The sequence below is a fragment of the Danio aesculapii genome, chromosome 15 (genome assembly GCF_903798145.1).
Source record: "Danio aesculapii chromosome 15, fDanAes4.1, whole genome shotgun sequence".
NCBI classification, from domain to species: domain Eukaryota; kingdom Metazoa; phylum Chordata; class Actinopteri; order Cypriniformes; family Danionidae; genus Danio; species Danio aesculapii.
The window spans coordinates 33,665,192-33,809,370 of NC_079449.1; the positions used below are offsets into that span (position 1 = coordinate 33,665,192).

The window sequence follows — 144,179 nt, forward strand, 5'->3', positions numbered from 1 at the left end:
CAGGACCCCCTGATCTGTACATTTTGTATGTTTTTCTTATTTAACACACAAGGATCAGTTACTGGATCTCTCTGTTAAAAAGCTTAATGATCTGAGTCAGGTGTTTTCAGTAAGGAAGGCATTCAAAATGATCATATTCATTTGTGCAATCTCATACCCACTGAGGGGTAGGATTAAAAGTGGGGTTTGGAGGCATGCCTCCTTTTAAAAATCGTATATTTTCATACAAATAAAATCGTATGCAATCAATTATCGACGTTTCTGACAACACATAAAATTGTTTCCTTGTGTGATTGGGATGGGTTTGTGTACATGTGTGTAATGTTTCTTTACAACGTGACATCGCCACCTACTGGCCTGGCATGCAGAATACAGAATTTACTTTTTGTGAATGTCTCAAAATGTCTCACTGTGAAAATTGCTATAAAAATGTAGCGTATTATCAATCGATGAACTTAATTTCTTTCTTTTCATGAACACGTTTGCTTTTCTCTTTTCAGCCAAAAAAGCAGCCGATGGTTCCGTCATCCCAAACGGATACTGTGACTTCTGTCTGGGCGGCTCGAAGAAAACTGGCTGTCCCGAAGATCTCATCTCCTGTGCGGACTGCGGCCGATCAGGTGAGAGCAAAACCCTTGACAGCTCGACAGCAAATGTGATTTATTAATTTTCTTAACACATTACCTCTTTCATGGCTCGTGCAGGTCATCCGTCGTGCCTGCAGTTCACGGTGAACATGACGGCGGCGGTGCGGACCTACCGCTGGCAGTGCATCGAGTGTAAATCCTGCAGTCTGTGCGGCACCTCGGAGAACGATGTAAGTCAACTGAACGAAGCAATGCTCTTTCTCTCGGTGCAGTGTGTTTGTGCTGTGTTTCTGGATGCCGAGCCCCCAGCACTGGTGTTTGGGGACTTGTTCATACAAGATTCAACTTGCATTATTTTTACAGGATCAGCTTTTGTTCTGTGATGATTGCGACAGAGGGTATCATATGTATTGTCTAAGCCCCCCTATGTCGGAGCCTCCTGAGGGTATGTGATGAGACTTTTACATTTCGGTGTTACATTTGAGTGCATTGTATCATAAAGTTCTTATTATGATAGATACATAAACAAATAAGTAAGTAAATAAGTATGCAATAAGTCAATTATATATTTTTCTATCTCTAATTTATTAATAATTATTCATTCATTTTCTTTTTGGCTCAGTCCCTTTATTAATCATTTTAATATTTTACATATTTTAATAATTAAATATGTAAAAAAAAAATCTTAAAGTACTGCTAACTTAAATATTAATAAAGTGTACACTACCTGACAAAAGTCTTGTCGTCGATTCCAGTTTTAGAGCAACGAATAATAACTTGACTTCTAGCTGATCATTTGGAAAAGTGGCAGAAGGTAGATTTTTCCAATGAATCATCTGTTGAACTGCATGCCAATCATCACAAACACTGAAGAAGACCTATTGGAACCCGCATGGACCCAAAATTCTTATAGAAATCAGTCAAGTTTGGAAAAGGAAAAATCATGGTTTGGGGTTACATTCAGTATGGGAGTGTTCAATTCAATTCAATTCACCTTTATTTGTATAGCGCTTATACAATGTAGATTGTGTCAAAGCTGCTTCACATAAAAGGTCATAGTAAATTGGAACAGTGTAGTTCAGTTTGTAGTGTTTAAATTCAGTTCAGTTTAGCTCAGTTCAGTGTGGTTTAAATCACTACTGAGAGTCCAAACACTGAAGAGCAAATCCAACGATGCGCAGCTCTACAGATCCTGAACCATGCAAGCCAGTGGCAACAGCGGAGAGGGAAAAAAACTTCACTAATTGGCGAAAGTGAAGAAAAAAACCTTGAGAGAAACCAGACTCAGTTGGGTACGACCATTTTAATTTCTCCGCTGGCCAAACGTCTTGTGCAGAGCTGCAGTCCAGCGGCGGAGGCTGGAAGCTGGCCTCAGCGAAGACTCGTCTGTCTCTGGAGTGTCACAGGAATCAGTCTCATGTTCCACTTCTCCATGACCACCACAGTAGCTGCTCAGGATATGGCCTGGTCCAGGATATGGAAACCTTGGGATCATCTCGTCGTTGGATCGAATCAGTGACTCTGCATAGTCTGAGGGCCTCGGGAAGAGTATCCCCAGGTGGAAATGGAGAATAAAGAGAATAATTAGCGTAGCTGCTGTTCATAGTGTATATAAACAAGATGCAGAACCTGCCTAAGAAGCAATATTTTAAATTCAATACAAACTTAACAGGCAACCAGTGTAAGGAGGATAAAATTGGGGTGATGTGATCAAATTTTCTAGACCTGGTAAGAACTCTGGCAGCTGCATTTTGTACTAATTGAAGTTTTATTAATAGAGGATGCTGGACAGCCAGCAAACAGTGCATTACAGTAGTCCAGCCTAGAAGTCATAAAAGCATGGACTAGCTTTTCTGCATCTTAGATGGATAGCATACTTCGTAACTTAGCAATATTTCTCAGATGAAAGAAAGCAGTTTTTGTGACATGGGATATATGATTTTTAAACGTTAAATTGCTGTCTAATATGACACCCAGATCTTTTATAGTAGAGCTAACGCTAACTTTGTATCCCTGTAATTGTAGGTCGAGTTGTGAGATCTGCTGTGTACAGGATTTAGGCCCAATAAGTAATAATTCTGTTTTGTCTGAGTTTAAGAGAAGAAAATTGTTGGTCATCCAGTCTTTAACATCTTTAATACACTCGTTAGCTTGGACAGTTTAGACATCTCGTCAGGTTTAGTTGAAATATATAATTGAGTATCATCTGCATAGCAGTGAAAGCTGATCCCATGTCTTCTAATAATGTCTCCCAGGGGTAGCATGTATATTGTAAACAGCAAAGGGCCTAAAACTGATCCTTGAGGCACCCCGTACTTTACTGGGCTGACTTGTGAAGGTGGTCCATTAATATTCACAAACTGGTAATGGTCAGCTAAGTATGACTTAAACCATTGTAGAACCTGTCACTGGACACCTGTAGACTTTAAGCGATTTATGAGGATACCATGGTCAATGGTGTCAAATGCCGCACTAAGATCGAGTAAAACTAATAGCGAGATGCACCCTTGGTCAGCAGCTAAGAGTAAATCATTGGTTATTTTCACTAATGCAGTTTCTGTACTGTGATGAGCTCTGAAACCTGACTGAAACACTTCAAAAACATTGTTCGTCTGCAGAAAGGAGCATAATTGAGCAGAAACAAACTTTTTCTAGTATTTTAGATATAAATGGAAGGTTTGAAATAGGCCTATAATTAGCTAAGTTGCTGCGGTCCAGTTGTGGTTTCTTAATAATAGGCTTAATGACAGCTAACTTGTAAGGATTTGGAACATGGCCTAAAGATAAGAAGAGTTGATAACGTTAAGAAGAGGTTCTCCTATAACAGGTAGCAATTCTTTCAGTAATTTTGTTGGAATTGGGTCCAATATACACGTAGCTGGTTTAGAACTATTTATAATTTTATCTAGCTCTTCCTGTTCTATGATTTTGAAGCACTGTAGGTTATTTTGATTCGGTGGGATGTTTACTGGATCTGAAGTATATAAGGCGGTGCAGAAAGTTTAATATCTCCTATTTTCTGTCTAAAGCCTTCTATTTTATCACTGAAAAAATTCATGAAGTCATCACTAGCGATGGTGTTAAATAAGAATCAAGGATTGTTATGATTATTTTCTATCAGTTTGCGGAGGTGCTCAGCCCTGGCAGATTTTAGAGCCCTCCTATAGCTGGACATTGTACATATAGCTGTCTTTGTACGCAATTCTAAAAACTTCTAAATTAGTTTTTTTCCATTTACGTTCCAGGGCTTGGGTTGCTCTTTTGAGAGCGCGGGTATGACTATTATACCATGGTGTAGTTTTTATTCTTTCTAGTCTTTTTTAGTTTGATGGGTGCCACAGTATTTAGAGTGCTAGTAAAGATGGCATCCATACTGCTGGTTACTACATCAAGGTCATTTGCGTTTGTGGGTGCATTTCGAAATAGAGAAAGATCAGGTAGGTTATTTATAAATTCATCTTTGGTGGATGGAACAATAGTTCTACTAGGGCGATATATCGGAGCGGATCTGCTAATTTCAGGTAAACACAGCTTATATAGTAAGAGGTAGTTGTCTGTAATATTATCACTTTGTGGTATAATGTGTACATCAATGACCTCAATTCCATAAGACAGAATTAGATCTAGTGTATGCTTTAAGCGATGGGTTGGACCAATAACATTTTGCTTTATCCCTAGTGAATGTAGTAAGTCCATAAACGCGAGTCCTAATGTGTCGTTAGCGTCATCTATGTGGATGTTAAAGTCTCCTACAATTAGTATTTTATCAGTTTTAACTAGCAAGTCAGAGAATAAATCAGAAAACTCTTTTAGAAAATTGAGATAGGGTCCTGGGGGTCTATATATGGTGATTAGAGCGAGAGATAACATAGGTTTTTGCATAGTGTTTGGAAGGATAACATTAAGCGCTAATACTTCAAAGGAGCTAAACATAAGTCCGTTTCTCTGATTAACATTAAGAATATCACTAAAGATTGACGCAACTCCACCACCACGACCAGTTTGACGAGCCTCCTGTTTATATAGGAATCCTGGAGGAGTTGCTTGAGGAGTGTGCGAGAGATCTGCAGAGTGGATGCAACATCAAGGTATCAAGACATTTGCCCTGCCCATTACATTACAAACAACAGGAGAGGGCAAATTCTTCAGCAGGAGAGCTGCTGATAGGTCAGGGTGCTCCATGATTGGCCAGCCCAGTCACCAGAAATGAACATTATTGAGCATGTCTAGGGTAAGATGGAGGAGGCATTGAAGATGAATCCAAAGAATCTTTATGAACTCTTGGAGTCCTGCAAGAACATTATCTTTGCCATTCCAGATGACTTTAATAATGAGTTATTTGAGTCATTGCAGAGATGAATAGATGGATGTCATGGGAGTCACACACAATATTAATTCTTTTTCCACTGCACAATGATTTTACAGTATATTCTTTACTGTACATTATTTCTGTTGAGGGACGAGACTTTTGTCTAAGCAAAGTCAGACCTTACTGTACTATTAAATAATTAAAAATCAAGGCATGATCCTATTTTTTTTTTGGTAAAATAAGCGTGATCTATAGGCCTTTGCTATTCATATTACCCACTTTTGATACCAAATGATCAACTAGAAGTCAAGTTAATATTTGTTGTTCCTAAAACTTGGACAGGCAACAAGACCTTTGTCAGGTATAGTACTTTTACAGAGGTTGTGTAATAAAACAAGAAAACTTGGTGATGATTTATTTTTATTTATTTTTATTTGTTTCATGGGGTTTTTTTGGTGGAAATTACAGCTGTTAATGTAATTATTATTAAAAAAATTAATTACTGTCAGAAAAGTCTTACACGTTTTAGAGAGTTGTTTGCTCAAACAAAAACACAGTTTGATAATTTAAGAAATACCATAAGACTAAAAAAAAACAACAACTGAAATATACTTATTGCCATGATATTTCTGTTTTTGCCAATATTACATATGTTACTATTAAGTCATATATAGAAAGTGGTGGAAAGAGTACTGAAAAATTATACTCAAGTAAAAGTACCATTACTTGCCTAAAAATGTAGTGCAAGTAAAAGTATCTGTTGTCAATATTACTCAAAGTATGAGTAAAAGGCAGTGATTTCAAAAGTACTCAAGAGTAGTGAGTATTATGCTGTAAAAAGCTGATGTATTTACGTGTAATTTGTGGATATGTGTAAACGTAACATTCTGTAGTGCATTTAGTTATTGCCCAGCAGGCACACAACGTCATAAGATGTTAAAATTAGATTAGATTTAGGTCTTGACGTCAGGTGACCAAAATTCATTATCTAGCCAGCGTCTAAGGACAGCGTTATTTTGATGCCCAATAACGACGTCAAATGACGTTGATATTTGGTTGATTTCAGGATGTGTTGGAAAGTGACCCAAATCCAACGTCAAGCAAATATCTTAAACTAACGTCATATTGATGTCAAATACTGACATTTATTCATCAGGTATGGCAACCAAAATCCAACGTCTGATAGACGTCATAGTGGTAACATCATTATACATTGATATTTGGTTGATTTTAGGTTGGGCGTCACGTTGGACATTGACGTCAGCCTAACGTTGGACTCTGATGTCAACCAAATTTTAATTTCCAAACAAAATGCAACATCCCTACAATGTTGGGATACAACGTCAATCTGACGTCATGTTGATGTCTTGTGCCTGCTGGGTGTTTAAGGCCATTTCGGTCATCATACAGTAAACATCCGTCATCTTCTCATTAGTGACATGCTTCTAAACAGTCTCTGGGTCAATGCATGTAAAGATTTCGGACATCGTCTTGGACACTTTTAATGCTTCCATACAGTTTGCTGCAATTATAAATCGCCCATGTCTTGAGGTAGTTCCTTATAAGGTGATTTACCTTCTATATGCAATCTCATTGGACAGTAATCACAAGACAAAATGAAGTAATGATTGCAGATTTAAGGAAAGTAGTGGAGTAACAGTACCAATACAGCACTAAACGTGTACTCAAGGGAAAGTAAAAGTACACATTTTTAAAACTACTTAGTAAATTACAATTTCTGAGAAAGACTACTCAATTACGGTAATTTGAGTATGTGTAATTTGTTACTTTACACCACTGGCTATATATGCACGTTTAAAACAAGAAAGAAATATTTTATAATGCGACAGGCTACATGAGTAAAATTAAGATACAGTAAATACTATAAATGATTTAAAAGAATACATCATTTACATTGCATACGAATTTCTATTTAAAACCTCTATTTCTATCTCTGGCCACAATATTAATGCATGGCTCAATATTATCCAACATTTGTGTCTCTTCGTTTTGCAGGGAGCTGGAGTTGCCATCTGTGTCTGCGGCAGCTAAAGGAAAAAGCATCCGCCTACATCACACTAACCTAATCTCCGTGCCCTACTTCACCCTAGCAGTCTCATCCTCCTCTATCCCATCATCACCGATCCAAAGAGACTCCCCAACATCCACCAGAAGACAACACGCTCCATCTGTCAATGCGGGCTGCAAGGAAAAACTAGGGTGCGACTAACATTTTAGCACGTCAGGTGGGACTCAAGCAGACCTTTTCCTCGCCAGTCCCTCCAAAGAGCTCCTTCCTTCGAGGATTATTGCCCGACTCCATCTTTTGGCGGTTAGACAAGTAGTGCCAAACCGTTTGTCACTGATGGGACATTTTGCACGAGTTACAAGGGGACGGAGTCTCTGTGACATCATTAGATGGTGCACCAAATGCAGATAGGCAAGCATCACATGATCTCAGCACAGGTTTTGGTTTAGTTTAGGTCTGGTGCCATTGGTTTTTAGTGGTGTATCAGACACCAGCACGTAATGAGATCATACGTCCTCATTCAATTTGGCCTTATTCTAGCTGTAATTAGACTTCTGTTGTAGAGATGAATGGATTCTTCAATAATTGATGTCCCTTGAAGGTACAGCTTTTGGTTCTTGAGACACGTTACACTGAATTTTAAAAAAGGTGATTTATCATGAGCGCAGTCTGTGGTCAGAGGAATATTCTGGGTTCAGTTTAAGCTAATCTTATTTGAAAGCACTTATGAGAAGATGTTGATTACCACAAAACCTTCCTCCTTTTCTTAGAAAATTAGGGTTGTTAGTGTACACACAGTCTAAATAGGCTCCATTTGACATACGGTTACCATACATTATAACTTATTTCAATGACATTATTTAAAAAATATATATTTTCACCCATGTTTTAATTTTCCTAAAAGAAATCTACATTGCTGAGTGCTAGTTTTAGTCTTCTGTTAAGTTAAAATAGGCTAATCAGTGATAGGCAATCATGTCATTGTATATTTGTCATCATATAAGGAACAAAGTTACCAACCAATCGCATTTCCATATCAATCAAGTTTCAGTGAATGTAGGACCTATACCGTACATGTCAGTAGCTATGTTTCCATCTAAAGACGCAAATTAAATCTATGCGCAAAACTGGATTATTGCATAAAAGATGTGCGGATGAAGCAGCGTTTCCATCCAATAAATCAAAGAGAACAAAATCGTCACTTCCTGATTAATTGGCATCAATATATCAAGAGTAAAAATTTAATTTTTCAGAAGACAATGGCAACATGCACTGAACGTGTGGTGGCGTTCAAACGCGTAGGATGCAGAGCACAGGTGTTCTTGATTCTGGAGATTAATATTAATTATTAATATAACACTAATACTGAAATGGTTACAGTGTTTTAGAATGACCAAAACAACATTTCAGATGTTTTACAATGTGCTCAGCCAGCAGGTTTGTCCATTCACACACATTTTTATCATCACATGATCTTTTATAACAAAATCACATGACTTTTTTTTAATGCGCATACTGGAATTTGTTTGGTAAAAGTGCTTTGATCATATTTTATGCACGTCTTTTTTATAGAATAAAAAGTTTATCCTACTTTATCCTAAGTCTATGCGCATACATTTTTTTATGCATTTTTTTTTAAAGTTATGCGCATCTTGATGTTTCCATCAACCGATTTTTATGCGCACATAAAAATACTTGTGCATAAAAATAGGTGGAAGGAAACATAGCTAGTGTCATGTTCCATTTATATGAAAGCGTTTTTCTTTTAAAACCATGCGTTTTTATATGGTGTCCACACTACTCCGGCAAAAATAGAGCATTTTGAAAATGCTTAAGATCCTGTTTTCACTCAGAAATACCAGAGTTCTGTTTAAGTATAGACAGACTGAAGCGCGCACTTTTGAAAACAGAAGCACAGCTATCTGCAATCACTCTGACTGTTTTTTTGACTGGACAGTTTGGACTAATGTGTATCGTTCCCTGATTCATCAAGCCCTGATCATATGACCATTATACAACTGGTAGGCTTCAAGTACAAATCCTGGCAAATTATGCCCATTGAGCATGAATGGTAAAGTATCATATGATTTAGGCTCTATATTGTGGACGGACAAGTTTTTTTTCTTTTTTAAACACAATAAATGCGGCAGTCTGTACGAGGAGAGTTTTCCATCTAAAATGTCATTTCAAAATGAAGAGAGAAAAAACATTTACTATAGTTATAGCAAGATTAAAACATGATTGGACATTAGAAAGCTTTAAGAAAGAGCACAACTTCCTGAAATATACTGGATTACAAATAATCACTGAATCACTTGTGAACTGAATGTCATGTTTCATTACATTTACCTCCAGAAAGCCATTCAGGATCAAAAACTGCCTTCCACAACCTGTTTTCACCCAACTAGTTTTCTACCAAAAAGCGTTTTGGTGTATCGCAACAGAAATTTGCCCTTGAGCCATTTCCATATAAAATTTAGTTTAAATTGCAAATAATTCCCAATGTTTTGTGCCATCTGAAATATCGATATAGAATTATTGCACTAAAGTTAAACCAAAAAGATATTTTGTTGACCTCTGTTAAATTTAATTGATAACTAACATTTCCGTTTTGTCTGTAAAGATTTGATACCCTTGGATGGAATGCAGATGTTTCGAAACACTGCTCGGAAACGTTTCAAAACACACAGGTCACATGACTGATGCAATTATGACTAAAACAACATATTTATTTACAAAGAGTTCATCCGGATCTCAGACTTATGCTGAAACAAAACGCACAAGAATGGAAAGACTAATAATAATATATAAATTGTTTCATCCTGGATTCGAACCCAGTTCATCTGCATGCCAGTGAAGAATACTTACCACTCCATTAAATCACTTGATATCTCGTCAAAACAACATTGGGTATAATTCCTTAATTTGTGTCTGTTGTTTAAGAGTATCACTTAAAATGACCACTAGCCATTGTAGAGATGGGTTTTGAAATTTTCGAAGCCTTGACACCTGTGATTCCACTGTTTCACTGTTTCATGAAGCCTCGCTCTGCCCACCACTAATAGACATCCGACTGTTGTCAGCAGAGGAGCAGATCCAGCGAGAGCAAGACGGGTGATCCAGAGTGAAAAAAGTTTTTCAGGAAGTCACTCAGCTCAGCTCATGAAGATGTCATGGCTGTAGAAGCGGAGCAACTATAAGAATATGACTATAATTTCACCCACAGTTCTGAACTGCAAACACAAACCAAACCAAAGCCAAAATGTAAGCCTGAAAATGCCACCTGGGCCTGTTGTTTTTATTGTCTTTAGTAGTTTGTTGTTCTTGTTTCTTCTCGTTTCTTTTGCTGACTGTAAACCAACGGCTTGGTTCAGTGTTGACACCTTGTGGACTAACAAAGTTGTGCAAAAACAATTCAAAGTGCATGTGAGAGCTTTACATAGTATTTTGGGTGGTCAAATGACACTCAAGTACTGTACACTTAAGATGTACACTGTACGCTCAAGTACTGTATTCTAAGGTTACACTAGGATCATAGTATGCAAATACTTATGTGTATTGCTAGATTTTTATAACCACCCATAAATGTTTATGTGTAGCTTGCACTGATACTTTATTTGTGCAAACTGCTGTTTTCCCACAAGGTGGAATCAATGAGTTGAGGATCACAGTCAGAAAAAAAAACAGGAGACAGAACAACAAACAACTCAAGATGGCAAAAATGATGAAAGATGCATGTGTTGACCAGTGTCTGAGAGATTAAAATATGGTCACAACCAAAAAACAAAACGAATATGTTTTTTAATCGGTCATAAATTTTGGAAAGAAAGAAAAGTAAAATATGATCATGTAAATCTATTTAAAGTTATAAAACTTGTCTATTGTGCAACAAAAACTTATTTAAGTGCAGGATTGTATATTCTTATTATTTAAACAATAAGATTGGATATTGATTTTATTGTTTGTATGTGGCAGCGAACAAGCGAAACAGCAAATTCCTTTACCCTGCTGCGACAAATGCAACAAGCACAAGACTGGGACTTGAGATCTGAAGCGGATAATTGGTGGAAATGGGACAAAAAATTGTCTGGAACACCAAACTGAGAGTGAAAAATGTGTAGACCTCTACCTGCAGGCCTTTGCAGTTGCAAGCTGTGGGTATGAACAGGACAAAATAGACAATAGAAAAAAAGAAACAGAAAATAGAAAAATCCATCCAGCACAGTAGATTTGTTCACTGAATTTACAGCACCATACATTTTTTTTTTTACATTGAGAAGCATTTCATACAGAACCTAAATATTTCTGTTCACATATTCGTTTACAAGAGCTTTCTTTTAGCAAAAATGTAGTAAATTATCTTATCTTATAAGACACAACATGCAAATAAACACACATAAAAACATACTTTAAAAAATTAAATACTATTAGTAAAAGGTGTAGTCACATGATGCAAACAATATGTATGTTACCACAATTCAATGTAAAATTCAATGTTTCTGTAGTTATGCCAAATTACTGCCAATAAACATGGCCAAAATCATATACTGTATATACACAGATGACTAATCTCTATGCCTAAATCCCTAAAACAACCAAAAGTGATCAGAACAGTGTGTTTAAGCAGATTTTTAAGAAAATAAGGGACAAGTAAAAGGTAATTTTGTGGTAATCAACGTGACACTATGCTGTTGAAAACTTGAATAAATTTGGAAATTTCTGGAATATAATATTGCTTATCCCAGCAGACACACAACATCATAAGATGTTGATATTGGGTTAGATTTAGGTTGCCAGCATCTAAGGACAATATTATTTTGACGTCCATTAACGACGTGACATGACGTTGATATTTTGTTGATTTTAGCTTGTGTTGGAAAGTGACCAAAATCCAACATCGAGCCAACATCTTAAACCAACGTCATATTGACGTCAAATACTGACATTTATTCTTCAGGTATGGCAACCAAAATCCAACGTCTGATAGTTGTCATAGTGGCAACGTCCACACAACGTCAAGCTGTAACATCATTAGACGTTAATGTTTGGTTGTTTTTAGGTTGCGTTGGAAAGTAATCAAATTGCAACATCTGTCCGACATTGGACATTGACATCGGTCTGACGTTGGGTTCTGACGTCAAACCGACTTTCATTTCCAAACAAAATGCAAAGTCCCATGATGTTGGGGTACAACGTCAATCTGGCGTCATGTTGTCATCCTTTGCCTGCTGGAATTTAACCTATGGAATCTGAATGCTACAAACTGTCTTCATGTATAGATGAATCCCTTTATTAAGAAGGCATAGGTGCATGTCTATCAAGCAGAGTCAACCTCGCTCTGCATGAACATGAACAAAAAATGTAAAGAAAGAAAAGTAGATTTCAAAAATCTGCTGATTTATTCCGCACTTCCAACACGATCCCCACCTCCTCTTCCTACTCTGAAAAAGCCAACATTAAATCCCCTCTCAGCCAGGGTGCGTTTATAAGTGTATATTCATCGCGCAACATCTGTCCTTGTTTCAAAAACAGGGCGTTAAATGTTCGATTGTTCTCTTTTTTTATGATGACTTGCTTGCATGTTGTAATAGTATCGTTTTTAAATGAATTAAGGACAAAAAATGAAGAAAGCACACTTATTCTGCAATAATGTTTTTGTGTTCGTGACCCTCTCTGGGGAAGTTGCGTCTGTATGTATGTGCGCTTTAAAACTCTCTTTGGAACCATACAATGGGCGGGTCATTTAAAGGAGGAGGAGTTTGTGAAATTCTGATGTTTTCAGACGCCACCATGAATTCTCGATTTTCCTGGAGAAACTGAAGACCAGCTTTGGAGACTCCTTTTTTTTTGGTTTGGTCCCGGTCTCTTTGGAGGGGCATTTTTCCTTCATTGTGCGCCTCTTTTGTAGAATGAGCTCTTTACTATCTGTAAGTCTGCTTTGTGTTCTGAGACTTGCTACAGCAGCCTGCTTAAAAGAAGAAAAAATGTCAAGCTAAATCCAGGGGAGTGTTACGGGGGACGGCAGCATGTGTGTGTGTGCGATTGTGCTGAGGTGACTGTTTTTGAACCCAAAGTCCCCTCTTTTCCGTGGCCTAACTGAAAAGACTGCCTGCCATTTTCTCTACACCAAGTCCTTGAGCTTTAAGTTGCGAGACATTTGCTGTAAATAGATAAGTGCTCTGTCTTTCCAGAATCAGTCCATGTTATAGACTCAAGTGAATTGTTCCATGTGCTGTAATGCATCGAAATGTGAAAACAGCCTTTTCTACGCTGTCAGTGGAATATTAATCCATGTTATTGGGTTATTTCTATTTTTGTATCATTTTATGGTTTGAATGAGCACTACACCATTGGCCACTCTGATGCCAGATATGTATATCTCCTCACTTCTTTTTAACAGAATCCAGCATTTTGTCTTAGTAGAGCTAGTTTAGATTTCACATTTTGATATATCAACCTCTCTGTTCGGCCAACTGCTTGTTGTTTCTTTTTTGTACTATTTTGCACAGTCAGTTTGGTTTTTTGGAAGGCACTGTTAAAGCGTTTTGATAATAAAATTCAAGCAATTACTCCTGAGACAAAATTCTAGACATGTTTTGCATGTGCTGATATCCATAACACACAATACTTACACATGAAATGTGTTTATTCTTTCCCTCTGAGTTCCTGAAGCCAAAACACTGTGGTGTTTTCAAAACATTGCTCTGTTTGTTTGAGTATCCCGGCATAGCAACACTGATCAACCAATAGCAAGAGTCTGGAGGCGGAGCTATCAGTCAGTGTGACCAGTGGCTGATGGAATTTGTCACTAGTGGTTCAGAAATGACACACTTCACTTTTCACAGTATTAAGAGGGAAATATATTTTGATTTGCCTGCCTTGCTGAGATTTTGTTGGGTTAGAAACTAACCTTCATGTTCTGTAGTATTTTCTAGAAGGATTGTCAAGCTGTTTTTCATGTCCCCCCAAAGTTTGAACGAGGGGCTGTGATTGGTTCATGTGAAAATGTGTTAGCTCACAGGCCTTTAATGAAGAGGTGCGGAGTCATAATGATGTGATTGTATTCTTAGTAATGTGAGAGTATGGGTGGCATTTTGTGGGACAAAGGCTTATTAAAATGGCAAGAAACGACATTTCTGTTTCAGTGTGGACCAGCTTTGGTTGAGATCTTGCTCTATTTGTCTTTAATCTGTCTCACTGATTTTGCAGGGTCTTCTCTACCTGTATATTGTTGTGCTGTGATTTCCGCTTGCAGTTTTTTTTTCATTCCCAAAAAAACACAAACACACACAAACACACACACTAAAGATACTCTTGTGTGAGAGGACGAGTGAGTGTTTTCCTTTCTTGTACATGTCCATAGAAAAATAAAACTGATGTATGGAGAAAAGAAGCGTGTTCTGACTCAGGTCTGAGTTGTACATTTGTTTTCACTGAACTTGAAATGGGTGCTCCTCGTGGTGCTGAGCGGCTCTGATGATGACTGCTGCTCAGTGATCCATTTTAAAGAATGTCCTCTCTTTTATTTCTGTCCATTTTGACAAGCAGGAAATAAAAAAATGTACTATTATCTGATTTTGTCTTCTGTGATGTTTCCAGCCAAGCAGCTCTGAAATTAAGAATTTAACTTCATCTGTCAACAGGGGATCATCTGATTTATATTAAAATGTCCTTTTAGTATAAGTCTATTGTCTATAATGAAAATCGCTCATTTGAAGGATCCCTGGGTTTCTATTTCTCATCCATTAAAAGGAATAGTAATTGTTTATAGGGTTAGTTCACCCCAAAATTAAAATGATTAATTACCCTCATGTTGTTCCAAAAACTGAGACCAAAAAATAGGTGAAATCTGAGAGCTCCCTCATCCTCCATGGACAGCAAGATTCCTAAAGCCTAGTTAACACTACAGGATTTTAAGCCTGATTTGAGCCCGATTTGGAAGTTATCGAGCTCGCCGACAGATCAGGCTGTGACCGGGAAGAAATCTGCAGGTGCTGCAAGACACAAGAGTAGGCTATATTAAAACTGTTAAAATGACTATTAAAATGACTATACTAGTCATTCAGACCGTTCTCATATAAAACGTCATAATGTCACATCATCTTTACATTCAAAGCTTCTATTGAGATATTAAGATTTAGCTCTGAATGTCTGTCATCATATTTTATGACACCATTACCCTAAAAATATTATCTTTTTAGGTAATACAGCCTATAAATATGTAGTAAGCTTTCATTTCACTTTCAAACAGGAGCTTTTTCCCGGCACAGAATATGCTGTTTTGAAAGATATATCTGAAGTAAATTTATGTTTTTGCTATCAGAAAGTTATGTTTATGTTAGCAGGAAGTTGCTAGGAAAAAAAAAATGCACAAATATTTAGTCACAGCGAAAAGTAGCAGACATGCATGCAGTCATGTTGACTAATATGGTAATTAAAGGTAGACATGCTCAGTTCTTTACAGTATTGTAATTTAAAAAATAACAATGTTGGAAAGAAATACACAGATATTCAGAAAACGTCAGGGTGTTATAGATATGTTAGTTTTATTTCAAAGAATTATTTAATTACAAAAATTAAAAACTATCTTTGTATTAATCCACTCGAACCTTGCAGATGAGCGATTAATCTGCTGATGCATGAGCTGATTGACGATGTTTTTAAATGCTTCCTTTAAAGCTTGAAACACTGTCAGTGTTGTCATCAGCACACAAGCAGCCGATAGTGTTTAGCTTTTTCTGACGACTCCTCCCTCAACCTTTCATTGATTTCATTGGCTGTGGTTTGGTAGCTAGACTGAGCTGTTGGGGAACTAGTTGTTGTCAGATCTTGTAGCGTGTCACCCCCCTCTTGTGGATTATTTACGTAATGTCGCGTAGTGTGAACACCACAGCGAATAAAAGACACAAAATTAAGTCATGTAGTGTGAACAGCACAGCGATCTGCTGATGTTTAAAATTCTGTAGTGTGAACTAGGCTTAACTCGTTCCAGTAAAATCCTCAAAACAGACCATATAAGGCACTCGTTTATGTGTTGTGCTTGGCAGTGCATCTGACGTATTTCTTCAGATGCAGCTGTGCTATGTTTAAACACAGGAGGGTGTGCGTGGGCATCCGGAGGGGGGTATACACAAAGACTTTAGAATACACAAGACATGTCACTCGTATCATTTTAAATAGAGAAAAGTGTAACGTCAATATGGCGAATGAAGCCCCGCCTTCTAGTACAGGAGCCAATCATAGATCGATATATTGCGAATAATACCCGCCGTCTAGTACAGGAGCCAATCATGGATCGCTTCAGACTGACGATACTCTGGGGGAGGGACTTGGACCAGACGTGAGTTTTTGCTGATTTTGTGTGATTCAGACGTTTAGAAATTAAACTAAAGAGACAGTTGTTGTTTCATTTTATTGATGATTCCTAATATGAAATTCATTCATAAGCTTGGCAAGCAGTTTTCAAGAATTTGATGTTTCCTCATTCAAACAGAATGCCCGAGCATACTGCCCGAGAGGCGTTTCAAAGATGGCCGCCAAGTGAATGACTTGTCTTAAAGGGACTTTAGTATACATCACTACACAGTGCTTGTGACCATTGCATGCACCCTATACTTACACCGAAGAGAAGAAACTGTTGAACAAAATCAGTGTTTTTGTTTTACATGCACTTAAAAGTATTCTCATAACTTGAAGTGGACCACTGAAGTCATATGGTCTGTTTTCGGGATGTTTTTGTGTACCTCTCTGGGCTAGGGAGGATAAGAGAGCTCTCAAAATTCATGTAAAATATATTAATTTGTGTTCCAAAGACAAATGAAGATCTCAGGGGTTTGGAACCACATGAGGGTGAGTAATTATTAAGATATATATTTTTTATTTTTGGGTGAACTAAAACCCTTAAAAGACACAAATGAGCCATAAATGTATCATAAAAGCACTGCGAAATGTATCAAAACAAATTTGTGAATGAATCAGTATTTTAAACACATCTTCTGATAACAAAACTGGCTTACACATTGCATACATTATTTATGTGGGTCTGCAAAAACTGAGCGCTAAAAGATAGTCATCTGTTTTAAATATATAACAAGTTTGATTGTTGAATAACCTCATTTTGGTGGTTTGGAATAAAAATTGAAACTTGTTCCCAATGTAGATTTTTTTTCTGTAGTGGTAATTGTGACTTTTATTCTCCAGCTGAAATTTTCAATTGTGATTTGTGACTTTAAATTGTGGAATTTTTCAGGAGTTTATATTAATTCTGAGATTTGCAATTTTGAGATATAAGTCATAATTCTGTAAAGTGATTTTCCGTTGTGTTTTTCTAGAGATTTTCAATCAGGTTAAGATCGGAACTCTGGGCTGCCATTTCATTATTTTATTGTGTGTTCAGCTTTACCTGTTTTGCTGCATGACAGGGTTCATTGTTCTCTGAGAAAATTGCAGGCTGATTGCGTGATGAAAGCAGGGAAGGAACAGCTTGTTTCTAATACACATTTTCATTCACTCAGAAATGTAGCTTTGTAAAAGGCCAAGCTCATGAAAAAACCCAAACCATAACACTATACTTTACCTCATTTTTACTGACTTCTTTGCACACTTTGGGTTGAGTCTTTTCCATTTGAAGATAAACTTAATCTTTCCAATCAGATCAATATAGATTAAGCTTGCTTTAAAGTGAACTTTGGAGCAGTTCTTTGTCCATCCAACATGCTCCTTAGTAAAGGTTAGTCTGGTCTATTGATTCTTTGTCCTTATAAAGGTTTAGTCACTGCAGGCTTTCAGTCTAAATTATATATATATAACTAATAAAATCCTGGTCTTTTACTCATGTTTAGAATTTCAAAACTTAGAAAATTGTATGTTGTTCTCTAATATTTATAATATTTAATATCTCCACATTGCCTCACTAAATATAACATTGTGAAAAATAACACAGTGGGATAAATTATTATTATTTATTTATTATTATATTTATTATTTATTCAGGTAGTTCGTAAGACCTACCCCCCCACTGGTAAAGGTCTAGAATTTGCCATTGGTCCAGAATTTTTGCTACTATTTTCTCATTTGTCCTATTTTGACTTATGTGCCATCGTAAATTGTGCAAATAACCCATCGAAGGTTTTAAGACCACACAGAACATGACGTAAGTGAAGTAAATTTTCGCTATTGACCTACTGTTGTTAAATAAATAAAACAACAAAACATTTTACAAGTAGCCTAACTTTTATTGTAAATCTTGGACCAATGAAAAAGTCTGAAACATCAAATTCCCCTATTCAAGTTAATTTTTATTAGGCTGTTGTTGTTATCCATGAATTTTAACATTTTTAAGAGAGGCTAGAAAAAATTTAAAACCTCTACGTTATTATTACAATTAAAATATTATGTTTTAATTGTTTTTTATTCAAATGGTCAAATTCTGACTGAAGAAAGCTGAATGTGCTGGACAGTTTGTTATTTGTCTATTAAATGATAAAAGGCTACATTTTTTCTACATGATGTATAACTTTGTAAATCAAATATAGGTTGTTTTTTTATATATATTTATTTTTTAGAAATCTTTAGGAAATATTTTCGGTACATCAAAAATTGACCATCCGATAAGCTAATCCAGCTAAAAATTGTGCTTAAAATGTCACTAAATGTAGTATTTAAACCTCATAATTAAATACAAAATAATAACTTTTTGAGAAAAAACAACCACCTCTTTCACCAGGCAGGCTACTAACCTGAAATACCTTGACTAAGACTGTTAAAGGCAAACACATTTAATACAAACAAACTGGTCAATAGGGGCTTGCTGCTCTGGTTTAATTGTTTGTGAGATAAAATATGGCATTTTTTTTCTCTCTCCCACAGCTAACATCACATCCTGATAATTGACAAGCAGACAAGTGGCACTATGAAGATGTGCTTTTAATTGGAAGACTGAATTGTAAAGCAGATATTGCACCTTCTGTTGAGGAGAAACACAATTATCTAAGTAAGCAGTAAACAGCTTATTTGTGCTGCTCTATTTTTATTTTAATTATTTAGATTATTGCTGCGCAATCTTAATCCACATTCAAGGTGAGACACTGAGGACGAAAACACTGTTCATGCCCCCGTCAGTGATTTTTCAGTCTAATGGAGAAAAAACATTCAAAATACAATTGTAATGTTTATTTTAAAGGACTTTAATACTTTGTGTCTACATTTCAATTACGATAAATATTTTAAATGTTAAGAAATGCATCCAAAATTGCGCATATTTAATTAAAAAACAGTTCATATAAAAAGAAAACTTTCTTTTTTTAGCAATTCCAATAAGAAATCAGCTACGGAAATATGAGGATAACTATTAATTGATTTTTTTACTGCAGTGTCTCACCTACAAAAACAGGTAAACACAAACAAATGCTCAACACTATCTCAAAACCATACAATTTAAACTTGATCAGAATTTTGGCTGTAACATTTGGCTCTAAATAAATGGCGTCTGTGCATTCTGCTGCATTATTTGTGCATATGTGTTTGCGTTTGTGTGTGTGTGCGTGTGTGTGTGTGTGTGTGTGTGTGTGTGTGTTTTGGAAGGTGGGGGGGAGTGATTGGAGACTCCAAGCCAATTACCACATCCAGCAGACAGACTCAGACTGCCTGAGCCTTCCTTCCAATGAAAGCACGGCTGCGAGAGCCGGGGCCCGACGGGGTTGCCATGGCAACTCAGGGGCTGCTTGCATGGCGGATGATGCTGGGGTGATGGATTACAGTAATGGGATGGGGTGAGTGCAGAGAACTCATGCATAAATATATCGGAAATGTATGAATAAATCTGAAATGCATAGACTTAAAGGACACCGAGGAGGAGAGAGTGGAGGATGTTGGAATTCGGCCCGTTCCACACCTTTGGGTCTGACAGTCACAGATATGTGCCTTCATGAAGGTCTGCTGTCTCAAGGGGTTCCTTATGAAACTGATGAAAGATATTCGGGATTATGGACTTGAAGGGCCTTGTGTCGTGGTAATAATTAACATTGGACTGCTTTAAAAGATGCTTTTTATGTTGGTCTGCTAAACCATCTGTTTTGTCTCTGAATATATATATATATATATATATATATATATATATATATATATATATATATATATACATATATATATATATATATAAAAAAAAAAATATATATATATATATATATATATATATATATATATATATATATATATATATATATATATATATATATATATATATAATCTAAAGCTTTTCTTAAATTTCTACCTTTTTTTATATTCTGAAGGAATCCAAGACCATGCTGAGTTCTAATGCTTTCCTGAATTTTGTCACTGTTTTGCCATCTAGTGTTAGATTTGTGACACAACATGAGTATTTGCTCCGAATAGTATTTTGCACAAGGGTCATAGTCCGAAACGAATGGTCTTATTTTTAACAAGCTTTTGTTTTTGGTTACTTTTATGTTGCTTTTTTGCCTTCATGAAGGTCTGCTGTCTCAAGGGGTTCCTTATGAAACTGAAAGATATTCGGGATTATGGACTTGAAGGGCCTTGTGTCGTGGTAATATTTAACATTGGACTGCTTTAAAAGATGCTTTTTATGTTGGTCTGCTAAACCATCAGTTTTGTCTCTGAATATATATATATATATATATATATATATATATATATATATATATATATATATATATATATATATATATATATATATATATATATATATATATATATATATAGTCTAAAGCTTTTCTTAAATTTCTACCTTTTTTATATCCAAGACCATGCTGAGTTCTATTGCTTTCCTGAATTTTGTCACTGTTTTGCCATCTAGTGTTAGATTTTTGACAACATGAGTATTTGCTCCGAATAGTATTTTGCACAGGGGTCTTAGTCCGAAACGAATGGTCTTATTTTTAACAAGCTTTTGTATTTGGTTACTTTTATGTTGCTTTTTTATTTTAATGCAATATTGTTATCAGTGGCGCCCCCAAAAATTTTTCTTAGGGGTGGCACACCAAATCATAACCAAAAATAATGAATTCAGTGTAATGTTATTTTTTTGTTTCGGGTAAATGAAATGTGTTTTTAATTTATTTAATTACTCTTGAAATATTGCAATTTATAACTTTTCAGTTGTTTTTCACATACTTTTATTGTACAGCATACAGTATGCCATGTCTAAAATTACTGAAGATTAATGAATTAATTAATAAAACAAACAAATGAAAAAAAAAGACATTACTATACACACACACACACACACACACACACACACACACACACACGCACGCACGCACGCACGCACGCACGCACGCACACACACACACACACACACACACACACACACACACTGTAGTGACCCTTATAATATCATTTATCCATATTCCTTTTTGAGCCACAATATTATTATGCGCTTCTTCTATTGATGTACCTTAAGGTAAATATTAAATTGCCATATTGAAGGTGTGTGCGGGCTGTCAACGACGATCGGGGAGGGGGAGGGGCAGTGATCAGCTAGGCCAGGCACCAATCAATTCACAATGATTTAGTAGCTGCTATTTATTTATTTATTGATTGATATTGTGAATTTACACGTACATTTAAATAAATATACTAACAACAGTAAAATCATATTGGGATGGCCAGTTTACACCACCCCTTGGGGGCGCCCTGTTGTAATGAAGAACCAGCGGGAAATGCACTTTTCGGATTACAATAACTCACAATTGCGAGAAACTCGTTACTCAAATTAGAAAGTTAGAATTGCCAGATAGATTGATGGACAATAACATATGTAAATTATCTGGTGGTTCATTCTGCTGTGGCGACCCCTGATGAGCCGAAGGAAAATGAATGAATCTAGAATTCAGCATTCAATTTAAATTAATGACGATTGAAATAATAATAATAATAATAATAATAATAATAATAATAATAATGAGAACCATTTTTTAATAATTTTTATATAATAATAACGATCGTTTTTCTTAACTTCTAAGCATTTTCAAGAATTTCTGTGATAAGCAACAATCTTTTTTTTTAATTAATGCAAGAACGACACATACAAAACAATGCCAGAGGTGTACAAAAATATGAAAAGCATAATAAAATTATGTAGAAGTACAAAAATTCGATAAGTAAAACAAAATAAAATAACAAATAAAGAAAAAACTATTATTACAAATAATGCCAGGCCTTGCTAACTCTTAAAAGTGTCAAACAAATACACTTTTTTCCACAGCTTTTTATGTTTTAGCTTTCCTTAATGGTATTTATATAAATATCTAGGGCTTTAAGTACCACACACAAAAAAAGGTTTCTGATTGCTAAATTTACATCGAATGGTCTTGACAGGCTACGGATCGACTACGTCATCTCCGCCAACTACGTCATATTCAACAGACATGGGAGGAGGGTGAAGCATGTAAAAAAAGCAAAAGAAAAAGAAGGGAAATGTTACTAAATTTTCCATCTGTCCAGGGCTTCAAGTGCAGGTCAGTTGCTCATCTCAAAACATGTCTACTGTAGTTTTCCCCTTTTCTTTTAGCGATATGTTTACTGCTAGAAGTAGTAGCCTAATACTGTATATGTAGTAGCACCCCAACTATCATCACATAAAATACTTAACGTTGATATTATTGTAAAGTTATGAGTATTTTAGCAGACAGATAAGATATTCACATTAAATAGTTTGAAAGGTTGTAAGGGACTGGATCGTGCAAACAGGAATATGACAAAAAAACATAAACATTTTATGATCCTTCTTTAAACAAACTATCTCATAGTATTTATTGAACTAATTTAGAAGTTTTTAGGAACTTTAGGACTTTTATGTCCCCATTTTATGAGGTTTAAAACATTTTACTCTCTTAAATGTTGTTTTAAGTAGCACTAATTAACTAAATTTGCAGTCTTTTGGTGGAGCACTTAAAAAGAAAGCAGAAGAAGAAGAAGTGAAATGTTGCTAAATTTTCAATCTTTCCAGGGTTTTAAGTGCAGGTCAGTTGTTCATCTTTAAATAGGTCTACTGTAGTTCCCCCCCTCCTTTAGCACTAATATTGTAACTGCTAGAAGTATAAGTAGTCTAGTATATGTAGTAGCACCCCTACTACCATCACAAAAAATGCTATACGTTGCTATTATTAATTGTAAAATTACATGAGTATTTTAGCAGACAGATAAGATATTCTCAATTAAATGTTTGGAAGGTAGCAGGGGACTGGAACTATAGCGCAAACAGGAATATGACAAAAACAATAACATTTAATGATTTTACTTAAAAAACCTCTCATGGTGTTTATCCAACTAATGTTGAAGTTTTAGAAAAATATGTGGCCAATTTATGAGGTTTAAAACTTTTTAGTCTTTCAAATTATATTTTAAGTAGCACTAGTAAACACACAGAAAAGCTTGAAACAAGACATTTCCTTGTTCTTCAGCAAAGGGAGAATGTGTTAGGAGGAAATGGTTGACATACAGTGAAGAGTCACACTCTTTATACTGATATATTTGACAAATTTAGTTTTTCAAATCGATGATAGTTAATTCACCAAAAAAATGGCCTGGGTGGGTGTGCGATTTCCCAGCCTGAAATTATGTCCCAGTACACCACTGGGTGGCAAGATATAAACTTAATGAGAAAATCATAATGCAAAAAAAAGTGAATTATGGGAATTGGAAGTCTCTGAAATATAAACTCAGAATTCTGAGAGAAAATGACAGCTGTGAGAAAAAATATGAAAATAGAAACTTGATATTAGCAAGATATAAACATGATATTAGCTCAGAATGCAAGATAGAAACTTGAAAATTGTAATAGCACTGAGAACTCTGGGATCAGTTAAACTTTTTAAAAAGCATTCAAAGACGCATCTTTTTGGTTAAGCTTTTAATTAACAGTATTAGTGTTTCTGTATTTGGATTTTTAATTAGTTTTAATATGTTTTAACATATTTTCTTTTATTGTCATGTGTTCTTTTACTTGTTTTCTTTTATTGTAAAGCACTTTGTGACTTAATGTCTGGGAAAGGTGCTATATAAATAAACCTTTACTTACTTAAAATTGTAAGATAAAGTTAATAGTAAATAAAAATAAATAGCTATTTTAGTTATTTTTAATTCTATAGTGGAAACGTGCTTATAAGAAAACTGCAGATAGCATGTTAAATAAAAAAAAACATTTAGTCTTTAATTTAGCAACACATTGTATCACAACAGTCAGAAAAACCTGTTTCTCGAAAGCCTTTTTTGCATAGAAAAGGGCGTTTACAACTATATGTAGTACCTAAAAGTGTGTAAAAGTTCACAAACTTAAGATTGAGTGTGCCCTTCATACTGTTAGAAGATAAATCTTCAGTTTACATAAGATACATAAGATCCTGCTAATAATTATATCTTGATAAACACCTTCTTTACTTAGCATAATGCAGAACAAACAGATCAGTTTAAATTGGCAAATACAAAAGAAAGAATAAATAAGATGGCTACTGATTAAGAATTGTTCCCAGGACTTGTTGATATATATCAAGTATGTTTGACATCCTCTGTCTGGAGTTACTGTCTGATGCTTAAATAAAGTGTTTGTGCCCAACATACACTATGCAGATTTCTTTCAAATTTGACATCTGTCAAAACTATGACATCTCGAAATCTGCAGACTGCCTGTGACTTTTAGCAAGTAATGTCAACTCATTTATGAAGTTTTATTGACAAAAGTTTAGGAGGAGTATGATAATCAGGCAAATCAGCACAGGTATAACTTGTTTACATAACTACTTCGATATGTGTACATATATCCAGCCAACTCACCTCGTTCTCATGAGAGTTTTCTGGCATCCCTCTTCCACCTCAGCTCCTCTGTCTTAATCTATTCTTATTCATTTTTATGGTTAGGGGGAGTTTTCTGGGTTTGGGCTAAATTTCAAGCACACCAAATATACTTACTTGCTCAATCAGATTATATGTGAGGGTGAACTTGTGAACTATTTATTGGGGGAAAAGTTGTGTAGTGCATTAACTGAGGAAACAAGTAAAAAAAATAAAAATAAAAAAGTCGTGGGAGCAAATTCTCAAGATCCCTTTCCAATGTCATGTGCAGTCCTATATGGGTAATGCTGCATATTCACACATAGCAACCATGTTTACCTTGTTTACTCTCCTTGCAGTACACTGTCTGTAGTGCAAGGAGAACTAAATAGGGGATTAAGGCTGAAATATATGTCAAGTTCTGTAGAAGGAGTGGTTGATTGTGGTTTCTGGATGAACAAACAAAGTGAATAAGGTACTTATGGGCGTGCTCCATGGGTGTGCTCCTATAGGTGAGCCACAGTCATAGCCACAAGCACATTCTCTCAGTAGTTAGACCGCTCAGACAGAAGATCAGCTGATGTGGTATGTCACTGCAGACGAAGGTGAGTGTGTGTACTGAATTCTCTATTTAGGATAAAGTAGAAATTCTGAGATCAAGTTTATAGATGTATTGAAAATTGTGATAGATCAATTGATGGTTCTATATGTAAATTACATGAACAAAACGTTTATAAATATGTGCAACTTTTTCCTTTCATTTTCTATTTTTGTGTAGGAGTGAAAATTTATCACTTTCATTTTTACTGCATACACAAGCTCTGGTTGAACAATTCAAATTCTCAGACTTTCTAAAGCTGACTGTAACCAAAGAGAGTTTATTTTGAGTCATCGTACTAAACAGAAGTAACCCACCATGGCACGTGAACAGGATTACTACGCTCTCATGTCTGGGATGCAACAGCTTGATTTCCAAGGGAAAGCAGTCCCTAGTGATCTTGTACTAATAGGTGAGCATGCCTTTCCACTTGCCATGAATCCAAGAGGTCAGGTGCTGATGGCTGCATCTCATTATGGTCAGGGACGCATTGTAGTGTTGGGACACGAAGAATACTTAACACGCTTTCCTGGCCTGATAGAGAATGCCTTAATGTGGCTCATGCCATGTACCGGAGATGCTGGAGTGGTAGGGATTCAGAAAAGTTTACGAACAGTAGCTGAAAACTTGAACTACAGCCCTATCAAGACAGAACTAGGAGACTTTCAAGATAGGTTTGCTATATATATCTCTGATGCGTACAGTGTTGAGAGCTGTGCAAAGGATCTGATTGCTTTCCTCAAAGCTGGGGGTGGTTTAATCATTGCTGGACAAGCATGGAGTTGGTCTAATGAACACCCACAGGAAAACACTATTAGGAACTTTCCAGGAAACAAGGTGTGCAGTGTTGCAGGGATTTACTTTTCAGAGCTCCAAGGAGAGGTCGGCATCTTTCCTGTTCCCCAAAATATCCCTTCTAGTTGGCTTGCCGTGTCGTAAGTCCTGCAGACATATTTGAATATTTCCCACTGATCCATTATTTAGCAAATCCAACATTTGACCAATTGTATTTATTTGCTTTTTTTTCAGAATAGGTAAAGACTTTAAAGAGGACCTAGAGTTCCTGCTGGAAGGTGTGTCTGAGTTTGACACTCAAGGTGGAGCTATAGCATCTGAGGTGATGGTGCACGGACCATTAGCGTTTCCTATTGCAGTTACTCCAAATGGAAAAGCATTCATTGCTGGTGCCTATTATGGACAAGGGCGAGTAATTCTGGTATCCCATGAAGGCTACATGGGCCGGGACTCTCTGTCTTCTTTCATGATCAATGCTATTAAGTGGCTTGATGAGGGTCGCAAGGGTGTTATTGGGATCGTACCCAACCTCACTGCAGCCCATGGAGTACTGAGCAAATCTGGTTTAAATTGTCAATTGACCGGTTTCAGAGAAGATCTAAGTGTCTACGTCTGCACTTCCTACAGTGATGCCCAGTGTGCAGAGATCCAGGAATTTGTTGCAGAAGGTGGAGGTCTTCTGATTGGGGGTCATGCCTGGTACTGGGCTCAGACCCACTGTGGCTCCAATGTGATGACTGAATACCCCGGAAATCACATTCTTAACAAGATGGGATTGTGCCTCTTGGGAAACACCTTGGGTGGAGGGTTATATAAAGCTCCAGAGATAGAGCATAGTTGTAAACATGGGTACCACTTTCGAAGCATGCTGCAGAGATTTGCTCAACATGTAAGTGAAGGGCAAGAGCTGACTGATCGGGAACAGGGCTGTTTGAAGCAGCTGGGCACTGACTGTGCCAGTTACCTTCAAATGCGTTGTCATGACAGTGCCGCTTACACCTCAGTGGTAGCTCTTCTTGGTGACATAGTGAAGGAAGTAGGTGTTCCACAGGTGTGTGGCAACTGCCCTGTTGAAAATCCCAAAGACCACCTCATGCTCCACATTGGTACTGAGGTCTACAAAGTAACGCCTGATCCAGATGCCCTTCTTCCATACATCATCAAGGACAGACCCAACTTGCCAACTTTGTCAAATTCAAGAGTTCGGATTACTGCCAACACTGGAGGTACAGTTTTTGCACCAAATGTATAAGGGGAAATGTTTAATTTTGCAATTTATGTGCACTCTAAATGTTTCAATTACTTGTTTCAGGTTGTGAAGAATGGATAAGCACAGGCTTATATCTTTCTCCTGGTATGAAGACATACATAGCGGTACCTCCAGAGATTGTTGGAAAAAATTGGCAGGTGATCTAAAAAGTTTGTCACTTGTCATGTTAGATACTGTCCTAATGCTCACAGAACTTTGAGAGTTATTTACATGAGAAGACACTCTATGCAGGTGCAGCTTGGTTGCCAGACAGACAACATTGGTGGATCAAACACCCTGAAGCGGGCTCCGGTGGTACATGCGCGATTCCCCTTGGATTCAGAAATGGTCCAGGTCTGGAATCTGTGGGGAGGGCTAATCTACTTAATAGCACCTCCCAAAGCAAAGTGGATGGGCTGGAAATTGTTGTGCAGACTGCAGTACAGGCTCCATACTTCAAGTCTGGTAAGAATTCGAAAATTTGAACAAGCGTCACAGTAAGATTAATACATTTAAACATGTATGGTAAAACCCTTCAGTTCTAAATTCTTTTGTTCCACAGGAGAGACAAGCGTAGCAGACTGGGTGAGCAGTATTCGTCAGGCACCTGCTCCCTGGGCAGAGCTTGAGTTTGAAAACCTCATCATGACGTTTGATTCAGCTTTCATAAGGAATCTGGACCGCCCTGATGAGGTGGCTAAACTTTGGGATACCATAATGAGAACCATAACTGACTTGGCGGCAAGGCCGCCCAAATTACCCCGCAAGGAACGATTTGTTGCTGATGTTCAGATCTCTTATGGTCAGTGGTACTATTGAATGATCATTCTGTATGGTTAATAATCATCACCACAGCAACTTGATTTATTTATTTATTTTAATTACATTTCATACACCGTTGCTCCTCCCCCAAGGTTTCATGCATGCTGGATATCCCATAATGATGCACTCCGGTTCTGCTCCAGGACTAGTAAATGTTGGGGAAGCCTATAAATGTGGCCTCTGGGGAGCCATTCATGAGTTGGGCCATAACCAGCAGCGTGAAGTTTGGGAGTTCCCTCCACATACCACTGAGTGCACCTGCAACCTGTGGTCATTGTATGTACATGAGGAAGTGTTTGGTGTGAAAAGCGCTAATGCTCACCCTGCCATCACTCAAGCAGACCGGCAGGCTCGTACCAAGATGTATTTTGATGGTGGTAAAGATTTAAACAGCTGGTGCATGTGGACGGCACTCGAGACTTACATGCAGGTGCGAATAGACAGTATTTTTAACAGTATTGTGGATTATAATTGTGTTTTATTTAAAGCAATACTGCATATTTGTACCTATTCACTCATCTTTTATCATCTCTTTGTCTAATTATGTTTTCTTAAGCTTCAAGAAAAATTTGGCTGGGATGCTTTCAAGAAAGTTTTTACTCTCTACCATGACATGACCGGTGTGCCAAATGACAATGCAGGGAAGATGAATCTATACGCCCAGACCTTCTCAAAGGTGGTCAATCTGAATTTGGCCCCATTCTTCAAAGCATGGGGTTGGCCTATACAACCCAACACAGAACAGAATCTTTCCCATCTTCCTGCATGGAGTGACCATCCTGTTTGTCAGTATGCATAACAACACATTGAATAGTTTTTAAAATATATGCATATCTGAAGTGCCATGGACATTTTAGTATTTACATTTTACTTTTCGTTTAATTAGTGGAAGAGCAATTGACTTATATCTCTGTGATGCACTTGTATCAATATAATTTAAAGCATGTGTTATTAGCCAAAGGTGAGTGTATGCTAAATGGGCTAAGGGTAAATATACATGACTATATACCAAGGATTACCAATTTCGGTCCTAGAGGGCTGGTGTCCCTGCAGGGTTTAGCTCCAACTTGCCTCAACACACCTGCCTGATTGTTTCAAGAATACCTAGTCAGACCTTGATTAGCTTGTTCAGGTGTGTTTTTGCAGGACACCGGCCCTCCAGGAACAAGTTTGGTGACCCCTGCTATATACTTAAAACACAAAATCAAATTACTATTATATTGCCATATAAAATGATTGCCAAATCAACTATATTATTTGGTGTTTTGGTGTATTTTGAATCTCTTTCTTAATCTCCAATAAATTATATAAATTATTCTGAAAGTCTCTGAATGGTGTGTAATGTTGATGGGATTTAAAAGCACAGACGTGCTATTGCTAATGCTTAACAGATTTCTTTCATTAATTTGAAACTGTTAGTCTAAGGCAGCTTTGCATTGGCCGCTAAACAGCTCTTTCACTGGTGCATCAGAGAACTGCTGCAGAAAGTCGACCATCTCATCTAGGTTTCGTTCCACAACAACATTCAGCTCTGTGTTGAGGGCAGTCGCAGCTCCGCTTAAGATGGGCCGGCCATTTTGATCAATGCAGCAGAACGCATCCCACAAGTACTCTGGAATGTTCACCCTTTTCACACTGTTCTTGATGATCCAGTTGTTAGAAGAAGGGATGGCACCAACTAACACATAGGCCTGGTGGCAGTTTGCATTAAACAAGTTGGTCAGTTTGGACTCATGTTTATTCCAAGCATTCTGGTTTAGCGTTGGGTTTTGAGGAACCACATTGGTCAAGGTAAAGGTGGCATTGCGACTTGGAACTAACACAAAGGGGAAATGACAAAAGAGAGGAAAGAAAGCAAACATTAAAAACAAATTTTAGGATATTGTGTCACTATTAAGTACAAGTGTTAACGGATCTATTTGAAACAATGGCGTGAAGGCTAATTGACCATTTGCACAGTTACTGTGGATTTTAATTAGTTAGTTTGGTCACTTCAGGTGAACTGTCATACCATTTAATACCTGCTGTGTTTAAATTGTGCCTTGTACAAAATCAATGTCAATCTAGGCTGCCTGATTGATACCAAGGTCACAGAGTGGTCAACAAACTTAATTTCTCACAGTAATATGGATGCTTGGTTTATTTAACTGCCTATATTCAGATTATTCCTATTAAATATTACACTATCAATGCTGTTAAAAAAAATCTCATGAAATTGAATGTCACACCACCTTTCACTTGATCAATCCTTCATTAGTTTTACCTGCATGATGTCCGTTCGGGTTTAGATGGCCACGATCAAATCCTGAGTTTGTGTAGTCTTCATTCAGAGCCTGTTTCTCTCCCAGATAGATGTCTGGGTTCTGCTGAGACAGTTTATACCCATCTTCCATTTCACTGGACCATGCAGGACTCACCAGCTAGCAAAACATAACTGCTTAATCAAGAACTGTCAGAATTACAATAATATACTTATTAAAACTTATTAATTAGCACTCATTGCTTTAACAAATCACCATCCCACATGAAAACAAACTATAGTAATTTTTAGTAAATAATAGTATAGTGTATAGTGTGTTGTACTGTATATATTATAATGTTTATAACACATTGTTTATGAATGCTACAGTATACTGCAGTATTAAACATTGTGAACTGATAAACTGGATTAAATACTGAAGTATACATTAATATTTACTACGGTTAACTTGTCTATTTTAGTATATACCCTACAGTTTAGAGAAATAAGTGTATTAATTGATGTTTAGGTCCCACTTTATATTAAGTGGCCTTAACTAATATGTACTCACACTGAAATTAATAATTTGTTACAATGTTCTTATTGTGTAAATACATGCTTTTTACATTGTATTTATACTTTATTGAATACCTACATGTAATTACATCTAATAATAATAATTTCATACATTTATATAGCACTTTTCTGGACACTCAAAGCGCTTAACACATTTTTAATGATGCTGCACCAGTGTGCAGCATCCCCCTGGATGATGTGACGGCAGCCATATTGCACCAGACTGCACCCCACACACCAGCTGATTGATGGAGAGGAGACAGAGTGATGAAGCCAATTATGATATAGGGGTTTGGCAGGAGACCGTGATAGACAGAGGCCAGGGTTAAACCCCTACTCTTTTTCAAAGGAAGTCCTGGGATTTTTAAAGACTACAGAGAGTCGAGACCTCGGTTTAACATCCCATCTGAAAGACGGCGCTCACTGACAGGGCCGAATTAACATAAGGGCTAGGTGGGGCTGAAGCCCCAGGGCCCACGGAAGAAGGGGGCCCTTGATTGGCTGAATTAATTTGCACTATGACGTGGGAAACGCCTCTTTGCCTTATGCTTTCTCTCGTTGATAATGTGAAGTATTCATTTCGGTTCGCTGCTGTCCAAAAACAGTGAGGCCAGTGCTAAACTTAGGCTCGGAGTGGTTGTAGGCCAACCGGAATATTGAATAGCCCTGTTTTAGTCAGCCATAAGGGTGATCACAGTCCCTTATTTCTGCACTACCGCAAGAACCATCCAGTCAAAGGTAGGCTAACCAAGCTCGTCGTTGAACAAAAAATAAAATTCAAAGTCTTCATCATTGATTAACTTGAACATGTAGTAACTGATGCTGGGATAGGTGGAATCATACTGAATGGACTCACAACTAAAGTGCAGTCTAGGCTCTGCAACGGGTACAGCTGGACTCAGAGAACCAATGAGCGCCTGCACAATCCTTCCATCACACAATATAACCGAGACAGTGAGTGAACAAATCAAATAGCCTACACAAGGAGTTATCAAAATATCCATTGTTGCGGAGAACAATATATCTATTTCAAGTACGTAAATACACTCGGTTATGCTTTACAGTAAGTCTAACTGAACCAGTTAGAAAGCAAACTTTTTTATGAATGTTAACTTTCCTCTGTTTATGAAAACGACAGACATAATATGGAGCAATAAAATATTGGCGCTGGCTTTCTTCAGACAATATATCTGATGCAAAAATTTAAATAAAATAAGGATGCTAGCCTACTGTAACTCAGAAGACCACAATATTTTGGATAAAAGCACGGAATTTAAATATATCATATCATTAGGGATTAATGGTCAGCTAAAGTTGGAATGAAACTTTTTAAAGGTGAACCCCAATTTAAAGCATTTATTATAAAGGGCTAATTTAGGAAGTATTGCAAATGTTTTTTTTTTGTTTTTGTTTGGCTGATTTTTGCAGCCTGTTTGAACTTTAAAGTTCAGATTATGTCATTACTTAATTTTGTATACTTGCAGGCCTATTTTAATAAAATAGAAAATATATGTATAATATTCAAATATAAATTTGATTATAATAATTAGTAAATTATTAATTATATATATATATATATATATATATATATATATATATATATATATATATATATATATATATATATATATAGAGAGAGAGAGAGAGAGAGAGAGAGAGAGAGAGAGAGAGAGAGAGAGAGAGAGAGAGAGAGTTTTGTGAGATTAAAAAAAAAGGGGGACCCCATTTGGTATAGCCCCAGGGACCAATGTGTTCTTAATCTGGCCCTGCTCACTGAGCAGTATAGAGTCCCCATTAATATACTGGTGTGTTAGGACCCACACAGACAGCAGGTTGAGCGCCCCCTTCTGCCCTTACTAACGCCACTTCAGGCAGCAACCTAGCTTTCCCATGTAGTCTCCCATCCAGCTACTGACCGGGCACAGCCCTACTAAGCTTTAGTGGGTGACCATGTGAGAGTTGCAGAGGGTTAGCTGCCAGCAAATTACATTTATTACTTTTGTAATTACATCTTTGATAACACTTTTGACCATCCCTTACACCGTAACCCACTCTTAAATTTACCAATACCACTAAACCTGTCCCTAATCCTACCCAAATCCCACCTCAAGAGCACAAGAAGTGTTCTGCAATACATTATAAACACAGTAAGTACATTTGGTTTATATTTTGTTGTAAGTACATAATATTTAAGGGCACTTGAATTAAAGTGGGACCAATGGTAACCATACATGTTCTTGCTGTATACCACAAAAACTATTGAATTTTCACAACAGATTAATGCAAGTACTTTACTACATTATGGTTCAAAAACATAATTACTATGAAAATTACTACTACTGAAAATACTATAGTTTTCTTTTGATAAATTTCTTAGAGTAATACACTCCACTATATTATACAGCTGTTTGATTGTTTGTTAATCCAAATATCCAATAAATCAGAAATTTACAAAATTTTTCTGTGAAAATTGTTTCTACAAAATGTTTTGAACAACGTATTGAGTAATTTAACAAGTAAAACAACTTTAACATTAAAATAGCCACATGTGGCCAACTGAAACATACTGTAGGCAAATACTGTACATAATAAACTTTAGTAAACTATAATTTAAACAAAAGAAACCAAACTGAATTGTTCCTTCACAGTGCATAGGCAAATAACACACAATTTCATAATAAATTGTATTAGTAACTGTAAAATGATCCAGTGAAGTCTCATTTTAAATTGTTAGACTAATAAACAGTTTACCTGTGGCTCCACAAACCAGCGTTTCTCTCTTCCTCCACCACTGCTTGGCTTAAAGAAATAAGCGGAATAGACAGCAATGCGGTGGTAAGTGTCATACAGTGTGGCGAAGTGATACGTGTTTAGGAAGCGTTGACAAATCCGGACCACATTTGGTTGAGAAGCTCCCAAATCTGGAACTTTCTCCTTGTAGAAGAACTTCACGCATTCCGGTGAATCCGAGAAATGATCCAGCACATGTCCATCAGCTGGACTCAGCAACATCCCAATGACGATGCCAAAAACAAGAGAAACCTCCATAGCAGACTAACTACTGAGTATAACTAAGCTCTCCTCTATCACTGCTCTCTGTTTTCACTCCCATCACTGTTAACTCAAAAGATAAGTAAGATTACATGGAGACAAATTTAGCAACATTTGGGGGTTGATATGTTGAAGTTGATAACACAAGTTACGCTGCACAATCATTTGTATGCGCACCAAAATATTTAATTAATTACATATGTATGCAGTCATTCCTAAAAATACAATGTTTATATTAAAATGGTTATTTTAGCATAGGTTGTGTCACAGTGTGTTTGTTTCCCATGACTGGAAAGTAATGACCCCGTGTGAACAGCACTGGTGTTTGTTCTTGATAAAACCCTAGGATTAACAAGGGAAAAATGGGTCTAATAAAGTTTGTGCTTGTTGCTATCATTCCTTGATGTATGTCCAAGGTAAATCAAGGACAGCTGACTTATTTTTAACACTGATATGTTTAACTTCTAACTAAAAATATCAAAAGATAAGGTAATCTTAGGTAGTCAAACCTGGCATACAGTACTGTCTCTTAGTGGCTTTAGCACAGGACTTAGGCCTTAAGATGTACTAGTAACAATCACAGTGCTGGAAATAAAGATGTCAAATGTAAACAGTTACTTTAGCATTATAGCAAACATGGTTGTACAATAAAACCTCAATCTCACTTCAATTTTATACCATTACCCCTATGCCTAAGCCTTCCCCTTGCCCCTTGAAACAGAGAGTGAAGGAGTCCGGATGAAAATATCTCCCTAGGAAATGGGACACCAATACTACACATGCACACGTCATCATACAGTATGTTGTCATTCTGTAGTCATTCCAGAAGTTGCAAGCACGTTTAACAGATTAATCACTCTAATATCAGTTGTATTAGGAACCTCTTGGTTGCCTCAGGTGTCGAGGTGTTTACACAGTGCTCATACAGTATTCACAGATGTGCCCACAAGAAACAACATTAATATTATACCAGACAATTTAATAGTATTCGATTTATACCTGAGTTTCTGCCTGTTTTACAAAATTATGTTACAAAAGTGCTTCCTATAGAAGGAATGCAAGTAGCCTGAATGGAAATCAAACATAACACATCAACCATTTGTCATAATCACATGAACGACTTGAGTCATTTGAGTCAAAGTCTATTCACTCTGTGGCCAACATCTCATCCAAGACCAAAGTCCTATCTTAAAGAGCCCCTATTATGCATTTAAATGGTCATATTTTGGTTTTGGGGTCTCCAACAACAGTCTGATACACATGCAAGGTCAATTGCAAGGTCATTGTCTTATAATATGCATTTATTTTTACCTAATTATCCCAACCACTGTCAGATGATTCGTTCAGCGATTCATTTGTTCCCAATCTCCTCCTTAGTGGTCCGATGACCCAGTCTGTTGTGATTGGTCGACTGCGTTGAGCGAGAAAGAAATGCCCACCACAGCTTATCAACAATTCTGAAGTTGTCAGAGTGTAGAGTATATGTGTGAACCCAATGCAGGAATGCATTAAAGCAAAGCAGTTTAACACCAGCATATTGCTCTATTCTTAACCATAAGTAATAACAGTGACATACATTCAGTATTAATCCACACAGTGGCAAACGCTGAACTATTTTGAAACTTGACCGATGAATCCCCTGTTGTTAGTGTGTAGACTGCTGAAGCACTCATCAGAAAAATGACAGGAAGACAGCACAAGGCTGGGGCTATAATGCTGAGGGATTTTTGCAAAAATATACTTCAACCACTGACTTTTCACAACCTCACCTTTGGGTAGGAAAAAAGTAACACTAACTTTCCCTCACACTTCAGATTACAGCGTCTACGTGACTTGATTCCACCAGAATCTGCTACAGTGTCTGTCTTCCTCTTTTTCTTTCTACAGTGTTTATGGGTGGGGCTGGGGGTTCATTTTCCCTGGTTTGCACGTGCAAAAAATGTGCAGAGCTTGAGTTCCGTAGAAAATGCTGTTGTTGTTTAAGCTCTAATTACATTTAAAACACATTGTTTCCAGTTTGCTCTAGCTACTGCGCGTGCACAAAGATTGGCACGACATCAATCTGCTTTGGAGCTGTTTCAGTGGTAACCAGAGGATGAGGTTAAACATGGGAAAACAGAGACAGAACCCATAACATAAAGAATGGATGATGAGACTGGAAGGACAAGATATGTAGTGTGATGTCATTGTAACCCCACCGGTCCTACACCACCCAACTTGCTCTGAGCTGGGATCGAACTGGCGACTCTCTGCATGGGAGTTGGTTGCTCTAACAAGGAGACTAAAGATCATGGCCTCTAGTATCTATAGCTAGAACACCTTCAGAGGTCAGAGGAGTGAGGTTTACCTGCACAGCACTTCACTAGCTGGACTCTGCTACACTCATCCCTCTAAACCTCACTCCCATCCGGGTCACGGCACCAATGTAACCCCGCTAGTCCTACACCCCCCAACTTGCTTCGAGCTGGGATCAAACCGGCAACTTTCCACATAGGAGTCGGTTGCTCTAACAAGTCTAAAGACCATCGCCTCTAGTATCTGTTGCTAGAGCACCTTTAGAGGTCAGAGGAGTAAGGTTTACCTCCACAGCACAGCTGGCCTCCTCTACATCATGTCTTTGGCAATCAATTAGCTATTTCAAATGGAAGGGTGGATTACCATTGCTGTGGAGGCTATACTGAGCATTGCACTTGGCTCCATTCATAGTAAAGTGAGCGAACTGTCCTTGTATATCTATAATCTTAAGTTGCGTCACTCACTCATTTACTCACTCACTTTCCCACTCTTTTGGTTGCCACAGCAGAATGAACCCCCTCTCTGGCACAGGGATGGTGGATGCCCTTCCTGACACAAACCAGCTCTGAGAGTACACTTACTCATCAACCCTCAGTGCTGGGATACACCCACACATTCTCCCATTCACACCCACTATGACCATACTTTGTCCATTTCACCTATACTGCATGTCTTTGGATTGTGGTGGAAACCAAAGCACCTGAAGCAAACCCACACAAATATGTTAACCACCAAGCCACTATGCCTTCCCACTTTACATCACTTTACTCCTATTCATAAATTGTCTTTTGTTCTTCATGGAATAGTAAAGTGTCCTTTGGACATGTAATCTTGTACATATCTGGGTACTTCTAACCTACTGTGAATTTGTGAATACTTATTGGCTCACATGGACACCCCTTAGCCAGCATGGTAAAATGTGTGGTTCTTTTTTTTCTTATAGTGAACATTGCAAATTTTGTATTCAATAATAAGGTATAAATATTGTAATTTAGTGACATCTTAAGCACAACTTTTGCTGGATTAGTTTGTTGGCTGGTATAATGTGCATGCTTTTTATGCTCTAAAATATTACCTACATTTTTGTATCTATGACGTAATACTACTGCAACTGTGGCGATGTGGCGTTTGCTACAAGTAGCATTAACCAGTTTAAACTAATGTTTTTTTCACCAATATAAACTGGGTTTTAAAGAGCCCATATTATGGGTTTTTGAAAATGCCCTTCCATGTAGTGTGTACCACAGCTCTAAGTGAAGTGAAATATCCAGCTAAGGCTTAAATCTGTAAGTGTACAGTGTTTAAAACTATTGATTCATCTATAAAAGAGTCGACTCATAGTGCTTCAAACGAGTCGTCTTGATAACGAGTCATTAGGTGTTTCGCGATGACGCAGCCACGAAACACAAGCCTCGCCAGTAGTTACGCGCGCAAACCAGGGAGATTTGAAACCTGCGGCCCCGCCCACTAACACAGAAAAAACACTAGACACACACACACAGACGCCGCCGGTCCAATGAAGTCACGCTGTGCTCAGATGGATAATATTGACAGTCTCTACCCAAAGATGAAACTGTGAAGAGTCAGTGGTTGAGGTTTATTCACTAGTGTAAGTAAGTGCGATTAAAATTGTTGCCTCGTTTACTCTAGCTTGCAAATTATGTATTTATTGTGTTTTGTTACTTGTTAACCTGGTACAGTACACGCGGTTACTCTTTATATTCTCGTATCACATGTAAGCCACGTTAAAAACGCGACGCGTGCCGCTTTGTTTACGGATTTAACGTTAAAGGCTTTTGTGAGCTCGCGTTCCACTGCCGTTTGTCGTTGCTATGGCGATCGTAAGCTAGGAGACAGGAGACTCACGTCGCTTTCCCTAGTTCTGAGGAGCGTTGTGTGTGTGTGTGTGTGTGAGAGAGAGAGAGAGAGAGAGAGAGAGAGAGAGAGAGAGAGACTCGCATCGCTTTCCCTAGTTTTTCTGAGGAGCGTTGTGTGTGTGTGTGAGAGAGAGAGAGAGAGAGAGAGAGAGAGACTCGCGTCGCTTTCCCTAGTTCTTCTGAGGAGCGTTGTGTGTGTGTGTGAGAGAGGGAGAGGCTAGGAGACTCGCGTCGCTTTCCCTAGTTCTTCTGAGGAGCGTTGTGTGTGTGTGTGAGAGAGAGAGAGAGAGAGAGAGAGAGAGAGAGAGAGAGAGACTCGCGTCGCTTTCCCTAGTTTTTCTGAGGAGCGTTGTGTGTGTGTGTGTGTGTGTGTGTGTGTGTGAGAGAGAGAGAGAGAGAGAGAGAGAGAGAGAGAGAGAGACTCGCGTCGCTTCCCCCAGTTCTTCTGAGGAGGGTTGTGTGTGTGTGTGTGTGTGAAAAAAGCCTTACACTATAAAGCGTGTATGCACTGTGACTACTTTTATATAGTTGATTACCAGCTGGGCATTTCACTCTGTCTCGTGCTGAAGCCTGTCACTGTCGACCAATCGCAGCAGGCTGTCATCGGTCCAATCAGCGCAGATTAGCTTCGCGCTGAGGAGGGGTTTGGGAACAAATGAATCGCTGAACGATTCATATGGGAGTCGTTGGGATAATTAGGTAAAAATAAATGCAGATTATAAGACCATAAAAGTGTTTTATGACCTTGCATGCATATTAGACTGTTGTTGGAGACCCTTACAACCTAAATATGACCCTATTTCATGTATAATATGGGCTCTTTAAAAAGGTAAGTTAAGGAATATCCCACAAAGCAAAATTTCTCTGACCCAGCTCTGGCCCACACAACCAGCTTTTGGTTGGCTCACATGCTGCAGTAACTTACAGTACATGAATGGACCAAGTTTGGCTTCCAGAATAGGGCCAAACATGGACCATATCTGGACCAAGTCTTGGCCAAGTTAATAACCAATAACTGGGCCTGAACTGTACCAGATATCCCCCATGTTTGTTCAATGTCTGGAAGTCAAATTTGTTGTGTCATGACTGCAGTGAAATTAATAAACCTGTAAAAAATTATGCTTTAGGTGCATTAATAATGGTAATGGTTAGTATAATTTGTAAAATAATAATTTGGTTAATAAAATATATGTAATGCAGGTTTGATTCAGTTCTTTTGAAAAATTCTGCAAAAAAATGATTAATTAATTCAAATACAAACAGGAAGATGGAAATCACTTTGTATATTAAACAAATTCATTCATTCATTCATTCATTCATTCATTCATTCATTCATTGTGTTTTCAGCTTAGTCCCTTTATTAGTCTGGGATTGCCACAGCGGAATGAACCGCCAACTTATCCAGCATTTGTTTTACGCAGCGAATGCTATTCCAGCTGCAACCCATCACTGCGAAACACCCATACACTTTCATTCACACACATACACTCTAGACAATTTAGCATACCCAATACACCTATAGCGCTTGTGAGGGAAACCAGAGCACCCGGAGGAAACTAACGTGAACACAGGGAGAACATGCAAACTCCACACAGAAATGCCCACCAACCCAGCTGAGGTTCGAACCAGCAACCTTCTTGCTGTGAGGCGAGAGCGCTACCCACTGAACCACCATGCTGCCCGATTAAACAAATTTTTTACTCAAAATATTTTTTTTATGTATTTTAAATGTGGCTCAGAAAACTTGTGTTGCCCATATATAAATTTTTTACATCTGGGTCAAATACTACATTTGACATCTGGACCATGTCATGCCTGCCACCTTAAAGACAGTGCCACTTCTGCCAAACCCGACCCATGTTTGGCCCACATGCTGTATGCCAGTACAGAATAAATGGCTGCTAATGAGGCTAAAAATCTGTGAAACACTTACTATTAGCCCATAGATATATACACTAGATATCACATACGGACCCTGAGCATGCGTCAATAGTGCCGCCACATTTGTACAGTGCTCCCAGCACAAATATCATTCAACCGCACTAGTCAAGACGGTGTGCCCTCGTGAAGATGCTGGATTTTATCGCTGTGTACGGGTGTGGTAACGAGCAAACAAAGAAAAGGCAGAACACTTCATAGGTAAGATTTCGTTTTTTATGTTTTTGTATGTTATGAACTTTTTGCTAAACAAGTAACATTATTGATAATACAGTCACTTACTGCACTAACCATAAGGTAAAGTAGCACCAACTTGTTCTAAATAGGCTTATGCTAGTTTTGTTGAATAAAATAAGCAAACAATGCAAAAGAAATATGACAACAAGATGCTGCGGTGCTAGAAACTTGTATTATTGTTGGCTAAGTGAACGAGTTGTTCCTAATGGAGATTCATTCACAAACTAATTGCTCCCTCCGTTAGAATGAGAAGTGAAAGCAGGAGAGGAGTTGTGTTTCAGGACACGACTTAGATCAATATTAACAGGTAGGGAGGATAATACATGTCTGTGCTCACAAACACATGCTCTTTGTCCAGATCCCGTACAGTGACTTATCATCAATGTAGAAAAGCGATGTAAAATTATAATTTTCGTAATTTAAAAAATTATATTTGCATACTGACCACCGAGAAAACTCACGATCATAGACATATGTATATATGTGTATATCTCTGGCTCTGGATGGCCACCGTCCTCCACTGCAGCTTGGTCCTGCATTCATTTCAAAGGAGCACTACTAAAATGTTTGACGCATTCCTTCCAATAGACAACAACAGGGTAGGCGACATTTAATGTAAATATCTATGCTATTAGCCTATGATTATTGTTATTATTATGCAAATGGACAAATTCAGAATTCTGAGGAAAGTTCAATGTGTCAGGCAGTTTATTTGCCTAATAAATAGGCTACAGTTTTTAATTTTAAACAAGTTTTACTAACTAAAAGTATTTGTTTTTATGATAGATGGTCTAAATAACTTGTAGGTACCATATAGTAGGCCTTACCTACGCAAGCATTTTCCCCAACATTTCATATTTCTTTTTTCAAAATTGTAAATTTAAAACACTAATCTCATAACATTATTCATAAAGCTGTGATGTAAAACTTAGATTTTAAAAACATATTTGTAAATAAATACTTTAGAAGTGAAATGGTATGGTAAACGGTTAAAATAATATGCATAAAAAGCATGCACATTATACCAGCCAACAAAGTAATCCAGCAAATAGTTGTGCTTAAGATGTCACTAAAGTGCAACATTTAAACCTCGTAATATTTATGGTATTACGTAAACTAAGTACAGAAATACGATTGGTGACGCCCAATGATGTAGGAAGTAGGAACCAAACAATGGATGCCGCTGTTCACCACCGGAAATATTTACGTGTCGCGCTAGAGAACCGTGTAAAACGAATGAATCACAAGAAGTTCTTGTAAAGCATTAAACAGTGCGTAAGTTATTTTTAAGTCTTATCTTATGCATTTAGCCACATTACCAAATTGTCTCGACTGAAAATTAAGTTTGAGGAAATTTGCTGGCACACGTATGCTGTGCATGTTATATATAAAGATAGTTGACCATATAAAGTGAACCCTTGGTAGTCAAAGTCCGACCTGTTTTATTGTTTTAACACAATCAAAAGACGTATTATAACGAGGAGACGGAATGTTAGATTTATGTGGTTAAACTATTGTATTTCACGCATACGTCTCATAGAAATGTAACGTTAAAGAAGAATAATCACTTAGCATTTATTCTGGTTTTATAAATCTCAACAGTACTGCATTTCCTGGAGTGCAGCAGCTGTCTTGTCAGTGAATGAAGATGCAGTGTGCACTAGTAAGTGTGAATGGAGCTCGGGTGGATCTGGCTGATGGTCGAGCTCTTATGTTTGGTCGAGGTCCTGAATCCAGAGTTTCAGACAAGAAGTGTTCAAGGCATCAGGGTGGTTTTTTTTTTTTGGATTACATCACACCACACCCATCTTGGTTATTCTAAAGCCTTTAGTGCTCATTTGTCTGTCTATTCATAATGGAAGTGCATATTTGTTTTACAGTCAAGCTTGTGGCTGATTATGCCAAACAAGAAGTTCTGGTTACACAGGTAAATTAGTCAGCTTAACATTGTGAAGTCATCATTTGTATTATATTAGAGCTTGTTTTTCATATTTTATTGATCAGCAACTGCATAATAATCACAGTATATGCAAAATATGTAGAATATGTTACTATGTTATTACTTTGCTACGTTTACATTTGATATAAGATGGAGATGTTTTTTGATATACATTTATAAGAATGTAATGTGAGAATTGGAATAATGGATTTATTTGGCATGTTTGACTCACAGTCAAAATTTATGAAACATTGATATTTTCCTAACGAAAGGCAAAGTTAATCATGATTAATCGCATCCAAAATCCAAAAGTTTGTTTTGACATAAGTGTGTGAACTGTGTATATTTATTATGTATATATAAATACTCGCATGTATGCATATAATTGAGAAAAATTTTATTTACATTTGCGTATAAAAATATATGAATAATGATATAAATAATATATACATTTAAATATCAATGTAACAAAATAGTTTTGTATAGTTTTGTTTTTATGTATGTGGGTGTATTACCTATAAATAATACACACACACACACACACACACATATATATATATACACTAATATTATTATGTCAAAAGAAACTATTATTTTGAATGCAATTAATCACGATTGATCTTGCCCAGCACTAAAAAAAGAATATAAAACTGAACAATATTATTCTGAAACATTTTCAATCTAAATAAGTTTTCAAAGTAAATAAGTAAAATTTTAACCAGTGAAGGCATGCGTATCCATTTTTATCATTATATATTTGTGTATGGATGCATTTAAAAAGAATCTTCAAAGTCAAAATGGACCTGAATGTGTAATGAGGATAAAGTGCATTCTAAAATATTAAGAGTAGGAAAGCACGCATGAGTAAATAATACTGTTTTCACAGCTCGGCCCCAACCCTTCTTCACTGGATGGTCAGTGTTTGGGTCGTGGTGAGTCTGGATGTCTGACGTCTGGCCAAACGCTGTACCTGGTCAATCAGTCCCACCCGTTCACTGTGGAATTTGCTGGAAACTCAGCTGGGATGTCTCCCTCTCCTAAGAAGAAAGAAAAGACCACTAATGAAAGCAGGCAAAGACAGAAAAGCTCCAAAGAAAGCTCAGGCATCCCCAAAAGAAACATCCATGATTACTTTTCTAAATCCCCTAAAAAGGTATTAAATGTATGATGAATATTCCAGTTCATGAATTTAGACTACTTAAAAAAAAAATTGAATAAATGTTTAAATTAACGCTTTTATTAAGCAAGGGGGCATTAAAGTGACAGTAAATATATTTAAAATTCATCAAAGAATCCTAAAAATATTGTAGGACAGCACAACTTTTTTTTTAAACTTTGGTAATAATAATGTTCTGAAGAGGCCAATAAATGTAAATTATATAATATATATTTAAGTCAAATACATTATTTAAATGACCATATAATTTTTTCACAGACTTCAACAGAGTGTAAAAATCTTGATGGTTCTGTGAATCTCGTCTATTAAATCTGATCTTTATTTTGTATTTTGTATTGGATTCAAGTCAGGTGATTGGCTGGGCCATTCTACAGCTTGATTTTCTTTCTCTGAAAGCATTTGAGAGTTTCCTTGGCTGTGTTTTGGGTCATTGTCTTGCTGAAATGTCCACACTGGTTTCATCTTTATCATCCTGCTAATGTAGATGTTAGACTGAAGCAGCTAATATTCATTTACAATGACAAAAGGCAGAGGGTTGCAGAAGAACTACTGAGAGATTTCAGCTGATGTCTGGGCCTTCACTACCTTTCTTCACCTCCCTTTCTTCATGTGTTCATGACATTTTCCCTGTGTAGTTTCATTTTATTACGCATAACTTAATTTGTAAACTAATTGTAAATTGTTTTCTTTGCATATATGGAGTTCTTTGGTTGTTACCAACATCCGGGGAAAATTTCAAGTCAACGACACCTTTAGAAATAAGTTTTCTGAGAAAAATGGTGACGTGCTCAATACTTTTTCCCCCCGCTGTATCTGTAATCATAAAACTATATGTAAACATTACTATTAACGACAATGACAATACATGCAGAAAAAGATTATTTCAAGACTATTGTAAGTTTTTAAGTATGAAAATGTTTGAATCCACAAACGAATTATTAGTAGATGGAAATAGCTAATTAAAAAAAAACATTTATTTGATGATCTTCCATTTCTTTGGTTCTGACTCTTTTGAAAAAACAGATTTAAAAAATATATATTATTATTATTATGGATATTTTATTCTATATAATCAACATTCCATAAAATATTGACTCTAACTATTAAGGATATTATTTGTTAATTTAAATAGTCAAAACTAAATATTAATATTTGTAATAATTATTATTTAAAAAATAATTTGAAATTGTAATAATTAACTCTGTATTGTGTTATAGAAGTATCAGAATGACTAAAAATGAAATATTAAAAAATAGCAAAAGCTCATAACAAAATTACAAAAATTATAATAAAAACAGAAAATATAAAACTTAGAAACTAGTACAAAACATAAATAAAACAATACTGTTTTTTTTTTTTTAGGCAACCAAGCGACCTCACAGCCCTGTGGATGATGTCCCTCATTCTAAACGAGGACGTGAAGATGAGGATGATGAAGATGACGAGACCTCAGCTGAGGAGAAGCTTCAGCAGTTGCAGGCGTTCGCCCAGAGAGAGAGGGACGATGGCCTGAACTCTCCATCAGTCAAAAGCAGCAATCCATCCTCCGCCTGCTCTCAGAGTCACTGGCAGCAGATTGGCAGTCTGATGCTGTTCACTGCAGCAGGAGTAACCGCCAGCTCAAAAGTAAACCTCACACTCTCACACAGCAACTGCATACTGTCAGTGTTTCATCAGCAACATCAATGTATGCTTTATGTCTAAATTCAGATTGCAGGGTTTGACATTGACGGCTGCATTATCACAACCAAGTCTGGCAAAGTGTTTCCCACAGGTCCAGACGACTGGAGGTGAGTCTAGTTGGAGGACTTACTTTCAGATTCTGGGTTGCACTTCTGGTTTGGGGAACTTCCACTCAAAAAACTGAAACAAACCATTTTTTAATAATAAGTATGTGCTAAAAATAATCTATATACATACAGTAGTGAAAACAGTGAGAGTGAGAGGATAGTTTAGCTTTGTTTTTTTTTTTATAAAACATCATGTAAATAATGTTAACCTTAGTATTTTAAAGTTCATGTGAAAAGTTGCTGCAGAATTTTATTTCAGTATGATGACCAACTAGAACGGAATATTGAATGGGGCCGGGTTTTTCTTATTCCGTCAGGACTGCGGTTTGATTTTACAACTTAAATAGAATAATTGTTTACTTTAAGACAGATCAGTGTGCAATAGCTGAATAAACATTGTATTATTTTATTTTGTAATTTTAACACAACATCAATACCACAAGAATATCTGTGGCCAAAACACTTGAGTTCATGTCGTTTTGTTCCTACAGATTCGTTTTATATTTTCTCTATAAAAATAAATTATATTTATTTACTCTTTATTTTTTTATATTACCTTGACTATGATAATATTACTGACATGTTGAATATTATTGTAATCCCTACATTACAAAAATGTCACATGCTTTTCTTTTCTTTTGTCAAGTTTTTCAGTTTGTTTTAGATGTTTGGAGATAATTATTTGTGTGCTGAAAGTTTGTTTACAACTGAATTAGTTACAAAAAAACTGTATAAAATGATAAAATATAGAATGATAAAACATATGATATAAATTGTACCCAGCTTAAATGTAAAATTAAAGTTACTAGAGGTAGAAGGAGAGACACAGGGGGAGGGAGAGAGAGACAAAGAGAGCCGGCCCAGAAGTTAGCCTGATTGTAGTAGAGTCAGAGAAGAAAGACTCTGGAGGAGCAGAGGAGGAAAGCAGACCAGGAAAAGACAGGCCAGGAGAAGAGAAGCCAGGAAAAGAAAAGAGCCAGAGCAGTGTTTTACCACCTATTTTGTATCTTTCTTGACCAAAAGCCCAAATGCTGAGACATTCAAACTGACCAATTAACATGTGACCACATTGTCCACATAGTCCACACACCAGGCCCTGATCTTATCAGTATCTGCCTTTGGAGTCAGTATGGACCTTCTTGAGTCAAAAAGACATGTTTTGTCATATAAACAAATGAATATGATAATTTTTATTCTTACAGTTTGTTAGTTCTAATAAGAATTATTTTAATATTTAAAGGATGAATAATGAGGAGAATAATGGTACCTTACAGTACGCTGTTTTTTTAACACTTTGCTGATTGTTTACAGGCTTAACAAAAGTAGCTCTCATAATTCACATAAAGCATCATGGGCAGAGCAAGACATAAAATGTTTTTTTTTTTTTACTATTTATGCACAGAAATATCTGCAGAATAAATTTGAGAGAATAGTAACTAAAACATTTGTTTTTCAAAAGCATGCACATCAATCTCAGGGTGCTCAGCCAAACAAGAGCTGGTGTGCTGGAAACATTTTACACACTTTTTAAGAGAATACATTTGATGCCTATGGAGCTTTTGCTGTGGCTGTATTTTCAAATGCATTTTTTTTTTGTAGATTATAGTAACTAAAAACCTAAAACATTATATTCAATAAAAATCCACTTGTTTGGTACAAGTGCAAGTCTCTCAAAAGATACATTTCCTAAAATACAGGAAAATTACTTTATTGTATTGTAAATAAAACAAACATTGGCATATTGTTCAATAATATGAATATATTGTTCAATAATAATAATAATTGCTGAAATTAATATAAGAACTGATTAAGTATATATTAACGCACATTTACATAAGTAAATAATTCGACTCAAAGATGGGCTAAAAATCTGCACATTTCTGTGTGCACCGGTTCTGTATGGGCCTAATCATGGGGCACAGGAAAAAAAGTGGATACTCTGCATCTGTTTGTCTTTTCTCATATGATGTTTTCACTTTTGTTTAGGATTCTATTCCCAGAGATTCAGCCCAAGCTGGCCAGTCTGTTAAAGAAAGGATATAAGGTGCTGTCACTTTATTTTATGTACATCAGTCAATCTGAAAATGTCTGATAGCTGTGGATATTGCATCAATGTAGAGAAACATCTTTATTGCATTTGTCTTCTTCAGGTGGTGTTTTTCACCAATCAGATGGGTATTTCTCGAGGCAAACTTAGACCCGAGGTGTTCAAATCTAAAGCTGAGGACATTCTCCAGACACTGCAACTGCCCATTCAGGTTAATGATTCATTGATTTTTCATTCAGTATCATATATCAGGTATCAAAATATCAGGTAACTTTCTGTAGTAACTCTTACATTTATTTAATTAAAAAATATACATTATTACTCCTGTCTTCAGTGTCACGTGATCCTTTAGAAAATATTTTAATAAGATTTGCTTTCCAATAAATTTATTATCAATTATCATCAATATTAAAAGCAGTTTTGTAAAAACTGTGATGTGTTTCTGGGGGTTCTTTAATGAATAGAATACATAAACATAGTGAAACATAAGCATTTGTTTGAAATAGAAATATTTTGTGATATTATAAATGTCCTTATATAAATCGGTATGCTTTTTGAGTCAACATGCCAAAAAAATTCTATCTGATAATTTGAAAAACCGTTGACTGTTACCATAGTATTACTTTACCCCTTGTTATTCATTAAAATGTGTTTTTATTTAGTATTTTTATGAACAAAAGGGCAGTTTTATATACAGTAGTACTATGTTAAAAACATGGTAATTTTCAATTTTGTTCTTACATAGACGTTTAAGTTTTGAATAAAATAATTGATCATGGTGTCCACAGGGTCTTAAAAAGTCTTAAAAGTTTATATTAATTATGAGAAAATTAAAGGCCTTAAAAGGTATTTAAAAGTCTTAATCACATTTTTACGAGGTCTTCATTTTTGTTCAAGCGTTGTCCAAAGTGTTTGACTCCAAAAAAAGAATAATTATAATTATTTTGCTCTAAATATTAACAACGACGTGCTTGATCCATTCAATTAGTTTGGGCTAGGGCGCATCTATCCAAGCTCCTCCGTCCGAGTGTAGTGAAACCATAGAGCGAAACCAGATGTTGCGAAACAGATGGGAAAATGTATGTTTGCATACTCCAGGTCGGAGAAAGACGAGTTTAAACAGTGGCCTGTCACTCAAAACAACCACGTAATTTATTCTTTGAAGCTTTGTTTCTTCTGAGCTTATCTGAGTTCTGTTGCATGGTTGTGCTCCATTGATTTATTTTACTACAACTGTTTATTAACAACGGTTTATTACCAACTTGAAGTGGCGATGAGGTCTTAAAATATTCTGAGAAGTTCTTTAAAAAGTATTGAAATTACCTTTAGGATTCCTGCATATACCCTGTTGATTCATGCTGGTATATTTAGTCAATTGTTGTACATATTCATCTTTATATTCACTTTTTATATTCACTCCTACTTATAGAGTGTTGTACAGAAGTTAATATTTTACAGAAGATTATTACACATTTATTTTACAATAATAAAATCCATACATATTTGAAAATGAAACCTGCAGCATTTGTAATTTTATCTAAATGTTTACCTTTTTAAAGAAAACTCTTTAAGGTCAAAACAGACTAGAATGTGTCTTTGTCGAACAAAAGTATTGATTTCTTGCCTTAAATACATTGACTACTGGTGTAATAAAATTAAGTGTGGATATAAACTTATATATTTAGAAATGGAAGTACATTGTCTTTTTCAGGTGTTTGTTTCCACAGCCCCTGGGATTTACAGAAAACCTGTCATTGGGATGTGGGAGCATCTGTGTGAGAAGGTGAATCACTATTCCTTAAAGTTTTTTTATTAGAGGGACTTTATTACTGACATGTTCCTATGTTAGAAGCAGCAAGCCGCATCATGTTTTGTAACACATTTACTGTGGTGTTTTGCAGGCGAATAGCGGAGTGACAATAGACGTGTCAGAGAGCTTGTATGTAGGAGGTGAGCTCCTTTTGAGTGTGATTAGCTTTGTCTGTGATATGATTATCTGTGATTAATATTGTACTTTTTTACAATGTGTAAGCTGAAATTACAAACTATGTCACTCACTTTTGCTTAAAACAAACAAACTAAATACACTATATTGATTGTGTGTTGACGACTATTAGAATGCAGTTAGAATGACCCCTAATTCAAGTTATGAAGCAAAATAATACAAAAAACAGGATTTTTTTTTGCTATTTAAAGAAATAATAATATAGAGTCACACCCGAAATTATGTATACCCATGCCAAATCCTAACTTAAAGTTACTTGACACAGGTTTTTCCATAAGATAATAAGATGATGTACAAGAGCCATCGTTGTGCCTCAGCTTATTTTTACATTTGAACAAAACTTTTCATGTCAGAATTTGCCAGGGGTTTGAATAATTTTGGGCTTGGCTATACATATATATATATATATATATATATATATATATATATATATATATATATATATATATATATATATATATATATATATATATATTAGCTTTTTTCTTATAAAAGTATTATGTGATAATGCAAGAAGATATATATAAAATATTTTTGGTCATTCATTCATTCATTCATACATAGATGCAGCAGGACGTCCTGCTAACTGGGCCCCAGGGAAAAAGAAGAAAGACTTCTCCTGCAGTGACAGACTGGTAATGACATTAGCAGTCTTTATTACTCATTAGCTGACTGATGGTGAATTGTATATATTTTTTTAATTACAGCAAATAATTATTGTGTATAATATCTTTACTACTTTTTGGCCAGGAGAGGGCACAATAGGGTTGTTCTTGCTCCATTTTAGAATAATAAAAAAGGTAAGCTTTACAGAATTTGAAATCCTGTTGATTTTTTTTTTCCTTCTTTCTTTTTGCCCTCAGTTTGCCCTGAACATTGGCCTTCAGTTTTACACCCCAGAGGAATACTTCTTGGGCTGGAAACCTGCTTCATTCAGCTTCCCAGAATTTGACCCTGTAAATGATAATTTTTTCCCTAATATTTTTATTTCACGTACATATTTAAAAAAAAAAAAAAAGTTTATTACACTACGTTTGATCTTTCAATTAATCAAATATGAAAAAAACATTATTACAGTTTCCACAAAAATAACAAACAGTAGATTTGTTTGAACAAAAGTAATCGGAAGCATTTCTCGAGCATCAAATCAGCATATTAAGCAAATTTCTGATTTATTATATGACATCATAGATTGGATAAAAAAAAAAAAAAAAAAAAAAAATATATATATATATATATATATATATATATATATATATATATATATATATATATATATAAATATATATATATATATATATATATATATATATATATATATATATATATATATATATATATATATATATATAAATATTTACACTTTTTGACATCATAAGAACAAGTTATTTTTCAAAACATGGTAAAAGTTATTTTACTGTTGAAATCAGAATTAATAAACCCCCTTTAATTTTCTTTTTAAAATATTTCCTAAATGATGTTTAACAGAGCAAGGGAATTTTCACAGTATGTCTGATAATATTTTTCTTCTGGAGAAAGTTTTATTTGTTTTGTTTCGGCTAGAATAAAAGCAGATTTAGATTTTTTTTAAAAACATTTTAAGGTGAAAATTATTAGCCCCTTTAAGCTATATATATTTTTTTATAGTTTACAGAAAAAAAACATCATTATACAATAACTTGCCTAATTACCCTAACCTGCCTAGTTAACCTAATTAGCCTAGTTAAGCCTTTAAATGCACTTTAAGCTGTTTAGAAATGTCTTGTAAAAAAAAAATCTAGTGTATCTAGTTAAAAAAATCTAGTAAAAATCTAACTATTATTTACTGTCATCATGGCAAAGATAAAATAAATCAGTTATTAGAAATGAGTTATTAAAACTATTATGTTTAGAAATGTGTTGAAAAAAATATCTCCGTTAAACAGAAATTGGGGAAAAAAATAAACAGGGAGGCTAATAATTCAGAGGGGTTAATAATTCTGACTTCAACTGTAAATGGTAATAATATTTTACAATATTACTATGTTTTTGAGTAAACAAATGCAACCTTGTGAACAAAAGAGATGCCTTTCAATACCACAAAAGTCATGCCAGCTCTAATCTCTTGAACAGTGTTGAAGCAACAGTAACAATATTCTGTCTTTTTATCTCATTGTCCAGAGGAAATTAGACTCTAAAGCATGTCTTTACGATCCACCTGATGCCTCGCTCACCTCTACCAAGCAGGAAATCATTGTTGCTGTGGGATTTCCTGGAGGTGAGAGCTTTATTCCCCGTTTTTCTCCCTACTCTAACCAGGAATTTTGTATAATCTAAACTTGTTTTGTGTTCCAGCGGGCAAGTCAACGTTCTTCCAGAACCACATCATTCCAAAGGGTTATGCATATGTAAACAGGGTGAGTAGTGATAAGCAACAGAGAACCAAAGACCCTGTTTACCTATTTTTTTTTCTCAATTTCTGTTTAATATAGCTTAAAGGGGCTAATAATTTTCACCTTAAAATGGTTTTTTAAAAAAATGTAAACTGCTTTTATTCTAGCTGAAATAAAATAAATAAGACTTTCTCCAGAAGAAAAAATATTATCAGACATACTGTGAAAATTTTCTTGCTCTGCTAAACATCATTTGGGAAATATTTAAAAAAGAAAAAAAATACAAAGGGGGGGCTAATAATTCTGACTTCAACTGTACATACATGAACACAAGACAGCTAAATTACATACATAAACATGACACAGCTAGATAGAAAAAAATAAATAATTATTTATACCATTTATACCTCATACCATTCCAATGTTGTCTCTTATTCAACATAGTCTGTCTCGTTCCGGAGCAACATCTGATAGGGTGGTGGTTGTTTACTCTCAATTGTTTACACTATCAGGCGACTTGGTGATGGACATTTGATGATGGACATTTTTAAAAAGGTACCACCAGGAAGAGTTTTAAATTTTTTTTAATCAAAAATAGAACTGAAAAATCATATTTAACTTTGAATAATTTTTTTTGTAAATTTTATCTATTTATATTTTATATATTTGTCTAAGTAATTTTTTATATAATACGAAATTGTTTTTATCATGTAATATTTAAATGTATATCCATTTGGCCACGAAATAGCCATAAGTTGCTGATGTGGCAATAAATATGTAATAAATAAATAAATACACTATCAGGTGAGTACATAGGAAGCGAATACAAGGTACACAACAACAACTACGGGTAACCAAAATAGCGACAAAAGTTGCAAAGGATTTGCAACGATTGTTATTCGGTATGAAGGTGCAGTTAAACATCCTGTATACTTCGCCCTCTTTGGCCACTAACATATCTAAGGCTATCCTATTTTGCATTGCCATAAGAGATGTTGGGCCTAATTGTTCTGCTAATCCCTCAACTGAGTCTCTTGTTAAATTTGCCAATTTTAACACAATGCTAAAAACAGTTGCAAACCGGTGCTAAAGCTCTCTGAGCTTGTCTGCTTATGATCACTTCCAGAGTGCTTTCAAAGGGTAAAATGTAATGTAGTTGAAGCATTTTAACACCCACTACTTTCACGTAATTGTTGAGGGATGTTTTGTAGAAAATGTGTTTGTACCAAAACACATGGATTATGACTAAAATCTTAGTTGTAGACTAACGTTTGGGAGCACTTGCACCTGTTCAACTAAGTGCTACAAGTTGTGGCTCCAGCTCCTGATTTGAAAGCGCTACTCAATAATATTAATTATATTATAGTTATAATATCAAGTAATATTAATAATGTTTCAATAACTAATTTAACATTTATAATATGTTAATAGCTTTTTTTGAAATGCACATTTGACAGTTGTTTGACTTTGGAGTAGCAGGAGTGTGAGCTGGATCTGCATCACCTATTGTTGTAGATCGTCACGCTCTACTATAAGAAAGTTAGAAGAAAATAGCTGAGCTTTATGCTTTTGATAACATTTGTTAGCTTTAACTTCATACGCATGCAAATTCACAACTATTATAATTTATTAACAAATATAAAATACAGTAATTATATCACATTGCTTCTTTAAAATACAGTGGTGGCTGAAATTATTAGAACACTTGCCATATTTTAAGGATTAGTCATCTTTAGAACACAAATTAAGGTATTTGGGTAACACTTTATAATAGCTGCACACTATAAATCATTAATTAAGCATTAGTAAAAAGTTAATTAATTATTTGTAAAGCATTAACCCTACATTAAAAGACATTAGTAAGCAGTTTAGAACTACAGCTACAAAGGCTGACTTGACTTACAAGCACATGTATAATGTGCTGGTAACATTTTACGTTGTTAATGTTAAATTAATTCATGTTAGTAACTACATTTACTAACATGAACAAACATCGAACAATACATCTATTTTAGTATTTGTTTATGTTAGTCATTAATTGTTAGTTCATGTTAACTCATGGTGCGTTAACTAATGATAACAAGTGGGAATTGGGATCTTAATAATGGTTGCATTAGTTGTAACCTCATTAAGGTACTAATACAAGGATCTAATACAACCTTATTAAGGTTATAATTAGTTAATGCACTCATGGTGCTTTAACTGATAACAAGCATGAATTTGGATCTTCATAATGCATTAGTAGATGCTGAACTATGATCAATAAATGCTGCTCAAGTATTGTTCATTATAAGTTCATGTTAGTAGATGCATGAGGGAACAGATCGCTATAGGCATAGTCATGTTCTGTGTTTTGACAATATTGCAAGTTCACTAAAACCTGGCTGGAAATATTAGGGAAATAAAAAAACATATTTATATTATGTATATTTTTTTAACTTGCAATATACTTATTGCAAAAAACACAGTAGTTTATAGACCTATTTCCTGCTTCTGACCGTGACATGTCCACGCTAAATGGTCATAAGAAATGATCATATGCAACATCCCTCACTTATTATCTTAGTTAAGGAGAAATCTCCATTCAAGTAGGCCTATTATACTTAAAGAGAAAATGTGCTGTATGCAATGGCAATGTTATATAAAGCTTGAAGCATAAGAATTGGTATTCGGTATTGGCTAATCACCATGACAAGAAATTGGTACTCTGTATTGACTGCAAAAATCCTGATCGTAGCATCCCTAATTGTATTATATAATTTAAAATAAGGTGAATGAATTGGCTCCTTACAAAAACACAAGCTAGGCCAATTTCACTGTAAGTCTAACATAATTATGTTCAAGATTCAGTCGATAGGATTTGGCTTCAGTTGCTGAAGGCAAGGATGACATTAGCATTGAAGTTCTCAGGAAATATACTGACACTGTGCCAGTCAAATGTGCTGCTGTAAATGCTGCAAAAGGTTGATAGAAAACAGTATGATTCACTTGAAATGGTAATGAGTCTCATGCTAATACACAGCTGAGACTGGGCCAAACAAGCAAGAAGCAGACCTTCAAAACCAAGATTAAATGCATCAAAATATTTATGATTGCCAACAGACTTTACAAGAAGATGCAACCATTTACCAGGGGTGATCTTTATATTAGTTTAACTTTGTCATTACACATGTACAAGTACAAGGCAACGGAATGCAGTTTAGGTCAAACCATCAGTGCAATAGCAGCAAGTGCAGGATATAGCTATACGTTAAAAGTGCAATTATGGGGTCATATTTACAGATGGATAAACATAATAAACAAGTCGTATTAACTAGAATCAGGTATTTACAAATAGATGAACATACTGACAAGGTGGCTCAGTGGTTAGCACTGTCACCTCACAGCAAGAAGGTGGCTGGTTCGAGTCCTGCTGGGCCAGTTGGCATTTCTGTGTGGGGTTTGCATGTTCTCCCAGTGTTTGCTTATGTTTCCTCCAGATGCTTCGGTTTCCCCCACAGTACAAAGACATGTGCTATAGGTGAATTGAATAAGCTAAATTGACCGTAGAGTATTAGTGTATGTGAATGCGAGAGTGTATGGGTGTTTTCCAGTACTGGGTTGCAGCTGAAAGGGCATCCGCTTTGTAAAACATATGCTGGAATAGTTGGTGGTTCATTCTGCTGTGGCGAACCCTGATAAATAAGGGAGTAAGCAGGAGGAAAATGAATGAATATATGAATGAATGAACATACAGGTTGCTATTAATGATCAGGGATGTCCAAATAAAAACTAACATAATTTAAAGGTTGTTATTTGCTATGAACAGGAATTTTGTTCAAAAATGTTTGATTGTTGTGTAAAAAAAATCAACAAATGAGAATTCTTCAGTTATTCACCAAGTTGCCACCGTGTAAAATAATCATGAAACTATTATGAAAGTGTATTGATGATGATGTCTCTTTTAAATCACAGGACACAATGGGCTCGTGGCAGCACTGTGTGTCAGCTTGTGAACGTGCGCTAAAGGAAGGCAAAAGCGTAGCGGTGGATAACACTAACCCGGATCTAGAGTCTAGAAAAAGGTGCCAGCCTCCATTTCTAGAGCAGATGTTTTTTTTTTTTAAATTTATTCTGGCCTTTTCATTTGCGCCTAAATTGTGGAACTATTTACTGATACTGATATTCGCAATGCAGAATCTCAGAGAGTATTTTTAAATCGCCACTTCAAACTTACCGTTTTGAATTATTTTTATTATTGCATTTTTTTTCATTCATCCTTGAACAGCGGGGAAAATAAGGATTGCATGTCATGTTTTTTCCTGGGAATAATAATTTAGCTATGTGTATTAACAATGAAAGACACAAGGAGGATGTACTAAATTCTGAAATGTATTTAATACTTTGTATAAAAGGCTTTTTTTGTGATGGCAGCTTAAAGATGCCTATCATATGGAAAATGAAGTCACATGCAGTGCTAAGCTTTTTTTCACAGACTTCAAAAGAGTGTAAAAATCTTGTTGGTTCTGTGAATCTCGTCTTTCAAATCTGATCCTTATTTTGTATTTTCTATTGGATTCAAGTCAGGTGATTGGCTGGGCCATTCCACAGCTTGATTTCTTTCTCTGAAACTATTTAAGAGTATCCTTGCCTGTGTTTTGGATCCTTGTCTTGCTGAAATGTCCACCCTGGTTTCATCTTCATCATCCTGGAAATGTAGATGTTGGACTGAAGCAGCTAATATTAATTTATACTGACGAAGAGCAGAGAGCTGCTGAAGAACTACTGAGAGATTTCAGCTGCTGTCTGGGCCTTCACTGCATTTCTACACCTCCCTTTCTTCATCTGTTCAATACTTTTCCCTGCGTCATTCATTTTATTACACATAACTTAATTTGTAAATTAATTAACTCTGTTTTCTTTGCATATATGGATTTCTTTGGCTGTTGCCAACATCCGGGGAAAATTTCAAGTCAACGGCACCTTTAGAAATATGTTTTATGAGAAAAATGGTGACGTGCTCAATACTTATTTCCCAGCTGTATGTATGTTTTTACTGCTGCACATTTTGTATATCTTGAGATGTTACTTTTAAAGGTGCTATATAAAAATTATTATTATTATTAATATTCTTATAAAATGCTATCATCAATGATTTTCAGATATATAGATGTGGCTCAAAGTGCTGGAGTTTCCTGCAGATGCTTCAACTTCACAGCCAGTCTGGATCAAGCAAAGCATAACAACAGGGTATCCGTCTTAACTGCAGTACATTAAACATAAAACTCTGCTTGAGCAAAATAATTTGATAAAATATTAAGCAGCAATCACTTAATTTTTCTTATGGAAACTCTGTATCTTGACTTTAAAAAATTAAGGCAGAAATGCACACTCACTCACTGATTGTCACACTCTCTTATCTGTCTTTTTTTCCTGTCTTCAGTTTCGTGAGATGGTTCCTTCTGCAACTAAGCATGTTCCTGTCAATGACATGGTGATTCACAGCTACAAGTGAGTAAAAGATGAGGCTGTTGCAATCAAGGTTTTTATTTTAGTTCACTGAAACCTTGTTGTCATCTAAAATTCAGTAAGTAAATAAACTAAAACTGAAATAAAATATATGAAAAACTTATTTCATTTCTGTTTGTCTTGGAAATATTTGTCATTTTCATTTAGTTTAATCATTAAACAAAATGAAAACGACATATTTCCTCTGCAAACAGACATGAAAGTTCTTTTTTATTGATTTAATTCAGTTTTAGTTATTTTAGTACATTAATAATGTACTAAAATAACTTCAACTAAATTAAATCAATAAAAACTGTTCAATTAAAAACTTTAAATAGAATATTGTCTTATAACTGACTAAAACTATAGGCATAAAAGTAAAACCATTATATTCCTTGAAATTAAATAATTGAAAATTGACAGCGGGGAAAATAAGTATTGAATACAATGTGTTTTTTTCCTTGGAATAATATTTCTAAAGGAGCTGTCAACATAGAATTGAACCAGATTTTGGTAAAAACCCAAATAATACAAACATAACAATAAAACAAAACCAAAAAAAAAAAAAATGAGAGAGTTTGAAAGTTTCCTTTGCTGTGTTTTGGATTGTTGTCTTGCTAAAATGTCCACCTTGGTTTCATCTGCTGCTAATGTAGATGTTGGACTGGAGCAGCTAATATTCATTTACAATGAGGAAGGGCAGAGGGTTGCTGAGTAACTACTGAGAGATTCCAACTGCTGTCTGGGCTTTCACTCCCTTTATACACCTTTCTTCATGTGTTCAATACTTTTTCCCTGCGTCAATTTTTATTTTATTACACATAACTTTATTTGTAAACTAATTAGATCTGTTTTGTATGTATAAATGGATTTTTTTGGTTGTTCCCAACATCTGGGGGAAAATTTCAAGTCAATAGCACCTTTAGAAATAAGTACATGTTCAATACTTATTTTCCCCACTGCATGTTACATGTTATGTTCCGGCAGCTAAGGGAATGGCTTATTTTAATTTACTTTAACTAAAAAAAAGGCATGTTTATAAAAATTACTGTAGTTAACTAAATATAGAACTATAAAACTTAAACCATTTTTTTTAAAACTTCACACACATGTGTAAATAAAACACTTTTTTGTTCTCTTCAGGAAAAAGTTTGTGGTGCCCAGCTTGTCTGAGGGCTTTTCTGAAGTCCTGCAGATCCATTTTGTGCCCAGTTTCAGTGACAAAAGGTCAGAGTTCCTGTTCAGGCAGTTCTCTGAGGGTTGAAGAGTGAAATTTAAGAGAAGAATTAAGAAAACAAATGGCTGAACAAATCGACTTGACTAATAAGTGAAGAAAATTCTAGAACCTCATTTAAAATCAGAACATTAGTGTCAGTACAAGACTAAATATAAAGTTTTACTGTGTTCTCCAACTGATTAAACTTGTCTTTAATGCTAGTTTTTAAATGTGGTGTTTGGGAAATGCATTCATGGCTGCTAAAACTGACCGGCTGTAAAGACAATAAAAGTAAAACTTTTTTATATATTATTTTTTTAAACTGGGGAAACAATTGCTTGTTTCAGATTGTCATTGCAATAAATACAATTAATATGCTTCAATATTGAATACGTTTTTTGTTTTCTTGTCTACAAACCATTTTTTTTACTGTAAGATCTCAGAAATCAGAGAAAGCTCATCTTCTAAATGTTGTGTTTGTGTGCGACTCAAAGTTTTTAACACAAACTGACTGTAGAACTGACTGGGAGTGTGCCAATTGATGATTCTTTATCAGTTGAAACCTCTCACAATGTTTCTTAAACATAATTGAGTAATTATGGCTCAACACATGAGTTTGCATCAGTCTGAATGTGGCGTAATACTGCAGTTCATTAACACACACAAATCTCTCCATTGTAAGAAAAAAAAGGATCATTAGATAAACTGCAGATTAAATACAAATCAGCACAGAGTGGATGAACATACTGTACTAGTAATATTTGTCACTATTTCTGCATTTCGTTTTCTCTTGAAGTGCATTTTTGAGGTCAGTCAATGATGTTAGAGAAAAAGGCCTGGCGACATTTGTGCCGAAGGTGTTTTATCGGGTTAAGTTCAGGACTCTGTGCAGGCCAGTCAAGTTCCTCCACACCAAACTCGCTGATTATTGTTTTTACAAACCTTGTGCACTGGTATGCTGTCAAAAAGCAGGAAGGGCCCATCCCAAGACTGTTCAATTGAAATTATCAGCAATATTTTGATATGGTGAAGCATTAAGAGTTACTTTCACTGGAACTAAGAGCACTATTAGCACAATGCAGTCAGGCAAGTAATGTTCACCTGGCATCCCTGAAACCCAGACTTCTCCATGTGATTGTCAGACTCTATTCTACTGCTCTAGAGTCCGCGTCAGTGTCCTTTACACCACTGCATCCCACTCTCTGGTTATATGCACATGATTATATAAGGCTTGAATGAAACTGCTTGGAAATGGAAACCTATTCCATGAAGCTCTCTATGCACTGTTCTTCAGCTAATCTGTAGACCACATGAAGTTTGGAGGTGTGTAAGTTTTGACTCTGCAGAAAGTTAGAGACTTCTAACCACTATGTGCCTTGGCCTGCACAGACCCAGCTCTATGAATTTTACATGACCGATCATTTCATGTCTGAATTACTGTCTGTGCCAATTGCTTTCACTTTGTTGTTTAACAGCACTTCCAGTCATCCATGTAATATGTAATGGTGAGCAGATTTCACAAATGTACAGCTACCACATTTGATTCTTTAACAAATGTTTGTAGTATTCAGCATGCCTAGGTGCCTGATTTTACCATAGAAGTGCTCCGAACACCTGAATTCAATAATTTAGAGGGGTTTTCTAAAACGGTTGCCAATATAGTGAATATTTTAGATATAGACTATAGAGCACATTATGTTTTGTGTGTGTTTTTGAACTGAGATATTAAGCACATCAATACATCTTTATAGAAGTCCAGACACAATGCATGTGGATGTTTGGCAAAGAATTAAAGTTCATTTAAGTATATTCCATCACATCCCCCCCCCCCCCCCCCTGCATTTCAGGAAAAAAAGGAAAGTAGATTTCCCTTGAAATTCTCCTAAAATCGCAGTATCAGTGTCAGTTTCCACAACCAAGGTATGCAGTAGAGCATCTCTGAAAGCACAACACGTTCAACCTTGAGGCAGATGGGCTACAGCAGCAGCAGACCACATCGGGTGTCACTCCTGTCAGCTAAGAACAGGAAACTGAGGCTACAATTCACACATGAGTGTGATGAGTCCTGATGAGTCCTGATTTCTGCCGCGACATTCAGATGGTAGGGTCAGAATTTGGCATCAACAACATGAAAGCATGGATTTATCCTGCCTTGTATCAATGGCTTAGGTTGCTGGTGGTGGTGTAGTTGTTTTGGGGATATTTTCTTGGCACACTTTGGGCCCATTAGTACCAATTGTGCATTGGGTCAACGCCACAGCCTACCTGAGTATTGTTGCTGACTATGTCCATCCCTTCATGACCACAGTGATCTTCTGATGGCTACTTCCCGCAGGATAACATGCCAAGTCATAATGCACAAATCATCTCAGACTGGTTTCTTGAACATGACAATGTGTTCACTTTACTCAAATGGCCTCCACAGTCACCAGTTCTCAATGCAATAGAGCACATTTGGGATGTGGTGGAACGAGAGATTTACATTATGGATGTGCAGCCTATAAACCTGCAGCAACTATCATGTCAAAATGGACCAAAATCTCTGAGGAATATTTCCAGTACCTTGTTGAATCTATGCCACCAAGGATTAAAGCAGGTCCAAAGGCAAAAGGGGATCCAACCTGGTATTAGGAAGGTGTACCTAATAAAGTGGCCGGTGAGTGTATATAGCAAAAATGTTCATGTGAGTCCAAAAATCACCTTTAATTTTTGAGCTTGTTAATCAAAAGCTATAAGAGGAGATGTGTTTAGAAATTTGGTCTCAGAATAAAAAGAAGCTTGACTAATAGATCTGCATGCAAGATCTTTCTCAAGCCAATATAATAAGCTGAATGCATTCATAGCATTTGGAATCTGCTGTCTTTTTGCAGTGTTATAGTCATTCCTGCAAATAGTGCAAATTGTCCTCATGTTTTTTTATAGCTAAAAATCACAGAACTTCAGTGCCTGCTCGTCTGACTAGACATGACTGAATAGTGGCTGTATAATTTAATGATCATCACTGGCAGAGGTACAATAACAGTGAATGATCATAATTAAATCTGATAAAGCCATAAAGTCCTCATATACAGCTCTATGACTGAACCCAAATCAAGCTAATGATTAACAAATATCACAATCAGCCATCTGTAGGGACTTAAACTTACAGTAATATTTCCATGAAGCAATGATTCTCAAATATGGCACTGTAAGGCAACACAAGTTATGTTAATATCTGTTATTACATGTTCTTGGTTTTAACCCTCTGTTAGTACCCCTACAAACACCACTGAGTAATCCTTAATGACTGCTGAAAGTAAAGCTAAGGCCATGCTTTTCTTGCTTGGATTTTTTGTCTTGTTTCTAGTCTGAATATCTAAATATTCTTAAACCAAGAAGCATTTTCTAGACAAGCAAAACTTATTATCTTGATTTAAGAAATAATATGCCAGAATTAAGTGAGTTTTTCCTGAAAGCTAAATAATCTGCCAATGGGGTAAGAAAAATATTGGTGTTTTGGGTGCTTTCACACCTGCCTTATTTAGTTCAGTTGAATCCAGAGGTGGGTAGAGTATCAAAAATCTTTACTCAAGTACAAGTACTTGCGGAAATTATTACTCAAGTAAAAGTAAATCTTAAAAGTTACTCGAGCAAGAGTAAAAAAGTATGTGATGAAAAAATTACTCAAGTAAATGGTTACTTTACATTTTATTTATATATATAAATATATATATATATATATATGTATATATATATATATATATATATATATATATTTAGTTGAAGTCAAAATTTTTCAAATATTTCACAAATGATGTTTACAGAGAGGATTTTTACAGTATTTCCTATAATATTTTTTCTTCTGAAGAAAGTCTTGTTTTATATCCGCTAAAATAAATTGTAATGTTTTTAAAACTATTTTAATGTCAACATTATTAGCTCCCTTAAGCAATATATATTTTTTGACTGTCTATGGTACAAACTATTGTTTTTTGGCATTCATTTTATGTTAAAAATAAAATGTTAAAAATGTTTAAATGTTATATTTTTAATAGTTAACAATGTGAATGACTTTTATGTGCAGGGCTAATCAGTTATTTCATAAACAGCAGTTTCTTTAGTCATCCCATAGTTACCAATAATAAGGTTCAAATTTTGATAATTTTGAGACTACCACTTCATGTTTTTTCAGGTTGGAGCTGGAATTCATGTAGGGGAGAATGGGGTAATGTGAGACACCCCCTGTATCTAGACAATGGATTTTGGTATATCACTCTATAACAATTTTGTTTTCAATCCCCTTCCATTTCCCCTCTTCTGTGAAGGATAGGAATTCCTGGTGCTGTGGAAAGCATGTTTTTTTCCACAGAATTATGTTTTTTGCTTGTAAAAGTAATTTTTTTTGCCGTCAGCTTAATCAACTGTTGTGCCAAAGCAAATTGCTTCGAGTAGAAAAACTTATATCATACATGTTGATGATCTATCAACATATAAAAACATGTCATGATGCTAGCTGAAGATTAGCTTGAATTGCTAAAAAAGATAATTTTTTTCTAAAATGTGGGGTAAAATGAGACATAAGGCACAAGTTAAATTTAGTCTACCAGACTGTAGGACCTGTGAATGAGGCCTTTATATCAACAGTGACACCGTGCAACATCACTTCTGGATTTAGGTGCACTGCAATATTTTCCATATAACCGAGAAATTTTCCTAGATAAAGCATTTGCACTATTCATGGTGTCAGACTGGCCAAATCCTGAGCTCCAGCCTGCCACTACAGAAGAATTTGGATGATCTATCCCCTGCAGGTGATCCACCTGCAGATAGTTCAATCACTGATGCTAATCCTTTCATTGCACATTGTCTACATGGATGTGCCATGTGTTTCCAGCCAACCTGGATATGTGTTTACTCATGAAATGTTACCACTCTCAAATGTTGTAATCCAGGAACATGTGGGTGAAATTAGGTTGGCGACGAGGTTCATGCAATTTTTAAGAAGAATCCAAGGAAACACAAAAGAGTGGGAGTTGTAGAGTATGACAGTAGGTTGATGTTCTAATTCAGGTGGGTCTAGTCCTGTGTTCCCGAGTCCCAAACTGTTCTATATAGTTCTGATTGTCCTTTTCTCGAACCCCCATATACTATAGCTGGCTCTAAGGTTCCTGTGTTTTGACCCCCAGATTGTCTTCTTATGTAAGGGGTTCTATCTGTCATTAGAATGTAAATTCAAATAGTTTGAAGTAGATTGTTGTATTTGCTTTTCTTCAGAGTTACTTTCAAGTGTTTAGAAAACAAATGTGCTTAATTGACCAATCCCCAATTCAATATTGACTAGTCCAACATTAGTTCTGAAATGTGTGGTTGTCAAGCTAGCCGTCAGGATTCAGACTCTTACAACATGCGTTGTTACGTTAGTTTTAATGTGGAAAAAGTAAGTGGATCAGTTTACCCCCTGGCTGGTTTACTTTACCCCTTTGATTTTTTTGGTCTCAGTTTACCCCGAAGCTGAGGTAAAGTGAGACACAAGACAACTTTTTTTAAAACAAACTTTCCTTTATCCTAAATTCAGTCTGATAAATTTCATTGCTATAGGAAACATTCTGAATTAATGAGAAATGTGTCAATTTTACAGCTATACAATTTTAGCTCACTTACAGGGGAGCAAATGTAAAAAGTGTCTCACTTTACCCCACTCTCCCCTATATGTTGCAATCTCAGTTCGATATACAGCGTGCATCGCACTATCAAACTATTCTTGTTGACATCTTGGAGTGAAAACATAAACTAAACTTGAGGCCGCAGGTGACCTGGTCCGATAAACTCACTGCACAGACAGCGTGATCATCCTTCTCGGAACTGCAGATGGCCATGGTGTGACCGCAGTATAAACTCACACGTCTTCCTCGACTTCAGCCATCACAAAGAGCATAGAATCACCAAGAGGCGACACTCTAGTGCGATTTGGGAAACCATCTTGGAATGAGGCAACGCAGTGGCGTGGTAGGTAGTGCTGCCTCGGCTGGGTCAGTTGCCGTTTCTGTGTGGAGTTTGCATGTTCTCCCTGCGTTCGCGTGGGTTTCCTCCGGTTGCTCCGGTTTCCCCCACAGTATAAAGACATGCGGTACAGGTGAATTGGGAAGGCTAAATTGTCCGTAGTGTATGAGTGTGAGTGAGTGTGTATGGATGTTTCCCAGGGATGGGTTGCGGCTGGGCGGGCATCCGCTGCATAAAAAGTATGCTGGATAAGTTGGCGGTTCATTCCGCTGTGGCGACCCCGGATTAATAAAGGGACTGAGCTGAAAAGAAAATGAATGAATGAATGAATTTTGAAATGAAAATTCCAATTGAACAACAGCATATTATATGTCTGTAAAATAAACTATTAAGATTGCAGATGATTGTGATAGTAAGTGTTGTATTGTCGTCTTTCAGGTTATATCTCAGCTTTAATGAGCTTTTTAAATAAATAAATAAAAAACAAAGCAGCTGCTTACAGAGACCCGGAAAGGACGTGATGGTGGGAAAAAAATTGGTGGAAGAAAAAAAAACTGGTGATAGGAAAACTTATTTTTAAGGTTTTTGAGTTCCCTCGCAAAGATTTCGCGTTATCTCGCAGAACTGTTTCTCCACAAACACTTCCTGTTCACTTCGATCATGTAAACCCTCCCGTTTTTGCAGAAATTCTCCCGTATTTTACCATTCTATCCCACTTTCTTTACATTAAAGCTATGCGTCGATCGTCGTGTTTCATATGCAACCTCTGAACCAGTGAATGCATACAATAAACTGATCCCAGTTTATTGTACGGAGCGCCTCTGTCAGTCAGCGCTAACACATGCATTCACTGGTTAAGAGGTAGCATATGAAAGGCGACGATTGACGCACAGCTTTAATGTAAAGAAAGTGAATGCAGACATTTTAATATTAATTTCAGCGTGCTTTTAAAATTGGGAAAATACTTAATTATAGGATGATAGTGAGATAGAATGCTAAAATACGGGAGAATTTCGGCAAAAACGGGAGGGTTTACATGAATGAAGTGCACAGGAAGTGTTTGTGGAGAAACATCTTTGCGAGATAACGCAAAACATCCTTGCGTGGGAACGCAAAAAAACAAGTTATATGAATCATCTTTATTATCATTTGACATTAACGGAGGAACGCCGCCAAATGTAGCGAAGTAAGAGTAATGATTTTTCTCTAATAATTTTCCTGAGTAATTTATTACTCAAGTAAATGGTACATTCAAGGGGTGTCTAGAAAATGCTTCTTGATGTAAGAATGTGTAGATTTTTGGCCTAGAAACAAGAGAAAACGTCTAGTTAAGAAATTTTTTTCCCTGCTCTCGAGTTTTCCCTGCTCTCGAAAACACAAAAACAGACTGTGATGCATGATAAGGGCACACCGAACCAACCGGCTGAGAATGCAAACGTGAGAACAGAGGTAGATTACCATCCTGAAAGAGTTAATGTTCCTTTAAGTATGTTTCATCTTTTTGTTCTCTCTGCTTCTCAAAAAAGGAAAGTGGACTTCCCTTGAAATTCTCCTAAAATTGCAGAATAAATGTCAGTTTCCTTTCCTTCAGCAGTGATATTGTTATTATTTGGCCAAATGTGAATTCTGTTATCTTACCACATGATGCCTGAAAAACTCACATCAGAAAAATGAATGTCCACATCTATCAAGTCTGCAAGAAGTCTTGCTTATGAGGATGAATCAGTCTGACATTAATAATCCTGACAACAGCAGTTGGAAATGTCTTATCACTAGGTACAAAATCAAATGACTTATTTTCATATTATCATGTGATTTATTGTGTTAAAGAGTTACAGTAATGTCAGGGAAAAAAAAAATTATAGTTATATATATTAAAGGATTCACCCAAAATTCAATTCTGTTATTAATTAACATGTGCTTACCTGTCTTTGGTGGAGGATATAGGGATATATTTGGTGTGTGGGATGTAGAAAAGAGGTGGATTACCATCCTGGGGTGCAAATGATGCAGAATATGCAATGCGTTTGCTGCAAAAGTGTGGAATTTGCATCAAAATCTTCACCCTGGCTGAAGTTTAGGTTTCAGTCAGCCAATACTTTTAACCGCATCAAAAATATAGTTTTGAAAATACCCATGTTTGTCTTTGTGTTTTATTTGTTACTGTGTCAGGTCATTATCAGTTAACCCCTTGCACATGTATTACTCTCAATGGTGTAATCTTCTTCTCTTTGGTTTAGGAGTTTTCAGTTATTATGCTTATGTTACCCTGTGGTCTGGCTGTGTTCTGTCGTGGATTTCATAAAGGAATTTTCTGAAGAATTTCTCCTGCGTTCCTCTTGCTCCCTCCAGCAACATAAGTGTGACACATTAAAAGAGAACGTCTATAAATTGAATGGAAAGTCATTCGATAAATAATAAGATATTTTCTGAGAATTTTTTTTTTTAAATGTTTTTAATCATTAACAGATTACAAAGCATTACAAAGGACCTTTATATCTTTCTTTCTACACAACAAAACCATTTCTTGATGCTGTTTTACTGTAATTTTGAACATATGAAACCATTTATTAAAACTTCACTATAAGTACTGACCCTAAAGAAAATGTGAGAAGTGCTTACTGAGGCAAAAATCCGCAATGGCATGTCTTTGCCATGTCTCACGCCACAATGGCATGTCTCTATGATATTTTGGAGCTGATTTATTTTTCTTAATGTTTCTATTTATTTGCTAGGGTGCACTAAATGGTTGCTTGAATACACTGTAAAAAATCCTTAGAAAAAACAGATTGTACTTGCAGAAAATTACCAGGACATTTTCTGTTTTTTTAAGGATTTTCCTTTATTAAAATTAAAATTCCAGTAATTTTAGAGTATATCCTCAGTACAATTGACTTTTTCTGTTAAGGATTATACAGAAACCTCAGTAAACTTTACACGGATGCAATACGTTTGTAAAAACACTTTACCTATAAAATTTTGCTAAAGTACATCAAATTACAAGGCCAATGTAGCTTTCCAAACATGGAACAAATGAAGCACAATGTAACTGAAAATATGGGTAAAGTAGCTGTAAAATGAAAATACGGTAAGTTCCTTCCCAGTTACATAGTAGTTTTTCCTGTATTTTTTACAGTGTAGTTATTATGGTCATAAAGACTGGTTTCTCAATTGAAACAACTGTCACACATTTTGTACCCAAGTTAAGTCAATGGTGCATTATGGGCTGATTTTAGGCTGCATTTGATCACTGGGGTCAGAAAAATCATAACACACCTCAACTCAACAAGACAGTCAGTTTCACACCTCATTTATGGGTCTACAATGAATGATGCAGGATGAGTTACATGCCAAAGTGTTGTCTAGCTGGATAACTTAACAGCTGCCAATAACACTAGGCTTCTTGTTGGTATGAATGATATAAAGCAACCCCTATGCTTTGAATATATTCAGATTTAAAGATATTCCCCTACGGGTTAATAGGGGGTTCAAAAATTGTTGCTTGGGCTTGGCGTGGAAGCGATGAAGGTGATTTTCCAACTGCTTCCCTGAGTCAATCGAGCCCTAATCATGTTTCTAGGGTGTGGCCTAATAGCTTCTTGATGATTCCTGCTTAGTCTGATTAGTGACTAAGCAAAATGAGCCCATGTCTCTATGATTTTGTGTCAATGGGACAACTTTGGGCAGCTTCAAGCAACTCTTATGGATCCCCAAACTATAATATTGTTTACAATAATGCAGATCACGGTCACGGTGAAGCAGTGGGTAGCACGATTGCCTCACAGATAAAAGGTTGCTGGTTCAACCCTCGGCTGGGTCAGTTGGCATTTCTGTGCGGAGTTTGCATGTTCTCCCTGTGTTCGATTTAATTCACCTTTATTTGTATAGCGCTTTTACAGTGTAGATTGTGTCAAAGCAGCTTCACATAAAAGGTCATAGTAAATTGGAACAGTGTAGTTCAGTTTTCAGTGTTTAAATTCAGTTCAGTTTAGCTCAGTTCAGTGAGGTTTAAAAATAGCTATTGAGAGTCCAAACACTGAAGAGCAAATCCAACAATGCACAGCTCTACAGATCCCAAACCATGCAAGCTAGTGGCGACAGCAGAGAGGGAAAAAACTTTACTAATTGGCGAAAGTGAAGAAAAAAACCTGTGTTTGCATGGGTTTCCTCTGGGTGCTCCAGTTTACCCCAAATCCAAATCCAAACAGACACAATACAAATGAAACTGATGAATTAAAAACAACAATAGTTACTGTGTGATGATAAAGTACATCATTTCCAGAACACATAATAATTTCAAGAAATATATACACAGTATTCATCATCTCAATGAAAATTACATTTTATTCCCTCACAACACATTTCCAAATATATCCAATTTCAATGTGTTCACCAAACATTTTATTGAACTTTTATTGAAAGCAGATGGTGTACAATGCAGTTTTAAAATACAAACTTTTTCTTTGGATTATACTTTAATGTTTTTTTTTTCTCTAGGAATCAGAGAGCTTCTTTCGTCTCAAAGCCCATGTTGTTATTCCAAAAATACCAATAACCACCACAGACGCCAGACAAACAGAAATAGCAATAAAAATCAACTTCAGGTCTAGATCTGTGTTTGGATTAGGGATGATCTTTGAACCTGAAGCTACGTTAGACATTTCAGATTTCAGTTTTTCTTTGTCCTCAGACTGAATCGCAAAAAAGAGTGTGGTGCCATTTTGGATTGGAAAACTGAGATTGAACAAATGCTGTTCGACTGATCCAAACACCTGTGGTGAGATGACAGATGTGTTGACCACATGAGCATTGCTGAAGTTGAACAGAAGCTCTCTCAGTTCAAAACTCCACCTGATGTCATAGGATTTTGCTTAAAATGAAAAGAAACACATTGTAAGGTCAATGGAAGACATTATTTTGTGATCTAACTTTGAAATGGTATATTGCGTGCTTTTACCTGATCCTTCATCAAGGTCTTCACCAGGAGCTGTCCAGCTGAGAAGCACAGCGTCCTCATTGATCTCAGCACTCAGATCTGTGATTTTGCATGGAGCGAATTTTGGTGGTGTTGAGCTTGTTAGAGTCACCTCAAAACTCTCACCGGTGGCTGTTCTGGTGAAGCTTCCAACCTCCAGTAGTTCCTCAGAAACTGAAGGCTTTGGCGGGTTCAGCTCCACTACACCTGCAATTAGAGGAACCACTTGGATATTGTGAGGAATTGAGGTTGAGGGAATGTTTGTTTGCTTTTAGAGTCTCAAGGTTTACCATTCACCACATATCCGGGTACGTATGGCGCACCACCTCTTTTTTGAAGAGTAAATCTGGCTTGTCCATCGTTATTTTTAACCCTTACTTTCAAGCTGCTTCTCCCCTTTTTCATCCGTGTGAAATATCTAGAATAGACTCCATCATCTTTGAAAGTATCAGCTCCTGTTAAAAAACAAAAAAGTTTTATTATTTGAGGACTTTGGAACACGTATAGGGTTCAGGAGTTGAACTCTAATCTCTTTTTAGAGTTAGGGTTGGGTGAGGGGTATAATGAGCCATACAGTGTACCCTTTACATGTAAGTTTTAAATACTCCTGTTGACCCCAGGCTGATCACATCGGTGTGATCGTATGCATGAGATGGTTAAATTGAAAACTTTTGAGAAGGAAGACTGCTCCTATGAGAACCAAACAGGAGGCTTTATTCAATTTGCAAATCTAATCACCTTCCTGTAACACTCTGTGTACTTTTTATCAAGCCAACCTCAGGGAACAGCCGCGTGTCAGCTTGCCCACTCAACTCTTCAAGAGAGTTTTGCCGTATATGTGGAGAGTTATAAGTATACTCTGGGACACTCTGTAACCCCACCTGCCAACAAAATTTGATCTCCTTGTCAGTAAGTTTCCATATACTTCCATTGAGAAACATTCAAAATTGACTTTATTTGGATTTCACACTACTACCGATGAAGATGAGCTGGACTATGAACATTTGGATTGTTTTAATAAGAAGGATTTCTGGCTTTTTCTGTCCTTGCTGGTCCTGCTTAGCTCCTCATTTCCTGAGTCTCCACTGGTCTCATCAAGCTCTATTTCCCTCAGATGCTTTTGGTCCCGTTTCGCTTCTCGTCTCCTGAGTCTCTGCTGGTCTTGTTAAGATCCTCATCTCCTGACTTTGTTGGTCTCGTTAAACTCCTTGTCTCCTGAAGGTGATGAGCATAGAACAACCTTCTTTCAGACTGACACCAAAATTGTTGTCTGGATCCTGTTGCCATGATTAGTTGCCCTGTATCTCACCTGGCTCACTGACTGAATCGTTGTCCAAAATTGCGAAATAAAATTGCTCTAAAAGTTGCCCTGTGGATCATCACCTTGAGTATCTGCTGGTCTCATACAGCTCTTCATCTTCCTCATCCCCTGAGTCTCCGCTGGTCCCTTACAACTCCATCCCCCATGTCTTCGCTGGTTCCTTACAACAAGCCACTTCTGGTCCTGTTCAGCTCCTCATCTCTGAGTCTCCCCTGGTCCCATCCAGCTGTTTGTCCCCTCATCTCTTTAATTCCATAAGTCATCCTTTTCCTGGATTGTTTCTTAGTCATCACTACCGTTTAATTCCCCAAACCAAACCATGATGTTACGTAAATGTAGTTCTTTTTCCTCACAAAATTATTACCATTAAGAAAACTTTTTTGTGTATGATATACCAATGTCTTTCTATTTCAAATCAAAGTTTATAATCTTGCAGTTCATCTCATATTTAGCCATGGCAAAATAAATGGAAATATACTTCCAAAACCATAATTGTGTGTTATTTACCTGCTCCATTGTCAAGGAGTTGTAATTCATGTACAGTCCCAGATTCAGATTCCAGCGTAGCCCACACTTCTGCCTTTATGAGAGGTTTGTAATTCTGAACTACTTCAGCAAACACTATCATAGGTTTACTGCCATCACTAAACTGTTGATTCATTTGGGCTTTGACAGTAATGGGAGGAACGTTAGCACGTGCTGCTTGACTTGTTGCTGTAACAGTCAAAGACTGAAGTGTTGGGCTTAAGATACTGTACTTCCAGTCTCCAGTCTACCAAACACACAACAGATTAGATACAGGTAAAAGCTTTTCTTTTGAAATGTTCTTAGGGAATCTGGTGCCAGTTGTCCTACCTGTGCTGTTCCTGGAACTTTTAGAGTGACAGTTTTTGCTGGTTCATCATGACGCATCTGCGTTTGACTGTAGATTAAACCACTTGGGGACTGTATGGAAATGCGAGGTAAACTGGCCTCATAGGTTATTGTAAAGCTGGTTTTGGTACCAATAGTCTGATCTACTGATACTGTCCCATTGAACCAGTCAGATGTTTTTATTCCCACACTGTCTATCTAAAGGGTGAAAGAGAAAAAAAAATAGAATATTCATGAAAAGCTAGTCCAGAGGTCTTCAACTCCTGGGGACCCGCCATCCAAGTTTATTTCCAACATGGTTAAGCACAACTGCATGCATATTTTCAAATGATCCTAATCCTGTCTGATAAGATGTTTTAGAGGGGTTGAACTAATAGTGGGTCCCCAGAAGTAGTCTGAAGGTAATTTGCCATTTAATGAGCAATCAGTTCTCAAACCTGAACTGGATCTTTTGTTTGGTTTCCTGTTGGCATTATTAGTGAAGAAAATCCATTCAGTAGCTGATTAGAGAGAACATCATCACTGGCTGTGATAAACTTCCCCCCTAATTTCAACACAAAACATATGAAATTTACACAGAAATGTACAAATTTAAAAAACAGACATCGATAGTATGTTTTATTATATTATAGGCCTGCATTTGCGACAAAAGTGTGTGGACATTGTAGCCACACAAAAATGAATGAATACCTTTGCATTTTACACCAAAATGTTAATAATATTGGATCAGTACACTCAAATTTATTATAGCAAGTTTTTTTCTGTGATCTATTACCATTTGTATTGAGATTTTTGACTTGATTCGAATCGTTTATTAGTGAACTGAACTACACAGATCACAATGCATGTTTCTATCTCTTGTGTGGCTTATGCACATCATTTGTGTAGCACTGTATATAATATAAGGCATGTATAAATCCATTCAGAATTTGAATAAAAATTTGCTGCTAGGAGGACCAAGCTAAAATTTGCAGAATTTGTCACTTACAAGCTGCAGAATCACCCCTCCCCCACTTTTCCCATTTATAATGAGTTTCTTTCATTTCTAATTGTTTTAAGCATTCATATAGTTCACAAAACCTTTCCATGACGCTCATAATTTTTAATGTTTAACTCACCAGTTTTGTCAGCCATTTCTCTCAGTGCTTTATCTGCTTTATCACCCAAAGCTATTGTGTGTATTATGGCTCCACTGTTAATCGCAGCTGGAACACAAGTACTAAGGGTATCCATTGCTTCACCATCTGTCAAAAAAATTATTTCATCTCCCAATACATCTTGATTATCCGTTTTAAGTACCTTTAAGTTTTGAAGACAAAAAACACTGTCATTAAACAAACCATCAGACATTATAAACATGCAAAATTAGGCTTGATTGTGTAACTAATATTGTACCTGTAAGCCTAGATTAAGGCCTTTACACATGTTTGTCGATCCTCCTGCTGCTTTAGGCAACAATTTGACAAGATTCTCTCTTGTGGACTCTTTGTCAATAGTAGTCAAGGTACTGAGAGTAGATGCATCAGTACTAAAGGTAACAAGTGCCACGCTGGACTGATCTTCAATGATGTTCTGCAGGAAATGAGTTGAAGCTTGTTGCAGTCGAAGAATACGTGAACCCTAGAAAATGGATGCAACTTTAAAAATCTTGGCATGAAATAGGCATGCCATGTAACATCAATTTTACACATCATAGTATTTAAAAATGATTAATTGGAGCACTAAAATTTATATAAAGGAAGCCTGGGGTTTTCAAACTATTCTTTAAGGAGTTTAGATGACCCAGGGTTAACTTTTTTAGGTGTGAAAAGCATGTCTGTTTTTAGGTCAAGTGAATGCTTTTCCATACTTGCATGCTTCCAGAGATGTCAAGAACCAGACAAACAGTTCTTTGCATCCGCTGCACAACTTTGAAAGTTGGCGCTGGTGGAGTCGATGCCAGTGGTTTCAGAGAACGAAGTGCGTCTTTATCCACAGAATCCTCAAATATTACGGTATAAGTTGCTTTGTTGCTGCATTTTGCATTTTGCAAGTTCGGGGCTTCATAATTGTGCTCGCTTTCACGACAAAACGTGATCACCTGAAACCAAAACATTTTTGATTGAACACTTCTATGTTAATGTTGCATACAAACCAATGCAGATGTGGAAATCTGTACTTACAGAATCCAGGCTTGGCAAAGACATCATGGAGCTCTCTGTGCTTTGATATTTGTTGGGAATAAACCTGCACCCATCTGTCGGTAGTGAAGTTTGTGGATCATTTTGGCACGGTTGAAGCGGATCAGCAGTAACATCATAAAGCTGACCTTCAATGTTTTTGCTACACCTGAAAAAAAGTAAGAAATCAATAGTTAAGGTTATTTTCAAAGAGATTTTTAAAGAAAATATTTAATTTTTGTTAACATTCCTGACCTTGTGGATTCAATCTTGCCATTGGCAGAGCGGTAGAATGGAGTTTTTTCATTATATTCATCATATACGCCCCATCTCAAATGAGCCCATTCATGCACCAAGACCTTTCCTGCAAAAATGTAACCATCCTCACTAATAATAAAAGAATATTACAGTTTAAACTGCTAAAGGATAACAATTGATGTTTACCTCTTGACCCGTAAAGCTTTATGAGTTTGTCGTCTCGGAGGAAGTTTGGTGTGAAATGAATGTACTGACCCTCGGCTCCACATTCACCATACTGGTTAGTGTACGGTTCATCACCGTATGCTGGATGAGCATTATCGACTCTTATCACGCCCTGCAGTTCATACATGAATATCTCTTGTAAGTGACATGTATGAACATTCAGATTTAACAAATAAGATAGTGGCGTAATTTGTCATACCGTTTCAAATAACTCTGTTCTTGCTTTGGTAAAGACCTTACTATTCCAGTTGAGTGGCACTAGTATTGTAACTTCTTTGAAATAGACCTTTTTATCCAATGCTTTATACAGATGAACTGACCCTTCGGTGACCATGTCCTGTCAGAATGAAAATATTATAATATAAGCAGAGAACAAAGTACATGTGTTTATGTAAAGCAGTAAAAATGAATTGTAAATTTAACACACAATTACAAATAGCCTTTAACATATTGAGTTTGAATTGGGTATTTTAGTTGACCAAAACTAAAAAAATGAATAATTTTCAAATAAATCTACGGCATTCATTACTAATTAAAATAAGTTAAACATTAACAAACACAAACACATGCAGATCATTTGAGTAAAAACTTCCAAATTTCAAATAAAAATGTTGTAATTTGTGGCATTTTTTCTCCAGAAAATAACAATTTATAAAAAAAAATGTAAATGTAAAAAAATGCATTTTTTTTTTTTTTTGCAATTTAAAATCATAGTTGTTCCACCAAATATTGATTTAAGTCATCTGAAGTTAAAAATGAAAATAAATATGACTCTTTTTACATTATGAAAAAAAAAACTAAACAGATAAGCTGTAAATTACAACATTTGTATTTTACATTTGGAAAAATTGTCATCTGCGTTTTCAATAAATAAATAAATTTAACTAAAATTTTAATTTTCTAGTGGTTTCCTTATTTTTTTGCAAATTTTTGCTATTTTGCTAAGGACATATTTCTTATTTTCTTTTAGCAAGTCATCTAGTTAAACAAACCAAAAATTACATATAAAAAAAAGAATAATTTATAACTTGTAAAAAATGTGTAAAAACTCCAATTATTTCTCAATGATGTTAAATCCACACTCCCAACATTCAGTGTTGTAAGTTTGAATTTTGAAGCATCATTTGTTTTTAGTACAGTTATAAAATGTAATTCTTTTTTCATTTAATCATTGAAATTTGATAATATATTTCTTTCCATGATTAAAATTTTTTTTCAAAACGTTTTCAAAACAGCCACTAAAATTATGCCAATAAAAATGATAAAATCTATACTAAACATTTCCATTCACCCTAAAATAAAAATGCAATTCTGCACAACATTCGAAATACAGGTAAAATACTGTAAAAATATTTTTTAAACAAACATATAATTTTGGTTTATTCTACCTCATTGTATTTTATCACATTTTAATAGAGTGCATATTTACCTTGATTTTATTGATGAGTTTTTCATCCTCTAGAACTTTTGAACTGATTGCAATTGTAATGTCAACATATCCATTTCCATCTAGTTTGATTCCAGTAGACGTGGACGACAGCAGCGTCATTACTAAGACAAACACCGATCTTAAGTGCATGACTGCAGAGTCTACATAAACTGGATCCTTGTTTTAAACAATATCAGAAATGATCTTGAAGTATTTGAGCGTGGATTTTAATGTCATGCAGGGGTGTGACTATATTCCTCCAGCATCAGAGGTTGAACCCACCGTCCATCACATAAGCTGTATTTACTGTGATCTCATTCAGTTATCATAGTAAACTAATGCATCTAAAATATTTTAATCCTTACAAAATGTTCTGATGTGAAAAGACAAAAAGACTGATGTAAAAAAATATATATTAGCAGTGTCAGTGTGTTAATCTGCAGCTATTGAGTTTTGACATCGTGCCAAAAAAACAGAATTTCTGGAGGCATGTTTCCAGGACCGTGTTGATCTATACCATGAAAAAATTAAGGCATTTCTGAAGGCAAAAGCTCCCACAGTGCAGTGCTATAAAACTTAATACAACAGGCAATGATACAATTATTTAAGTGTTTCATAGAACAGAGTAAAATAAAATATTGTACCAACCCTCATGGGCAGCACGGTGGTGCAGTGGGTAGCACAATCACCTCACAGCAAGAAGGTCGCTGGTTCGAGCCCCAGCTGGGTCAGTTGACATTTCTGTGTGGAGTTTGCATGTTCTCCCCATGTTCTTGAGGGTTTCCTCCGGGTGCTCCGGTTTCCCCCACATGTTCAAAAACGTGGTATAGGTGAATTGGGTAAACTAAATTGGCTGTAGTTTATGAGTGTTTTTTTCCAGTGAATGAATGAATGAATGAACCAAACCTCATCAGTTGCTGACTTGTGGCTGATAAATATGCATAAATCGTGACAATAACTCCCCCTTATGTTTATGTATAGTAACTGCAAAAACCAACTCCAATACAAACAGTTGGATATATCAGTTTTATTGATTTATTTGATATCCACTTGTAATTAATGCCTTCTGCGGTACAGGTATGTTTTTATTCAATTGTATTTGAAAAAAAAAGGTTTACAGAGGAAAACCATTGACTGAGAAGATGTCAGAATTGAGAATTCTATTAGAGAAATATTGTTTTACAAAATATTCTGAAGCATTATGGTCAAAATAACAAAGCAGACGAAGACTGCTTTGATATAGCTTGCATCAGATTAATACAGATCTTCTTCGTCTCACTGCCCATGTGATTACACCAGCAATAAAGCATATGATCATAGTTACCACAAACAAAGAAGTGACGAAAACGTTCCAATTCAAACCTGGGTTTGATATTTCCTGAAGGATTGGACTTGGGAGGATCTTTGAGGCTGAAGCAATGTTGGAGGTTTCAGATTTAGCATTTTGTTCATCCTGAGACTGAATCGCAAAAAAGAGAGTGGTGCCATTTTGGATTGGTAAACTGAGATTGAATGCATGCTGTTCAACTGATCCAAACACCTGTGGTGAGACGGCAGATGTGTCCACAGGATGAGCATCGCTGAAGTTTTGTTGAAGCATTTTCAGGTCAAAGCTCCACCTGATCTGATAGGATTCAGCTTAAGGAAAGAAAAGTGCAAATGCAAAACTATGAAAAATATTTTCCATCATCAAACTTGACAATGAAGATGTGAACGAAATTAAAAACCTTGTTTTTTTTAAGAACAGGTATGGTAATTGTATGCTTTACCTGTCCCTTGGTCGAGGTCTTCACCAGGAGCTGTCCAGCTGAGAAGCACAGCATCGTCTTGGATCTCAGCACTCAGATCTGTGATTTTGTTAGGAGGGAAATTTGGTGTAATTGAGCCCATTACCTCAAAACTCTCACCAGTGGCTGTTCTGGTGAAGCTTTCAACCTCCTGTAGTTCCTCAGAAACTGAAGGCTTTGGTGGGTTCAGCTCCACTACACCTGAAAATAAAGGAACCACCTGAAATATTCTGCAGGATTGAGGTTGAGGAAATGCTTGTTTTATTTAAGATTCTCGGGGTTTACCGTCCACCACATATCCGGGTACGTACGGTGCGCCACCTCTTTTTTGAAGAGTAAATCTGGCTTGTCCATCTTGACTTTTTACACTTACTTTCAAGCTGCTTCTCCCTTCTTTCATCTGTGTGTAATATCTGGAATAAACTCCATCATCTTTAAAAGCATCAGCACCTGTAAAAATTTGATTCAACATAAAATAGATACAATTCAAGTTACTATATATATCAATTTCTCCATCCTGCTGAACCACCCTCCCACACACACAATGTCAGGGGGTGCACATCACAGAGGATCTCACTTGGACAACCAACATCATGTTTCTCTTCACGAAGACACAACAACGCCTACAATTTCTGAAGTGTGCTTCACACTTCACACAGAAACACTCTTCTCTCTATATGCACTGAACAGTTTACCTAAACTCCATCTTAAAACCAACTGATATTAAACAACTTGTGCAGACAAAAACCTTGTGTTGGCTCACGTCTGGTCTCATCTGGACCAAAAAGCTGCACCAAATGGATAAAAGCCAACTGAAATGAGAGTGCAGATTCTGTGCCTCCATGGGAGGATGTGTCTTTCTGCATACGTAGTAGGCAGTATCTGCTTTCTCTTTCACAATGGGAGACTAGAACGTCCAAATCATCCATGCAAAGTGTAAACAAAGCATCATTCAGTACCATTATCACAGTAACTGGGAGCAAAATTACAGCCAGCCGCTTTTGTTCCTTGTTGACTTGAATTGTTTACTTGCCACTTCAGTACGTCACACTCGCCCTCTCATTCATTACTTAAAAACCAGTCAGACAGAGTGCTTTCTTTAGCCGACGACCAAGCCGATGAGCTCCATCGTTGATCCAACGAAAGGGTGACATTTAGGACACACCAAACTAGCTGGACCAATGCTGACTGACAGACCAACAAAGCCCAATGGTGTGTCCTGGCCTTCACAAGGAACATATTTACCTGTGAATGTACTTGTTTTTTCAACCTTAAAATACCTCTTTTTTTTTTCAAAACATGTGTATGAATTCTATTCTGAAAGGCTTATCCCTATGGTGGGACGAAGTGACAGCTTCGAAGTGATTAGAGCAAGTATGAGCCCTTCAGAATGGAATTTATATGTATAGTTTTACACTGTAACAATACTGAATGGCTCCACGACCATTGGGTAGGAGCCAGAGAACCAATAAATGTTTCTCATGTTTTAATCTAAACAAATCATAAATCAAAACATAAGTGGCAGTTTTTCATGGACAACTGCTGTGCACAGAAAAACAGGCTTGGTCCTCTCTCATCTTCCTCTGTCATCACTCCTCATTTAATCTGTTCGGAGCTTCTCTGTGGTACACAAGTTGGGTATGTGGCACATGCTCATTAGCATCCATGCCACCAGCCTCAATCTGTTCCATCTTTCTAAGCCACAACCCCACCCTCGTGACATACCTCAGGGCACTCCATGACTGTGTTTAGACCCCCAAAATGAGACAGAAGGACATTGAAAGACATGGGAGAGAGAAAAGGAAAAGAAGAGGAAAACCCCCGTCAGTGTTTTCATACCTCTAGTTTGAAAAAAGTCAGGAAAGTGGGTGAGTCCAGCTTTGTTTAGGTGGAAGCGTTGGGTGGCAAAAGAGGGAAGGGTTTGCATAAAAAGGGGAGTTTCATTAAGTGCATAAAAACCAGCTAATTTGTACTCTGGCAACACAAACACAGACGCAGGGGAGATGGACAGTGATTTGGGGAGCAACATTTACGGCGGATCTGATAATGCTTTCTAACTTTGGCATCTGAATATTGTAGTGATATTACTATAAACTTAGTTACTTCGTTCATTTTGACTAAGGCATTTCTTCAAAAAAATGAAAGAGTACTTTTTTAAAGAAGAAGGATTTTAAAAAAAGCTCTTGGGTAAAAAATGTTCCTTACAATTAATTTTTCCTTGCACGTTAGCAGACCACTGTAAGGCCCCATTTACACATTTTAGTTTTAAAACACATTGCTATGGCTGTGCCTTCTGTGCACACTACCACAAAGTTTTCAACCCCCCAAAAAAGTTTTGAAAATGCAGAAGAGGCTGTTTTTATTTTAAAACACTGATGCTCTGTGTCTGTGTAGATTGAGGAAAACAAAGATATCTGAAGTTTGAGGCATGAATGAAAGTTCCCAAAGTTCAGAGCTGAATCCTTTCCTTGAAAGTTCAGACTTCTCAAGTTTGACTGCGAGAATGAACTCCAGAGGAAGCAAGGACACATTGGGTAAATCTTCAAATATTATAACTGCTGTGTAGTTTTATAACATCATTCACATCACCCTGGCTATGTTACACTATGATTCATTCATTCATTTTCTTTTCGGCTTAGTCCTTTTATTAATCTGGGGTTGCCACAGCAGAATGAACCGCCAACTTATCCAGCACATGTTTTATGCAGCGGATGCCCTTCCAGCCACACTCATACACTACGGACAATTTAGCCTTCCCAATTCACCTGTAGCGCATGTCTTTGGACTGTGGGGGAAACCGGAGCACCCAGAGGAAACCCACGCGAACACAGGGAGAACATGCAAACTCCACACAGAAACACCAACTGACCCAGCCGAGGCTCGAACCAGCGACCTTCTTGCTGTGAGGCAACAGCACTACCTACTGCGCCACTGTGTCGCCCTGTTTCACTATCCTAACAATAAAACATGATTTAAAGCACTGTCTCTTTTAATTTTGATATTAACAACTTAAATGTATCAGACACCACAAATGTCAAGGCATTATGTACATATTTACAATGCATCCGGAAAGTATTCATAGCTCTTCACTTTTTCCACATTTTTTATGTTACAGCCTTACACCAAAATGGATAAAATTTTATTTATTTACTCAAAATTCTACACACAATCCCCCATAATGACAATGTCAAAAAAAGATTTTTTGAAATCGTTGCAAATTTATTAAAAATAAAAAACCTGAAAAAACAAAACAAAACTATTCACAGCCTTTGCCGTAAAGCTCTAAATTGAGCTCAGGTAGATTCTGTTTCCACTGATCATTCTTGAGATGTTTCAGCAGCTTAATTGGAGTTCACCTGTGGTAAATTCAGTTGATTCAGGTGATTTGAAAAGGCATACACCTGTCTATATAAGGTCCCAGGGTTGACAGTGCATTTCAAAGCACAAATCAAGCATGAAGACAAAGGAATTGTCTGTAGACCTCCAAGACAGGATTGTCTTGAGGCACAAGGCTGAGGAAGGTTACAGAAAAATTTCTGCTGCTCTGAAAGTTCGAATGAGCACAGTGGCCTCCATCATCCGGAAGTGGGAGATGTTTGGAACCACCAGGACTCTTCCTAGAGCTGGCCGGCCATCTAAGCTGAGTGATCGGGGGAGAAGGGCCTTAGTCAGGGAGGTGATCAATAACTCGATGGTCACTCTGTCTGAGCTCCAGCTTTCTACTGTGGAGAGAGAAGAACAACCATCTGTGCGGCAATCCACCAATCAGGCCTGTATGGTAGAGTGGCCAGACGGAAGCCACTCCCCGCCTGGAATTTGCCAAAAGGCATCTGAAGGACTCTCAGACCATAAGAAACAAAATTCTCTGATGAGACTAAAATTGAACTCTTTGGAGTGAATGCCAGGTGTTTAGAGAAAACAAGGCTCATCACCAGGCTAATACCATCCTAGACTAATACCATGCTGTGGGGATGTTTTTCAGCTGCAGGAACTGGAAGGCTAGTCAGAATAGAGGGAAAGATGAAAGCAGCAATGTACAGAGACATCCTGAATAAAAACCTGCTTCAGAGTGATCTTGACCTCAGACTGAGGCGACGGTTCATCTTCCAGCAGGACAATGACCCAAAGCACACCGCCAAAATATCAATGGAGTGGCTTCACAACAACTCTGTGAATGTCCTTGAGTGGCCCAGCCAGAGCCCAGACCTAAATCATATTGAACATCTCTGGAGAGATATGAAAATGGCTGTACATCATTGCTTCCCATCCAACTTGATAGAACTTGAGAGGTACTGCAAAGAGGAATGGGCAAAAATTCCCAAAGACAGGTGTGCCAAGCTTGTGGCATCATATTCAAAAAGACTTGAGGCTGTAATTGCTGCCAAAGGTGCATCAACAAAGTATTGAGCAAAGGCTGTGAATACTTCTGTACATGTGATTTTTCAGGTTTTTTATTTTTAATAAATTTGCAACAATTGTCATTATGGGAGATTGTGTGTAGAATGTTGTGGAGATAGATGAATTTAATCCATTTTGGAATAAGACTGTAACATAAAAAATGTGGAAAAAGTGCTATGAATACTTTCTGGATGCACTGTATATATATGACCGCCATCTTCAATGTATGCAAATAATACATTGTATGTATAACAAAACCAAGCCTAATAGTTAACATAACTGCCTTTTTTCATTTTCATTGAAAAATATGAAACATAAGGCTTAACTGTGTGGTTATGGCAATATGTGCTGAATGTTAGACTATAAGTATACAATAAAAATTCTTAGAGAAAATAAAAGTGTAAAGTACAATAGGTTAATAAAATATAGGAAATAAAGGAAGGTTACCTGAAAAAAAATATGTTACCTGAGAACAAGTAGGCTAATAGTTTCTTTAAAAAAAGAGTCATTAGATATACACAAGATGAATTATTTTTCTTGTTTAACAGTTATAGGGATGATATCCAGCGGCAGGTCCTGAATGGACTGGCCAACTTTGGGTTGCTCTTAGACGGACAGGTGTGCATAAAGCTACCGCTGACTGCCTAGAGCTCAGATGTCTGAATACATTAAGAAAACTGTCAGCGCTTGCCAGAGTGCATGTATGGTCACGTGATGTGCATTTACAGCAGCATAGTGTCGACGGAGAGCTTTTCAGAAGCGCTATGTGAAACGCCAGTGTGGACATAGATTGTTTTCATTCTATAACGCTGTTTTAAAACTAAAAAGCATCAGTGTAAACAGGGCCTATGCCAACTGTTTGCACCCACACGCGAGCTGTACTTGCATCGCAGTGAAATTGAAACAACACTTTTGTTTTGGCACACGGAACACTGACAAGCCATGTCTCTGAACAATTCCTTTTCCTCTTCTATCAGGTTTAATTGCAAAACTTGGAAGGTGCATCTCTGAACACTGTAACAGCTAAAAAGAGCAGATAAAGCATATTATTAATGCAGGTCATTCACATGTCATTCATAATAGAGCGCACTGATTGGTTCGAATCAGCTCTTTAACATGAATGATGTCACAGTGTACTGCACAGTGCTACCGGCCATTCACCACACTGGAATTTAGGCAATGAACTCATCGCTGTGGCATTGCTTGAAAAAACTTTAAACCGGAAGAACGAATTTGCTCTCAAATTTTCACTTGTTAGTGAAATATACAGTTGAGGTCAGAATTAAAAGCCGCCCTTTGATTTTTTTTTCTTTTTTAAATATTTCCCAAATGATGTTTAACAGAGCAAGGAAATTTTCACAGTATGCCTGAAAATATTTTTTCTTCTGGAGAAAGTCTTATTTGTTTTATTTCGGCTAGAATAAAAGCAGTTTTTACATTTTTAAAAATCATTTTAAGGTAAATATTATTAGCCCCTTTAAGCTATATATTTTTTTCAATAGTCTACAGGACAAACCATCATTATACAAAAACTTGCCTAATTACCCTAACCTGCCTAGTTAACCTAGTTAAGCCTTTAAACGTCTCTTTAAGCTGTATAGAAGTGTCTTGAAAAATATCTAGTAAAATATTATTTACTGTCATCATGGCATAGATAAAATAAATGACTATAATTGAGTTATTAAAACTATTATGTTTAGAAATGTGTTGAAAAAAAATCTCTACGTTAAATAGAAATTGGGGAAAAAAATAAACAGGGGGGCTAATAATTCTGACTTCAACTGTATGTGTCCTAATTTTTTGTAACGTGGCACATATATATGTCTAGCTGCCCCGTAACATTATGCCAGATCAAAGGCTATCTCCTCCTCTCCAGTTACCTCCCAGACACTTGGTCATACTAATGGCACTGCTTTTTGTCTTTGCAGCTGCGAGGGCATCTGGACAGCATGTCCCTCCATCTTCTGAGTTTCAGCACTACTGTAACAAGGTTAAAAGGACAATTGGAAGAAGAAGAAGGAGAAGAAAAGGACAAAACACTCAAACATGGCACCCATGCCTGGTCCTCTCTCATCTTACTTTGTCAATCCCAATTTTATCCTTCTAGAGCTCCTCTGTGGGACTCAAAACCAGTGTGGGACCCAGGGGATGTTCACCGGGGCTCATGCCACCAGCCTCCCCATTTTTACATGGCTCTTGGCCATGCCACTACCTTGGTTAAGCAATGCTGTTTTAAAAATTAGTGAAATTAATTTGAACAGGTAGATTTAACAAAAAGCATATGCAATTAATTAACCTCAAAGCTCACAAGAGGTGTACATTTGAAGATTTCTGCTGTTGCTAAAAGTCTATTTTATAGAGAATAAATTACCTATTCCATTGTCCAGGAGTTGAAATGGTGCTGCTGACCCAGATTCGGACTCCACTGTAGCACACACATGAGCATTTATGATAGGCTTGTAGTTCTGATTAACCTCAGCAAACACTATCATGGGTTTACCGCCATCGCTGAACTGCTTATCCGTGTGGGCTTTGACAGTGATGGGAGGAACATTTGCATGTGCCGCGTAACTTGTTGCTGTTACAGTCAGAACCTGAAGTCTTGGACTTAAGATACTGTACTTCCAGTCTCCAGGCTACCAAACACACAACAGTATTATTTGACTTATATATTATTATTATATTTATTATATTATATTTTATTATATTTAAAATATATATATATATGTTTAGAAGTTAACAGTTGTCCTACCTGTGCAATTCCTGGAATTTTGAGAGAGACCGTTTTTGCTAAATTTTCATGATGCATCTGCGTTTGATTGAAGATTGAACCATTTGGGGACTGTATGGAAATGCGAGGTAAACTGGCTTCATAGGTTATTGTAAAGCTGGTTTTGGAACCAATAGTACGATCCACTAATACTGTCCCATTGAACCAGCCAGATATTTTTTCCCCCACACTGTCTATCTAAAGGAGTACCATATACAAGGTTGAAAGGACATGTATATCTATATTAGAATATTCATCATGGTATTTTTTTTAATGCAATGACATTCATTTGTCACACCTGAACTGGATCTTTTGTTTGGTTTCCTGTTGGCATTGTTAGTGAAGAAAATCCATTCAGTAGCTGATTAGAAAGAACGTCATCACTGGCTGTAATAAACTTCCCCCCTAATACCAACACAGAACACATAAGAAATTGGTATCAGTGAGCTTTTGGAATGATTCGTTATAAGAACTATTTATAAGAAGCATTTATTAGTGAATCAAACTAGACTGATCCATGTGCATGTTTTTACCTGTAAATTCAAGTGATCCCCACCCTTAAACTTTTACATTTATTTTCAAACGTTGAGACCCTCTGTTGATCTCTTGGACCCAATGACCAATCAGAAGTTTTAGTTCAGTGCCAATTTCTATATGCTTGCAAATATCCACTTATTATAGCATTATAAATTGTATTATAAATTGCGAGCATAATGTAAATAAGAGACTAAGTTTTCAAATAGACAGGAATTAATGACTACACGTGTATCCATTTATTTGTTGATGACTAGTCTATTTTTGAATTATAGATTTATGATTGTATAAAAAAAGATCTCACTTTCTAGGCTAAGACATCCACAATCTCATTTACTGTATGCAGCTATTAGTAATAGTTTTAGCGGTGATATCAGCATATAAATACAGAATCACTCAGCAATACAGTGCATCCAGAAAGTATTCATAGTGCTTGACTTTTTCCAAATTTTTTTATGTTACAACCTTATTCCAAAATGGATTAATTCATTTTTTTCCCTCTAAATTCTTTACACAATCCCCCATAATGACAATGTGAAAGATTTTTTTAAATTGTTGCAAATTTATTAAAAATAAAACACCTGAAAAATCACATGTACATCAGTGTTCACAACCTTTGCTCAATACTTTGTTGATGCACCTTTGGCAGCAATTACAGCCTCAAGTCTTTTTGAATATGATGCCACAAGCTTGGCACACCTGTCTTTGGGAATTTTTGCCCATTTCTCTTTGCCGTACCTCTCAAGCTCTATCGGGTTGGATGTTAAACGATGATGTACAGCCATTTTCAGATCTCTCCAAAGATGTTCCATAGGATTTAGGTCTGGGTTCTGGCCGAGCCACTCAAGGACATTCACTGAGTTGTTGTGAAGCCACTCCATTGATATTTTGGTGGTATGCTTTGGGTCATTGTCCTGCTGGAAGATGAACCGTCGCCTCAGTCTAAGGTCAAGAGCACTCTGAAGCAGGTTTTTATTCAGGATGTCTCTGTAAATGGCTGCTTTCATCTTTCCCTCTATCCTGACTAGCCTTCCAGTTCCTGCTGCTGAAAAACATCCCCACAGCATGATGCTGCTGCCACCACCATCCTTCACTGTAGAGATGGTATTAGCCTGGTGATGAGCAGTGACTGGTTTTCTCCAAACGTAACGTCTAGCATTCACTCCAAAGAATTCAATTTTAGTCTTATCAAACCAGAGAAATTTGTTTCTTATGGTCTGAGTCCTTCAGATGCCTTTTGGCAAATTCCAGGCGGGGAGTGACTTCCGTCTGGCCACTCTACCATACAGGCCTGATTGGTGGATTGTTCCACAGATGGTTATCCTTCTTTAAGGTTCTCCTCTCTCCACAGTAGAAAGCTGGAGCTCAGACAGAGTGACCATCGGGTTATTGATGACCTCCCTGACTAAGGCCCTTCTCCCCGATCACTCAGCTTAGATGGCAGGCCAGCTCTAGGAAGAGTCCTGGTGGTTCCAAACATCTCCCACTTCCGGATGATGGAGGCAACTGTACTCATTGTAACTTTTAAAGCAGCAAATTTTTTTCTGTAGCCTTGTGCCTTGAGAAAATTCCTTTGTCTTCATGCTTGATTTGTGCTTTGATATGCACTGTCAACCGTGGGACCTTATATAGACAGGTGTATGCCTTTTCAAATCATGTCCAATCAACTGAATTTACCACAGGTGAACTCCAATTAAGCTGCTAAACATCTCAAGAATGATCAGTGGAAACAGAATGTACCTGAGCTCAATTTAGAGCTTCACGGCAAAGGCTGTGAATACTTATGTACATGTGATTTTTAAGGTTTTTTTATTTTTAATAAATTTGCAACGATTTCAAAAAATATTTTGTCACATTGTCATTATGGGGGATTATGTGTAGAATTTTGAGCAAATAAATGAAATGTAATCCATTTTGGAATAAGGCTGTAACATAAAAAATGTGGATAAAGGGAAGCACTATGAATACTTTCCGGATGCATTGTATGCTAAAGTACTATTAGTACTATTTATTTACTCACCAGTTTTGTCGGCCATTTCTCTCAGTGCTTTATCTGCTTTATTACCCAAAGCTATTGTGTGTATAATGGCTCCACTGCTAATCGCAGCTGGAACACAAAACCTAATGTTATCTGTTGCTTCACCATCTGTCAGAAAAACAATTTCATCTCCTAATACATCTTCATTGTCCATTTTGAGTACCTTGAAGACAAAGTACACTGGCGTTTAACAAAAGATCAGACATCATTAACTTGCAAAATTACATGGAGGCTTGCTTGTGTGATTATTATAGTACCTGTAAGCCTAGATTAAGGCCTTTGCACATGTTTGTCGATCCTCCTGTTACTTTTGGCAACAAATTAGAAAGATTGTCTCGTGTGGACTCTTTGTCAATAGTAGTTAAGGTACTGAGAGTAGAAGCATCAGTATTAAAGGTCACAATTCCCAGACTGGACTGATCCTCAATGATGTTCCGAATGAAATAATCAGCAGCCTGCTGCAGTCGAATAATACGAGAGCCCTAGAAAATTGTTGCAAATTGAAAAGTCTTGGTAATTTTACGCATCAAAAGGTTCACTTCGAATTGTTTAATTAGAGCAATGAAAGTTATGATATTGATGAATCTCTTTTTTTTTTCCACACTGAGCTTAATCCAAGGTTATTCATATTCTAAATACTGAGTAATCCCATATAAAGGTGTGTTTACATGGGCAGCTGTGGCCTAAAGGTTAAAGAGCTGAAACAGTGCTCTCTTAAACCAATAACACTGATGTGACATAACCTCCAATTTCTTCCCTGCTTCCACAGCAAATTGTTGTACACTGCGGTATGTGTTAACTTACTTCATGCACAAGTGTGTGCAATAATATGGATGTATAAATGCGAGTTCAAATTCTGAAAAAGGGTTATTGAGTAAATTCACTTTTTCAGTATATAATATAAGGGAGAACAATGCTGAATTGGATTGGATATATATAATAAAAAACTAAAATGATAAATTATAATAATAATAAAAAGAAATGTATGTAAAAACCATCAAACCAATTATTTTTACTCTTTGATGCTAAATTAACGCTGACAAATTATTTAGAACTCCTAAAGACAGTGTCATTATGATTGAATTGGGTTTTTTGTAATTATAAAAACAATAAAAACAGCAAACTGATAAAAAAGCAATTCACTCTAATATAATTATTAACATTGTAAAAACAGTGTGAAATGTGAATTATGGTGTATAGATAATCTAATGTTAACAATTTTAAATGTTTACAAAAGTGTAAATGTTTACAAAAGTGTAAATGTTTACAAAAGCGTTTAAAAGAAAAAAAGCAGAAATTGAACATTTGTATACAACGAATGCTATTTACTTGTGTTCAATAAATGAAGTTCACAAAAAAAAAAGAATAAGAAATGTAAATGTGAAAAGCATATCTGTTTTTTAAATTAAGTGTTTTTCCATACTTGCATGCTTCCAGAGATGTCAAGAACCAGACAAACAGTTCTTTGCATTCGCTGCACAACTTTAAAAGTTGGTTCTGGTGGAGTTGATTCTAATGGTTGCAGAGAGCTAAGTGCATCTTTATCCAGAGAATCCTCAAATATTACGGTCCAAGTGGCTTTGTTGCTGCATTTTGCATTTTGCATATTTGGGGCTTCATAATTGTGCTCGCTTTTACGACAAAACGTGATCACCTGAAATATTTTCAATTACTGCCTTTAATTATATGTTGAATATAAGCACTGCAAATGAATAAAACTATTTTGCATGTGTGAAAATTATAAAAATCTGTACTTACAGAATCCATGCTTGGAAAAAACATCATGGAGCTGTTTGTGGATGAATCTTTGTTGGGAATAAACTTGCACCCCTCAGTCGGTAGTGAAGTTTGTGGATCATTGTGGCACAGTTGATCAGTACTAACATCTCGAAGCTGACCTTCAATGTTTTCACTACACCTAAAGCAAAAAGCAGTGACAGAGAAATTTTCCAAAGAGATCGTTTTTTTAACATCCTTTTTTGTGTTAAAATTCCTGACCTTGTGGCTTCAATATTGCCATTGGCAGAGCGGTAGAATGGAGTTTTTTCACTATATTCATCATATACGCCCCATCTCAGATGAGCCCATTCATGCACAAAGACCTTTCCTGCAAACAATTAACCACCTTCAGTGATAATACTAGCATTTTACAGTTTAAAACTGTTGAAGGATAACTATTGATGTTTACCTTTTGACCCATAAAGCTGAATGAATGTGTCATTTCGGAGGAAGTTTGGGGTAAAATGAATGTACTGACCCTCGGCTCCACATTCACCATACTGGTTAGTGTACGGTTCATCACCGTATGCTGGATGAGGATTATCGATCCTTATTCTGCCCTGCATTTCAAACAGAAATATATTACTTCATTGTAAATGAAATAAATGAACATTAATATTTGACAGATAAGTTAAAATGACTAAAAAAAATGATCTACCTTTTCAAATAACTCTGTTCTTGCTCTGGCAAAACCCTTACCATTCCAGTTGAATGGCACTAGTATTGTAACTTCTTTAAAATAGACCTTTTTATCCAATGCTTTATACAGATGAACTGACCCTTCAGTGACCATGTCCTGTCAAAATCAAAATAACAAGATGTAAATATTCTAAATAACAATGTACACACGTATAACTACAACTTGATAAATAGAATATACAGCAGCATTTTACCACAACTTTGCTAAATCCCTAAATTGCTGATTTTGTTCGACAGTCTTAAATACTTACTTTTTATTCTTTTTCTTTTCATCAAAATAAAGTTTTCTTTGACACACACTACACTGTAAAACACCACAATAAATATGATGCACACTGAAAATTTGTCATTAAATAATTCATTTAGTTTAAATAAAAAAACTAAAAGATAATAACTAAGTCAATTTTATTTACAACTTCCTTTAATATATTAAAGTCTTACTTTAATATATTCATTCATTTTCTTTTCAGCTTAGTCCCTTTATTAAACTGGGGTCACCACAGCGGAATGAACCACCAACTTATCCAGCAAATGTTTTACGCAGCGGATGCCCTTTGAACTGCAACCCATCACTGGGAAACACCCATACACTCTCATTCACACACATATGGACAATTTAGCTTACCCAATTCACCTATATCGCATGTCTTTGCACTTGTGGGGGAAACCGTAGCACCTGGAGGAAACCCATGCGAACACGGGGAGAACATACAAACTCCACACAGAAATGCCAACTAACCCAGCCGAGGCTTGAACCTTCTTGCTGTGAGGTGAGAGTGCTACCCACTGCACCACTGTATAAGTCTATTTGTTTCAGTAATTTGTTTTAAAAAGTGAAACTTGTATGGGTAATACTTCACAATAACAGTATAGAAATCAGAAACAGCTTTATTGCCAGGTATGTTCACACATACGAGGACTTTGTTTTCGTGACAGAGCTTCTACAATGCAACAGAATTACAGAAACAGAACAGATATGTCAAGGCTCGGACAGAAAACAGAGAAGAATAAAGTTCAATAGAGTCTTTTATTTAATTTAATGAAGAACAAAGTCAGCTGCCGTTCACCGACCACCTGTGGAGGAACGCAGACTGGATGAAGGCAACAGAAAATCCGCCTCGGCTCCCTCGGAGTGGAGCAAGTGCTGGAGCTGGATACAACAACGAGGTGACTGCGCAGATCACAGGCAAGCAAATAAAGTTATTAGTAATTTAAGATACTGGACTGGACTAGACTAGACTGGAACTAAGGAATGCAGAAGTATCTTCAGGATTTGTTGAGCAAGAAAGTGTCCGTAAGGTTTAATGAACACAATAATCTGACAATGAGTAACACGACAGGGCAAGTATAAGTAAAGAGGTGAATTAGATCAAATGGCAACAGGTGAGTAATGCATGGGACCAGTGCTTAATTGAAAGGAATAACAGCTGAAGCATACAACAGATTGAGACAGAGAAGTCCTAATCAAACCTGACCTATGACAAGATAATACATATATTTTAAAAATCGAAGTATGTAGTGAATGCAAATATACAAATTGACAAGTGTATGTACAGGTATATTACTATATACAACGTTATATGTGAAGCTGTTATGTGCAAATTGGCATGTAAAGTGTGATGTAAAATAAGTGTATATGTGTATAAAAAGTGTATGGCAAGTAGTGATGTTTGTTTCATAATTATTATCATCAAGTGTTCATGAGATGGATTGCCTGAGGGAAGAAATAGTTTCTGTGTCAGGCTGTTCTGGTGTGCAGTGCTCTGTAGCATCGACCAGAAGGTAAAAGTTCAAAGAGGCAGTGTGCTGGGTGTGAGGTATCCAGAGTGATTTTGGCAGCCCTTCTGCTCGCTCTGGATATGAACAGTTCTTGGAGAGTAGGGAGGGTTGTACCAATGATTTGCTCAGCAGTCTGAACTATTCAACATAGTCTTCGGAGGTTGGATTTGGTAGCTGAGCTAAACCAGACCGTTATTGATGTGCAGAGGACTGATTCAATGATGGAGGTGTAGAACTGTTTCAACAGCTCCTTTGGGAGGTTGAACTTCCTCAGCTGACGAAGAAAGTACAGCCTTTGTTAAGCTTTTTTGACAATGGAGTCAATGTGAGTTTTCCACTTCTGGTCCTGAGAGATGGTGGGGCCCAGGAACCTGAATGACTCCACTGCTGCCACAACGCTGTCCATGATGCTCAGTGGGGAGAGTGCAGAGGGGTTTCTCCTGAAGTCCACAGTCATCTCCACTGTTTTGAGCGTGTTGAGCTCTAGGTTAATGTAACTGCACCAGACAACCAGCTCCTTAACCTCCTGTCTGTAAGCAGACTCATCCCCGTCCTGAATGAGGCCGATAAGTGTGGTGTCGTCTGCAAACTTCAGGAGCTTGACAGAGGAGTCCTTTGAAGTGCAGTCACTTGTGTACAAGGAGAAGAGCAGTGGGGAGAGGACACACCCGTGGAGGGCTCCAGTGCTGATTGTGCGGATACTGGATGAAAATTTTTCCAGCTTCACCAGCTGCTGCCTGTCCTTTAGAAAGCTGTTGATCCACTGACAGACAGAGGTGGGCACAGAGAGCTGAGTTATTTTGGGCAGGAGTAGTTTTGGGATGATAGTGTTAAAAGACGAGCTGAAGTCAACAAACAAGATCCTCACATAGGTCCCTGGTCTGTCTAGGTGTTGCAGAACAGTCCCATATTAACTGACTTCATTAAAAGACTTCATGACCACAGATGTTAGCGCCACCAGTCTGTAGTCATTTAGTCCTGTAAGTTTGGGTTTCTTTGGGATGGGGATGACGGTGGAGCGTTTGAGGCAGGAGGGCACTTCACACAGCTCCAGTGATTTATTGAAGATCAGGGTGAAGATGGGGGCCAGTTGGTCAGCACAGGATTTTAAACAGGCTGGTGTCATAAAATCTGGTGTCATAAAATCATAAAATTTTCCTCTTCTGTTTCCGGAAAACCTGGGGCACATAATTTTCACTGAACTGAAGTGAAGTGCAGGTATGGGGAAGGTGGGTGGTGGTGGAGGTGTTAATGGTGGCGTGAAGAGCAGTTCAGAGTGGATGTGGGGTTTTTTCGCAAACTGGCAGTAAAACTCATTCAGGGCATTTGCAAGTCGTTCGTTGTGCTGAGGGATGGTGTCTTGTAGTTTGTGATGTTTTTCAAACCCAAAGCTGCTCGTTGGACAGAGCGGTATGCATCCTTTATTGTGGTATCCAGTTCACTGGATAGTTTTGCTTTGTTAAAATCCCCGAGAATGATTAAAACAAAGTCCAGGTGTTTTTGCTCTATCACCGTGATCTGACCAGCTAGTTTCTGTATCGCTAGGCACGCATGCACAGGAATGTAAACACTGACAAAGATGAACGAGCAGAACTCTCACGGTGAATACAAAGGCTTACAGTTAATAAACAGTGCTTCTAGCTCTGGACAGCACATCTTCTTTAAAACTGTTACATCTGGACACCACCTTTCATTAATTTAAAAGCACGTCCCACCACTGTGTGATTTCCACATCAATACTTCATTGCGATCCGGTCTGAACAGCTGATTGCCTGGAACGTGAAGCGCGTTGTCCGGTATGGTGTTGTTCGGCCAGGTTTCCTTGAAACACAGAGCAGCTGAATGCAGAACATTTCTGTTTGTTTGAGAGAGCAGAATCAGTTCGTCTATTTTGTTGGGTAGAGAGCGGAGATTTGCCAGATGGATGCTAGGCAACGCGGTTCGAATTTCTGAGTTTTACAAGCGCGCCTGCACGCTTTCCTCATCTGCGCGCCTGAAAGCGTTTGAGCAGCACCGCGGCTCCGCCGACTACAATGTATAACAGAGCATCACACAAGTCCAAGTCTGGAAAAAGATTTGGTGGTGTATGCATCCAAATGTCCAACAATTCATCTCTGGTGAAACTAATTGGAGGAATGTGACTTAAGACACGACAAACTAACAAAAACACAAAACAACTGCAGAGCACAACACAGAGGCGGCCATCGTCGTCGGAGCCAGCGTAACGTAAATGATTAATGATGTGATAATATGTAAATGCTACGGTTACTAAAGTAACCTCAGCTTCGAAATGCTATGTGGAAACTTCCACTATGGGGATTACGTCAGAATCCAATCATCTGAAAGAGTATAAAAACTGGTCAATGAAATGCCAATGAATTGGCGGTGTCAGTGTGCACAGCTGGCGTCAATTACAATTAGATTAGATTAAGTTGTATTATATGTAGTATTATATGAAGTAAACTGCCAGCTAAGGGACAATCGCTGTGGCGGAGGAACATAGCATTTCCGTTCCCCCCCTCAGGTGTTCCCCATCAGGAGGGGAACTTCAGTGCTATGTGGAAACTTCCACTATGGGGAAATCGCCACAACAAAAGAAGCTTACCACGTCTCTTGTGAGGGGCGCACCTGCATCACCAGAGAGACAGCCTTCCAACATGTCCCCTGGCCTTTACTTTCCTTACTTACCTGTTCCTGGTTAAGATATATATTTTGGGGAGACATAAATATACAGTATAGTTAATTCTAGGAATTTTAAATACGAGAGTACGTTGAGAAAGCGTGCAGTCTCAATAGGGAGGACGCTGTGGAAGCCACCTGCTGCTTGAATAGGGAGACCTGGTGGCAAAAAAAGCATATGGACTAGCCCTGAGAAGGGAGAGTGCTCATATGAGAAGATGGTTAGCAGGGAGGGAAGACACGAGCCCGCCTAAAAGTGGGGACTACATCGTGGCTGAGTAAGCGTGTGGGATTGTCAGTAGGGATCGTGCATAGCAGGCACCTATACTAAGAACGTGGGCTGACCAGCGGGCATGCCAATGATGTAATGGGCCAATACCTGACTCCGCCACTAAGTCAGATGCTGGGGGCCTCAGATGAACTCTGCAGGGTTCGCCAAGTGGGAAACTCAACTGACAAATGAGAAAGAATACATATCTCTGTGTTAGAGAGAAATGCACAGCAACTGAATTTCCTCATTCATCAGGGTTTCCCAATACCCTTGAGGAAACCGGCTCCACTCGCAGATTATAAATTTTGCAAATGTATCAGGTGTCGCCCAGCCCGCAGCTCTACAGATGTCTGTTAGAGAGGCCACACGTGCTAACGCACAAGAAGATGTGACGCTCCGAGTTGAGTGCCCTCATACCCCTGGGGGACAAGGCTCGTCCTGGCTCTGGTAAGCGAGGAAGATGGCATCCACTATCCAGTGTGCCAACCTCTGTTTAGATATGGCACTTCCCTTCTGCCGACCACCATAACAGAGGATCTAAGCTCTGAGTGAGGTCCACACAGATTCGCAAACTTGTTAAAACATCCCACAGCAATAAAAGGGATGGGTCTGCCTCCGCGGGCAGCGCTTGCAGGCTCACTACCTGATGAGCCCCGCACCGCAACCGACTGAGCTTTATGGACCACAAGTCCGCTGCGTGTGCCCTAGGAAGAACGATGGCCACATTAGTGGACCAGGAACGCCACCTCTAGCTAATCCTGGAGAAAAGATATGTGCAAAGTTGACAAAATTCGCTTTCTTAACTCGCCCATATCCCAGGCTGGCCTGTTCGGCAACACTGTCGGTGGATTCACCCAGGAATTCACGGTGTTTCAGTCAGATGCGATGGCCTGAGTCATCTGTTGGCAGGGACGTAAGACCGCTCCCCCCACCGAACCATCCACATTCACTGCTTGTCGCCAAGAGTGTCCGTTTACAAGAGCTACAGCTCGCAGGATCTGTGCACTTCGCCAGTGGTTCGTGAGGTGTGGGAGGACAGTCTCCCTTCTTTCACACTTCCAGCCCCTCCTCCGGGGCCTGGGTGCGAATTGAGAGTGAGTCTCTCGCCTCCTGCTCTTCCATGGGACCCCAGTGCTCCCCGGATCAGCCCTCCCACTCCACGCTGCCCCACTGCTGGTGTGTCAGCAATCGTAGCGATGAAGCCATTAGCGAGGGCTCTGCATGCTTGGTTAGTATGGGGGCAAGCTTGCTCTTTTCTCGGTTGACCTGAAGCCCCAATAGGTCAAGGTGCCGAAGCACCCTGTCTTTGTGCGTAATCAATTGATCCCGTGATCGCTAAATCAGCCATTGGAGATAATTGAGTATGCGGATGCCCGCGGGCCGAAGGGGCGCTAGGGCACCCTCTGCAAGCTTGGTGAAAACCCATGGAGACAGAGAGAACCCGAAAGGGAGGACTTCCCTTCCCAGGCTCGACCTTCAAACACAGACCGCAGAAACTGACAGTGGCATGGAAGTATGGAGACATGAAGTACATGTCTTTCAGGTCTATTCTTGCAGACCACTCCTGAGGACGAACGCACTGGAGGATGCGCTTCTGCGTAAGCATTCTGAACAGCAGCTTGTAAAGATAGCGCTTCAAAAGGCACAGATCTAGGATTGGCTGTAGCCCACCGCTCTTTTGGGTACGATGAAGTACAGGCAGTAAAACCCGCTCTCCATCTCGGCTGGAGGGACCGGCTAGATTCCATCCTTCGCCAGGAGGACAGCAATCTTCTCTCGCAAGACAGGGGCAGGCACAGGGCTGACCCTGGTGAGATACACACCCGTGAACTTGGGAGGCCGTTACTTTTAGTAAACGAAGGGTTTTCCAACATAACTAGCCACTCTGCATTTTCACTAGCCACAATTCTGTTGTTAGGAAAATATATTTTACATGCATAAATTTAACTTTGACATGCTACAATAACTTGATTTAGTTTTTATGTTATGTCAACATGCCTATGAGCTTGCTCAATGTGCATGAGTAAATGGGTAATAGCTTCATAGTGTCGCATTGCAATTAGGTTTTGTTTGACATGACTTTTCAGTAGGGTTGGGTACCTTTGTAACCGGTATGCAGCGGACCAAACTTCTCTTTAGTTCGATTATGATTAATCTGATAAAATTAATCAAAAATCGCTGTTTACATGGTAGACTCTTATTCAGAATAATGTCTTAATCGCATTAAAATCAAATTATTGGTGTCCATGTAAACATACTCTTTGACAGTTTGTGACGCTATCTGTCACTTTCAGTGAGTATGTTTACATGGACACCAATACTCTGATTTTAATATGATTAAAACAATACTCAGATCAAGAGTCTACCACGTAAACAGTGATTTTTGATTATCTTAAAGGGCACACAGACACAAACTGCGTAGGAAACATTTATAGGCTGGAGACGCAATGACATTGATGGATCTATGTGCTATTACATGTAACTGGGAATCATGAATGCAACATTAAAAAAGCAACTCATGTAAACACCTGAATCATATTATTGTCTTATTCAGATTAAGGCAAATCATTAAATCACTGATGTCCATGTGACAGTAGTTACAAGCCCCAAACCCAGAAAAAAGGTGTTCCCTGATTTTCATGACAGCCTCTCCACACGTTAGTAGTAAGCTAATGTAATGTTAATAGCATAATGCAAATCTAGCATTCATGCTAACAAACAAATGATCAAAATAAATATACTAGTGCAATTCAAATATATAAAATATGAATTGATGTTTACTTTAAAGTTATTATAAATATATATTTATATTGCTCAATTATAATGATTAAAATATTTTTTTTTGTCAAATAATTTTGTGGCTAAAAAGTATTGGTTCAGGCACAGTTTTGGCACCGGTACCATTTTAAAAAGTATTGATTAAGCACCGGTATCGAAATAACTCAAAACGATACCCAACCCTACTTTTCAGAGCTCAAAATTAAGGATTTACCAAATTTATCTCTGACCAAGCCAAACATAGATAAATAATAATTTCTTAGCCACAAATTTTAAATGTGTCAAAACAAGCAAAATATAGCTGTATACTGTACTTTTTATTTAACAAAACATTTCTTTAAAAAAAACTATATACATTTAAAAAATAATTATTGTCATGTATCTAAAATATGCACAGTAATCTGTCCGGGCTAAAAATCTCAGATTACCAGTTAACTACACATAAACGGGGAGTTAATCTCTCAATAAAGTAATGGTATTTAAAAAAAAAAGATAATTAAACCATATTAGCAAAAATAACAAAGTATAAGAAAAGTATAAGAAAACAGGTGAAAAAACATACCGTTTGTGATAATGAAAGGGTGGTCACTCGCTCACGGTTAACGTTAGGCCTAGTAATAATCTGTTCAAATGGTTAAAGGGAAAGCAACCACTGCTGCTTACAAAAAGACATTTGAAAAAATCTGGAAAAGCAGCAAAACTGTGGGTGCATGAGCATAACTTTTTGCCCAGCCAGTCTATTTGAAAGAGAACTGATCACACCAGTTGCGTTTCCAGGCACAGTTGCTTTATGCAAGGAAACGGGAACGTGCACACACTTTAAACGTCGTGTACATCACATCAGCTGTTAGCACGAGTGATCATCCTCTCATTCGGTATTCAACTGTTTTCTTTTGTAAGTCGTGCTGCTTCTCGATTCAAAGATCGCATTCGCACGCATATTGGGCCATCCTTATTGTCGAACCCTGCTTTTACAACAAATTATTTTCAACCAGCCAAAGTGGCATTTAGCAGGTTGGCTATTGTTAATGTCAAGCCCTGTAAATATATATAAACAGTGCTTTATAATATAGAATTTTAAACTAATCTGATAAATTGGAATTAAGACAATAAAAGCAGACAACTGTTTAGAAAGAAAAAATAAAGAGAGAGAGAGAGAGAGAGAGAGAGAGAGAGGGAGAAAGAAAACAAAAAAGTAATTGGAACAGCCTTAAAACACAAAAAACGCACAATGCAAAATCGAAAATACAGGTAAAAACCTGTATAAATGAAACAAACATTCATATTAATACAAGACATTTTGACGTATTTTTTCAAATTTTTTGCGTGCGTATTTACCTTGATTTTGTCAATGAGCATGTCATCCTCTGGAATGTCCGAACTGATTACAAAAACAATGTCAACATAACCGTTTCCATCTAGTTTGATTCCAGTAGATGTGTATGACAGCAGCATCCATAATAAGACAAACCCTGTTCTTGAGTCCATGACTGCAGAATTTCCGTAAACAACAACTCCCGAACCCTGTTTTAAACAATGTCACAAATGATATTGAGGGGTTTTTAAAGAAAAAAAAATAATGGCATATATATATTTAATACCAAATTTTTTTTCAATGTCCCTTATTAGCAGTGCCAAGCCCTAGAAGGATGATCGTGCAGTCACAGTGCTATATCACATACTCTTGTTTAACGAAGGAAGTACACAACATTTATATTTTGGAAGCAATGCAACAATGTCTCTCTGCCCAATCAGATTTAATTACTCATTACATTGCTATATATGGAAAGATCAACACACTCAAAGCCTTACCATACGCTGCAATGGGACATGTTACTTGATCTGGCACAATTTGTTTTTGCCAAATTACCAACAGGGTGTGACAGCAGACTTGCCACACATGAAAAACGAGAACAGATTAACTACATGAATGGAAAAAGAGTACCCATTTGTCTACACCCGCTCTTGATATCCACATTAATTGTCCATGTTGCCAGATGCTGCAATGGTTACAATAATTTGTGTTATGTTAACTTTTACCATAATATACAGAATTGTGGCAACATCTGTATTTTGCTGACATGATTATGGTTTTCGTTGTTTTTGCTTGACTTTCGTTTGGGTAAATTTATTTTGCATTACTTTTGCCCACTTTGAGAAATTTTGTGTTTTTGTTAATTTTTATTTTGATTGATTTGTCAGCTACCTTTTTGGCTCAGCTCTTTCCCGTCATATTAAGCTATACCTTCTCAAGTTCACTCTTTTCTCAGAGTAAGGTGCATAGGGAAGATGTCGTACAACTTCCATTTTGCAAACATGTAGAAAATGTATTGTTAAAGACAACAGGTAAGAGGTAAACGTCATCTTTGGCGAATACGGCGTTGGGCGCTGAAGACCTTTTCTTTTCTTTTATCAGTTTCTAGCAAGGTATCTATAAGTTTGAATAGTTTTGTTATATTTCTTTCATGACTATTGTCCCCTTACTCGAGTTTAACAAATTTTTGTTTGATAGTAGTATACAGTACTAACAGTAGTATACAGAGTGTGTTCGCTCACTCAAGTCACATGACATGACATGCACTTGGAAAATACAAACTTTAGAATATAATATTTAGAACAAAAGCTCATCATTACTAATACAATTTAATCAAATGTGATGAAATAAAGATGTGTTTAAATTGGTTCAATTGGTTAAGAGACAAGTGACGTCAACCTCAACAATAAGCAGCAGGGGGCGTGAGAGTATCGCGGTACGCCACGAGAGTTTCGCAAAACGTATCATGGTTGGTGTATCGCGATATTTCGGTTCGGTTTGTAATATTGTTACACCCTGGGAAGTGACACTGACAACAGAGGTGTGGATCCACATGCAGGTTTAATAGCAAGGTCAGGTAAGCAGTGGTCAATGCAGGGGCAATCAGATGTATACACGCAATCCATGAATGTAGTCAAAATAACAGGAAAAAGGTCAGATGGCTGACAGCAGGCAGGGATAAACAGATAACAAGGCGAGGGTAAAAACATGGAAAAACAAGACAAAGTAAACGCATTGTAATGTCACTAAGTGTAAACAAGACTTGGCGACTGGAATAAGTGTATGTGCTGCTTAAATAGTGTATTTAATCAGTCAGAATGATGAACATCTGTGTGTGAGCGGAGTGCATGGATGAAGTTGTAGTCCAACAATGGCAGATTTGTAGTCCATAAGTGATTGTGAGTGTATTCCAGCAATCTATAGGGTTACGATCGCAGGTGATTGTGACATGTAAATGAGCAATATCACACAAAAAGCAGTGTGATAAGGCTGTATATCAGCACTGGTGGGAGGCGTGCATCCCACCTTAGCGTCCCACCAGTGCTCATATACAGCCATAACGCACTGCTACGAGTGTGATATTGCGTTTATACAACATTTCAACGGCACAATTGTGTATATAAATAAAAAAATCTAACTCTAAGAGTCTAAAAAACCCTTTTCAATAGGAACTACTTTCTTCCGCCATTCATTCACATCTGCAGCTGATGTCAAAACAGCAGAAGATGTTACTAATTCACAACGTCATTTTAAAGCTAGTGTTTGAATGACTCTATAGCGTAAAAGCGCAAAGCATAAAGTGATGACAAAAGAGCTGATTTTGCTCACACTTTAAGATTATAAGGCTGAATGTGACATGAAATGTCATCCATCTACAGAGATATCTTCTTACAGTGTTACAGTCTACAGTATTTCTCTGTTGCAATCGGGATATCACAATAATTAACCCCAAAAAAAGCAATGCAATCACTACCAGACTGCTGTTGTGTTTGCGATAAGGAAAAACACTAAACACGTGCGGACTTTGCTTCTTTCTGTCTGCCAACACAACACACATTCCTGATATATGAGCAAATCGGTATAAATACAGCACTACAACATACAAAAGAGAGAGATCATCTTACATCATATGTAAGACATAAATATCTCACAGCTATGAGCCAATCAGATTCGAGGATCAGACAGAACTGTTGTGTATAAATATATATATATATATATATATATATATATATATATATATATATATATATATATATATATATATATATATATATATATATGCCTTTAGGGCAGGGTTATCAGTGTGTATCTCCTTTCAGCCCTGCCTCCCATTAGTGCTTTGATAAATAGGATACAATTCTATCACTAAGATTTAGCGCCTCGTTCTCGTCATTATTGAGCAAAAAACATTCTCCACAAGCGAGTGCCGATGGTGACTCAGAGTGCAAACTGGCATTCAAATTTTCCTTCATTTTGTTAGAAATCTTCCAATCAATCCAATCAGTTCCCAAAGGACAAAAGCATGCACTGCTCTACATTTTTTTTTAATTTCAGAAACGTTTCAATCAGATGTTTGTCACCATATGGAAAAAAGGACAAACCTAACTTCTCTTTATGCTGACTTAAAAAATGAGTTCCCACCTTTTATTTCCTGCAGTGCTGGATCTGCAAGCAATTTTCCCCAATCATTGTTGTGACATGATTTTTTTTGAGTGTGTCCTCACACTAACCTGCAACTTGATGATGTACTGGATCAGGCCAATACAAGACTAAACAAGACTACCATAGATTATAAGGCAAGATGACAGTGGAAGGACATTTTGGTAAAGCATGCAAAATCTATTCTCCAGTAAAAGTACTAGTACTTGAGGAGGTTATTACTCAAGTAAAAGTAACAATCTTAAATGTTACTCAAGTAAAAGTAAAAAAATCGGATTAAAAATGTACTCAAGTAAGTATATATATATATATATATATATATATATATATATATATATATATATATATATATATATATATATATATATATATATATATATAACAGAGCCAGAACACTACCCAAAAGACATTGAGTACGTTTACATGGACATCAATAATTCGATTTTAATGCGATTAAGACAATACTCTGGTTAAGAGTCTAGCATGTAAACAGCGATTTTTGATTAATCCAATTAAAGTCATAATCATGTGGAGTATGCAGATTTTAGTCACATTACGGAAGTGCAGTACAGACATGTAAACACATTAATCAAACCATTACTGTCATGTAGGAGTTTTAGCTGCGTTTTGCGACAGGACAGTCAATTCACACAGCTGTTTGACACTATTCTCTGCAACTATCGAGTCAGTGAAGGACCACAGAAATCTGCATTGCGAATTGCAGAGGTATTTTTTTTCCCATTTGCCATGTGGTATCAAATTCCATTAAAACAACACTCTTCCACTTAATACTTAATACTCACATCCAATACCTCAGTTTGTCAAGGGGCCCTGAATGACATGTTCCAAAATGAAAGTTAAACTGCCAAACTGCAGTTAAAGTTGAAATATTAAAAATGAAACGCCTGAAATTACGTGAAACTCCAGAGGAAATATTGGATAGCATTGTAACATAATAACGTTGAACAAACTATGTACTATAACATGTAAAACGGAATCATGAAAGGAACATTCAAAAAGCAACTCATGTAAACACCTTAATCATATTAATGTCTTATTCAGGTTAAGGCAAATAATTAGATTACTGATGTCCTTGTAAACGTAGTGATTGATGCTTTGGATTTTCTGATTGATGTCTGCTCAGGATGGAGTGACTCATATAATTTATGTTCAATAAGTTCAACGTTTATGGGCCTAGATTGTATGATGACCTTAGTGTTCCTCTTCAGAGTAAAACTGGAATAATATGTGTCAGTGCGAGTGGTTATATACGGTGACTCATTGCTGCCACACACATAGTTTTTTCCACTCAGCTATGTTGTTATAACGATCTTTTCACGTTATAACAAAATCTTTTCTCATTATAATGAGATCTTTTCTCGTAAAAACGACATCTTTTCTCGTTATAACAACATCTTTTCTCATAACGGGAACTTTTCTCATTATAACGAGATATTTTCTTGTAAAAACGACATAGTTAAGTCAATATTTCCACATAATTGTATTAATTTCTATATGAGCCACAAAATGGCAGAATAAGACAGGTCAATGTGCATGTTTTAAGTAAAATCTTTAAGGTTCCAAAATATAGAGCATTAATATGGGAATTAACTAGGCATATTCTTTCATATAGGCACTGATGTGTTCACTTGTTGTTCCAGTATATTCTTTTGTCATTAAATGTAACTCATAAATAGCTGTAAAAGGTTGTGAAACACTGTAGGCGTTTAATAGCCTTTTTGCAAGACATGATGTTCTATAATTAATTTATTTAGCAATACATAGGTTTGTAATGTTTTAACTGCCTATTGCATCTTTATATATCACATTTGGTTTATATGTTCGTATTTTTTGTTGGTGGTAAGACTGTAGAGAACATCCCGTTTCTACATCTATTCACCTCCAAAACTGATTCCGTCTTTCCAGCGCTCCATCATGCCCGACTCCAACTTTTAAGAGTGGGCCAAGCGACATGTCACCAAAGTGATATGTTAAATTAGTTGTTATCCTCCAATTAAAATAAGACGTATTATAACTAAAGGGGCAACGCAGTGGCGCAGTAGGTAGAGCTGTCGCCTCACAGCAAGAAGGTCGCTGGTTCGAGCCTCGGCTGGGTCAGTTGGCATTTCTGTGTGGAGTTTGCATGTTCTCCCTGTGTTCGCATGGGTTTCGTCCGGGTGCTCCGGTTTCCCCCACAGTCCAAAGACATGTGGTACAGGTTAATTGGGTAGGCTAAATTGTCCGTAGTGTATGGATGTGTGAATAAGTGTGTTTGTGTTTCCCAGTGATCCCAGTGACATATAAACCCAGTGGTTGCAGCTGGAAGAGCATCCGCTGCATAAAACAAATGCAAGATGAGTTGGCGGTTCATTCCGCTGTGGCAACCCCAGATTAATAAAGGGACTAAGCCGAAAAGAAAATGAATGAATGAATGAATAGCAAGCGTTTGTGACACTGAGCTTAATTCCCCCCCGATTGATTGGGATTACCCAATAACCGGGAGGAAACTAACTCCACTCGAAGGTTGTAGAACCTCGTGTGAGGTGTGAATGTGTGAAGGTGTCACCCAACCCGCAGCTCTGCAGATATCTGTGAGAGAGGCGCCGCGTGCTAACGCCCGTGAGGAAGTGACACCTCTAGTAGAGTGTGCTCTCACGTTAGGGGGGCACGGCTCGCCCTGGCATTGATAAGCGAGGACGATGGCATCAACTAACCAGTGGGCCAACCTCTGTTTTGATACGGCACTTCCCTTTTGCCGACCACCGTAACAGATAAAGAGCTGTTCACATGATCTTACATTTTGCGTTTGTTCCACGTAAAGGCACAAAGCGCGGACGGGACAAAGCAGTGAGTGGGCTGGTCCTGCCTCCTCGGCAGGCAGCGCTTGCAGGTTCACCACCTGATCTCTAAATAGGGTGGTAGGAACCTTGGGTACATAGCCAGGTTGGGGTCTCAGGACAATGTGAGAGTAACCCCCCTCCAGATCCCCAACTCTCTTGAATGACGCCAATGCGATCAGCAGAGCTGTCTTTAATGAAAGAATTTTAAGTAATACAGAATCGAGTGGCTCGAACGGATCTCTCTGCAGACCCACCAGGACTATAGAGAGATCTCAAGAGGGCATGAGAGGGGGCGGGATGGATTTAATCGGCGCGCGCCTCTGAGGAATCGGATGATTAGATCATGCTTTCCGAGCGTGTTGCCATCCACCGCGTCATGATGAGCGGAGACGCAGCCACGTAAGCCTTCAGTGTGGAGGGTGACAGCATATCCTCCAGCTTATCCTGAAGGAAGGATAACACAATGCTAATCTGGCAAGTTCGAGGGTCTTCTCTGCGAGAAGCGCACCACTCAGAGAATAGACTCCACTTCAGGGCGAGGCATGCCTCGTAGAGGGTGCTCTAGCCTGAGTGATGGTGTTAAGTACCGCAGGCGGTAAGTCACCTAAGTCCTCCGCGCTCCGTCTATGGACCACACGTGGAGGTTCCAGAGATCTGGGCATGGGTGCCAGATGGTGCCCCGACCCAGGTCCGATTGGGCCAGAGGGGCGCAACAAAAAAGACCTGCTCCTCATCCTCCCTGACTTTGCACAAAGTTTGTGCGATTAGGCTCAATGGGGGAAATGCATATTTGCGCGTGGCCGAAAAAGAGAATTAATTTTGGTTGGAGATTTTAATATTAATTGGACTGAAAAGTTACATAGGAAAAAGCTTCAGGAAATAGTAAATAGTTTTGATCTAGTGCAGTTAATTCAGGGGCCTACTAGAATTACTTCATCATCTGAAACCTAAATTGACTTGATCTTTAGTAATAAACCAGAAAGAGTAACAAAGTCAATAAACTTATTAACAGGGATATCAGATCATAATCTTATATTAGTGGTAAGAAAATTAACAAAGCATAAGTTTTTATATTAACAAGATAAAAGAAATGTGGTAAATGTTATACTGAAAAAGCTTAAAAATGAATTTGAAGAGAAAATTAAAAAATTTGATTGGAGTGAGATATTATCTACAGATAATCTAGAGGATGTATTATGTGTTTAATGGAAGAATTTAATTAATGGAAGAAATTAATAAAACCAAAAGTAAATTTAGTAGAAATATCACCGTCTCTAAAAAAAGCAAAATTTACCTTGGTTAAGTGAACAATTGTGGAAATTAATGAGACAGAGTGATCATGCCCTAACGAAATCAATTAAATCAGGGTTAGCCCATGATAAAAGAACATTTCAGCAACTGCGTAATAAATTTGTAAAGGAACTAAGACAAGCGAAAGCAATATTTTTCATTGATCTTATAAATAATGCAAAAGGGAATAGTAGGGAAGTATGGGAGAATATTAATAAAGTGCAAAAAAAGAAAAATATTAATAATAAAGCTATTGAGTTACAATCTCAGGGACGTTTAATTCAAGATAAGTATCAAATTGCTAGGGTATTCAATAATTTTTTTATAGATTCAGTCCAAGATTTAGCACAAGGATTTAGTGTGAGAGGTAAAGACAGTATATAACCAAATTATGATTTTACTGTTTTTAATATTTCTGAAGTATCTGAATCTTGTATACTAAACATTTTAAGTCAACTCAGGAGTTAGAGCTAAAGATGTCTTTGAATGTGACTCAGCATTTTTAAAAAAGTATGCAAATGTTTTTAGTACACCTTTAACTTACCGTGTTAATCTATCAATAAGACAATCTTATGTCCCAAGTGCTTGGAAGTCAGCAGTAATAACACCCATATTTAAGACTGGTGATCCTGCTAATCTTGTTAATTATAGGCCTATCAGTATTTCACCAATTGCCTCTAAACTAATTGAAAAGGTTGTTTGTAATCAGGTGGTAGAGCATTTAAATTTAGATAAATTTCCATTACATTCTATGCAGTTTGGATTTAGAGCACGTCATTCTATGAACACCGCAAACTGTTACTTTATTGAAAAAATTAAATCAAGTCTAGATCGGGGGGGGGGAGGTGTTGGTGTGGTCTTTCTTGATTTTAAAAAGGCCTTTGATAATGTTAACCACAATGTACTTTTATCTAAATTATCAAGGTTTAATTTTTTTGTTTATGCAATATCATGGATGGAGTCATATTTAAAATCGAGGTAGCAATGTACATGAGTTAATCGTGCATGTTCACTATTCATCAATTGCAATTTTGGAGTTCCAAAAGGATCAATTCTTGGACCAATTTTGTTTAGTTTATACATTAATGATTTGCCTACAGGGTGACCAGAAGTTCAAGTTCAAATGTATGCAGACAACACAGTAGTATATACTCATGCAAAAACCAAAGAACAAGCTGCTAACAAACTTACTGCTGCACTCAAGAAAGTTTCAGACTGGTTATATTGTTCATGTCTTACCCTCAATGTAAGTAAAACTGTGGGAATGTTTTTTTCAATTAAGAAAAATGAGGAGCATTGCTCAGATATCTTAGTTAACGGAGAAGTAATAAATATAGTTGATCATTTAAAATATTTAGGTATAATTATTGACTCTAACTTAAATTTTAAAAAACACATTAAGAAGGTTTCCAAAAGTGCTACAAGCTGGTCCCACATGAACATTACAACATTAAAACCATTGTATGTTATATATAAACAAACTGTTAAAATTTTAGCTAAAAAGCCGTGGAGCTATCATCATTGTAACTGTATTGCACAACAAAAATTACTAACATTCGACAGTTTCTTATTTTATGCTGACGTGTGTTTAATGTATAAAATATTTAATGATCTTGAACCACCACCCCTTAAACAATGTGTGATTGTCGGCAAGGACAATATAAGACAGGCTAGGTCAGAGGTGATTGTTCAGTTAAGCTTAGGAGAACTGCTTTTGGACTATCAGTTTTTTTCAGTTAAAGCAGCAGAAAGATGGAATAAAACACCAGTGTATATCAGAGAGAGTACCACTTTTAATCATTTTAAAATTGTTCTTAAAATTTGGCTTAAACAAAATCAGATATGCAGCCACTAATTTGATTTGATTTTATTGACAATGATATATTGTATGTACTGTAAGTGTATATTGTATTATTTTTACTGGTAAAAATGTTCCTGCCCAGGGACTGCAGATGTAAATTAGCTTTATAGCTAACTCTGGCACAACATGTCATGTTGTACATTGTCCCTGAATTAATAAATAAATAAATAAATAAATAAATAAATAAATAAATAAATAATTAGGTCAGAACGGTTGAAACACCTGTTGCAAACATGGTATGGTTTGTAAGGGGCATGGGTCAGAGCGGAGAAACAGCTACCGCAGACATGGTATAGCCTGATTAGAAGTGACCTCGTAAGCAGTACAGACACTTTCGCTGACGCATCTGCCCTGGAGTTACCTACAGACACAGAATCTTTGTTGATAGAGTGCGCTGCGCATTTACAAATGACCAGTTTGCTAGGTAGTAAAATTGCCTCCAGTAGTGCAGCCACTAAAGGAGCATGGAGTATTGGTCGACCATCAGATTTTAGATAATTTCTGTGTTTCCACAAAGCCCCAAAATCATGAGCTACCCCAAACGTATATCTTGAATTAGTATAAATTGTGACTTCCTTTTCTGTCATCAATTTACATGCTTCTGTCAACGCCACAAGCTCTGCGGCCTGTCCAGAATAATGCCCTGATAATTTCCCAGAGGTCACCACATCAAATTCAGTTGTCACAGCGTAACCAACCTTATTCTGGCCTCTTTGTGGATTTTTAAATGCCAAACCATCCACAAAGAGGACATTGTCACAATTTTCAAGCGGTTCGTCAGAGAGGTCAGGTCGTGGTGTACACACCTGTTCGAGTGCTGTTAAACAACAATGATGCTCTTCCCCATCTTCCTCAATAGGAAGAAGAGTAGCCGCATTCAACCCTGTACATTGTTTAACAGTCACATTTGGCATATCTAACAAGATAGTGTGGTATCGCAGCCAGCGAGCTGTCTTGAAAAGTAGGCCACAGGTCGCAGCCGGCCTCCGTGGTCCTGTAAGAGTAATGACATCATGAACCCACTCCTTTCATCTACCATCTGAACAAATGGTTTTGTTGGTACTGGTAAGCCCTTCAGCCATTTGTAATTTCATATTTACAAATGCCTGTTCGGCCTCTGTTGTCCATTCTAGCCTATCAGTGGATTTCATCCCCTTCCCTAAAGTTAGGGCTCTCAGGGGCTGTTCCAAAATTGCATAATTTGGAATAAATGTGTGACAGTATGAGCACATTCCCAAAAAGGACAACATCTGTTTTTTGTTAGTGGTTTTGGTACATTTTTTATACCACTCACCCTTTTTTCAGACAGAGATTTGCTGTGTGGAGTAAAGACGTGCCTCAAAAATGTTATCTTTTGTTTGACAAACTGCAGTTTTGCTAAACTGACTTTGTGGCCCTCCGCAGCTAAGTGCTTAAGGAGAGTCACAGTGTCATTCACACACGTCTGTTTTTCAAGTTTTCAGCACAAATCAATAGGTCATCAACATATTGTAACAAAGCAGTTCCAGCTGTCAGGGCCAAAGGTTCCAAACTTTTCAACAACGCCTCATTGTACAAAGTTGGAGATGCTGTGAAACCCTGACACAAACGTGTAAAGGTGTAGCTTTTACTATTGATATTGAATGCAAACCAAAACTGGCTATCTTTGTCCACTGGCATGCTGAAAAATGCATTTGCCAGATCAACCACTGAATAAAATTGTGATTTTTCAGGAATTTGTGACAAAATCGTGTACGAACTAGGAACTAATGGAGCCCTTTGTTTGACAGCTGCATTTACTGCTTGCAAATCTTGTACAAAACGCCATTCTGTCGGCATTCCATTATCCCTTATCTTTTTTACAGGAAAAATAGGGGTGCGAACCTCAGAATTGTTGCATGGCACGATAACACCCTGTTCCAGTAAAGCTTTAAATACTGGGGTAATGCCATCAATGGCTTCCTTTTTTAAAGGATAGTGTTGTTGGCAAGGTCTGTAATCAGATTTTGCAGTGATTGTCACTGGATCACAACCTTTAATTAAACCCACATCATATTTGCTTTTAGCCCATAATTCATTTGGTACTTCTGCTAAAGCTGGGTGTATGTCTTCTGTGTTAAAGTCAACCATGCAAGAATTCTTTACACCAAGTTTGTTAATAGCAGTCACAGTTCTTGATACAGCTATTTCATTACGCTTTCAAGTGCTTGCTCCATTCTACCCCTCCCTCTCTGCTCTCCCAGTCTGTGGCTTCAACGCAGTTTCACAAACTGGCCTAATTCAGACCAAGACTGATGTTTACTTTAGCAAACTGATAAGTGAGGTACAGCCTGCTCTGACATGGTATGGTTTGTAAGGGGCATGGGTCATAGCGGAGAAACAGCTAACGCAAACATGGTATAGCCTAATTAGAAGTGACCTCGTAAGCAGTACAAGGAAGAAACCAGATATAAGGGAGAGCACACTCTGTTTCAAGTGTCTCACTCTGCAGAAACTGTCGTTGCTGTATGATTGTGACCTTCTTTGCAAAGAATAAAGCTTTAAAAAGAAAGCCTGGGTAAAATTTGTCTTCTTTACCACAGAGAACGCCTCATTAAAGAAAAATTGCCTCTACAGCCCTAAGGACTTGGCAGATGATTTTGGCGTGGGCGCCACCACAATAGGAACATAAATGGAGGTATCTGCAGGGCATTCAGTTACATCTGCTGATGTTAAAATTCATGCAGATGTCACGATTAGGGAAGGAGGGTTTGAGGGAGGCAGACAGAAGAGAAGGGATGTTGTGGCTGGGTGGTTGAGGAACATAGCTGGTGGATTTGATGAATGGTTTAGCTGGATCAGAGGAGGGAGTGATTAGAGGACAGGAGGTAGTGGGGTGCAGACTGGAGCAGCAGACAGCGCAGGTTAGATTACGGCATCCTAAAAATACCCGATTGTGGAGCTCAGTGTCCAGAGCCCCCCAGTAAGGACACTGGTTCCACTGGGTCACGTGTGGTGTGCATTTGGCAGAGAATAATTTGTGGTAGGTGTAGAAGTGCGTGCCCCCATAGGAGAGAGCGAGCTCGCCGATGATTGCCATATAATCATTTAACTCACGTCTCCTATGGGGGAACGCGGAACAAATTATCTCTGTAAATCTTGAAAAGGCAATGGAAAATTCTGCTAGTGTTAATATACGAAACTGATTACTGGCTGATGGTTTGAGGGAGACAGAGAATTCGCCGCAATCTACCTGGCGTTCTGCCGCAGGAGGTGCAATAGGTGAGAGGAGTGAAATGAGATCTATGTCAGCACCTGAAAGGATTTGATTGCGAGCAGAGTTGGAGATGGGTGGAGGTTCCAAGGCTAGAGCATTATTTGGTGGAGGGAGGGGCGTGGCAGAAGACAGGGGGAAAGGGGGGCGTGTAGAGGAAACTGGAGTAGGGAAGGTGAAAATATGGGCGGGGTCAGTGCTTGAGTGAGCAGTGGGAAAAGAGGAAGAAAAAGGAGGAATATTAGCGGGAGGAATTTGGGAGGAGAAATTCAGGTTGGATGGGATGGGAGCGAAGGTAGATGATTGGAGAGAAAAAGATAAAGTTTGATTGAGGAGGGGCAGGAGGACCTGAAGAAAGACAATGAAGTGCAGCATTAGAGGTAGAAGGGAAATGAGGACTGATAAGAGAGCTGGAGGGGGCGGGAGGCCAGGAAAAAGGGGTGGAGTAAGATTGGGGAAGAGGGTGAGAGGCAGGGATTTCTTGAATGGAGTCCTGGAGCGGGAGAGTGCGTGACGTCATCAAAAGCGGCCGGGTTTCCTAGTGTTGCGATCTTACGGGGGAGTGGCTTGCTGTGTGTTTTTGTTTGGATTTCCTCTTACCTTGTAGCGGGCGGGAGGCTTGTGGATATGGAGTAAATCGTGAACTGTTTCTTTGTGTAGCTGATCTGGCAGGAGGGCTTGTGGAAGGATGGTTGTGTTGTGGTAAAGCTTTAGGAGTTCCGGTTTATTGAACGATCTGGGTGCGTGAATTCTGAGTTCGGCGAGCAGTTTCCTTATTTCCATGACTGTGATTCTTCTTGGTGGATGGACGGAGGAGGTGGTGGCAACATAAGATGAGGTAGGTGAAGTATTTCAATTTCTTGAAGTGGATGGAGCTGGGGAGCTGCGGCGGAAAAGTTGATTGGATGTGGAGCGGGTTATACGCTGGCTTTTCATGGTGGCCTCGGGCTAGGGTGAGAAGTTGAGTTGCGGGAGGAGATTCAATGAGATCGGGGTTATCTTGCAGGATGTTGGTTTGTTGATTGTTCTCCTGAGTGTTGATATTGTCATTGTTCATGATGTCGTAGTTGAAGATAGTGCTGGATAGTTGAGGGAGGTGATGGTGGTTAGCAGATGATGATGCTAATGAAGATGATGATGGTTGATGTTATTGTTGTTGTAGCTGTTGTTGAAATGCTTAATATCGAGTTTGCTTGCTTGTGTAAAAATAAATATATATATATATATATATATATATATATATACAGTATTATATCAACCAAGGAAAAAAAAAAAATTCCACAATTATTGAGCGTTTTTTTTCCCTCTTAGCACTTAAACAAATAATGTAACCAACAATGTAACCAACAATAGCAAAACTCTTTGGAAGAAAGAAATGTCCTTGTGATGTGTGTAAATGCAATGTCTCTGTCCTACCGCTCCCTTAGGAATGGCATTCAATTTAGCAAAGGTGGATGAGTAGAAACCTGAAGTGTTGAAACACGGGATGAGATGAAGATCTGAAGAGTTGATGCAGCTAGTAGGATGTTTGCCTGAAAGAACCAATCCCAGGCGAGACCACTCGAAAACTAAAGTCCCATTTGCATCATCAACGATTTAGCCGGGGGGAATAAACCAGTCAGAATGCTCTCAATCAAAACACAGAAACCCAAGTGAAGTACCCACTTCAGCTTCAGCAACTCACACTCAGATGATGCATATGACAATTAAGCACTTTCCAAAGAAAATTCTTCACAACAGAAATACGAAATCTCTATCAAAGAAAAGAAAAATCCACAGAGGCGGTGCATAATTTCTCATCAGTCATGCAATCAGCTATTCTCGTGCACTCTTTCAGTGCATGCGCTTACCCCACCCTCTTAAAGGGGCAGCACCTAATTAATGCAGGCTGATCTGCAACACAGGAAAAAACATGGGTTACACTCTTCCCCTCTAAACCGCATGAGTCCCTGCATGCGTTTCAACTAGGCTGGCCGCAAGAATGGTTCCTAGGGAATCAAAGAATGATGTGAGAGCATGTAATATGGGCTTCCATAATTCCTCATATTCTGAAACCTTTGGTGGCCGTCTCTCTCGACCTGAACTTCTGAGGGGTATGGATTCAGCGTCAGCTGGACTACAGGGCAATTCTGGAGATTCTACCCCATCAACTGATACTATCTCCTCTGGGATCTCAATGACTATATAATCAGGGACATATTCAATCTCTCTAGATTCTGGCACAGGAAGTATCGGTGTATCCCTAGAGGAAATTTCAGAAGCTTCTCTAGAAGGTTCAGTTACAGGATGAATAGCCTCTGATCTGGGTACAACTGGAGTATGTGGAGCAAATTCAATTGCATGAGGGTTCAACTGGTCAGATAATTCCGCAGAAACATTTGGAGAGCTACGTGACCCATCATTCACCTGTTTAATGAAGGGACTTCTTGTAAGTATTTCAGGGATGGGTATTTGAAAGTAACTTTCCTCTTCATCACTAGACTGCACCTCACATTCATCACCCTCGCATACTTCAGTATTAGTCCTTGTTCTCACCTTATGTTTCCCTTTCACAGCTGAAGCCGTTCTAGGCATCTGTTCTTCTGAGCTTGCAGGCAAGAACCCACAGGGCAGTAAGAGATCCCTGTGAAGGGTACGATGGGGACCATTACCCTTTTCTGGCTTCACTGTGTAAACAGGGCCATTTGAAAGTCTCCTGACTACTGTGTGTACCACCTTTTCCCATCTATCTGCGAGTTTGTGCTTGCCCCTCACACTTAAATTTTGCACCAAGACCCTATCACCAGGCATCAGTTTAGCCGCTCTGACTTTTAGATCAAACCTCGCTTTGTTTTTTTACTCATTTTGCGAGCACTTTCAGCAGCTAACTCATAGCTCTCCTTAAGACGTTCTCGTAATCTCTTTACATACTCAGAGTGATTTCTGAGACTTTCACCTGGAGGGTTTATGCCAAAAACAAGGTTAATTGGTAATTTAGCCTGGCGCCCAAACATCAATTCGTAGGGTGAATAGCCTGTGGTGTCATTCCGCGTACAATTGTATGCACGTACAAGGGGTTTCACAAAGTCTCTCCAATGTTTATCTTTTTCTTCGAGAGTTCCAAGCATACTAAGGAGTGTTCTATTAAATCTCTCGACGGGGTTGCCACGTGGGTGATAAGGTGTTGTTCTCACTTTATCAGCTCCGATGATAGCACATAACTCACGAATAGTGTGGGATTCAAAATCTCTCTCTTGATCGCTGAGTAGTCGACTTGGAAACCCATAATAAACAATTAAGTTTTCCCAGAGTGTCTTAGCAATGGTCTTAGCTTTCTGGTCCCTTGTCGGTATCGCCACAGCAAACTTGGTAAAGTGGTCTGTAATGACCAATATATTCCTGATGTCATGGTTGTCTGGCTCAAGAGATAAATAATCTATAAACACTAATTCAAGAGGAAACATTGTCCGTATGGATTCCATGGGAGCTGCTTTTTGAGGGTTTGCTTTTCTTCTGAAACATCTTTCACAAGTACGACACCTGCCCTCAATATCTCTTGCCATCTTTGGCCAAAAAAATCTAGAACGAGCTAGGTCAAGTGCACGCTCGTATCCAAGATGCCCTACCTCATCATGAACACCCTTCAGGGCTCTTTCCCTGCACTGTTGAGGCAGAAATATCTGTTGAAGCACAGCCCCATGAGTTGCTCACTTCCGATATAACACTTCATCTTGTAGCTCAAGCCTTTTCCACTCTCTCAGAAGCAACTTGACTTCAAGGAGTTCCAGTCTAGTCTGTCTGAAATTAGGTTTTTTTTTATTCTTTTCAAAGATGAATCCTCTCTTTGAGCACGGTACCAGTCCTCACGGGTCATTCCAGGAATGGTCTCATAGCCTGAAGTGGCAAAACTATCAGGAATGGACGAGGCATGCAAAGACAAGGACTCTGCAAGAACGAACTTTGGTGCTTCATAAGTTTCATTTGACAACACAACTGAATGCCTGTCAGACAAGGCAGAGAGTGTTTCATTGGAGATATCCTCTGTTCCCCTTCGGATGGGGAACTCCAATGCTATGTGGAAACTTCCACTATGGGGATTTCGTCAGAATCCAATCATCTGAAAGAGTATAAAAACGGGCCAATGAAATGCCAATGAGTTGGCAGCGTCAGCGTGCACAGCTGGCGTCAATGACAATCAGTCATGCTATAAAGACGCAGCCAGTGCCATGCTCGACATCCTTTCGCTTTCAGAGCCTTTCACGAAGCTTCTGAGAGAGTCTTTGTATCTCCAACCTGTGTCTACAGAGAGAGATCGAGAAGCAGCTCTCCCGGTCCAGAGCGCGTATACGCAGTGGCAGATGGTCGAGCTGGGTATTTCTCCCTTGCCTGGCGTCCTTTGGGTCCGGTCCTCCAAGAGCGGTTTGTATATAGGAAAAAAGCTTTCCTAAAAGAGCAACACGGTCGTGCAGCGCGTCTTTTTCAAGACGTCACTCCGACCGTGCGTTTCTGGATGCGGTGGTTTCCTATCCCCGGATGATGGGCACGAGCACAGCGTTTCATGTCTGGGGGTCCAGCATGTTAATGCGGTGCTCGCGGGCAGTGCATGCCATCACTGATGCCATGTCTGTTGCGCAGTTAAGATCGCGGCTCGCTCTTGCAAAAGAGCCACCCACCCCAGTTGTCCCCCGCACTGCGGTTGGCACTCGGGCAGATCTGAGGGTTTCAGTGAGAGTAAATCCGCCGCCCCCGGGCCGCGGACCTCTCGCTCCTCCACGCGCTCCATCCAAGCTTCAGGTGAAGAGAAGCGCTCCGTCCTTGGATGGTCGCTCTCTCACCTGATGACACCGGGGGTCAGATGTCCATCGCTGCATCGGAGGATGGGCTGTCATTGTCTGATGAGGATGCAAGCCCGCTCGCTCCCTCCCTCCGGGGTGGAGAGCGCGGCGTTAGCATCTAAAAAGCAGACGTGATGGCCGTGCTTTCTCGGGCTGCTTCGGCCGTGGGTCTGGTGATGGTTTATCCCCAGCCCCGCGGCCGGACCGACTAGATGGGTGAATGTGGAGGATATAAGGAGGCAAGACCTTCAAAGCCTCCCGTCCCCTTCTTCCCGGAAGTGCACAGTAAACTCACGCTGTCCTGAGAGCACTTTTTTCTGCCCGATCTGCGTGCGCTTCCATCCTCACCATCCTTGGAGGTTGGGCTGTCAAGGTCTGATGAGGATTCCCCGCTCGCTCCCTCCGGGACTTTGAGCGCGGCGTCGAATCCAGAAGCAGACTTTGCGGCTGTGCTTCCCCAGGCTGCTTCGGCCGTGGCTCTGGAGATGGTTTATCCCCCAGCTCCGCGGCCGGACCGATTAGAGGGGTGTGATGTGGAGGATGAAGGCAAGACCTTCTAAGCCTCCCCATCCCCTTCTTCCTGGATGGGCACAGTAGGCTCACGCAGTGTGCTGCGTGCGCCTTCCCCCTTACCATGCACGCTATGGCCACCTACCAGCGCTACCAAGCGCAGGCGCTGGCCCGGCTGCGCGAGGATGGTTCTGACCCAGGACTGAGCATGCGCTCCGCACCACAACCGACTATGCTCTTACAAAAAAAAAAAAAAAAAAAGTCGGCTGTGTGTGCCCTGGGAAGGACGATGATCACATCCGTGATCCAGGAATGCCACCTCAGGCTAAACCTGGTGATGTGCGTGACGTTGACAAAGTTCGCTTTCTTAACTCACCCATTTCCCAGGCTGGCCTGTTCGGCGACACTGGCAGTGAATTCGCCCAGGAATTCACGCCGGTGATAGAGCAGTCGGAGGTGATGGGCGAGGTCTCTATCGGCGGGATTGTATGACCGCTCCCCCCCGCCGAACCATCCACATCCGCTGCTTTTAGCGCCGCTAAGTTCGGTAAAACGGACCGCGAAGCGTCCCTGAGGCGGGCCATCTGGGGAGGAGGGAATTTGCTCTTTCCCCGCTGGAGGGCGGGGCACGTTATTTAAAGGCGTAAAAAAAAAAAAAAAAAAACGCCATCAAAATCCTCAGTAAAAGAGCACTTTTCCCCTCCTCCGGATGTGACAGCCCGAACACTGCCAGTCTGGGACGCTATGCCTTCCAGCTCGTAGGATCGGTGCATTTCGCCAATGGCTCATGGAGCGTGAGAGAACGGTCTCCTTTCTCTCCACTCCCAGCCCCTCTCCTGGAGTTTGAGTGCGAGACGAGAACATCTCCTCTCCTGCTCTCCTGTGGGACCCCAGCGCTCCCCGGATGAGCCCACTCACTCCACGCTGCCCCGCCGCTGGCACGTCAGCTGGCACGTCAGCGATCGTGCGGGTGGGACCATTTGCGGGGGCTCTGCCTGCCTGGTTAGCGCGGGCCAGCCCATCGCAATGGCTCATCCATACGACCAGACTCGGCTATGCGATTCAGTTCGCGAAACAGCCTCCCAGGTTCACGGGCAACCAGGGTCAGTCCTGTGTCCGCCCCTGTCTTGCGAGAGGAGATTGCTGTCCTCCTGGCGAAGGATGCAATCGAGCCGGCCCTCCAGCCGAGATGGAGCGCGGGTTTTACAGCCCGCACTTCATCGTGCCCCAAAAAAAAAAAAAAAAAGCGGTGGGTTATGGCCAATCCTATATCTGCACATTTTGAACCGCTGCCTTCACTGGCTGCGCTCCGAGATGCTTACGCAGATGCGCATCACGCGATGCGTTCGTCCTCAGGATTGGTTTGCAGCAATAGATCTGAAGGACGCGTATTTTCATATCTCCACACTTCCACGCCACCGGCAGTTTCTGCGGTTTGCGTTTGAAGGTCGAGCGTGGCAATACAAGGTCATCCCCTTCGGGCTCTCTCTGTCTCCGCGAGTTTTCACCAAGCTCGCGGAGGGTGCCCTCGCGCCCCTTCGGCTCGCCGGCATCCGCACGCTCAATTATTTCGATGACTGGCTGATTTTTAGCCCACTCTCGGGAGCAATTGATTATGCACAGAGACAAGGTGCTCCGGCACCTCCGCCCGTTGGGGTTTCAGGTCAACCGAGAAAAGAGCAAGCTTGCCTCCGTGCAGAGCATCTCCTTTCTCGGGTTGGAGCTGGACTCGATCACTATGGAGGCGCGCCTCTCACGAGAGCGCGCCGAGGTAATGCTGAACTGTCTGAGAGAGTTCGACAGGAAAAAAAGTGGTCCCCCTGAAATTATTTCAGAGGCTCCTGGGGCATATGGCATCCGTAGCCGCGGCCACGCCGCTCGGATTGCTCCATATGAGACCACTACAGCATTGGCTTCACGATCGGGTCCCCAGACGCGCATGGCACGCGGGCACACACCGAGTGACTGTCACTGCGCTGTGTCACCGCACCCGCACCCCCTGGAAAGGACCCCTTCTTCCTACGGGCCAGTGTGCCCCTAGGTCAGGCGTCCAGGCAGGCTGTCGTTTCGGCAGATGCCTCCAGTATAGGGTGGGGGGGCCGTGTGTAGCGGGCATGCTGCTGCGGACCTGTGGAGGGGAACCCAGCTGCATTGGCATATCAACTGCCTAGAGCTGTTGGCAGTGTTTCTCGCTCTGCGCCGCTTTTTACCGGTGCTGAGGGGGCAACACGTGCTGGTCAGGACGGACAGCACGGCCGCGGTAGCGTATTCCATCCGGATGGGGGTATACGCTCCCGCTGCATGTCTCAGCTCGCTCGCCGTCTGCTCCTCTGGAGTCATACGCGGCTGAAGTCGCTGCTTGCTATTCACACCCCGGATGGGCTCAACCGTGCGGCCAACAGGCTCTCACGGCAGCTCCTTCCCCGGGAGAATAGCGACTCCACCCCGAGTCATGCGTAAGTATGCACTCCCCCCAGTGAGCCTACTCGCGCAGTTTCTGTGCAAGGTCAGGGAGGACGAGGGGCAGGTCTTGCTAGTTGCGCCCCTGGCCCAACCGGACCTGGATATCAGAACTCTCCCTCCTCGCGACGCCCCCCCTGGCGAGTCCCTTTGAGAGAGGACCTACTCTCTCAGGGACAGGGCACCATCTGGCACCCTCGCTTAGTTCTGTGGAACCTCCACGTGGGGTCCATAAGACGCGACGAGGAAGACTTAGGTAACCTACCGGTGGCGGTGGTTAATACCATCACTCAGGCTAGTGCACCCTCTACGAGGCATGCCTACGCCCTGGAGTGGAGTCTATTCACTGAGTGGTGCGCTTCTCGCCGAGAAGACCCCCGATCTTGCCAGATCAGTGTTGTGCTTTCTTTCCTTCCGGACAGGTGAAGCAAAGGCTGTCGCGCTCCACACTGAGGGTTTACATGGCCACCATCTCCGCTCATCATGATGCGTGGATGGCGGCACCGTGGGGAGGCATAACCTCATCATCCAGTTCCTCAGAGGTGCGAGGCGGATGTTTTCCCCCGCCCCCCTCTCATACCCTCTTGAGATCTCGCGGTAGTGCTACGAGCCTACGTGGGGATCCCTTCGAACCACTCGACTCAGTATCCTTGAGATTTCTGTCCTTGAAGACAGCTCTGCTGGTCGTGTTGGCATCGGTTAAGAGGGTTAGGTACCTGGAGGCATTTTCGGTCAGTGACTCGTGCCTAGAATTCGGGCTGGCCTACTCTCACGTTGTCCTGAGACCCCGGCCCGGCTATGTGCCCAAGGTTCCTACCACGCCGTTTAACAATCAGGTAGTGAGCCTGCAAGCGCTGCCCGCGGAGGAGGCAGACCTAGCCCTTTCTTTGTTGTGTCCTGTTCGCGCTTTGCGAATATATGTGGACCACACTCAGAGCCTTAGATCCTCTGACCAGCTCTTTGTCCATTACAGTGGTCGGCAGATGGGAAGTGCCGTATCTAAACAGAGGTTGGCCCACTGGATAGTGGATGCCATCTCCCTCCCCTTTGGGCCAGGGTGAGCCGTGTCCCCCGGGGGTGAGAGCGCACTCCATTACGGAGCATCGCATCCTCCTGGGCGTTAGCACGCAGCGCCTCTCTGACAGACATTTGTAGAGCTACGGGTTGGGTGACACCCAATACATTTGCAAGGTTACAATCTGCGAGTGGAGCCGGTTTCCTCAAGGGTATTAGGCAACCCTTGGTGATTGACGAAACGATTTGGTTGAGGTGTCGAAACACGCTTGCTGCGCCACTCTCCCTAACCCGGAGATACGTGCGCTTTTTCAGCTTTGGCAGTTTAGTTACCCATTTCTTTGGCGAACCCTGCAGAGTTCCTCCGAGGCTCCCAGCACCTGACTCAGCGGAGGAGTCAGGTGTTGGCCCGTTACGTTGTCGGCATGCCCGCTGGTCAGCCCGCGTTCTGGGTATAGGTGCCTGCTATTTGTGATCCCCGCTGGCGATCCCCCCTTCTATGGCTGGCTCGTGTCTTCCCTCCCCACTAACCATCCTTATGCAAGGACTCCCCATCTCTGGGCTAGTCCATAGGTTGTCACCAGGTCTCCCCTCTGGGTAACAGGTGAGCTCCGCAGCGTCCTCCCTATCGGGACTGAACGCTTTCCCAACGTACTGTCGTATCAAAACCTATTTTACTGGGTTATTGCGACTCCCCGAAAAACATAACTGTTCTGAACAGGTAAGTGAGGGCCAGGGGACTTGTTGGAAGACTGTGTCTCGGGGCGCTGTAGGTGCGCTTGCTCTACTGCGTGGCACACCCTTCGCCAGGGACGCAGTAAGGTTCTTTCGTTGTGGCGTTTTCCATAGATTTCCCCATAGTGGAAGTTTCCACATAGCATTGGAGTTCCCCATCCGAAGGGGAACGCTACGGTTACTAAAGTAACCCTTCGTTCCCCGAGGGGGGGAACGGAAATGCTATGTTCCTTCGCCACAACGATTGTCCCTTAGCTGTTGAGCGTGAAAGTCTCTTCAGCTAGAAAAGGATGTCGAGCATGGCACTGGCTGCGTCTTTATAGCATGACTGATTGTCATTGACGCCAGCTGTGCACGCTGACGCTGCCAACTCATTGGCATTTCATTGGCCCGTTTTTATACTCTTTCAGATGATTGGATTCTGACGAAATCCCCATAGTGGAAGTTTCCACATAGCATTTCCGTTCCCCCCCTCGGGGAACGAAGGGTTACTTTAGTAACCGTAGCGTTTTCTCACATAGTCGCCTTTTTAAAGCTTCAATAGACCTCTCCTCTTCAAGAAAAGCATCATCTTCCTCAGGCGGATTCTGTGGTCTCCTGGACAATCCATCGGCATCCTTATTGACAGATACAGCTCGATACTTTATGTTGAATCTGTATGTGGATAATTGTGCAAGTCAGCGATGTCCTGCAGCATCAAGTTTCGCAGTGGTTAACACATAAAAATATTATTGTCAGTGAGTACTGTAAATTCGGTGCCATAAAGATAATCACCAAATTTCTCACAGACAGCCTATTTTAAGGCTAAATACTCTAATTTATGTGTAGGGTAATTCCTTTCACTTTTGGAAAGTCCCCTACTGGCATACGCTACTACACGAAGCTTGCCCTCCTGCTCCTGATAAAGAGCTGCGCCCAACCCCTCCCTACAGGCATCTGTGTGCAAGATATAGGGAAGTTGTAGGTCTGCAAAAGCAAGGATCGGCGCAGAGGTCAGCCTGTCTATCAAAGTCCTGAATGCATTTTCACACTCAACTATCCAATCTTCAGCAATAGAAGCATTGGGATTGGCAGGAGTGTTTGGCCTCTCTCTTTTATAGATCTTTCCCCTTTTCCTTGGGGGACTATAGCCTGCAGTTACGCAATTTAGGGGCTTGGCTATTTTAGAGTAACCCTCGACAAAACGCCAATAATACCCAGAGAAGCCTAGAAAACATTTTAGCTCTCGCCGTGTTGAAGGACGAGGCCAATCTTTCAGAGCTGAAATCTTTTCTGGATCTGTGTGAACTCCATCAGCATCTACAACATGCCCCAGATACTTCACAGAGGACTTAAAGAACTGGCATTTGTCTGGAGACAGCTTCAAGCCAAATTCTTTTAAACGATTCAACACTTTCATCAATCGGGCTTCATGTTCCTTGAGTGTTTTGGAAAACACAATAAGATCATCCAGAAACACAAGTACTTCTCTCAAATGCAAGTCTCCTACACACTTCTCCATAAGCCTCTGGAAGGTGCTGGGTGCATTTGTTACACCTTGAGGCAGCCGGTTAAATTCAAAGAAGCCAAGAGGACAAACAAAGTCTTGTGCTTATCTTCTTCGGCTACTTCAACCTGGTAATATCCAGATTTAAGGTCCATGACAGAAAACCATTTAGAACCACTGAGTGCTGAGAAGGTCTCTTCTGTATTAGGAACGGCATATGCATCTTTTACTGTGCGCATATTGAGCTTCCTGTAATCAACACATAGCCTAATTTGTCAATTTTTTTGCGGACCAGAACTGTTGGAGACGCAAAGGGACTTTCAGACTCTCTGATTATTTCAGCTTCCAGGAGTTCCCTTAGATGTTAACGGCTTCTCTGTTACACGGATGAATTGGTCTTGAGCGTTCCTTAAAAGCTGTCTCATCCTGTAGTCTGATATGGTGTTTCACAGCCTTGGTATGACCATATGACAGCTCGCCAACTGCAAACACGTCTGTTAAGGAATTCAGTTTGTCAAATATACGTTCCTTCCACTCTTTAGGAATTGGCGAGTCATCAAGATTGAACACTGACTTGCCACTGGGCACCTGATTGGAGCAAGATGATACCTCAGGTTTTAATGGAAGAACATGAGCAGCTGCCATGTCTACAATCACCAGATTGCGATGAAGAGTAATATCATGTTTAGTCATGTTTTTTAGTGTGACTGGGACCTTGGAACAAGCATGGAATGGGACATTCACCAGAGCATTTTCAACTAGTAGCCCACCTGGCAAGGGAAACACTTGAAATGTTCTTTCTAGTCTGCACTTGACCAGTGACACAGATCATTTGTTTGGCAGGAATAGTGATGTGTTTTTTTCCTGATGCTCTAACTTGAAATGACTTCTTCCCGTTCTCATAATTTTGGGCAACATCTTGAAAAAGCAAAGCATAGTCACCACTGGCTCTTTTTTATCTATACCCTGCTGATACAGACGGTCAAGGACATTTGTTCCGATTAGCAGTGGGACTCTGCTGTTGAAGTGACAATCTGGAACAACAAGTACAAGAGAAGTAAGTTCTACCTCGACACCCAAGACAGTACAAGGAAAAGTTATGACAACTTGGAGGAAGCCCAGGTAGGCAATGTGTTGCATAAATTGGTTGAATTGGAAGGTAAGAGAAATGGGTCAAGTAAAATGTCTCTGAAACAGTAGTGACTTGCGACCCTGTGTCTAAAAAGAAGCGATGCAACGATGACCAACAAGACCATGTGGCAAGAACTCATCTCTAAACCCATAATTTACTTGGCTTTCATTAGCATTATTGACAGCTTCATGGACCATTAGTGTAGTATGAGTAAAAGGGTTGTCAGCTCCTGGGTGTCCCACAGCAGGAGCTTCTATAAGTTTAAAGAAAACGGAGATGTTCTGTGCAATTCTCTATACTTCTCTCATCTTTGCCTCAACTGTAAATTCTTTTTTCGAACAAGTTCAGGGTTGGGTTCCTTACTACAACTGTTTGCAATGTGCCCATCCTCTCCACATTTAAAACAAAACCAGGGTCTTGGTATGGTTGCAAATTCAGAAGCCACATTGGAACTAACCACAAGACCCGGTAACAGTGTCCTCCCTGGAGTTTTTCTCACTCTTAATTTCACATTCTTTTACTTCAGCTTTCTTTGTTTCTTCAGAGTGGCTATCTCTCCTTTAAGCTTCTGAGTTTCGTCTTGTTGGCAATTCTTGAAAGGCTCAGACTGAGGTTCTACATTGACTGGCATGTCATACACAGAGTGAGCATGTACAGCAGCTCTAGTGCTGCCAAGGTGTTTCTTCATTCTGTCTAACTTTGCTGCTCTTTTATCTTTTTCTGTTCTAACAGAGAGCAAAAGTTCAGAGAAAGATGGTGGATGGTCTTTGAGGTGTTCAAGCTGAAGTCCTATAATCATGGTCTGGTCCCAGCACCCTCTACAAAACTGGCGAAGCAGATGTTTACGCAAGTCAGTTGCATTAGCTGCCCCCCTAGATATGGCTCGAGTTAGTAGTGTATGCAACCTTTGCAGGTATGCTGATAGTTTTTCCCCAGCATTTTAATTTAAGTTAAGAAAAGTTGCAAAGAGCTCTTCTCCATCATCTACTACACCAAAAGCAGACTTAATTTGGTTGAGGTAAAAACTGAAAGAAAATAATCATAACAATCCAAAACATTGCTAAATTAACAAATAATCGGCTATCTTTGGAACAAAATGTTCCACCGTAAATTAGTAGTGATGACTTCATGAATTTTTTTCAGTGATAAAATAGAAGGCTTTAGACAGAAAATAGGAGATTCTGCACCGCCTTATACTTCAGATCCAGTAAACTTTCCACTAAATCAAAATAACCTACAGTGCTTCAAAATCATAGAACAGGAAGAGCTAGATAAAATTATAAATAGTTCTAAACCAGCTACGTGTATGTTGGACCCAATTCCAACAAAATTACTGAAATAATTGCTACCTGTTATGGAGTTAGGAGAACCTCTTCTTGATGTTATCAACTCTTCTTTATCTTTAGGCCATGTTCCAAATCCTTACAAGCTAGCTGTTATTAAGCCTATTATTAAGAAACCACAACTGGACCCCAGCAACTTAGCTAATTATAGGCCTATTTCAAATCTTCAGTTTATGTCTAAAATGCTAGAAAAAATTGTTTCTGCCCAATTATGCTCCTTTCTGCAGACAAACAATGTTTTTGAAGTGTTTCAGTCAGGTTTCAAGGCTCATCACAGTACAGAAACTGCATTAGTGAAAATAACCAATGATCTACTCTTGGCTGCTGACCAAGGGTGCATCTCGCTATTAGTTTTAATGGATCTTAGTGCGGCATTTGACACCATTGACCACAATATCCTCATAAATCGCTTAAACTCTACAGGTGTCCAGGGACAGGCTCTACAATGGTTTAGGTCATACTTAGCTGACCGTTACCAGTTTGTGAATATTAATGGACAGCCTTCACAAGTCAGCCCAGTAAAGTACGGGGTGCCTCAAGGATCAGTTTTAGGCCCTTTGCTGTTTATAATATACATGCTACCCCTAGGAGACATTATTAGAAGCCATGGGATCAGCTTTCACTGCTATGCAGATGATACTCAATTATATATTTCAACTAAACCTGATGAGATCTAAACTATCTAAGCTAACTGAGTGTATTAAAGATGTTAAAGACTGGATGACCAACAATTTTCTTCTCTTAAACTCAGACAAAACAGAATTATTACTTATTGGGCCTAAATCCTGCACACAGCAGATCTCACAACTCGATATACGATTAGAGGGACACAAAGTTAACGTTAGCTCTACTATAAAAGATCTGGGTGTCATACTAAACAGCAATTTGACGTTTAAAAATCCTATATCCCATGTTACAAAAACTGCTTACTTTCATCTGAGAAATAAATATCGCTAAGTTACGAAGTATGCTATCCATCTAAGATGCAGAAAAGATAGTCCATACTTTTATGACTTCTAGGCTGGACTACTGTAATGCACTGTTTGCATCCTCTATTAACAAACTTCATTTAGTACAAAATGCAGCTGCCAGAGTTCTCACCAGGTCTAGAATATTTGATCACATCACCCCAATTTTATCCTCCTTACACTGGCTGCCTGTTAAGTTTCGTATTGAATTTAAATATTGCTTTTTACATATAAAGCTTTAAATAATCTAGCTCCTGTTTATCTAACCAATCTTCTGTCTCGCTACAATCCAACTCGCTCTTTAAGATCTCAAAACTTAGGGCTTCTGGTAGTACCTAGAATAGCAAAGTCGAGTAAAGGAGGTCGAGCCTTCTCATTTATAGCTCCTAAACTCGGAATAGCCTTCCTGATAACGTCCGAGGCTCAGACACACTCTCCCAATTCAAAACTAGATTAAAGACCTATCTGTTTAGCAAAGCATACACTCAGTGCACCACTTAGCCGGTTTCCACACAGGTTTCTGCATCTTGTTTATAAACACTATAAACAGCAGCTACGCTAATTATTCTCTTTATTCTCCATTTCCACCTGGGGATACTCTTCCCGAGGCCCTCAGACTATGTAGAGTCACTGATTTGATCCAAGACCAACAACGAGATGATCCCAAGGTTTCCATATCCTGGACCAGGCCGTATCCTGAGCAGCTACTGTGGTGGTCATGGAGGAGTGGAGAACATGAGACTGATTCCTGTGATGCTCCAGGGACAGACAAGTCTTCACTGAGACCAGCTTCCAGCCTCTGCTGCTGAGACTGCAGCTCTGCACAAGACGTTTGGCCAGTGGAGAAATTAAAATGGTCGTGCCCAACTGAATCTGGTTTCTCTCAAGGTTTTTTTCGTCACTTAGCCAATTAGTGAAGTTTTTTTCCGTCTTCGCTGTCGCCACTGGCTTGCATGGTTTGGGATCTGTAGAGCTGCGCATCGTTGGATTTGCTCTTCAGTGTTTAGACTCTCAGTAGTGATTCTTAAACCACACTGAACTTAGCTTAACTGAAATGAACTTAAACACTACAAACTCAACTACACTGTTCCAATTTACTATGACCATTTATGTGAAGCTGCTTTGACACAATCTACATTGTAGAAGCGCTATACAAATAAAGGTGAATTGAATTGAATAAATAGCCTTATTTTACCCTACTTACCTTATCTCTGAGCTCAGGGCTCTCTCCTGGGACAGCATGCCAAACCTGCTAATAGCATCAACCAATATCTAAGTGCAAACTCTTGAAAGTGTATTTCTTTCACTCCAGAAAAATTACAATAAAAGTTGAGTTATACTATACAACTAAGCAGTCAACATATGTTTGTTGAAACATAAGCATTAAATTTCACAAAATACAATAAATTAACAAAACATACAATTAAACATACCTTATGCCTCTTCGGAGGTGAAGCAGAATAAATGTATAACCTGTAAATCCTGCATTTTGTGTCCTGACCCGGGTTTAAACAGATGTATCATGCAATTGTTGCTCAGTAACGCATAATAAACAATCTGCGTCTCCCATTTTCAAAACAAAAGTCCCACATACATAGTAAATGAAATATAAAATGAAAAATCACAAAAAATTATTAAGGTTGTCTTACTCTGCAATATTGTGGATTATCAAACACAGCCTGAGACGTGTATATTAATGATCTCAAAGGAACATATGAGTCTGTGATTTGACTAGTGATCTCCTGATGGCGCTGCTGCTTGTAAGCAAAGACTGTAAAAAAAAATGGATGTAGTATCCGTGACGTCACACATAGGTTTCTAAAGAGCGCAAATGAAGCTACAAGTGGGTGTGGCCAATCGTCACCATTTTGTTCACCCATCAACGCACCGACCAGAAGAACCCAAAAATGGACAAAGAAGCGAAGCATGAGTGAAGCTACAGATGCCTGCTAGCATATTGCTTAGATGGGGTTTTCTTTGGGACAAATGCTTAATACTTCATTACCTGCGACTTGTTTGTTTTATGACCACATGGGATTGGTTATCAATAGAATGTTTATTGTTTTGTTTGGTCTTTTAAAAACACTGATGTAATACATAAAGCCACTGAGCATTGTTCTTATGACGTTTTCCAAATGCTTCAAATGTAGTCTGTGTTAGTAAATGCAAGGCTATTTATGAAATCCAGGCATAACACTGTAAGACAATGTTTCAGATGATAGTTTTATAGCCTACAGCTAATCAATCTGTCAAATTCTTATCTTAAATAAAACATTAATTCATTCATTTTCTTTTCGGCTTAGTCTCTTTATTAATCAGGGGTCGCAACCGCAGAATGAACTGCCAACTTATCCAGTTGGTCCCTATTTTGCGTTTCAGACGTTGGATCAGACGTTGGATTTTGGTTGCCATACCCGAAGAATAAATGTCATTTGATGTTGTTATTGGACATCAAAATAATGCTGTCCTCAGAAGCTGGCTGTATGTTGAATTTTTGTCACCTGACGTCAAGGCCTAAATCTAAACTAATATTAACATCTTATGACGTTGTGTGCCAGCTGGGCAATAACTAAATGCTCTACAGAATGTTATGTTTACACACATCCACAAATTACATGTAAATGCATCAGCTTTTTACAGTGTAATATCTAATACTCATTACTCTTGAGTACTTTTGAAAGGGCTACTTTTTACTCATACTTTGAGTAATATTTACAACAGATACTTTTACTCTACTTGCACTACATTTTTAGGCAAGGTATGGTACTTTTACTTAAATATGATTTTTCAGTTCTCTTGACACCACTGCAGTTCAGTGTGGTTTAAGTTTTACTGCTGAAAGTTCAAACACTGTAGAGCAAATCCACCGAAGCGCAGCTCCACAAGTCCCGATTCAAGCAAGCCGGTCGTGACAGTGGCAAGGAAAAAAAACCTTCACCATGTGACAAAGTGAAGGGAAAAAACCTCGAAAGGAATTAGGCTCTGTTGGGCATGACCAATATTCTTCTGGCCAAACTTCCTGTGTGGAGCTGCAGTCTAGGCGCCGGAGGCTGGAGAAGCTGGATGTCCATAGTGGAGAAGCTGTAGGTGTGAGTAGGTCACCGGTGGGGGGTCAGGCTGGTCTAAACGATCAATGCGGGACTCGTCTGTCACGGTGGTCTTTCAGGAATCATGCACTCCATTCCTCCATGACGACCACAGCATCAGCTCGAAATACTGCCTGGTCCAGGATTATGGATATCTTGGGATCATCGCTTCACAGGTCTTGGATCGCATCAATGGCACTGCATAGTCTCTAGGGACCTCGGAATGAGTATCCCCAGGTAGAAAAAGAGAATAAAGAAAATAATTAGTATAGCTGGTGTTCGTAGTGTATTTAAACAAGACGCAAAATTAAGAGTCATAAATGAAAATAGCAGTTATATAAACAATCATTGGAACAGACATGTAAAGCATATGAGAGTTTCTAACATCTCTGGTCTGGTGTATTAAGGAGGAATGTGTCCTGCAGGTCGTTGTCAAGCCAGTTTACCTGCGTGGAACACTTTAATTAAGTCTTTAATCTAGTTTTGGACTGAGAGAGTGTGTCTGAGCCTCGGACATCATCAGGAAGGTTATTCCAGAGTTTAGGAGCCATAAATAAGAAGGCTCAACCTCCTTTACTCGATTTTGCTAAACTAGGTACTACTAGAAGCCCAGAGTTTTGAGATTATAAGGAACAGGTTGGATTGTAGCGAGACAGAGGGTTGGTAAGATAAACAGGATCTAGATTATTTAAAGCTTTATAGGGTAAGAAGCAATATTTTAGAATCAATGCAGAACTTAACAGGATGCCAGTGTAAGGAAGATAAAATTGGGGTGATATGATCATATTTTCTAGACGTGGTAGGAACTCTGGCAGCTGCATTTTGTACTAGCTGAAGTTTGTTAATAGAGGATGTTGGGCAACCAGTGAACAGAGCATAACAGTAATCCAGCTAGTAGTCATAAAAGCATGGACTAGCTTTTCTACATCTTAGATGGATAGCAAACCCCGGAACTTAGTGATATTTCTAAGATGAAAGAAGGCAGTTTTTGTGACATGGGATATGCTGTCTAATATCACAATCAGATCTTTACAGTAGAGCTATTGCTAACTTTGTATCCCTTCAAGTGCAGGTTGAGTTGTGAGATCTGCTGTGTACGGGATTTAGGCCCAACAAGTAATAATTCTGTTTTGTCTGAGTTTAAGAGAAGAAAATTGTTGGTCATCCAGTCTTTAATACACTCAGTTAGCTTAGACAGTTCAGATGTATTGTCAGGTTTATTTGAAATATACAATTGGTGTATCATCTGCATAGCAGTGAAAGCTGATCCCATGTCTTCTACTAAGTCTTCCAGGGGTAGCATGTATATTGTGAACAGCAAAGGGCCTAAAACTGATCCTTGAGGCTATAGTCTATATTTTATTACTTGCTCTTATGTGCTGAAACACTTAACAGTTTTCTTTATTTAAGATAACTGAATAATATGCAACATCCTTAAATTACTCTCTTAAATAAAAGGGAATAATCTATTAAGTGTTATATAGCCTAGGGAAAAAAATCAGTGTTTTAGGTCTCTCCGGAGCATTTGAGCTGAATGTTTGACGGCGTCTATCAAAACGAGGATGTTATAAAATACATTTTATACCGAGTTATTGCCGGAAAATTTCTGTGGTTTTATATTATGGATGGTGCGCTGGGTCATCCCTCCGTTAGTGGCGAGACCACTCGATGCAAGATGCCAACAGGTGCTATTTTTTTGTGGTCTTCTTATGAAAATTTCGTAACTCATCAAGTTGTTCATCTGGGTCTTGATACTCTGCCAGAAATTCATGATGCCATGCCGAGACATAAAATCCTTTATCAAGACGAAGTTATCCAACTGTATTTTTTTAAACGAACAAATAAAGTTGTCACAGGTGTGCACAGGAACACAGACTGAGATTAAGAGATACAAAATACTTTATTTAATGGTGAAAATCTGAAAAAAAAAGATGAGCACACACACACACACACATTAGCACAAATGTACACATGATTGGAGAATGAACTAAAAAAACACAGGGGCTTAAGCACATTTGGGACTGATTAAGAAATGTAAAACCAAGTTATATTTATGACCCCCCTTTGCTATATTTATGAGTTCCCTTCGCTGAACAGAAACAATGTAAGTAAAGAAGACTGTAAAGCCTAATTTAACCCAATGCGTGAAGTTGTGGACGTGGAGCTGCTGCAAATACAAGCATCAGATGTGTGTCTAATTTAAAAGTATATATGTTTATTCTATTTTTAGTTTTTTCCCTTTTGGTGGGTTTCACACTGAGCCACCGTGCTGCCTTGGCTTACAATTTGGATTTGTTATCTAATGTATCTACATATAGCCTCAATTCAAAATACTTTGCCACAAATGAATCCAGAGGTGGTGTTTCAACTCTAGCCGGCATTTGCTTCAAGGCAAGTGTATTTATATAAAACACATTTCATATACAATGATAATAACGAACACGATATGTGACTGCCCTTTTTTGCGGACTTGCGCCTTGTGTCATAAGGAGAGCTGTATATCGGTGTTTGTGGTAGGTAACTGTAATAAAAAAACAAAACAATTTGGATCAAAAAAATAAAGAGAGATACATTACTTGTGATGCATTTCTTGTACTTCTATTATATTTTGGGATCTACAAGGAGAGTGATAAAGATCTACAAGTCGATTGCAATTTGACGGGTTGGTGGAGTAGTAAATTACTTTTAATCAGTTAAAAGTTTACAATGTGTTCAATTTGTGTTGATAAGTTACATCTTTTAGCACAGCAAGTGCTATTTTCATGTGGCATCTTGAAGAGGAAATCCATCCATGTGAAAATGCAATTCTGAGGTCGCAGGTCTAATAGTGCAAGAGTGCAAGTCTGCACCAATGACTGTATAAAATATGGATGACGCGACAGCGCCATTTCCCATTGAACGCTTTGGAGGCAAAACGCCTTGTGATGGGCAAAAACTGTCGCAAAAGACAATTATGAAATTGGAGCCTGGGTATGCGCAGAAGGACTGCCTGATGGAGCCAGAGGAAGAGCTGCGGAATCTAGCTTCCAATCAAACGCTTGTACATAAAATCAACCACAGCCCCCAAACTTCTCACCTGACCGCCGCTATCTGCACTATAACACAGGCTCGCTAATGTACATATAAGCACTTACATTTAAAAACACTCAATAATATATGGTTTAAAAACTGTGTGATGTAAGCTGTTAGAATTTAATAAAAGCAATACATGTTGGACTGCAAAAAACAAACAATCTTTTATACACTCTAGCCTGAGTTAGAATAATGTGAGCACAAAAAAATATTTCTCTTATAATGGGTTGTTGGTATTTGTTATCTTCACAGGGGTAGAAATAACACTTGTAAAATATGAACAATATACAACACATACATTTTTACAAAGGTTTTTATTTTTAATTAGAAATTAACAGGAACCAAAATATAGCCTACACACCATAGATAACGATTTACCATGCAGGAAAAATTGTGTTTAAAAGATTCCTAAACAGGATATTTACACATCCCAACCCTGCACCATATAAAATAATCCTCGTCAATTTGTACAATAAACTTAGCAGTATTAATACATCAACTGATGTCTATCAGCTGCTGCAAAATCGCTTGAATATTGTTCAAAAGTTTACATTTTTTCTCTGTTTTCATTTGGTTTGTTCCATGCCTTCATTATATCAGGCAAAGAAGAATTTACATTCATTTTAATGTTTATTAGGAGTTTTTAAATAAAAAGCCAACAGTAAATGATGTATAAAAATAATATATAACATTTACAGCTGTATTTATTATACAAGATTCGGTTTCTAGAACATGAATATTATAACAGCAAATTCAGTAGATTAACTCAATAACATGCTCAAAATGCAGAGACGTCCTGTAAATCAAGTTCAAATAACCTTACAGGAGATCAATGTGGAGATCGGCTAACATTAGTTTTGTCTTCCTAATTATTATTTCAGACCCATAAAGAGAATTACTGCTAGATAGCGATCACCTGTTTTTCCCCCATACCTGCCAACACTCCCGGGAGTCTCCCGTATTTCAGACCCATCTCCCGTATTGTTCTGTATCCCGGAAAACTCCCGGAATTCCAATCAAGCCAGAACTGGCCCGAGTGTATTTTGCTATCTGGGTGGTTAGGCGTGTATCAGCAAAATAAAGCCCGATAAAGCCCTGGCCTTACCGAATAAACAGTGTTCCACCAGATCCTGTATGTCAGAAAATATAGTTTACTGCTGAACTCAACTTCAATCTCCTGCGGTGCCGAAGCTCTGACGGTCTGCTTTGACAAGCTGTCAATCACAACTGTTAATCACGATGACACGCCCAGCATTAAATTGCTGGTAAAAACAAACTCTTTACAAAAATGAAGATCTGCACCTTTATCAGCATGATAACCAGTGCCTTAATTGACCAGAACCATCTTTCGGGACATTTTATTGCAAGGGTTATTATTATTTTTAATTGGGCTCAAGTCTCCTTCATTAACAAGGAGGAGGCGGGCTTTATGACTTGTACTGCAGGCCAGCCCCCAGGGAGCGATCCAACGGCAGAGACCTTCACTCAAAAGCAGGCATGTGGCACCCTTGGTCTGCACCCAGTGCTTGGCTGAAAAGGAATTACTACACAGACAGAAACATGACCTATTCAAGACCATAGTATTACATATATGTCATAGGTGTCTGACTTAAGGTATTTCTGAAGGCTAAAGTTCCCACTCAGTGTTGGCAAACATAATAAAGTGGCCAGTAATGTACAGTGCTAAAAATGTCGAAGAAAACAGTAAAAGTAAAACACTGCCCCAACCCTGATCAGCTGCTAACCATTGGCTAATGAATATAAATGATGACAGTATAGCTCCCTGTTATGTTAATGTCTACAAAAACCAACTCCTATACAGACACAATGCATAAACTGTACATATTTATCAGTTTTTTATTTATTTGGTCTTTTTCTACACAATGTAAATCAGAATGACAATCACACATTACACAAAATTATGAATATGTTTGCATTGTGGATTGACTAGAGAACAAATACTATTTAAAGTGCTCACAAACATGTGTCATAAACAAGAATTCTAAAAAAGACATTAGCAATACCACACCTTAATTCAGCAATTTGGAAATTGTGCTTGAAACAACATATTCTAAATCTGTTAAATGTACATTGTGATCAACTCATCATAAAGCATAAAGATTGATTTAATGGTGTTGGGATCATATTCTTAATGCCGGCCTTCTTTGTCTCACTGCCCATGTAGTTACACCAGCAATAAAGCATATAACGATAGTTACCGCACACAAAGAGCTGACAAGAACAGTCAAATTCAAGCCTGGGTTTGATATTCCCGGTGGTTTCGGATTAGGGAGGATCTTTGATGCTGAAGCTATGTTGGAGGTTTCAGATTTGGCATCTTGTTCATCCAAAGCCTGAACCGCAAAAAAGAGTGTGGTGCCATTTTGAATTGGTAAACTGAGATTGAATGCATGCTGCTCAACTGATCCAGCCTCCTGAGGTGAGACGGTTGCTGTGTTGACTACATGGCCATTGCTGAAATCTTGCCGAAGCATGTCCAGGTCAAAGCTCCATCTGATCTCGTAGGATTTAGCTAGGATGATTCAAGATACATTATTTCATGATCTAACTTTCAAGCAATTTTTATTTGTTAGTGAAAATGTGAAAGAATTTCTCATAAATATAAGCATATACTGTTTAATTTGAAACTGAGTGATTGTAGTTGCAATGCATTAATTGTATGCTTTACCTGTTCCTTCGTCAAGGTCTTCACCAGGAGCCGTCCAGCTGAGAAGCACAGCCTCCTCCAGGATTTTAGCTCTTAGATCCTTGACTTTGCTAGGAGGGAAATTTGGCGGCGTTGAGCCTGTTAGAGTAACCTCAAAACTCTCACCGGTGGCTGTTCTGGTGAAGCTTCCAACCTCAATTGGTTCATCAGAAACTGAAGGATTTGGTGGGTTCAGCTCTACAACACCTACAAGATGCAGAAAAAAACAGTTCATTTATTTTGATTCTGACTTAGTTTGGTTCCTTTCCATTTTTTTTTTTGTTATTTTCAGCATGTTCATCAATCCAGTGCATGTTACAACATAATAATTGTCATTGACAAATTTAAACAACATAAACTGATCTGCAATATTCATAATCTTCCACTGTAAAAAAATGTAAATGACAAAAAGTCAAGACAACAAATATTTTCATGTTACTTTAACTTGTTTTAATAAGTTAATCAGGTTTCAACTACATTTTATGTTATAAAAAGTGTAACATAATATTTTTAATCAGTTTGATTGATGTAAGTTGAGATGACTAGAAAAGTTTCATTTGATTCAGCTAAAACATTTAAGGGAAGTAAGATTTCTTTTACAATGTAAAGGGTCCATCCTGGCAGCTTAAAGGCTCTTATTAGTGCCTTAAACATACAATGATCTAGCCCACAATTTTCTAGTAAATTGGGTGTTTGTATCTACATATAGCCTATAAACTCAAAGTGTGTATTTTAATAGACGCCTACACTGAAAAAGATTATACTTTGAACCAACTTTAAAATTTATTTGTTCCAGCTAAATGTATTTTATTTCAAAGTATAATTTAGCTTTGGTTCAAATATTAATATTTATTTTAGTCTAAATCAAAAAACATTCATTGTGATCAAGAAAAAACGACTTCACACAAAGTAAAAATATTGATTACTATAAAGACCACTATTTTTTTTTTCTTTTTACCCTTACATCAAACCAGCTTTAGACCAGTGTTTCTCTACCACAATCCTGGAGGACCACAGCTCTGCACATTTTCCATGTCTCCTTAACCAAACACACCTGATTCAGATCAACAGCTCATTAGCAGAGACTGAAAGACCTGTAATGGGAGTGAACGACAAAGAAGACATCCAAAACATGCAGTGTTGGCGGTCCTCCAGGAAAGTGGTTGAGAAACACTGCTTTAGACCAACCTAGTTACAGCTAAATGTATTAATTGGACTCAAATGATAGTTTTGACTTGGTTGAAAGTAAAACTGTAATTTAATATTAAAGGTGCAGTAGGTGATTGTCTTCAGAAACATTTTTGTTGTGCTGGTTGAAAGTCTCTTCACATTCTAATAGTAATGATTAAAGTAAATGATCTAAATTTATGTGTATTTTCATATTCTGGGTAAGGCATAAAACTAAAAAATCGTTCATCCAATTAAATAGTGTAGGGCCGACATCTCCCATAATTTCGACAAGTAGCCCAAACTCTCTGTCAGCAAATGCAGATTTGAACTACTGCACAGTCATTTTTACGCAGAACCGCCATTTGTGCGTAGAAATAGCAGAAATAGCCTACAAGTATGGCATTGTAATAAGTGTAATTCCTGCACACCGCCAGCCAAGCAATAGTCACTTTGGCTCAACACATAAGAGAGGGGTGGCGTGACTTTGGATGGCAGGGGAGGGACTGTGTTTCAGAGATTTATGCTAACAGGTTAGCATTGTGGCAGATCACCTACTGCACCTTTAATCAAAATATTTATTCTGTTCAAGGGAAAAAATACATTCACTCAAAGATAAAATATTGTATTTATAGAGACCATAAAATAATTATGTTGAAAATACTTTGGTTCAACTTAATTAATTATTTTGGAAAAATAAAACATTTTTTTCTATAAAATCAATGTAAAATTGTACTTTGGACTAAACTATAATAAATACATATAATGTAATAAAAACTATAATAAATACGTAATGTTAGCCAGTGTTATTGCTAGTTATTGTATTTTCAAGATCAGAGATAACCTATCTACTGGTGCTTTTAGCAAGGCAATAAATGTCAAGCAAGATGGTAATCAAACTCATATTAGAAAATCATAAAAACTGAAGAGCGCATAAACTGTACCTGGATACTTAGGCTACTGTTGTTATTGCTGAGACCTGGCATAAATAGCAAGGTGTTTTTAAAAAAACATATCGCGAATGTTTAGGGCATTAACCCAAATTACATTACTTAAAAAAATGATTTTGAATGTTTACCTTGTCTAAACAAGATTTGCTTTGGCCACACACCGTCTTCACATTTAAATCGAGTAAAGGCAAATTGCAAAATCATATCTGGTCAGGAAGATGTCATATGGTCACATTAAAAATACTATTCTGTATCAGACCGGAAACGCAGGGTCATGCGTTAAGTTTCGCAGTTCGCTATGGTGCAAAGTTCAAGCTTGGTGAACTCTGTCCTGCGAAATCGCATCACTTGACTGCATGAGACCAATCGAGGATCAAAACAGGACCTCTCTGGACAGAAATTTAAAACATGGAGCAATCGCTCGCTTTTTTAAATGTCTAATAAGCCTGTTTAATCCGTCCCTTTTCGCAGCGCTGTACGACAGAATTTCGCACACACAAAGCCCAGTGTGACTGCAGCTTTAGTTGGTGGTTAATTCATCTTTGGCGACCCCGGATTAATAAAGGGACTAAGCCGAAAAGAAGATGAATGAATGAATGAATGAATTTGGTTCAATAAGACTTCCATGACACAAACTACTGAAAGAAGCTGATAGTGAACATCTGCAGCGCTGCATTGAATCTCAATAAAGAAAGCAGTATAGCATCTGAGGTACACTTTGCAGGACACTTTATGGTATTTTCAAAAGCACATGATGTGCCATTCACTCAACTAATTATTTTAAATATATATATTAATTCAGTAACAAAACAAGTGACTATCTTTGTGTAATTCTGCTTTGTTTGATTTGAAAGTACTGGGATACAAAATAAAGTGGAATGTAAATAGCAGTTAAAGTATATTGCACTCCTGGTTGCACTCTTGGTCTAATTATACTGTATTTCCCCCTTATTTTTATATGTGATCAAGTGTAAATGACCAATTATGAATCTCTGTGTTTATTTTACCATCTACCACATATCCAGGTACATATGGGGCACCACTTCTTTTCTGGACCGCAAATCTGGCATTTCCTTCTTGATTCTTCGCTCTCACTTTCAAGCTGCATCTCCCGTTTACCATCTTTGTGAAATATCTAGAATAGATTCCATCATTTGCCACAACATCGGCTCCTGTAAAAGATTGATGTCGAATTTATTTATCACTTTGGAAATGTATCTTACAGGATAGCTCACCCAAAAATGAACTCATCATTTACTAACCTCGGGTGCATTTTCAAAAACCATCATTAGCCAACTAAGGTCGCATGTTCCATCATTAAACACATAGTTGATTTGGTGTTTCTCAAATCCATCGTTCCAATGAACATTCGCAAACTGCGTCGCAAACTTGTATGCTTGCAACAACACCTCAGGAGAGCTGTTAGAAACATTGTTCCTGGGTGTGTTCTTTTCTCAGTTATCCACCTATGCTATATTGGTTTAGAACATTCTGACATTGAAACTTGAAATGATTAAAAAAAAGCATTAAAGTCATCTCTCTTAGGTGTAATTTGCTTTTAAAGTATTTTTTCAGTTCAGTTTTTGTGATCTTCATGTGTACAATTGCGTTCCCTTTGCAGTGCACTTTGAAAACATTAATGTCATTTTGAACACAGCCGTGGCTCATGATGAAAGCTGTAGGTGACCATATTATTTAAAAACGGAATTTATGTTACGTGTCTAAAGCTTTTGAAAACAAAAAACACAGCATTTGTTAATGCTTTTAATTTAATTTGAATGCTGTTAAATGCTTTTAAATGCAAGTTATTTATTAAGTATCTGTACTGTATATGAGATGGGCCTGTTGGTTAGAACATTTCTGCAGTGGTTTGCATGTTTCAATTTGTAAACGTAGACTTAAAAAAATGTAAAATAAAATAAATAAATAAACAATATTCTACTTAATAATAATAATAATAATAATAATTAATATTATTAATAATATTTTAAAGTATGATTTTTTAATTTCCTAATAAATAATAAATATTAAATTTCTTAATAAATCGCCTCATTATTTATTTATTTATATGATTTATATATGATATTTGAATACATGTTAGCTGTAAGTGATTTTATGTTTTAGAATAAAATATTTAGTGTTCTCAATAATATTTGTAAAGGAAACATTGCCTCTATATGTACCATTTACATATATTTCAATTAATATGGAAAACAAGTGCATGTTTTTAGCAAAACTAATATTGGATTTTTTTTTAAATGGGTGTGTGTGTAAAACAATATAATTTGACAAAGAAATGATGGAGTTCTTTCCTAAAGAAGTTGTTACCACTCCATTTAGAGCATCATTATGGGTGTTGTCGTTCTTTTCTCAAACGATGAATCGTACTATGATAGTTCAGCCACGAGTTACATCATTGTTTGGCAAACCCATCCCTGTCTGGTTTAAATATTTTATGAGTTTATTTGTTTCTGTCAAACACAAAAGAAGATATTTTGAAGAAGGCTGGTTGCTGGCAAAATAATTTTTTTGTGTGTGTATTTTGGGATTCATGGGTGTTTTCTGTTTATTTACGGTTATGATTCGCATTATTGGAACTTGATCTCTGCTCAGTTAACTTTGGATGATAAAAATTCAACTCAGAGACTTTAATTTGGACATTTTAGTAGATTGAAACAATATTTTGTTTAATGAATAATACACATATAAAATTAAGTCTGTAAAATAGCAGAAAAAAAGTACTGGCAGTTAATTGCCAGATTTTTGTACTACAATATAAAATACCAACCCATGATGATGATATATCGCTTCAAACTATTTGAAATAGCATTAAAAGTCACTTTTTCATATAAAGGAAGGAAAGATGAACAAAATGTAAAAAAAAATCTCAAATTGCAATATGGATACATGTTCATTCACATATAGTATACAGTCCAGCAACTTAATGACTTTCTAATAACTTCTTTTGTGTTCAACAGAAGAAAGAAACTCAAATTGTTCTTGATCAAGTGAAGAGTGAGTAAATGATGACAAAGTCTGGGTGAACTATCCCTAAGTTGAGTGTATACTTAGTACAAGAATTATGGGTAATATACCTGCTCCATTGTCCAGGAGTTGTAACATTTGTATAGGCCCAGATGCAGGCTCCAGCGTAGCCCACACTTCAACATTTATCACAGGCCTGTAATTCTGACTAACCTCAGCAAACACCATCATAGGTTTAGTGCCATCGCTGACCTGCTGGTTCATGCGGGTTTTGACAATAATTGGAGCAACATCCTCATGTGATGCTTGACTTGTTACTGTTATTGTAAATGCCTGATTTGTTGAAGTTTGGATACTGTACGCCCAGTCTCCAGGCTATCAGACATAAGACAGTAAAAGGAGGTCAAGTGCATAATTACATATATATTATCTGAATCATAAACTGCTTCTTGGTATGAAGATATTTGATATGTTGACATTGTTTATCTAAAACCCTTGGACTAAATGACCTTTTTATTGTAACAATATGTGTTTATATATTTAGTGTCTGAACTTTAAACTGGTTCATACCTCTGCGGTTTCTGCAACTTTTAAAGTGACTGTTTTCAGCCGATCATCATGATTCATTTGTGCTTGACTGTAGACAATGCCACTTGGTGACTGTATGTAAACCGTGGGAAAAATTTTTTCATAAATGATCACAAAGCTGGTTTTGTTGCCAACAGTCTGATCCACTGATACCGTCCCATTGAACCAATCAGATGTTCTAGTTCCCACACTCTCAAGCTAAATGAATGAAATAAAAAATTAAATATTAAAATACTCACACTATATATACTAAGAATATCAGTGACAAATTAATAAAAATACCATGAGCAATGACAGATTACTTGACATACCTGAACCGGTTCATTTGTATAATCTCCGGTGGATAATGTTAGTGAAGCAAATGCATCTATTAATTGGTTGGAGGTGAACTCATCAGTGACTGAGTAAAATATTCCACCTATTTTTGCAAAATAATTTATAAAATAACTTGCATTAAACAATAAACAATAAATTAATGTAAAATGAATTACTCAGATATAATCATTCAACTTTGTTACCAGTTTTGTCTGCCATCTCTTGCAATGCATTATGTGCCTTGTCACTTAAAGCTATTGTGTGTATAATGGCGCCACTGTTTATTGCTTCTGGAATACACAATGTAACATCGTCTGTTGCCTGACCATCTGTCAGAAAAATGATTTCATCTCCTATTGCATCCATGTTGTCTTCTGAAAGTACCTGAACGTTATGAAGAAAACGAAAGCATTAGCACAAGGAAAAACACTGTAATCCTGCTCTACAAACATAAAATCAACAAATAATTTGCTACCTGTAAGCCTAGACGAAGGCCGTTACACATGTTTGTATATCCATCTGGAGTTTCGGGCAACAATTTGATAAGACGCTCTCTTGTGGCTTCATTCTCAATAATAGTCAATGGGCTCACGATAAAAGCTGCAGTACTAAATTTTACAATTCCAACACTGGCCTGGTCCTCAACGTAGTTCAGCAGTAAATGTGTGGCCGCCTGCCTCATGCGAAGAATTCTAAATTCCTATAGAAGGGTTGAAAAACAATTTCATGTTTCTTTTTTTTTCGTCATTTCATCTCAGTGCATTGGTATTCAGTGTGTAAAGATAAGCATAATGCAAAAAATATATAGTTTCAATGTTTTCATACTTCTGCCATGCTTCCTGAGACATCAAGGATGAGACAAACAGCACGTTTCTGCCGCTGCAAAAGTTTGAATTCCGGCGGTAATGGAGTCGACGGCAGTGGTGGTAGAAACGACAGTGCGTCTTTATCCACAGAATCCTCAAATATTACCGTCCATGTCGCTTTGTTATTGCATATTTTATTTTGCGGGGTTTCGGCTTCGTAATTGTGCTCGGTTTCACGACAAAAGGTGGTCACCTAAAAACACAACTTGTCATCAACAAAATATATCAATAAACACTTCAAGTCAATAGCTCTATACACCCTGTGTATTTGTGTATTGATGGGTCTTTCTAAGATGGGATGGTTGGGATGGAAGTAAAAAACAAACAAACAAACAAACAAACTAAAAACTAAATCCTAATATATTTCTTTAAATCATTTAACCCTCTGGTGCAGTTTGGTCAAAGTTTTTTATTGTAAATTGTACATCTGTAATGGTTTTCAGAACACATATACACTACACTAAAAACAGTGAATCATGACAATAGCCCCTTTCACACATACAGACCTTTCCGGAAAAATGGTGGCAATTTTCCTGAAAGGGATCATGTGTGAACAGGTCCTTTTCCAGCAATTTTCTGGACAGAGAAGTTGTAACTTTACCGGTAATATGCCGGAATGCTGCTCTGTGTAAACGCAGAAGGAAAAATGCCGAAAAGAGTTCATTCACATCTAGAAAATGCTGACTTTCTTATGTACTCTACATCTCGATATGCGTTCTTTCATATGTTTTCATCGAAGTTGTTCACAATACTTGTCCATCCACAGAATTTGTAATGTAGTCAAATGTGTAAACATTTAGCTGCGGTTCACGCTTCTGCCTTTGGATGTCTCTGAGACAAAAGCAGCTGCACGAATGCTAAAGCTTTAAATAAAAGTGAAACCATTAACGAAAGCCAGACCCCTTCTATGTGAACAAATTCAAGTGCAGCCGTTTAGAAGCCATTTTTGGTTAATGATGTCAGAATTTACTGGTATTTTGGATGTGGATGGATGGATGGATGAATGGTCTTTTCCGGAGCAAACCCCCGCTCTTCAATTCTCAAATCCTCCCACAACTGCCCCCCAGTCTCACAGATTTTCAGAGACAAATGTTGGCTGGTATGGTCAATGCTCAAAAGGTTTCAAAGGGGTCAAACACTAACAATATAACTAAACACTGTAAACTCTGTTAAAATGTTAAATATTTAATTCAATTTCTTGTGAAATAAAATTAATTAGCAAACTAAAATGTGACATTTTATTCAATGAAAAAAAAAACTTTATTTATGACCAAAACACCAGAGGATTAAATTATCAGAATCTCAAAGTGAACTCGCTTTTGTTGAACCTATATTGTCATCACATGTAAAAGGAGTTACTTACATATAGTAATATATGTAGTTAGTTAGTTACTACTAGTTAGTTACTACTAGTTAGCTACTACTAAAACTAGTAATGAAAAAAATGTTAAACTTACGGCTTCCAGGCTTGGTGAAAACATTACAGAGCTGTCAGTGTTTTGATCTTTATTAGGAAAAAACTTGCAATCCGAGCTAGGTAAAAACGTTTCCGGATAAATGTTGCATGGTTGAAGCGATCCTCCATTAACCTCAAATAACTGACCTTCAATGTTTGTAGTACATCTAAAGATAAAAAGAACATTAATTATAATGACAAATAACTGAGGAAAAAAGCAGAACATCAATAATGATGAAAACAATTTGAAAAAATGTTAATTTTTCAAGAGTTTATAACCTTGTATATTCAACACGGCCATTAGAGAGGTAGAAGGGTTCTTCTTCATTGTATTCATCATAAACACCCCATCTCAGATGAGCCCATTCATGCAAAAAAACCTTTCCTGCAATTAATCCAAAATACACCATATTTACTTTTTAACGTATACAAATGTTACAATAAATAAATGCCACTCACCTCTTGGTCCATACATCTGAATGGCAGTGTCATTTAAGAGGAAGTCTGGAGTGAAATGAATGTACTCTCCCTCTTTTCCGCATTCTCCATACAGTTTAGTTCTTGGTTCCATCAATTTAGCATGGTCAATTTTTATTTTGGCCTGTGTAGGCATGAAAATTGTGTCAAAAATTGTGAAAATGAAAAACACACTTTATCAAATATAACATAAGTATATATATGCTCTGTACTTTTTCAAATGATTCTGTTCTCGCTTTGCTGCAACCCTTACAGCTCCAGTGGGATGGAACTAGTATTGTGGCATCTTTCAAATAGACCTTTTTATCCAAAGCATGATAAAGATAAAAAGACCCATCGGTGACCATTTCCTGTGAAAATGAGAACAAAAATTTAATATAATATAACTTTCTTTTTTTAAAAGACTTTGTGTTTACACAAAAGTTAAAGCAACTTAATTTGTTCTTTCACAAAGACTGTTATCAAAAGATGATAATATAGTGTACATATTTTTCTATTAGTAAAGTTTCCACAACATCTTTTACAAAACGCAGTGCAGATTCGTTTCTTAAGGAGACCAAAAATAAATAAATAGACTTTATTTTATAAAACACCTTTAAAAGTAGCATCTACAAGATACATACAAGTATAAATGCATAGAAACTAGAAAAAACAGAGTCAAGATAGTAAAAACAAAGAAAAAAATTAAACCACAATAAAAAAGTATGTTTTAAGTGATAATTGAAAATACACATTCACCTTGATTTTATCGATAAGTGTATCATCCTGCTTGACTTTTGCACCAATTGCAATCGTAATGTCAATGTAGCCATCTCCATCTAGTTTGATTCCAGTAGAAGGGTACGGCAGCAGCATCCATAATATGACAAACACCGTTCTCCTGTCCATGGCTGCAGAATCTAAATAAACAACAACCCACTAAGCCTGTTTTGAACAATGTCAAGTTAAAAATTAACTTAAAGCGATGATCATAGATGACATTCTTTACCGGAATGGACTGAACAGTACCAATATAACTGGATCATATCAGTAAACAACACATTATTAGAGTGCCATGGGGCAACTGTTTATTTCACTTCACATGACTTGAAGATGCATGATGTTGCACAGGAAAGTACCTACAGTATAGTGCAAGGGTTATTCTATTGTATTCAGTATTCATTTGAATTCTTTCTTT

The 144,179-nt window shown here is 38.1% G+C and overlaps 7 protein-coding genes across 9 annotated transcripts; 3 read left to right on the forward strand and 4 right to left on the reverse strand.

The window, feature by feature from the left end:
- Positions 1-401: 401 nt before the first annotated feature.
- LOC130242169 (zinc finger protein neuro-d4) lies at positions 402-8,139 on the forward strand. The gene is made up of 5 exons (XM_056474190.1): positions 402-411; positions 501-620; positions 705-817; positions 951-1,032; positions 6,913-8,139. The coding sequence occupies exons 1-5, from the start codon at positions 402-404 to the stop codon at positions 6,981-6,983; spliced, it is 396 nt and encodes a 131-aa protein (XP_056330165.1). The 3' UTR covers positions 6,984-8,139.
- Positions 8,140-24,169: 16,030 nt separating this feature from the next.
- On the forward strand, positions 24,170-29,520 carry zgc:162193 (TRPM8 channel-associated factor homolog). The gene is given in 9 exon segments (XM_056473397.1): positions 24,170-25,338; positions 25,512-26,266; positions 26,361-27,352; positions 27,439-27,533; positions 27,628-27,775; positions 27,778-27,840; positions 27,938-28,177; positions 28,290-28,627; positions 28,754-29,520. Coding segments are annotated over 8 exon segments (2,736 nt in total). The 5' UTR covers positions 24,170-25,338; positions 25,512-25,649; the 3' UTR covers positions 28,997-29,520.
- On the reverse strand, positions 29,395-34,063 carry si:dkey-243k1.3 (endonuclease domain-containing 1 protein-like). Its single transcript, XM_056473398.1, has 3 exons — positions 33,764-34,063; positions 30,461-30,617; positions 29,395-30,013 (listed from the first exon to the last, which is right to left on the reverse strand). The coding sequence occupies exons 1-3, from the start codon at positions 34,058-34,060 to the stop codon at positions 29,613-29,615; spliced, it is 855 nt and encodes a 284-aa protein (XP_056329373.1). The 5' UTR covers positions 34,061-34,063; the 3' UTR covers positions 29,395-29,612.
- Positions 34,064-41,580: 7,517 nt separating this feature from the next.
- Positions 41,581-58,826, forward strand: pnkp (polynucleotide kinase 3'-phosphatase). 2 transcript variants are annotated; one of them, XM_056474278.1, is made up of 18 exons: positions 41,581-41,685; positions 42,013-42,179; positions 42,291-42,337; positions 43,236-43,502; positions 44,889-45,152; positions 45,237-45,316; positions 47,303-47,360; positions 47,467-47,574; positions 49,075-49,146; positions 49,265-49,313; positions 49,933-50,003; positions 50,232-50,324; positions 51,529-51,625; positions 51,703-51,764; positions 55,695-55,804; positions 56,882-56,969; positions 57,163-57,230; positions 58,371-58,826. In XM_056474278.1, exons 2-18 carry the CDS (start codon positions 42,053-42,055, stop codon positions 58,489-58,491), a joined length of 1,782 nt encoding a protein of 593 aa, XP_056330253.1. In that variant the 5' UTR covers positions 41,581-41,685; positions 42,013-42,052; the 3' UTR covers positions 58,492-58,826. The 2 variants fall into 2 exon arrangements, with proteins under 2 accessions (XP_056330253.1, XP_056330254.1); XM_056474279.1 differs by having other exon boundaries at positions 41,581-41,681.
- A 9,922-nt stretch (positions 58,827-68,748) lies between these two features.
- clca5.2 (chloride channel accessory 5, tandem duplicate 2) lies at positions 68,749-75,837 on the reverse strand. Its single transcript, XM_056473973.1, has 14 exons — positions 75,663-75,837; positions 74,433-74,570; positions 74,195-74,345; positions 74,006-74,114; positions 73,754-73,919; positions 73,441-73,671; positions 72,987-73,211; positions 72,710-72,890; positions 72,029-72,135; positions 71,574-71,789; positions 71,226-71,490; positions 69,688-69,852; positions 69,380-69,604; positions 68,749-69,292 (listed from the first exon to the last, which is right to left on the reverse strand). Exons 1-14 carry the CDS (start codon positions 75,810-75,812, stop codon positions 68,916-68,918), a joined length of 2,706 nt encoding a protein of 901 aa, XP_056329948.1. The 5' UTR covers positions 75,813-75,837; the 3' UTR covers positions 68,749-68,915.
- Positions 75,838-76,716: 879 nt separating this feature from the next.
- Positions 76,717-98,850, reverse strand: LOC130241968 (calcium-activated chloride channel regulator 1-like). 2 transcript variants are annotated; one of them, XM_056473974.1, is made up of 15 exons: positions 98,776-98,850; positions 98,513-98,698; positions 89,627-89,764; positions 89,378-89,528; positions 89,188-89,296; positions 88,948-89,107; positions 88,613-88,843; positions 87,447-87,671; positions 87,172-87,352; positions 84,916-85,022; positions 84,600-84,815; positions 84,219-84,483; positions 77,735-77,899; positions 77,432-77,650; positions 76,717-77,300 (listed from the first exon to the last, which is right to left on the reverse strand). In XM_056473974.1, exons 2-15 carry the CDS (start codon positions 98,660-98,662, stop codon positions 76,912-76,914), a joined length of 2,706 nt encoding a protein of 901 aa, XP_056329949.1. In that variant the 5' UTR covers positions 98,663-98,698; positions 98,776-98,850; the 3' UTR covers positions 76,717-76,911. The 2 variants fall into 2 exon arrangements, with proteins under 2 accessions (XP_056329949.1, XP_056329950.1); XM_056473975.1 differs by having other exon boundaries at positions 84,219-84,272; positions 84,348-84,483; positions 98,513-98,839.
- Positions 98,851-133,334: 34,484 nt separating this feature from the next.
- On the reverse strand, positions 133,335-143,904 carry clca1 (chloride channel accessory 1). The gene is made up of 14 exons (XM_056473882.1): positions 143,741-143,904; positions 143,215-143,352; positions 142,985-143,126; positions 142,805-142,910; positions 142,527-142,692; positions 141,029-141,262; positions 140,679-140,903; positions 140,407-140,587; positions 140,200-140,306; positions 139,871-140,086; positions 139,411-139,675; positions 137,323-137,487; positions 134,181-134,405; positions 133,335-134,024 (listed from the first exon to the last, which is right to left on the reverse strand). Exons 1-14 carry the CDS (start codon positions 143,888-143,890, stop codon positions 133,633-133,635), a joined length of 2,712 nt encoding a protein of 903 aa, XP_056329857.1. The 5' UTR covers positions 143,891-143,904; the 3' UTR covers positions 133,335-133,632.
- Positions 143,905-144,179: the final 275 nt, after the last annotated feature.

Coding starts and splice junctions, on each gene's coding strand:
- LOC130242169 (XM_056474190.1), top strand. Junction 621..704: donor TGCGGACTGCGGCCGATCAG/GTGAGAGCAAAA, acceptor TGGCTCGTGCAG/GTCATCCGTCGTGCCTGCAG. Junction 818..950: donor GCGGCACCTCGGAGAACGAT/GTAAGTCAACTG, acceptor TTATTTTTACAG/GATCAGCTTTTGTTCTGTGA.
- si:dkey-243k1.3 (XM_056473398.1), bottom strand. CDS start 34,060: ATGGAGGTTTCTCTTGTTTTTGGCATCGTCATTGGGATGTTGCTGAGT. Junction 30,618..33,763: donor GCTGGTTTGTGGAGCCACAG/GTAAACTGTTTA, acceptor ATGTTTTGCTAG/CTGGTGAGTCCTGCATGGTC. Junction 30,014..30,460: donor CCCGAACGGACATCATGCAG/GTAAAACTAATG, acceptor CCTTTGTGTTAG/TTCCAAGTCGCAATGCCACC.
- clca5.2 (XM_056473973.1), bottom strand. CDS start 75,812: ATGCACTTAAGATCGGTGTTTGTCTTAGTAATGACGCTGCTGTCGTCC. Junction 73,672..73,753: donor CTTTGCCAAGCCTGGATTCT/GTAAGTACAGAT, acceptor TTTTGGTTTCAG/GTGATCACGTTTTGTCGTGA. Junction 71,790..72,028: donor AAACAAAAGATCCAGTTCAG/GTTTGAGAACTG, acceptor TTCACCCTTTAG/ATAGACAGTGTGGGAATAAA.
- LOC130241968 (XM_056473974.1), bottom strand. CDS start 98,662: ATGGACTCAAGAACAGGGTTTGTCTTATTATGGATGCTGCTGTCATAC. Junction 89,765..98,512: donor TGCTCATTGACAAAATCAAG/GTAAATACGCAC, acceptor TGATTTTGACAG/GACATGGTCACTGAAGGGTC. Junction 84,816..84,915: donor AAACAAAAGATCCAGTTCAG/GTGTGACAAATG, acceptor GTACTCCTTTAG/ATAGACAGTGTGGGGGAAAA.
- clca1 (XM_056473882.1), bottom strand. CDS start 143,890: ATGGACAGGAGAACGGTGTTTGTCATATTATGGATGCTGCTGCCGTAC. Junction 142,911..142,984: donor TCAGATGTATGGACCAAGAG/GTGAGTGGCATT, acceptor GATTAATTGCAG/GAAAGGTTTTTTTGCATGAA. Junction 140,588..140,678: donor GCCTTCGTCTAGGCTTACAG/GTAGCAAATTAT, acceptor CATAACGTTCAG/GTACTTTCAGAAGACAACAT.
- pnkp (XM_056474278.1), top strand. CDS start 42,053: ATGAAGATGCAGTGTGCACTAGTAAGTGTGAATGGAGCTCGGGTGGAT. Junction 55,805..56,881: donor GATCTAGAGTCTAGAAAAAG/GTGCCAGCCTCC, acceptor AATGATTTTCAG/ATATATAGATGTGGCTCAAA. Junction 56,970..57,162: donor AAGCAAAGCATAACAACAGG/GTATCCGTCTTA, acceptor TCCTGTCTTCAG/TTTCGTGAGATGGTTCCTTC.